At 43.6% G+C, this 132,932-nt stretch overlaps 2 protein-coding genes across 6 annotated transcripts; both read right to left on the bottom strand.

The window, feature by feature from the left end:
* Positions 1–33,628: 33,628 nt before the first annotated feature.
* On the bottom strand, positions 33,629–72,599 carry IP6K1 (inositol hexakisphosphate kinase 1). Of its 5 annotated transcripts, none has more exons than XM_060240097.1 (6): positions 72,444–72,599; positions 47,321–47,667; positions 44,179–44,389; positions 43,722–43,903; positions 43,085–43,260; positions 33,629–39,225 (listed from the first exon to the last, which is right to left on the bottom strand). In XM_060240097.1, the coding sequence occupies exons 2-6, from the start codon at positions 47,541–47,543 to the stop codon at positions 38,719–38,721; spliced, it is 1,299 nt and encodes a 432-aa protein (XP_060096080.1). In that variant the 5' UTR covers positions 47,544–47,667; positions 72,444–72,599; the 3' UTR covers positions 33,629–38,718. The 5 variants fall into 5 exon arrangements, with proteins under 5 accessions (XP_060096080.1, XP_060096081.1, XP_060096079.1 ...); XM_060240098.1 differs by having other exon boundaries at positions 43,722–43,900; XM_060240096.1 differs by having other exon boundaries at positions 72,322–72,550.
* A 3,480-nt stretch (positions 72,600–76,079) lies between these two features.
* On the bottom strand, positions 76,080–121,776 carry CDHR4 (cadherin related family member 4; the record flags this gene model as incomplete). The annotated part of the gene is made up of 18 exons (XM_060238824.1): positions 76,080–76,198; positions 76,864–76,897; positions 79,047–79,122; positions 79,216–79,257; positions 79,623–79,762; positions 82,719–82,939; positions 83,648–83,789; positions 85,947–86,086; positions 87,270–87,476; positions 99,437–99,539; positions 99,873–100,023; positions 100,469–100,652; positions 100,803–100,939; positions 102,857–102,960; positions 103,907–104,002; positions 109,232–109,323; positions 110,181–110,343; positions 121,585–121,776. Coding segments are annotated over 18 exons (2,280 nt in total), but the record flags the coding sequence as incomplete, so codon positions are not given.
* Between the last annotated feature and the right edge of the window lie 11,156 nt (positions 121,777–132,932).

Below are 132,932 nucleotides of genomic sequence, written 5' to 3'. Positions count from 1 at the left end.
ATATTGCTGTAAAGTTGGTCCCATTTCACAGATGAGGAACAGAGGCATAGTTGCTGATGTGCAAGGATCTGAATGCACAATTTGTCTAATGCTTTGTCCCTTCATCACACTAGCTATCCAATTAGAATCCAGATTAGTGCAAGGAGAATTATATTGTTCTACAAAATTGTACTGCTTTTGATTGTGTTTGTGTCATATTCCTTTTCAGGCTTCTGATTGCTCATCAATGTATGGTTAAATTTCTCCTGCTTGTGAATAGGAGCTGTAGGGCTTTGGAGGGTTCTGGCTTCTGGGCCAGCACTTATATTTTTGTTTTGTATGTGTACATAATGACATTTTAGATCTTGTGACACCTTTAGTACCAGCTGCTTTATATTTCCATGCCCTTCCTCTAACTCAGAATGGAAATGTTTTAGGTACATTAACACATTTCTCTGACAACTCAAGTGTTGTTGTACTCCCTATACCCTTGAGATAAGATGAACTATAAATACCTATAAAAGGATACTTGATTAAGTTATAATCCCTGTAGAGTAGGAAGCAGAGTTTCTTTATAAACAAAAAAGTTAAGAACATATCCTTTTAACTTCACAATGTTATAAATTATATTTCCAATTTAATATATTTCACTATCAAGTACACTACAAATTTAAGTCAATTTACAGTTTGCTTTATTGTTTCCTTTTTATGAATAATTTGTTTTTAGTTATCAATACTCAAAACTTTCATTTTTTAAAAAAGCAGTGAATTTTAACATACCAACTGCATTTTTCAATTTGCCCATCTATTCCCTCTGTCAATGGGATGAAGATTTCCCCCCAATAAAAGTGGATTTATCTATAACAGATCCCCCCCCCATCCTATCTCAAAGGCTCTGGTTTTGTATTGTAATTCTTTCTAACTCACTGTAACCTTTTATTCACTTTGAAGTGGGTTACATTGAACTGTGGTATTTACTTCTGAGTAAAAAGGTAGAGTATCCAGGTGTGTGGTTACAATTCTCAACTAATTTATAGGGGAATAATTCTGTTAAATTCAAGGAGAATTTTCCAGAATAATTTATGAGTACATTAACAGTGCAATCCTAAGCAGAGTTTTTTTATTTATAAATTCTATATGTACAAAAATACTTCAGATCAAAATAACTCGCAACATGATCAAATTCGTAGAAACTTAATCTGGAGCCACAAACAGTCAGCTCTTTCTACAAGCCCGGAAAAAGATCCAGGTTTGCAGAAACATCTGAAATCTTCAAAAAAATACATTGGAGCTCACTGTTCCCATAATAAAATCTGCACCTGTAGCTTGAAGGGATGAAAGTGGCTATTGCTAGGCAACCACAACAGTAGTTCAAGGCTACGTTTCAGCAGTCACTGGGTGACTTGCATCCACATGAATGCCATAACTCCCGCAGGCCTGACTGCTTGCTACTGTGCAAAAGCAGCCATCCCATGAAAATCAGTGTGTTGTAGTGGTCAAAATTTCACACTAAGATATGGGATGTAAAGGTAAAGGTAGTCCCCTATGCAAGCACCAGTCGTTTCTGACTCTGGGGTGACATCACATTGCAAGGTTTTCATGGCAGACTTTTTATGGGTGGTTTGTCATTGCCTTACCCAGTCATCTACACTTTACCCCCAGCAAGCTGGGTGCTCATTTTACCAACCTTGGAAGGATGGAAGGCTGAGTCAACTTTGAGCTGGCTTCCTGAACCCAGCTTCCACTGGGATCGAACTCAGGTCATGAGCAGAGAGCTTCGACTGCAGTACTGCAGCTTTACCACTCTGCACCACGGGGCTCTGTTAAGACATGGGATACCCAGGTTCAAATCTCAAGTCTGCTATAGAAACTCACTGGGTGACGTTGCAGATTCTTTAAACTACCTCACAATATTGTTGTGAAGATAAAATGGAGGATAGAAGAATGATGTAAGCTACTTTGGGTTCCCATTGCAGAGAAAGCTGGGGCATAAATGAAATAAATATAGCTTTTCGAAGGGGGGCAGATAAAAAGGTTGCTTGGTGGATTGAAAGGAGAGAAGGAAGCAGGGAATGGTGAGGATATTGGGGGTTGCCAGGAGGAGGGAAAGAGAAATTTGAAATGCCCACTAAAAGTATTGCAAGTTTCCAACCATGAAATGTGGCTAACAGCCAGCACTCACTACTGGGCATAGTTTCCCCAGATGGAGGCTGCCAGGGGAGGTAAGAAAGGAAGCTGAAGACAGAGTGACAGCTGAAGGTAAGTTGGCTGGTAGGTGAAAAGAAGAGAAGCAGCAGTAAAAAGGAAGAGGCTATGGGGGCTTTTACGAAAGCGAAAGAGGAAATAGTGGGAGGAGGAAAACTGATGCTCCACACAAATCCTTCTGGGTATTATATACTAAACAGCTCAAGCTACTTACATTTAACTCAGTATTTCCACTTATACCACATTATCTCCTATTTCAAGTTATTTCCTTTCTGAAATCAAATTTACCAATTAAGTTTATATTCATTGTAAAATTTTGGGTTTTGCTGTTTCTGCAGGAAAACGTTGGTTCCAAAAAACACGAAAGGGATTACACAGAGTTAGACCATTCCATGCCTACTCAGTGTCCTAAGAATGGTTTAACTCTGCTAAGGATTGCACTGTGATCACTTTGATGATTCCCACAGCTGTGCTTTTGCTGTTATTTAACCCCTGACACTTCAGCAGCAATTTGGCTGGAAAATGTGGAACAACAGCTGGACAAGTGACATAGACTAGCTTGCACTCAAATGAACCATTCTGACTACACAGCTTCATTTCACTTAAATGGAGCACCCAGAAGGAGATTGCATGAATAAGCCTGTGAATTTACTACAGGCTGGCTATTGGGTGATTGAAGATCAATTACCAAAGTCATCTTATATAAAAATCCATACACGTGATTAAAGGTGGCACTAGCTTGTGTATTTGTTTTTCCTCCGTGAAGCAGATTAAATACATTTCAATGTTAAAGTCACTTACCATATCTCAAAGCATTTTGTTCCCTCTTTTTTGGCCAAGAACATGTTGTATTTGAATTGTTTTTAAACCTGCTATGAAAGCAGGCAGAACTGGACATTTTGCTCACATTAATTAGCGTGCTTAAGAAATACCAGCAGAAGATTAAAGGAGTTCTGGCAAGACATCGCTTGTATGCACACAATAGAAATTAAATCCATTTCTACAAATCTTTCTGTGACACTTTACCCAATTGGCAGCAGTTTTGGTTCACTTGCACACAAAAGTGCAATTCAGACTGGCTTAAACTTTAAACTGTGCTCATCCTTGCAGAAATCTGATGAAACAAGTGCTCAGCAAGAGGCAAAATTAAGAACTAGGATGATTTGTAGTAAGTGTGGGCTTGCACTCACTAACTAATCAAATGTACCCAGTGAAGTGTGGTGTTTGTTTCTAAGCGCTCTTCCAGTAAGTGCCATGTCTTGGAGTCCCAGAGGCAATGACAATTCATTCCTTGGCTGCCAAGCTGAAGTGAATATAGATCTAAGGCCAACTGTGCTGTGTCCTTGGACATGTTATCATATAGTGCATAGTTCCTGCCAAACTGGGCTGCAGTCATACAAATATGACTCAAATTTCTATATCCCAAGTTATTTTTGGTGGTTCAGGTCATTAGCATATCATTTAGCTATGGCCTGCATTGTGTTGATCTCCTAAAATTTGTACATTTGAACACTCTTCTTTGAGTTGTGACCTGCTAACTAGCAACTTTGTGACATCTTATGCCTATTACAAGGATTTGGGGAGAGTTCACATCTCTGGGCTCTGCACACATACACATCAAGTCACCTTGCAGGATCCTGGTCACCACAAAAGCTAGGCTTGAGATAGCACTTCTATATGTGTAGGAAGGCTAGGCTATGATTTTTTTAAGGAACCTTACCACCCAACATAGGGGTCCTCAAGATGGCAAAAAAAAAAGATTGAAAACATAAAAATATATAGAAACAGAGCACATAAATGCATGAACAGGAGGAAGTGACAATGAGATTCCATGAGGGAACTTCAGATAAAACAACACCTGCTGGCAGAAGACAGTGACTGCGTTGCCCACCCATCTATGGTCAGATTGCAGGGCCCCCCAAAACAGTCTCTGAAGACAAATGTAGTGATCAGGTAAGTTCATGCAGGAGTAGGCAGCCCTGAGTAGCATCAGTGGGAATAAGGCCTTACCTCAAGGTAACCTCATGAGCGTTATGGGAGACTGGAATTGTATCATCATACTCTCAATCCCTCTTGTTCCTAAACCCAGGGTAATGTAGTGGTTAGAGCATCAGACTAGGATCTGGGAAACATGGGTTCAAATCCCCACAACTGTCAGCAAGGCCAGTACAAAGTCCCCTTTTTTCTTGTCAAAAAAGACTAACTTTTCAGGGTTCAAGAATGAGATGTTAGACCTAGAACCATTTCAGCATGACCCCACAGTCCCTGCCTAGCAAGGTGGGATGCCTGCACAGAACTGTTGGCTCTGAGCCAGCGGTTTGCGGCAGTCTCCATAAGGCAACAGTGGTCTTTCTCAAGGTGGGGTTCTCTCAGTACAGCAGCTGGCTCCTGCCTTCAGCAGGGGCAGGTTTGGTGCTCCCGCTCCCTTCTTAGTGGCTCCTGCTGCACCCTAAGGCAGGGAACTGGATTTGCCAGCCTTGTACTAATCAGGCTGCATTCAGAGGGAGAATGTCGTAAGAATGAAAAAATAGATGCTTAAAAGCTTTCTAGCATCTCCAAAGAGGTGGCGTGGCAGCAGAGCTGCATGGGCAACAGCCAGCAATTCCCGCCACTGTCAGAGCAGCTCCCCACTGCCTGCTTTTTAGAGGCTGTGCTATTTGCTGGCTTTGACCCCACAAGCACATGGCACTGCTGATAAGAATCCCCCCCCCCCCAGCCCTGTTTTGTCAGTCAGCCTTCTGCTGGGGAAGGGCAAGGCAGGCTGCAGAGACCATGGCTGCGCTCTCCTCGCAGCCCCTGTTGCTTCTCCAACACTTTTGCTCCCAGCCTGGCAGCCTTACAAGCACTCATTAAGCCCATCCCATCTATTTTAAACTCTGCCAGGATGGGAGAAGAGAAGGCTCTGTAAAAGGCCTTCCCTATTTATGGCTCCCTTGCAGCACAAGCACGGGCGGGGCCTCCCTCCTTCCCCCTCCCTTCTCCAGTCCTGCAACATTTAAAGAGAACCTTTAAAAAAAAAAAAGAAGAAGGGGGGAGGCTGGGACCCCAGCAACAAGGCATAAACAAATCATTTTTAGCCTCTCTAGGCGGAGTCCATTTATTTTATATTTTGTAACCTGACCCAGAGGCAGGCAAGAAGGCCTGGGTGTTGTTTGCTTGGGCTGTTTTCATCTCTGCTGCTCTCCCTGTGGCCCAGAGCTCTGCCTTCATAGGAAGAAGTTCTAGCATAGCCTTTAGGAGTTCTCCTTGAGGACCCATTAGCCCTGGTGTAGCTGCTGACCAAGGATCCCGCTTTGTGATCTGCTAGACTGATGTGGCCAGCATCCCTGGGCATTTCCCTGCAGAGGGTGCTGCTGTGCACTTGTCATTCCCTAATTGTGTGTCAGCTGCTGATGACAGCTCCCAGAAACCACATTTCCTTGATGTGGTTTCCCCTTGAGAACCAGAAGAGGCAGCCTGTGCAGTTCTTGTCTGCCATGATCAGCAAGGGGGAGGGGTGGGAGAGGTGAGGTGAGGATAGGATCACCATCTCCCTCAGGATCGTGTCCAGGATTAACCGAGGACTACTCAGCGCATTCTGTGTGCCCCTTGTGGTCCCTCTTTGGCGTTTTCTTTTTTGCTTCAGTCCTGAGCCTCTCTAAACTCTGTGGCAGAGCTTTGTACATCTCGGCTGCAGCAGTGACGACAAGGGCACTGAGGAGCAGCTTGTGCTGCCTTGCTATGAATGGCCTGGAGCCACTCGAGCATCTTTTTCGGCTGTTTTCACGTCAGCTTTCTGCAAGCACTGAAGAGTCTTCCGTTACCCAGCAGAAATGTTTGTCTTTGAACCACATAATTGAAGCTGAGCCAAGCCTCCTTTCTCTCCTGCTCCTGGCTCAGCAGAGGCACAAGACAGGCAGTCAGCAGTCTGCCTAGCCAGAAGACTGATCAAAGGTATGCAGGGCTGGTAAAGGCAGGTACAAGCAAGGAGTGCCTGTGATGGCAACAGCTACAGGAAGCCCAGGAATAGCAAATAGCACAGATTCAGTGGCAGCACAAGAGAGCCAGATGGATGGTTTGACTTTGGGTGATGTTTTCAAACTGCTTACTCAAGATGGCTAATATAATTACGGCTTTTAAAAACATATTGATGAATTCATGGAGGATCAGTATACATTATAAGCATGGTGGATAAAACAACCTCCATCTTCCAAGGCAGTATACTTTGCATTAAGCGCATCACACTTGACAGCTTCCTTAGAGCATGTGGCCGGGATGGAGTTGACTGGTAGCCTGAATGGAGGCTGGCCAAGAAAACAATGCTGATGTTCTGTAAACAGGCAATGAGCTGGCCTTCATAAAGTTATTCCAGAATAAATGATTAAAGGGCTGTCAATAAAAAATATCAGGCAAAGGTTAAGAATGTTTACTCAGCAGTAAGTCTCAATGAATTCAACAGGACTTACTCCCAAATTAGTGTGCATGGTTACTACTTTGAGGTTCAGAAAGCCACAAGTGATCAGCAGATCTAACTGAAATCACAGCTGAGAGCATGTATTAGTAAGTTCTGTGCATCTCACTGAGGTACATATGAGCACTTTAGAGAAAGGCTCATTGAAGCTAGACATGACTACAGACCATACCTCCTATTTGCATTGTTACCAGCAGTTTGCAGCCTCATTCTTAAAAAGGAATGTTCTTCATTTTGTTTAGTGTAGTGGTTAAGAGCAGTGAACTCTAATCTGGAGAACCAGGTTCAATTCCTGACTCCACATTAAGCCAGCTGGGTGAACATTGGCCAGTCACAGTTCTCTCAGAGCTCTCTCAGCCCCTAAAAACAGCTCACCACAAGCATAATGCTAAGAGCATCAGACAATCTTCAGGCATCCTGGCTATTCTACACACAATGCCTGATGATGATGATTTTGTTTAGCTACGGCATTTCTTCCCTGTCTCCATTCCCTCCTGTTCTTCCAGCAATCTGCTATTAGGAGTCAACTTTCTGTTTATTTACACTCCCAGTCTTACTCTGAAGCAACCCGAGTTTCAGTTGCATTTTGTTCAATTTTTAATCCAAGATTCTGCAATTTTGGAGTTCTTTTTAAAGGCTTACTGGAAATATAGAGACAGTGTACATTTTTGTCTTATCCTGTGGGCTGCATAAGCCAGGTTTCAAATAGTTTCATGGTACAAGAAATCAGTTACAGGAATGTAGGTCTATGCCTCCCAAGCCACACAATCTTAATTCTGTTACACAAGAGCTGACAGCAGCAGGACATGATTGACTGAAGGGCTAGGCATAGGGGCTCCCTGTACAGACAGGAAGGGAACAATGCTTATGGAGGCACAGCCATTCAACTTGAGAGCATAGGGGACTAGTAAGGCCTTTTATTAAAACCAAGAGAGAAGCATAACGGATGTGCAGGGTGTGGCAGCACTTACAGAATAAAAGTTTCCTTAGGGTATGTCATGGAGGGCAACATTACACGGGAAGTTCTGCAACGAAGCCTGTAGGGACAGAGATGCAACTGCTAAAGGCCCTTGGCAAGGGTTTTCTGCGACCAATTTCATTCTAGGACTCAACCTGTCATCTGCTGCCCAAGCTATGGAAAGTGTTCCACTGACAGCTGTTGTCCAACTGAACCCTGACAATAGGTCTGTGTCTGGGATCCAACTCAGAGATGATCTGAGGTCGGTGGGAAAGGATTACTCCCTGGCATAAGGAACTCGCCATTTGTTCCAAGTCCAGCTCTGAGAAATGGACTTGGAAAAATGAACAAGTGCTTCTTAACAACTATGTCTTTCCCTTAAGATCAAACAGCAGAAGCAGACCAGAGTGCTAAACAACAGCTGTTGCCATCCAGTGCCAGTTCCCAAAAGCTCTGTCAGAACCCCAGTCTTCTCTGCCTTTGCAACCTACCCTTGCCTGAATACAGGGCACAATACAAGAACTCATGAACACTCAATGAAATTAATTAGCAGTAAGCTTAGAACAGAGAAAAGGAAGTACTTCTTCACCCAACAAATAATTAACGTGGAATTCACTGCCACAGGAAGTGGTGGTGGCTAAATCATGGACAGCTTCAAGAGGGGATTGGATAAACATATGGAGCAGAGGTTCTTCTGTGGCTATTAGCCACAGGGTATAGATGGAACACACTATCTGGGACAGTATTCTTGGTGTTTGAGGGGCAACAGTGGGAGGAGTTCTGGCCCCACTGATGGAATTCCTGATGGCACCTGAATTTTAGCCACTGTTGTGACACACACTGTTGGACTGGATAGGCCATTAGCCTGACCCAACATGGCTTCTCTTATATTCTTAATCCAGCCAGTGTTAAACTGCTGGAATCCCACTGTTTTCAATAGGACAGATGTTTAATTCTCCCATGGTGTTAAATCCAGCTATATATTTCTGGTTCATGAATAAAAAGATAGCAAACATCAAACACCAAATAAATATGTTGTATAAAACAAAGACTGAGTGTTCTAGAGATGCCGCTGTACATCAGTGGACTGTGTAGCTGCTTCTCTGTATGAGAATCTCCTCAACAAATAGATGGTCACCATAGCAGCTTGCATAGTGTTGTAATAGGTGCTCCATGTTGGGAAAAGTCAGCATCACTGGTCACCTTTTGAGTTGTATACAGTAAATGGGCATGTTGAATGTGCACTCTTGCCCAAGAAAATCTTTGTATACAGAGGGTTTGAATTGGGATAGATCCCACATATTGATGTGAAAATTTCTGTTGCTAACCTGTTTGACATTATCTTAGTTGTACAAAATTATAATCTTTGCAAACTAGATTAAGCCTATATGATAAACAAGGACTGGATTCCCAAACAAGAATTTATATCTGCAAGCCAATGATAAAAAGTAGATTTTAGAAGAAAGGTTTCCAGCTAGATTTCTTACACCTCTAAATAACAGACGCAAAATGTCCTCCCACATAATGAAGAAGTTTCTGTGTTGTCCTAAAATAACAGTGACAGCTCTTATAAGAGATAGCAAGAAAGCCTGGAGATATTATTTTTAATTTACTTTAAAGAGTCTAAGACTAAAGTCAGAACCAAAATACATGTTACATGTGATATGTGTTGAGTCACAGGTGTCCAAGCCAACTCTCAGTCACACATTCATGAGGGGACTAATTTTTTATAAACTTCCCCAGTGTGCTACACAGCTCCCAACGCTGTGAGGAAGGAATCAAGCTTCCTTCCTGCTGTTTTCCTTGCATTCCATGGGATGGTCACTGAAGCTTATGAAGGGACAAAAAAACAAAGCATTAGACAAGTGCACCTTTAAGTCCAACTAAGTTTTATTCAGAATGTAAGCTCTTGTATGCTCTTAAGCAGACTTCATCAGACAAAATGGGAATGGCAAGCAGCAATTCTTAATATAAGTGGGCAGGGAGTTGGTATGTGGAATCACGAGAATGTTTTTAGCAGATTAAAAGAATCACAAATAGGAATCTGTGTTTGTTAGTGTTAGAACAAAGCAGGGCTGAAACAAGACTGGAGGGTGATAAAAAGCAGACTGACTTTGTAGGTGCGAAGTGCCATAAATCTAGGTAACATTCTGGCTTTGTTAGTTTAAACAGAGGACATGGTTTCTCAAGAGGTTATAACATTTATTATAGTTTGCCATTAGAAATTAGGAAGACATTAAAATACAGTGGAGGATGGGTATATGCAATAAGTATATACAATAAGACAAACAACCGATATCCCCCATTTGAATATGTCAGTACAAAAAACATAAAACAAAAAACCAAATATTCTGATACACTGTTCTAAAAGAGAAATAATATAAGTGCATTAAAGTATAGCGGAAGGTGGGTTAGTATATGTAATGAGACAAACAGCCCACATCCCTCATTTGAGCATGTCAACACAAAAAAACCCCATTATTCTGATCCAATGTATTTCTCTTTTAGAACAGTGTAACACTGTGGGTGCACAGTTATACTCGGTGAAAGTTGGTTTAGCATCTGTAATGAGATAAAAAAACAATATCCCTGTTCAGTCCTGGGGAGGTGTTTGTTCCAAGTTTCATGATAATTTGTAATTCAGCAGTTTCTCTCTCCATTCTGTTCTTGAAGTTCCTTTGCAGTAAAACAGCTACCGGTACTTTGAGGCCATCCATTGAATGCTCAGGAAGGTTTCCAGGAAGGGGCAAAAAGTCTGACCTCTGCTGGTGAAAACAGCACAGGAGTGGAGCCTGAAGCTCCTTCTATCTTGTAGTGTTTGATGCTGCATGGTGTGGGGGTGACATTTTTAAAGATTAGTTCCCTCAGGAACATGTGACTGAGAGTCATGTCAGATACCCATGACTGAGTTGTGGCATGCCTTATATGTATTTTGTCCCCCAACACTGGTCAATTTCAGATTTTGTTCATTTCAAATATGGCACAGTGGAGGAATGAAGTTAATGCATTATTGCAGAAAGATATTTTGGCAAATAATCTTTCTCAGTTTCAAATATGCTGTTTCAGCATATTTGAATTAAAGCTGCTATTTAGATATCCTCCAGAACTACAGATAAAAGGCTATAGTGCTTTACATATAAATCAATGTATCTAATTCTCAGCATGGCCCAATCTGCAGATCAAGGCCATGTACAAAGTATGTGCTTTTTCCTGCTATCTTGGGGGAGGGGGGACACATTTGTAGAAAAAAGTAAAACCCAGGAAAAATGCTGGTAGTAAAATCCCTCCAAATAAGGAAGCGCAGACAACACAGGTCCATTGGAGTTGCTGTCTCATGGTGGAAGCAGCAGCAGTACAGGTGGGGAGAGTGGGAGAGTGGTGGGCACAGCAGCGAGGTGGGTGGATGAGTGAGTGGCTAGGCAGGCTGTTGGGAGGATCAGGATGGGGGTGGGAGGAACTGTCCCCCCACCAATGAGCTGAGTGAGAAGGAGTCACTGCAGCCCCACACCTACTTGAAGTGAGTGGGTGAAAATAAGCTGCCAAGCTAGGCAAGTGCCAGTGATGCTTCAGCTAGGTGAGGTGCCTGGCTGGCAAGAGGCTGGCCTGTTGCCTGCTGCAAGAGAGGGAGGATGGAGATGGGAGGGAAGGAGGTGCAGCAGTGCTGCTGGGGAACAGACTGAGCAAGTGGCTACTCTGGGGGTGAGGGGATGAGATTCCTCCCTCACAAGTTTTGTGGGTCTCGGCTCTTATTATTCTATATCTAAAAGCACTGCATTTAGGAAATAAATGCTGTTATCCAGGGCTTCTTTTGAGCAGGAGCGCACAGCAACACAGATCCAGCTGGCTTGATGTCAGGGGATGTGGCCTAATATGCAAATGAGTTCCTGCTGGGCTTTTTGTGCAAACCCCCCCCCCCCCACCGTGCTGTTATCCATTCCTCTGAAAAGGTGGCTGCACTCAAGAGACTGAGGGGTCATACTGGATTCATGTATGCTTTAGGAAATTTTGAGATGGCAGCCTGAAATGTTGGTTTCTGGCATGCTTATTTCCAGACCCTCTCTCACTTTGTAGGTCTTGCATCCCCTGCATTTCAGGGGAACTTGTTTGTCTGTAATGGATTGGAAAACAATGAAAATGTAATTGATGGAAGACTTGGCTGCATCACAGTCCATTCACCACACAGTCCACTTGGAGGTCTGTGAGGTGCTGGTGATGGCAGTGAAGAAAGTATTCTTCTTTCCCACTATAGTGTCAAGCTAAGTCTCATCCAAACAAATGATCTAAGAATGTTAGAAGTTTATTGAATTCAAAATCAGACCCTGTAGAGCAGGAAATTTCATCTGCTCATTGTGATGATTTTGCATGAGTCTGTTCTGATAAAACTTCTTCCATGAGTGCAGTCATAACATAAGAACATAAGAGAAGCCAATGGCCCAGCAAGTCCAACACTCTGTGTCACACAGTGGCCAAAAAACAAACAAATCCAAGTGCCATCAGGAGGTTCACAAGTGGGGCTAGAAGTCCTTCCACTTCCCCACCCCCCAAGCACCAAGGATACAGAGTATCACTGCCCCAGACAGTTCCAATAATATGCTGTGGCTAATAGCCACTAGGGGTGTGCAAAAAAAAAAATTGGAAAAAATCGGATTCGGAAACATACGGGCCCAAAAAATTCGGCCCCATTAGCTGCCTCCTCCACTATAATTGCTGTGGGGAAAGTGGCTCTGGGCAGAGGGGGGGTTGAGGGAGAGGCCCCAAAACTGCAGGGCAGCTTCAGGGGACTCCCCTGCATGGAACCCCCCTGGCCCAAAAAGACTGCACCCATCAGTGGGCACCCCAAAAGTAACACTGTTCCCAATGGTGAGAAAAAACCAATTAGAGCTACTTCCTCACTGTAATTATCATGGGAAAAGTGGCTCTGGGGAGCAGGGGTTTTTGAGAAGAGCCCCCAAAACTGCTGTGCAGCTTCAGAGCACTGTCCCACACAAAACCCACAAGGCCAAAAAAAAAAATTGGACCAGGGGGTCCAATTCCTGGGGCACCCAAAGACAAACCTAACTTCACACCAGAGAATCTCTATAGGACCCAAATGCACTACATCCATCTATCTACTCTGCTGGCCTGGAACCAATATAAACTCAGTTGCCAACGTCACTGCCACACAAAACACAATCTGCTCAAGGTCTGCTCTGCAGTCCTGGCTGCAGCAAACCCAGATGTCAGCTCTCCAGCCCTGCCCCAAATAACACAGGGAGAGCTGACCAAGCACAACAAGCATGCTGGTTCTGGGTCTCTCACCCAGATACCAACTTCCCTGCCACAGAACACGCAATCTACAGATGCCAGCTCTGCCCCAAACAACACAACTCTCAAACAAGAGAAGCGGTGGACCACACCTAGCTCCACATCATTCTGTATCTGACACAAAGCAAGAAGCATTTAGACTTACCTTGAGTGATGGATGGTTGGCTGGTCTAGGCTCTTTTGGGTTACCTAGGGTGCACCATGAGGAGGCAAGCCAGAGTTGCACCCCAAATGAGGAAGATCACTGTGAGGGCCTCAGATTGTGTGAGAGGTGTGTTGCTCAGCAGCAACACACCAGCTATCACTGTCCCATTAGGGGGACCTCAGCATTGGTATGGCCGCTGGCTGCCTGTCATCATCACTGGCACCTCCCTCTTTCTTCCTCCTGCCCCTGAAAAAAAAATGAGGGTGGGGTTTTTTACAAACCTAACTCACTGCACTGTACCCTGAACTAACAGGTTGCCTGACTTCTTTTTAAAAACCCTCCCACTAAAACTTGTTTGTTTTTTTGGTCCCTAACCTGTCCTTCTTTGGGTTGGGGTAGTAGTGATCTGGGAGACTAGGTGATCCTGCCTCAACCTGACTACAGTTTTTAAAAGGCTACCTTGAAATGAAGGCAATCCTTGCTATATCCTCCTAGTTAAACTTCTCCTAACTAGATCCTGGGACAAACCGGATTTCCTTGCAAACTAGAAATCAGGTGTCCCCTATAACTTGAGAGAAGCTGTGGTTTATCTTATGGAAATCTAAGGATGCACCAGCTTTCAGTGGCTGAAAGCAAGATGCACTGCAACCCTAGCCTCTTTAAAAGGGAGCCTGATGTGGTCTAGTACTCACGTTGCCTTTGATGAAACCTAAAATCTTTCCAAATCACCCCTATCTGGCCTAGTTGAATTTTGAAAGAAGATAAAGCCTTAAACTGGATTAATTTGTTTTTAAATTTCAAAAAACAAAATCCCTAAAAACACCCTTATTAGTGGGGCAGCCTATTTAGTGGCCCTAGCGAAACCGAAAGCACCTTCAGACTCCAAAAATAACTCTATAAAAACATGAAAGTGACCCACCCCACATAGCCCACACACCAACCAGAGGTAATTTAAAAAAACCAAAACGTGACAGAAAGAAACAACTGCACACAGTACTCCAAATGAGACCACCCCACATAGCCCACACACCAACCCCCACACCAACCAGAGGTAATTAAAAAAAACCAAAACGTGACAGAAAGAAACAACTGCACACAGTACTCCAAATGAGACCACACTATCGATTTATACAGGGGCATTATGATACTGGCTGACTTGTTTTCAATTCCCTTCCTAATAATTCCCAGCATGGCGTTGGCGTTTTTTATTGTAATTGCACACTATCTTGACATTTTCAGTGAGTTATCTACCACGACCCCAAGATCTCTCTCTTGGTCAGTCTCTGCCAGTTCACACCCCATCAACTTGTATTTGTAGCTGGGATTTTTGGCCCCAATGTCCAACTTGGACACCAGTTTGATTATAGACCCATTACCAGAGATGCCTGAAACAGCTATTTGTTAAGGTTATATGGAAGATTTTGGATGTCTCACCCTGGTTGAAGTGGGCAAATACATCACAATGAGTAGATGAAATTTCCTTCTCTAGAAGTTCTAGAGGAACCTCATTTCAGTTTAAGAAACTGAAATTTATGTGCACCAGTTTCTGTACCAGTGGTTCCTTCTTTGTTTGGCTTCATCGCCTTAAAATAATCAATCATGGCTAACAGGCATGTAAATAAATAACTCCATATATTTCACCAACTATATTCGACTATGTTGCTGAGCTGGAATTAATTTTAAAAATGCAGCACCCTTAGACTTGTGCTTTTAAAGATATAGCTAACTTGTTACAGAAAACAACCGTCCCATTTTATTTTTTGATGTATACCATTCATCTTGTTTTTTCCCATCCATTGTACCCATTTCAACTGGATCTTTCACTTTTCAGTGGACTGTATTGTCATTTGTGTCCAGCATAGTATATTACTCTTGAATAGCTTCAGTTTGTTATAATGTTCTGCTCTCCACACATGCACACTGAGAGTATACAGACCTACCCACAGAAGTTACCATTTCGTGCATCTGACAAAATGGGTTCTGCCCCACAAATATGCCACTAAATTTTTGTTGTTGTTTTTCCACAATAGACTAACACCACAATCATTCTGGACAAAGCAGGAGTCAAGTTGCACCTTTAAGACCAACCAAGTTTTATTGAGAACGTAAGATTTGTGTGCTCTCTAAGCACACTTCATCAGATGAGGGGATCAGGTATTGTGAGCTGAAATACATGCAGTTTGTTGTTTAAGAGTGCAAACTGGCTGTGGTCACATGATAAAACAGTATGACTTGGCCATTTGGTCTGGATAGCCATAAAAGGTAATAAAGTTCCCTGCCAATCGGTCTTTTTGCAAATCACAAAGGACATGTATTTCCTAGTTGTAGGTTACCTAATTATCAGCATCAGTCTATACATTATAAACATTATTCTAGTCTGCCATTAGAAAACAAGAATGCATAAAATGAAAATGGGTTAGGTATATGTAATGAGATGAATGGCCAATATCCCTTATTTGAGTATGTCAACATAAAACATTATTCTGATACGCTATTATAAAAGAGAAATATGTTGGAATACTGTGATGTATAGCTATACTCACTGAGAGTGGGTTTAGCATATGTAATGAGATAAAAAACATTCTTAAGTTATCCTTTCCATTAAATCTTTGAACAAATGGTGACACCTTTTGAGAAAACAAGGTACTGCATGCTGAAACTGCTCATCAACCCAAAAAATAAAGTTTGAGTCCACTGACACCTTTAAGATCAAGTCTTTGTCCTTTGAACTGAGATCATGTGCCTGAAGACAGGTACTCCAAATTCTTCCAGCAATATCAGTCCATCCATAAGCACCATCCATTTGAGCATTTAGAAGAAACCCAAACAACATATGGATTCTGATTCAACTCTTTTTAAGAAGCTGAACTCTGATAGTGCTGATGAGGAATGGAGATGAAGCCAGCCTTTACTCCCCCCCACTGCACCCCATCATTTCAGATTTTAAAAAACCCTGATTGCTAAACAAAAAGAGGAGGAGGCCTTCAGTGGATACTATTGTCTTGTGAAGAAACAATAGAGAAAGAGCCAGGAGGGGGAGGGTAAGATTAACAGAACTGCTAAAATCCATCTAGCAACCAGAAGGACTCTGCAGTTGGTCTGCAGTTGGTATTTCCAGTAGCCTGGGACACAAATCCTGACACAAGTAGAAAAGAGCAAGAGTTCAGTAGTACCTTAAAGTCATACCTGACACAAACAACTGTCGGACTTGAAGGTGCTACTGGACTCTTGCTCTTCTCGACTGCTTAAGGCAGGCTAACATGGCTACTCATCTTGCTTTATCTGATGTAAATAATGGATCAAGAGATTGTGGTTTGCCTTTGCAGATGGGATGACAATAATCTCATCTGACTAAAGGAGCTTTGACTCTAGGAAGCACATACCTGCAAAATCTTGTTAGTCTCTAAGGCGCTTCAAGGCATGAATCTAGGTCTCCTGTCTGTGAACACAGCTGCCCTCCTGAAACTAATAATTGCAATAACTATGTCCTGGTGCACTCTGCCTTAGACAAGGAAATGCTTCCTTCTCCTTTTAATCTTTAGCTATAGGCATGGGGAGAAAAAACTTGTTCCTCCAAGACGGAAAAGGTTATTCTACCACCTGATCCCTCCTTTAAATAAAGAAATATCTTCATCTCCATTTTATATTTAACCCAGTGTGTTCGGGGTATGTGTGCGCAAAAAGACTGTTGTCCAAATATTGGAAGTTGGAGAGCCAGTTTGGTGTAGTGGTTAAGTGCAAGACTCTAATCTGGGAGAACCAGGATTGATTCCCCACTCCTCCACTTGCAGCTGCTGGAGTGGCCTTGGGTCAGCCATAGTTCTCACAAAGCTGTCCTTGAAAGGGTAGCTTCTATGAGAGTTCCCTCAGCCCCACCTACTTCACAGGGTGTCTGTTCCAGGGGTGGAAGGTAAAGGAGATTGTGACCGCTCTGAGATTCAGAGTGAAGGGTAGTGTATAAATCCAATATCATAGAATCATAGAGTTGGAAGGGACCTCCAGGGTCATCTAGTCCAACCCCCTGCACTGTGCAGGAAACCCACAAATACCTACCCCAAATTCACAGGATCTTCATCGCTGTCAGATGGCCATCTAGCCTCTGTTTAAAAACCTCCAAGGAAGGAGAGCCCACCACCTCCCGAGGAAGCCTGTTCCACTGAGGAATCGCTCTAACGGTCAGGAAGTTCTTCCTAATGTTGAGCCGGAAACTCTTTTGATTTAATTTCAACCCATTGGTCAGGGCCACAGAAAACAATTCCACATCATACTCTATATGACAGCCCTTCAAGTACTTGAAGATGGTGATCAAATCACCTCTCAGCCACCTCCTCTCCAGGCTAAACATTCCCAGCTCCTTCAAGCTTTCCTCATAGGACTTGGTCTCCAGACCCCTCATCATCTTCATCACCCTCCTTTGGACCCGTTCCAACTTGTCTATATCCTTCTTAAAATGTGGTGCCCAAAACTGAACACAATACTCCAGGTGAGGTCTTACCAGAGCAGAGTAAAGCGATACCATCACATCACGTGATCTGGACACTATACTTCTGTTGATACAGCCCAAAATTGCATTTGCCTTTTTAGCCACCTCATCACACTGTTGACTCATGTTCAGCGTATGATCCACTAAGACCCCTAGATCCTTTTCACACATACTACTGCTAAGACAAGTCTCCCCCATCCTATAACCATGCATTGGATTTTTCCTACCTAAATGCAGAACTTTACATTTATCCCTGTTAAAATTAATTTTATTGATTTTAGCCCAGTTTTCCAGCCTGTCAAGGTCATCCTGAATCCTGTTTCTGTCTTCTTCTGTGCTTGCAACCCCTCCCAATTTAGTATCATCTGTAAATTTAATGAGCATTCCCTCTATTCCTTCATCCAAATCATTTATAAAGATGTTGAACAATACAGGTCCCAGGACAGATCCTTGAGGCACTCCACTTGTCACTCCTCTCCAAGAGGATAAGGAACCATTCACAAATACTCTTTGGGTGCGATCTGTCAACCAGTTACAGATCCACTTAACGGTAACAGGATCCAAACCACATTTTACCAACTTGTCAACAAGGATAGTATGTGGAATCTTATCAAAAGCCTTACTGAAATCAAGATAAATGACGTCTACAGCATTCCCCTGATCCAGCAAGGTAGTCACTTTCTCAAAAAAAGAGATCAGGTTAGTCTGACATGACTTGTTCTTGAGAAAACCATGCTGGCTCTTAGTAATCACAGCCATTCTTTCTAAATGTTCCAGGACCAACTGTTTGATGATTTGTTCTAAAACTTTTCCAGGTATAGACATCAAGCTGATGGGTCGGAAGTTACCCAGATCATCTTTTTTCCCCTTCTTGAAGATGGGGACAACATTCACCCGCCTCCAATGTTCTGGCATCTTTCCTGTTCTCCAAGAATTCTCAAAAATAATAGCCAGAGGCTCAGAAATTACATCCCCAAGCTCTTTTAGAACCCTTGGCTGCAATTCATCTGGCCCTGAGGACTTAGTTTCATTTAAAGAAACTAGGTGTTTATGTACTACCCCTATGCTGATCCTAGGTTGGAACTTCATACCCTCCTTATATGTTCTGCTTTTGCCATGTTGAGCACAGTTTCCCTCAGAAGAGAAGACTGAGGAAAAGTAGGAATTGAACAGTTCTTCCATGTTGGGAAGGAGTAAGCAGAGGCCTGTGGGCCAAACTGAGGGGGTAGATTGTGGGGACTTGCTTTAGAGTAAAGGTTTTTAGGCACAGAAAGCTCTTTCCCAGCCTTGCTCAGATCCTTTAACTGGAGATGCCAGATGTTGAACCTGGAACATTCTGCCCATGCCTTTCTGCTGAATAAAGGTTTGGGGAGCAGGTGTGGAACCAGAAAGAATAGATTCTTGTGGGAACAAGACACACTCTAGCCGCTTAAGGAGGGCATGTTTTCTTTGTTCATTTATGACTGCTCCTTGGCTGCTGCCCCCAAGGGCTTTTTTCTAAGATGACAGGGAAAATAATAAAAGGCACCTCTGAGCCTGGAGGATCCACTGCGAGCAGTGTATACACCATCCCCACATAAGCCATAAGGTGAGAGCACTGAGAGGTAGTTTTGAATCTGGAAGAAGGCAGGAGGAGCAGTTAAAAAAAAGTAATGCAGGACAGTCCTGTGCTGGTGAATGGAGGGCATAGGGCCTCCCCAGAAGAGGGCTTTGCTGCAGGAGGAGGAAAATTTCACTGGTGTTTCTCTCTGATGGAGGCGGCTTTTCTCCATTCCCTCTCCAATGCATATCTACACAGAAATAAGCCTGACATAAATCCCACTGGACTCAAAGAAGGATTGGCATTTTAAAAGGTTGTTCAATGATTGGACCTCTGAAGAACCAGAATCTTTTTTTTAAAGTGCCAAGAAATGGCATAGGTGGGTTGAAAGAGTGGTGACATTCCTCACAGTGATGTTAGAGGCACAGAGAAATACCCCTGCTGTTGGCTCAACCAGCGTTCACAATTGGTGCACAGCAGCGGGCAGGTGGGGGGGGGGAGTTGAGAAACTGTAAAGGACTCCTTTAAGCGTTGGAAAACCAGTCCAAGTGAGATTAGTAAAAGGGAACACAGGCTGTGGCAAATCAAATGCAAGACTGTGATCAGGCAGGCAAAAAGGGACTATGAGGAGCATATTGCAAAAAACATAAAGACCAACAATAAAAATTTCTTCAAATATATTAAAAGTAGGAAACCAGCCAGGGAGGCAGTAGGGCCGTTGGATGACCATGGGGTAAAAAGATTACTGAAGGAGGATAGGGAAATGGCTGAGAAGCTGAATGAATTTTTTGCCTCCGTCTTCACTGTGGAAGATGAGAACTTTTTGCCCGCCCCAGAACCACTAATTTTGGAAGGGGTGTTGAAAGACCTGAGACAGATTGAGGTGACAAAAAAGGAGGTCCTACAAATGATGGACAAATTAAAAACTAATAAGTCACCGGGTCCAGATGGCATACATCCGAGAGTTCTGAAAGAACTCAAAGTTGAACTTGTGGATCTTCTAACAAAAATCTGTAATCTTTCATTGAAATCTGCCTCCGTTCCTGAGGACTGGAAGGTAGCAAATGTCACCCCCATCTTTAAAAAGGGTTCCAAAGGAGATCCGGGAAATTACAGGCCAGTCAGTCTGACTTCAATACCGGGAAAGTTGGTAGAAACCATTATCGAGGACAGAATGAGTAGGCACATTGATGACCACGGGTTATTGAGGAAGACTCAGCATGGGTTCTGTAAGGGAAGATCTTGCCTCACCTGTTACATTTCTTTGAGGGGGTGAACAAACATGTGGAAGAAGGAGACCCAATAGATGTTGTTTACCTTGACTTCCAGAAAGCTTTTGATAAAGTTCCTCATCAAAGGCTCCTTAGAAAGCTTGAGAGTCATGGAGTAAAAGAACAGGTCCTCTTGTGGATCAAAAACTGGCTGAGTAATAGGAAGCAGAGACTGAGTATAAATGGGCAGTCTTCGCAATGGAGGACGGTAAGCAGTGGGGTGCCGCAGGGCTCGGTACTGGGTCCCATGCTCTTTAACTTGTTCATAAATGATTTAGAGTTGGGAGTGAGCAGTGAAGTGGCCAAGTTTGCGGATGACACTTAATTGTTCAGGGTGGTGAGAACCAGAGAGGATTGTGAGGAATTCCAAAGGAATCTGTTGAGGCTGGGTGAGTGGGTGTCAACGTGGCAGATGCGGTTCAATGTGGCCAAGTGCAAAGTAATGCACATTGGGGCCAAGAATCCCAGCTACAAATACAAGTTGATGGGATGTGAACTGGCAGAGACCGACCAAGAGAGAGATCTTGGGGTCGTGGTAGATAATTCACTGAAAATGTCAAGACAGTGTGCATTTGCAATAAAAAAGGCCAACACCATGCTGGGAATTATTAGGAAGGGAACTGAAAACAAATCAGCCAGTATCATAATGCCCCTGTATAAATCGATGGTGGGGTCTCATTTGGAGTACTGTGTGCAGTTCTGGTCGCCGCACCTCAAAAAGGATATTATAACATTGGAGAAAGTCCAGAAAAGGGCAACTAGAATGATTAAAGGGCTGGAGCACTTTCCCTATGAAGAAAGGTTGAAACGCTTGGGGCTCTTTAGCTTGGAGAAACGTCGACTGTGGGGTGACATGATAGAGGTTTACAAGATAATGCATGAGATGGAGAAAGTAGAGAAAGAAGTACTTTTCTACCTTTCTCACAATACAAGAACCCGTGGGCATTCAATGAAATTGCTGAGCAGACAGGTTAAAACGGATAAAAGGAAGTACTTCTTCACCCAAAGGGTGATTAACATGTGGAATTCACTGCCACAGGAGGTGGTGGCGGCCACAAGCATAGCCACCTTCAAGAGGGGTTTAGATAAAAATATGGAGCAGAGGTCCATCAGTGGCTATTAGCCACAGTGTGTGTGTGTGCGTGTGTGTATAAATTTTTTTTGGCCACTGTGTGACACAGAGTGTTGGACTGGATGGGCCATTGGCCTGATCCAACATGGCTTCTCTTATGTTCTTAAGGCAGACACTGAGCTGATATAATTTAGTACACCTTCCAGTGATGTCATAGGTGTGTGGCATATGCAAATGAGTTATGTAAATGAGTTTTCTAATGAGTTCCAGCACCTCTTTTTCTATGAAATGTCCCCTGCATATGAATAATTGCCTCCCTCTTCATCCAGCTCCCCATAATATCTTACAGAGCTTTTGTCCAGTAACTTCCTCTTCCCTAGATTACATTTCCCACTCTGGGCTACAGTTTTCATTCCAGCTGTACATCTCATTCTGATACTCTCAATTACTGAGCAGACAGGTTAAAACGGATAAAAGGAAGTACTTCTTCACCCAAAGGGTGATTAACATGTGGAATTCACTGGCACAGGAGGTGGTGGCGGCCACAAGCATAGCCACCTTCAAGAGGGGTTTAGATAAAAATATGGAGCAGAGGTCCATTAGTGGCTATTAACCACAGTGTGTGTGTATATATAAAAAATTTTTGCCACTGTGTGACACGGAGTGTTGGACTGGATGGGCCATTGGCCTGATCTAACATGGCTACTCTTATGTTCTTATGTTCTAAAGCAGGTTATCTCAGTTAAGCCAGGAATTCCCCTAGACGCTTTCAGGAGAAAATAGCTTGTCTGGTTGAATGTTCCAGGAGAAGATTAATCAAAGCTCTTTGTTTGACCCTCCAGACTGCCTCAACCAACATAAGCAACAACCCAAGACTGCAGGACAGTGACTAAAGCACTCAGAAACCTCTTCACAATACTGCTGTCCAGATTATTCAGTCTTCAACCCAGGAAGGTCTATGAATCATGTCTGTTACCCATTCTAAATCAATCATCTGCAACCAGACCCAGCTGTTGTCTCCATTACATCATTCTGATGTACCTTCCTTACTCCACAGAAAGTCTGAAGTGTCCTATATGACAGCCTGGATCCTGATAGGATTGCCATTTGCCTGCCTGTGGGGCAATGGAGAAAAATGAGAGGGGCAAAACAGCACCCAACAACACAGCTCTCTCCACACGCGCATAATTTTATAATCCTTTGTCATGTCCCTCCTTAGTCATCTAATTTCTAAACTAAAAAGTCCCAGACTCTTCAGCCTTTCCTCATAGGTAAGATCCTCTGAATCCTAATAATCTTGGTTGCCCCCTCTGTACTTTTTCCAGCTCTGCAGTGTCCTTTCTGAGATACAATGACTCAAACTGCACACGGTATTCTAAAGGAGGTCACACCATAGATCATCATTCCAGGTAGCCTGCCTGCTTATGAATTTGCAGGATGGCCAACCAATGAAGTTTCTCAGGATTACCACCTCCCCACCCCCCACCCCCCCACAATCAGTTTGGGACCTCTGGTTCCACTGTAATTGTGGGTAAAGTGTCAATGTTCTCCTTTCCTCCAAGGAGTTCCCAGTTGGCAGGCTCTGTTCCTGTTTCCTTTTGTGAACAACCTCACTGCAAAACAAATATCACATGCTGAGCCTGAGGTCTGAAACTGGATGTAGGCCCACTTCATAATACAATTACACAAAGCTACGCATTTCAGCTGTTACCATCAAAATGTGCTTAGTTGTGGTTATGTTGCCTTGCTCATGCATGTGTGCTTATTATGCTGAGGGATGTAAGCCAAGACCTCATGAAGTTAAGTCTGCTTATCAAGCAAGGATGGACCACCAATCAGGTGCTATTCTGATACAGTGCATTTCAGGGCCTCTCTTCTCTTGCACTTTAATTGAACTTGGCTGCTGTCATTTCCTAGTCTGCTAGGAGCTGTACAATGCTAAGCATTGTGAAATCTGGTAATTTCATTTTGAGCATGGAATACATACAGGGGTTATGTCCTGATACCCTCCCCATACCCAGTAATGCATAGCTGAAGGGGATGTCTCATTGAATTATTCCAACATGTCGTTCTATCAGACTGTTGACTTCACTGTTTGCAGTACAGTTTACTGCAAGGTACAGTTTCCTCCATTGAAAAGGTTTTCAACACTTCACTGAAGAGGACATAGTTCATAAACAAATGAAGAAACACCACTTACAAGCCAGAAGCTACCACCCACATAATCCCTGAAACAACTGTTACCTTCGGAACAGGTTTATCCCACTTGAGTGGGAGATATGACCATGATGAGTATGGGGTATAAGTATACAAAGGAACTAAAGAATGCACACTTACCAATCCCATATCTTGACAGCAGCAGCCCTGCATCATCCACTTCCTGTGATACTGGCTTCAACTTCTTGTTGGAAATAATCATAGATACTTCACTGTTATATTTGTTGTTCCTGACAGATGTTTCACAGTGCAGATCAGGTGGCTGTCATGCTGCTGATTCTGCACAACTGTTTCCAGTGTAACGGAAGATTGGTATCACTTACCGTGAAGCTTCCTTCTCGGTGGACTGGCAGTGGGTCGGTCTGACTACTGGGTATAGGCTCCTCCTCCTCGTCACAGGGTCGGGTGCTCCAATCGATCCGGAGGGGGAGTGGCCTATACCACCCAGGACGCGCCAGTTGTATCCAAGCCGCATCCCCCTAATAATAAAAATTTTCACCACCTCCCCATTCACATACACAGACGAATAAATGAGAAGATTAGTTTATTACAGTTCAACACACCGTACAAATGGCAGATTGAAAGAAAGTCACTGTTAAGCAAAGCAAAGGTAACATCCTCCCCACAGGGAAAGCACCATTGCTCCAGGATCCATCTCCAAAACTCAGGAAGCCGCTCAACCTTTAACGGGCGGGCCGGACCGACCCACTGCCAGTCCACCGAGAAGGAAGCTTCACGGTAAGTGATACCAATCTTCCGTTCTCCAGTGGTCTGGACAGTGGGTCGGTCTGACTACTGGGACGTAACAAAGCTGAACATCCCCGGGCGGGACCGGCTTCCCTGGTTAGAGTGCATGCTGCAGCACACGCCTCCCAAAGGCCGCCTCCGCTGAAGCCCATTTATCTACTTTATAGTGCCTGGTAAAGGTATGTACCGATTTCCAAGTCGCTGCCTTACACACAGCTTCTAAGGACGGAAAGGACCGGTACACAGCTGATGTTGCAGCACCCCTTTCCTTGGGAGACTGGGGGTTGGGACAAAAATTTGGAAGAACCAACTCCTGGGACCTATGAAAGACAGAATTAACTTTAGGAATGAAAGATGGGTCTGGCCTCAGCACCACCCTTTCATTATGGAAAACACAAAGCTCCTAGTCGACCGACAGGGCCCTTAACTCAGACACTCTCCGTGCTGTAGTGATACCCACTAGAAAAATTGTTTTTAGAGTCAGTTCCTTCAGTCCACAGGAAGCCATAGGTTCGAAGGGACGCCCACACAACGCAGTTAGTACTATATTCAACTTCCACGAGGGGAATCTATGTACCTGTGGGGGCTTAAGGAGAGCAACACCCTTCAGGAACCGTTTAATGTGCGGATGCGCTGACAAGGACTTACGTCCCCGCACCCCCTGTATAGACGATATGGCCGCCACCTGACGCCGTAGCGTGCTGGTAGAAAGCCCCTTGTCTGCCCCTTCCTGAAGAAAACCTAGAATACCATTTACCTTCACCTTCATCAGATCCCACCCCCGTAAGGTAGACCACAAAGCAAAAACCTTCCAGGTGGTATTGTATATCCTATTAGTGGAACACTTACGCGATGCTAACATAGTGTCCACCACTCTGGTGCTACAACCTAGTTCCTTGAGCTGTAACCGCTCAACTTCCAAACTGTCAATTGCAACATGTCTGGTTGAGGATGAGACATGCTGCCCTGTGTCAGAAGGTCGTCCCTCCCTGGCAGCCGCCAAGGAGGCTGAATAGACGACCTCAGGAGCTCCTGGAACCATGACCGTCTCGGCCAGAAGGGAGCCACCAACACCATCTCCGCCTTTAGTTCCACCACCCTCTGTAACACCCTGGGTAATAGAGGAAGGGGCGGGAAGGCCTACACTAGTCCCGTCGGCGCTGAGGGCATCGGTTCCTTCTGCCCTTGTGTCTCTGACCTTGGCAAAGAACCTGTCCACTTGGCAATTTTCTGCCGTGGCAAACAAGTCCACCGACACAGGTCCGTACCTGTCCACTATTAGACGGAAGGTGTCCCTGTGTAACATCCACTCTGTTTGGTCCAGCCAGCGTCTGCTGAGCCAATCCGCTAGCAGATTGTCCTTCCCTGGAACATGCACCGCTTTGATTGACAGGAGATTGACTTCGGCCCACTCGAAGAGAACCTTCGCCTTGGCATGAAGTGATTTCACCCTGGTTCCTCCCTGTCGATTTACATATGCTTTGGCGGTTGAGTTGTCCGTTTTCACCAGGACATGGTGACCCCTCAGAACTGCCTGCAACCCTAACCGGATCACCCTGAGTTCCAGGAAGTTGATACTGCGCTTCATCTCATGAGGCTCCCACTGACCCTGGATCATTTGATCCTGTGAGTGAGCCCCCCAACCCCATAAACTGGCATCTGTAGTCATGCAAACCCTCTGACGTTCGCGAAGCGGGTAACCTGGACTGAAAAGACCCGGGTTCAACCACCACTGTAACTGGGACGTCACCTCTAATGGTAGTGTCACCAGTTTGGGAATTTTGTTCCTTATAATCTCCTGAAAAGGCCGCAGAAAAAATTGTAGGGGATGAGTGTGGAATCTGGCCCAAGACAGTAGATCCTGAAAGGATACCACCATCCCTAAGACTTGTGCTAACTTCATGACTGGCACCTTCGGTTGCTGTAACACCCCTTGCAGAAGGAGGCAAAACTTCTCCCGTCTCTCTGGGGTTAAGAAGACTCTGTCCACCTTTGTATTTATTTCCACTCCCAGATGCACTAGTATCTGAGAGGGAAGCAGATTGCTCTTCTCTAGGTTCACCACGAAGCCGTGAGAGCGCAACATGGTCACTGTCTGCTGCATGCCCTCCAGGCATTGCTGGTGGGACCCTGCCTTCACCAGAATGTCGTCCAGGGAAGGAAATAGGGCCACACCCCGCAATCTCAGCTCCGCCACCAGGGTCACCAGAATTTTTGTGAATACCCGGGGTGCAGACTTCAGACCAAACGGCAGGGCTCGATATTGAAAAATGCTGCCCCCCGTAGGAGAAACGCAGAAAACTTCTGTGTGATTCCCGAATGGGAACATGCAAGTAGGCCTCTGACAGATCCAAGGAAGCCAGAAAAACCTGAGGCTGAATGGCTAGCAATACTGACCGTAGTGTCTCCATCTTGAAATGTTTTGTCAGGATGAACTTGTTGAGCCATTTCAGATCCAGAATGGTTCTGAACTCCCCGTTCTTTTTGGGAACTAAAAATATCACCAAATAGACCCCCAAACCCTGTTGAAGTACCGGGATGGCCTCCACTGCCCCTATATTCACCAAGTGCTGAATGGCCGACAACATTGCTCTGTGAGCAGATAAATCTTTTTTTCCGGGGAACCCCTCGAAAATGGTTGGGGGGAAGAGAGTGGAATTCCAAGGCGTAACCTTGTTCCACTACTTCTAGAACCCACTTGTCCTGAATTGACTGATTCCAAATGTCTGTGAAAAGGGAAGGACGACCCCCTATTTTGTTTGTCGGCTGGTGAGAGGCATAGTCACTGGGATCCTCCTTTCTTGGAGGGATTTTTGGAACCCTGATCTGCCTTCCCAGAGTAGTATGGTTTGGGATCACGCCCCTTCTGCTGCCACTTGCCTCTGAAGGGACGAAAGGAACCTGGTCTGGATGGTTTCTTCGAATCTCGAAAGGAAGGAAAGGACTTCCTCTGTTTCGACTCTTTACTCTTGGAAGGTAAAACCTTCTTTTTATCCTTGTTCTCAATGAGGTATCTATCTAGACCCTCCCCGAACAACAAGGCTCCTTTAAAAGGCACCGCTGCCACCCTGGCTTGGGCTGCAGTGTCTACCTCCCAATTACGCAACCAAATGTTGCGTCTGGCAGCTACCCCACATGCCATGGCCCTGGCCGCCAGTTGCATGGTGTCTAATGAACTATCTGCCACGAAGGCAGCGGATAAAGCAATCTTTTTTAACTCGTCCTTGAACTCCTTAGGAGCTCCACTGTCTGCTGCTGCCAAGTTATTAGACCACGTGCACATTGCTCTGGCAAACAATGAAGACGTAGTGGCTGCCTTGATGGCCCAAGATGTCGCTTCAAACTCTTTGTGTAAGGCCTGCTCAACCCTCCTATCACATGGATCCCTGGGTAAACCATCTGCGTCCATAGGAAGGACCGAATTGGAAATCAGGCTAGTTACAGGGTCATCCACTGTTGGTAACTTTAATCTCTTAGTAGCCTGTGGAATAAGCGAATAAAGTTTGGAGAGAACCTGTTGGTTTGCTTTAGGCTTAGTCGGACGTTCCCATTCCGCTTTGACTAAGGCAAAAAAGGCCGCAGGCAAAGGAACCCCTGTCTGAGCACTGCTCAATTTTGGCATCATCTCCCCTGAACCTGTGGGGAGATCAGGATCCAACTCCTCATTTTCTTTAGGAGTGGGTACAAAGTTGAGGGTCCTCAGTACTTTGGGAAGCAATTTTGAATAGTATTCAGAAGGAAAGAGCCTAGATTGAACAGTGTCAGTCTGCTCCTCCTTGTCTGACAGTTCACCCTCCTCCTTATCTGACTGCTCAGAGTTTTCTGATTCCTCAGCTGAGCTCAAGAGGGGGGAATCCAAACCCAAAGGAGGCTTGATCTTAGAGTGTCCTTCCATAGTGTCACTGGGACTAGTATCTCTGCCCCTTTTCCCTCCATCCTTCTTTTTTGGTTGTAGGGAAGCAGGGGAGTCCAGCTGCTGACGAAGGTCCTGTCCCAACTCTTTTAGCAGCTCTTTCTTAAGCCAAAGGACTAAATTTGACTTGGCATCCTCTCCTGTGAGGTCAAGATTCTGAGCCTCCTGTTGAGGAGTCAGAGCCCCAGACAGAAGAGGTAGATCACATTCGCTGTGTGAGTTGCTGTGTGAGCTAGCCGCCATTTTGTAGCTTCTCACATCCCTATAAGGGAAGGAAAGGCAAAAGCAACTAAAAAAGAAGCGGGAAAAGGCTCAGAATGGAAGACAGAATGTCTCCGTTGCGCCCTCTATTGGGCCTTTTGGTATCTTGCCTTCCAGTCAGGAACAAACCCCCTCAGAGGCCTCTCTCTCTCACTCCTTTGCCAAGCCTATATGACTAGGCAGTCCGAAGGAGAGACAACGCGGGCAGCCTGGGGACCCATCTGAAGCCCCGTGGACTCGCGCGCAGCCCTGTTGCTGTAGGGCGGCTTACCGCGCTGCTTCTGCGCTTGCCGCCTCTCTTTCCTTCCGGCTTGATTCCAATCGCGACTGCGAGGGAACGAAGCGCTGCGGGCATCTGCCGTTCGCTCAAGGTCTACTCGTGAGTAGACCCTGCAGACTGCCACCACCGGTGTTGTTGGGACCGATCCCAACGCTTCCGGTCTGTTTTGTTTCAGTAATCCGGATCTTCTGCACTTCTCAGCAAGCGCCTGGAGAAAAACCGTCCTGCCTCGTGCAGGGCCGGGAGAAGAACTGGCGCGTCCTGGGTGGTATAGGCCACTCCCCCTCCGGATCGATTGGAGCACCCGACCCTGTGACGAGGAGGAGGAGCCTATACCCAGTAGTCAGACCGACCCACTGTCCAGACCACCGGAGAACTACATTTCAGCATTATGGAATACCACTTTTGACAGAAACTAGAACATGTGTTCTAACACACTTTCTCTAGTGACCCTCAATCTAGGTCTTAATAGCTGAGTGAGCTTCAGGGACTGAGACATGGAGGTGGCTTAATAAAGCTGTATCTGCTGCCATATGCAGTGAAAACTGCATTTCCTCTGCTTGCTTAAGTGGGAGGTGTTCTGGTCCTGTGAAAACCAAATCATACCGTGTTAAAATATGTTGTTGCCTGAAGGTTGCATATTCACAAAAGATAACTTCTCTGCAGTGGTGGACTGGGTCTGAAAATATTGGTTGCCAGGAGATAAAGAACTTCTATTATATTTTCAAGCTACTAAAAAGTAATTAACATTTTAAACATGTTGTCTAATGTTTAGGGGACCTCACTTCATCAGAGACCCACAGGGCCCACTTGCCATCGAGCAAGCTGACACCCTGGTGTCCGCCACTGCTTCTCTGCACATGCCCCCAAGGCACCAGTTACAATCCTCCAGCTGCTGCCTGCTGGTCATGCCTATGCACTTAAGTCCATTCGTTTTCAGTGATGGCTCCTGCTTTATGAAACAGGGTCCTGAGGTGATGCTCCCCCCCAATCTTGTTTTGGAGTTTGTTGTTTGGTTTTTTAAAGGGGCTGTGCAGGGTGTTCTATTTCATAGAATAGTTAGTGGAATATGAGCTATACACTTGGGGGGGGGGGACATTAATTGGTTTTTAATTAACCAAGTTGTTTTAATTCTAGATTGCAAACTACCTTAAGTCACAAAGAGAAAGGCGGCTATTTTAACACCTACATTTCTTACTAGGAACCACTGCCTGCTTCCCCAGCAGAATCTGTTGTTGCAGGTTTTATCCCAGGCAATATCTCAAAAGCAAACAGGTCCCCTGTTCCTATGAAGAGCAACACGGGAGGCTGCATCCATAGAGCCTACATTTGTCTCAAGTCACAGTCCCATACTCCATTGCCCTGGATGGTTGGCCAGGCTACGTATAAACCACATTTTATTTAAAGTATTAAAATTCTGCCTCCTCCCCAAGGTGGAGGACATAGCATTTTTAGTAGTTCATGTAATTTATTCTGCTACTCTTGGGGTGGGCTCTGGAGCTATTCAAGGTAGGGGTGTACATTTGGATCTATCTGAGCCAAAATATACCTGAAAATACCTTATTGGTATTTTGGGGGTATAGTTCATCTTCCTAAATGTATCAGGGTTTTCTCAGGAAAACTGGGGAGGGGAGGAATCCCAAGAAAATCCCTGATATATTCAGGAATTACCAGTAGACCCAAAAACAGTAGAGATAGGAGCAGATTGTTCCCACCTCTCAGCTGTTTATGGGACTTCTACTGCAGTCCTCCCAGGAGAATGCAGATCCTGGAGGTCTCTCCCTGAGACATGCAGATCCTGGGGCCAGCTTCTCTTGCAGCACAATTTAAACCACACTACAGGGGAAGCCAAGCCAGCCCCAGGATCAGGCTGGCTTTGGGGGCGGGGGGGGGGGGAGGAAGAGACACACTGTATATTTTTCTTCTTTGGTCTATTGGGCATGAAAAAATCCAGGATTTCTGACAAATCCTGGATTAGACTATCACACCAGTATTGGAAAATGGAATTTTCTGGAAATACTAAAAAATTTTTGGGTCCAATAGACTCGAACTGAAAAATACCAATTAAAAAAATTGCACACTCGTAATGCAAGGACCAGAACCTTCACCTACAACCATTGGAAATCATAGTCAATCACCTTGATGTTTGAGTGGATATTGTGCACATACTTTGAAATACATCTTTCATGTCACAAGGGCTAGAAAAATGTTTTTAAAATGAAAACTGCATCCAGTTCGCCATTCGGTGCTCCCACAGAACTGTGGCATACGTTAGAGTCCAAATGTACAAAAGGACATTGCCAGTTGGAATGCTATTTGAATCGGGTATGACAGAATTTTTTGAGAAGTCTGTTCCTTCCAGGGGCTTCTCAATGCTAACCAAACTGATTCTTCTGAGATCCAGCAAACATAGCTAATAGAGATGTTCTATCCAAGTCAGCAGTACAAGGCACTTTGATGTTAAGTTTTAAATTGTTTCAATTTACTCCAGTGGAGCCATGAGGCACCGCAGGCATTATTGAAGGGATGGCACTCATTTTTGATCCTTGCTGAGCTTACACTTGCAGTAGGCCTTTCTGTTGAGAGCATTTCCCCAGCCCCAGCTGTCAGTGTAAAGAGCACAAAGGGGAACTCCGACATTTAAAATCTGATGTTTATGCCAAGATTTTACTACTGCTCATGTTCTAGGTGGATGACTGTTAATCTCGCTTGCATTTTGCCTTCTGCACATCTAGAAGCTGACAACACTGTCCATTTTCTGTAAATTGATGAAATATTACACTGATAAAGGTTTTTTTGTGCTATAGGGGGCCTTATTTTTAAATCATCAATGGGTGCCCTCACCCATGTCATATGGGAATCTTATTTTTTATAGCTCAGTATAAAATAAATATGTTTCACAAGAAGATACATTCCTTTTTTGCACACTAAGGATGTCCCATTCTGGGACTTCCATCCCTTGGGCTTGGATGCTTTGCTGTGTATCACTTGTCATGTCTGCAAACCTTGCTGAGGTGGAAAGAAGCATTTGCTTTTATTTATAGCCCAGCTCAAAGCATCATTCTCCTCTCCTCCATTTTCTTCACAACAACCTTGTGAGGGAGGCCATGTGGAGGGTTTGGGACAGGCCCACGATTACCCAGCAAGTTTCCACAATAGAAATGGGGTTTTGAACCCTGGAATCCCAAGGTCCTGGACCACCAGTGCAGTAACCAAATCTTGACAAACACATCAGATGTGTTGAACACTAACCTGCAACATGTCAAGATCAACTTAGTCACCCTGCTTCCTTGAACAAGAGTTCAGCCACATCTTGCTCTGGAATAGTTCCTCATTTAATGTTTGCCTTAAGATCAGAAAAATTAGTGACTACAGTGCTTGTGCCCTGACTTGGATAGCCCAGGCTAGCCTGATCTCATCAGATCTCAGAAGCTAAGCACGGCCAGCCCTGACTAGTATTTGGATGGGAGGCCTCCATGGAATACCAGGGTTGTGACACAGAGGCAGGCAATGGCAAACCACCTCTGAGTGTCTCTTGCCTAGAAAACCCTACAGAATTGTTGCCATAAGTCAGCTGTGATTTGACCACACTTTCCACCCCCACAGTGCTTGCACAAATATGTGAGATTATATCATTGCTCCAAACCAACATTTTTAAAAAGGATAAATACATTTCTAAGGACAAAGCTTCACAAGACACTGGGCAGCCACAAGGACATTTATCCTAAAACCCAGCCACAAGGAGCCCAACTGGGGAGAGAGAACATGCATGCATGCACACTGGGACTTGGAGCATGTTGACCTTCCTCCTTGCTGTTTTCCCTGCTAAAAATCCACCCCTCTCAAAGATCTTTTAGCCACAGTGGAGAAAACAGACAGATATGAAAACAGCTTTTCCCCCTCCGCTGAAACTAATAGAGTGGAGAAGCAATTTCTACCAAGAAACAGAATAGGTTAGGAAAATCCTGGCCACCATTGGCCTGTTCCTATGCTACAGCCCCCATCCAAATCAATTCCCTTTATTCTGTCTAAAGAGCAAACAACAGATGTCCACTTTCACATATAGTTTGATGGTAATTTCATTCTTAGGATTCTCATTCTTTGTGTCATTTTAAATAAAAAATACATTTATTACATCTCAGGTGACAATAACAATGAATTGTGCCATAAAAAGCATGGCAGAAGTGAAAGCTCAGATAAGTTCATGGTTACTCCCAATATTTCAAAGGCAGATATATGAAGACATCTCTATTTCTTTCTCCATTCTTTTGGGGTTAGCCAACAAGAGACAAATTCCACAAAATCCCAATTTGTGTTATAGCACATATCCAAACAGAGTTACAAGATACAGTGCCACCAAGCAGATTATAGGCTTGTGTTTGAGTTGAATTTTGACAAAAACTTGTATCAAGAAATTGAAAATTGACAGCCTTTTTTTTTAAACCATGTTGAGTGCCTCAGAGTGCCTTCTTAAGCACAATGCACTAATACTGGGCCTTAGCAGAAATCTCTGTGAATGTTAACAAATAAAATGAGAGGGAAGAAGGGCCAGTGTAGTACAGTTAACAGTGCTTTGGACTTGATCCTCAGAAGCCTTGCTTCAATCTGCTGCTTACCCATTAAACTTCCTGGGTGGCTCTGAGCAGTCAATCTCCAACAGCTGACTGGGTAGTCACATACATTCTGATGCATGTTGTGCTCATCTGCTGGGTCTAGCTGCACAAGCATATCCCAGCAGACAGGGCTAGGTCATTTAAATGTGGTGGTGGAGAAGATAACCACAGACAGACACATGCCCACAGCTAGATGTCTAGCAGTTTATTTATATATACATATAACTTTATACACAATCGGAGAGCCAAGGGTGCAGGGTGTATGAGTACAGGTACTGATATTTCTCATGTCCAAAAGCTTGACTTGGCCCAACAAAATGGCACTGAAACAGAAAAATATACAATAAATTTGTAATGTGATGCTGTATCCCTCCCAGACAAGTCAAAAGGGACAGTTGGGAACCTTTCTCCTCTAGGGCACAACTGTGCTCCCTGATCACAGCAACACTTCTTCCCTTTCAAGCAGTTCTCATAGAGACCATTTTATACCTAGACTTTTTGAAATATAAAAAACAAACATTTTTCTCCTGAGGTAAGCATGCAATAATGGTACAAATACAACTAAAGTTTGAAGTCAACTAGGATGACTCTTTCCAGACTTAAATGTAAAACAAGCAAAATACATATGCCTGGAGCCCATCTCTCTCCCCATCCATGAAAAACAAAAATTACCTCTTCCATTACATCCAAGAGTTTATATAACTGCAAGCAATAAAGCAAGTTCCTTGCATTGGTGTAGAGCAGCATATGCCCACGGATTGCACCTCCACATTACATGCCAGTAACAGCAGAGTGTATAGACAGGTGCACTCCAAGGACTCATGGCAAGTTGCTGGTGTTGTTCTCAGTGAGAATATTGGCTAGCTAAAGCTCCTTCCTCCAGCAGGGACTATAGTTACCACCCTTCTAAAACTACACCATCTAACTCAGCCCAGCAGGCAGACAAATGGTCACTGGAATGATTTGGTCCTCTGTGGAGGGACAGGATCTGTATGGACAAACTGTTGCAGGCATGTAGGCAGGACTACAGACATTAAAACTGACAGTCTCTTAATCAGTTTGCAAGAGAAGTCAAGTTCTGTACAGTGCAGAAACAGATACCATGAGTCAAATTTAGACAGCAGCACCCCTCCTATGCCACACAGGCCTTCTTTGGAGTCACCAGACTGAACGTGCAACACTTCATCCTTCATAATGTAACTTCTGAACTGGTATGTGTGAGAGATCATGCACAGGTCCAAGCTATGAAGGTGCTAGTAAAGAGAAAGTGGCTCCTGTTCCAGCTGAAAGGGCAAAATCAGTTATTAACAAAAAAACACAGTGCAGTAGTAACCTCTAGCAGAGCAGAGGAAGAGAAGTTTAAGGCAGCAGTTGCCACCTCCAATACAAAAGAAATACAGCCCAGTTATCTGGCAACCGTCTTCCCTGGACCTTATTTGTAAAATAAGGGAACCCCTCTGGGGTTCATACACCAAAGCTAGCAGTTCCTATGTATTGCTAGAGAAAGATAGCTGGCTATGTATTCCAGAAGGCTGAGAAGCTGATCATCCACATGAAGGCAACAACACAGTACGTGCAAAGTTCTGCTACAGGAATTCACACACCTGGACATAAAGTGTCAGCAAGCTGTAAAGGGCAACAAGCAGGCTGTACTGATCCAGTAGGAACTGACTGGAAGGATTATTTACACAAGCCTCCAAAAGAGGACCTGAATGTATAAATGCATGCAAAATGGCTTTGTTGGGCAGCATTCTCCTTTATGCTCAGGGGCTCTCATTATCCATCTGATAGGCATTTCAACACAGGGCTGACTATACTCCTGCCTTCTTCTGATGAGCAAAGAATTACACTAACGATCTCAAACAACCCCATTAGAGCTACAAGAGCAAGAAGTCAAGTGGCTTCACTTTTAAGTTTGTTGTTCAAAATTAACCATATGTCATCTTGAGCAGACTTGTTCTTCTGCAAATTGGCTCTAGGTAACATATGCTTCTAGTTCTATGGCAACATGCCTATGGGCATAAGAAACCTGACAACCATCTTGAAGGATTTTACCTTAGATAATGAGGTAGAACCAAGGACAGAAGGGCAGATTTCCACAAATGGCAGCTGTCTGGACCATAAGGAGGCTGGATCCAGCATTAAGAACAAATTGGTGTGTCCTTACTTAGCAAATAATGTTTCCCTATCTGTATAACAAAATGCAGTGGGACACAGAACACTACAAAAGCCATAGGATAAGCTAGCTTTGCTTTTGAAAGACCAAGTTCTCTTTGTTTCAAGGCAGAAAAGGCCAAGGGGTGTACCTGCACATCACTGATCTTTTTCAGGTTCTGGGTATCTTTCACTTTGGCAATCAAACAAGCTGGAAACATGCACTACAATCAAGAATGGCAAACTATACTAACTGCTTGGAAGTTTTAGATTTTTATATGGACTGAACCCTGCATGTTACTGCATACATTAACCACATTCCTCACATGTGAAGAGAGCAAATGAAGACAAATACTTTTCTTTCTACCTTATGAACTGTCCCCATTTTTGTTGGTGCATTTTAGAAGACATGTTTGCAGTACAGAGCTGCTTTCAATTCAAGCTAAATGTCAAGCTGCAGAAACTAATACTGATGCATACCCAATAGGATAGCTCAGAAGTAACTATCAAGATAAGATCCAGTTGAATTTATTTGCCCTGACACTATGGTACTTTCCAAACAAGCCCTGCAGGTATTTCCTTATGCAGCTTTGCCAGTACATCACAATTCCCACTGCTCTAGTACTGACAGGCTTACTGTGCTCATGTACCCTGCCCCCATACATATCCCATCCACAATGTTCTGTAAGAGACTATGTATGAGTACATGTCTTGCAGGAACTCGAATTATGCATACTGGTTTCATTGGTACTAAGTCTGGTTGAAAGCAAATCATTGATGATAAAAACCAAACTCTTTCAGATGTGCAAGATACTCAGGTTCAAAGAACAGTCAGAACCGTGTCCTTTTGCTCACCCTGAAGTCAAAAACAAATGAACTTGGAAGGCTTATTGCTATTGAACAAGACTGTGCTTTGTAGTTATGCTGTCTGAAAATTAACCACAATGCTACAATACTGAAAAACTCATATCCTTTAATTTTTTGGTTCCTTATAGAGCTTAAACAGAATTATTAGCTTTACAAAAACAAAACCTGACAACAAGGAAAATATGCTATTTACAAGCTCTGGAACTTACGAGAAGGTTTGAGTGGTCCAGAGGGCTGTGTTGTTGTTTTTAAGATTATAAAACAAAACAATCACTAAATCAGGAGGGAAACTTCTGTAGAGTGTCTATATTCTTTTCCTTGTTATTGAGGTGATGGAAGGATTAACAATTCCTTACAATCCAAACCCATCACGGCTATCTTGAAGGATGCTGTTCAACTAAAAAAAATTATGATGCCTCATACTTAATATGAAGCGTTCAAAAACAAGGCTTGATGGAGTCTAGCAACACTGTGCAGATTTTAGCTTTTCCCTTCAGTTCGGAGAATCAGAAGTAATGCTGGAGAAACTGCACTAACCTGTTCCAAGTGTCCCTTATTATAGTAGCTTCCTCTAGCACCACCAAGATCTTAGACTAGTGCTGAACTGGTTGATGCAGAGGTGGTTCTTCCACCAGGCTTACAGAACATGCAGAATGGGGTTAGCAAAGTTTGCCCCTGCAGACACATACCAGAACTAGCCAAACCCCTATCAGCAGCAGCTTGATGAAGTCAAAAACACTTTTAAAAACTGACCTATAAAGGCCATATCACCCAAAAGGGAGGCATAGAATCAGCACACCAATGAACCTTCTTGTCCTATCTTAAGAGCATCAAGCACAAGACAACTGTCCTTAATCTTAATGCCCTGATATCAGTTCTCTATGGTAGCAACTCTCTTCCCAACATACTGCATTTCAAAGAGACATAGTGCATTTTGTCTATGACAGGGCCATCTCTAGTCAGGACGGGACAGCTTCTGGGGTCTAAGGGAGAAGCACTTGGGGCTGTCATTGGATTAACATGGCCACTCTACACAACAGAACTGTGAACACACATGTGGGGGTCAGAATCTGGCCCGGATGCATTCAGCTAGTCACCAGTCATAGGAACAAGGCCAGCAAATGTCAACTCCCTGAGGCAAAATCAAGCATAGGTGGCAGCACATTCAGCTGTGATGCCACTGTTCAAAGCCAGGTAGATGCTTCCCTCCACAACGGGGGTCACTGTCTGAAAATACAAATGCCTACTTCTATTTTTTTTATCACACAACTACTGTGTGGAAGTGTACAGTTCATTAGAAAAATCTGCTTGGGAAGGGGAGAAAAGGGGGAAATTTCAATTTCTGCACTGAAGTGCTTGGATTTGAATGAGGTCGGCAAATACATCATTGGATCAACAAAATGTAAAATGGTGGGATGGGAAAAGTGACCTGAATTAGTCCCAGAAAAAATGTCAAGGGACCAGATTAAATGTGCTATTGATACTATCCTTAGCTAGCTCAACTCTCCCATGAAATTCAAGATAATATTGTGTAGCCATGTCCAGGCAATTCTGGAATCTGGAGAGCTTCTGTCTCAGCTTCAGGGAATGGTGAGGGAACAGAGGCAAACCTCACCAATGGAATACAAATCAAAACCAACATGTGCTGCTCTGGCTTTCCTTTGGTCATTTACTTCCCTAGTCAGAATAATATGCTGACACCCAGATTAAAGAAAATAAATTGTACTACCAACTGTACTCTCCCAAAGAATCTTTCATACCTGCACAGGGGCAGCAATAGCAGAGGGAAGAGTGTGCAAATTATGTGCCTCTATAAGCCCCACCCCAATAAATGATGTTAGTTTATATCCAAATGCCCTTTTCAAACACAAGAGAGGTTCAAGCCACAGTGCCTCCATGAAAGGTTGACAAGGAAGGAGACTAGAATCCTCAAATCTAGAACCCTCTTCTTTCCCATGGGGTAAGGGTCTCCATTCCTAACACAGACATGATCAGAGGGCTACACAATAAATATCAGCCTTGGACACTAATGCCCAATACTGGAGTCCATGAGATGCATCTCTCCTGAAAAGCATCTGGGCCAGAATAGTCAAAGCCATATTTGACAGGCTCATCCAGGATATTATGTCCTTTGATGTAGTTAAAAACACTGGAACAATACTTTTTTTTCAAAGCAGTTGAATTTGCTTTCAATGAAGGAGTGGTGGTCCTGTCTGTTCCTATCAGTAGGGAAATGAAACAGAAGAGTTCCACCAAAGGTTATTTGTTCTCATCCCGCATCTCTTCAATTATGTTGATAAGGCTCTCTAAACCAAACATATAACCCTTGTCAGGGCCATCGTGCACTGTGGGATCATCCCGAAAACCTTTGAATGTGCTGTGTGCAAAATCAATCATACGGACGTCCACCTTGGGCTGGGAGAGGATGGATTCTGTGCTGCTGCCATCCTGTAGGCTCTCTGGGAGAGACATGTCCACTGGCTTCAGATGCATCTCTGTTCTTCGCTCCTTGTATGTCTCAGACCTGTCATCCTTTCCATCATAGATGATGAGCAAGGAGCTGGAGTAGAAGCGGTAAGAGGCCTGCCTCTCCAATACAGCTTTCAGGTTGTACAGCTTGCTAAGGATGGGCTCAAAGAGGTCCTTTCGTAGCTCTATACCATTGTGCAGATATTGGTAGAGAGCATTGTGAAAACCCTCAGTGGAAAGACCTCTGCCATAGTATTTATTCCTGCACAAATAATGCCCTGTATCCCGCTGGTAGACCTGTAAGACACAGAGAAAGGATGTGTCAATTAGAATGTATAGCCACATTTCAAAAATCTACAAAGTAATCAGTCATCCTCTACGCAGGGGTGTCAAACTCATGAGAGCCACATTTGACACAAATGAGACCTTGTTGGGCTGAGCCATGTCAGGCCAGGACGCATGTGTACCTATTTAAGATTAGTTAGCCGAGATATATTTCTAAAGGCCACAGACAAACTTGATTTTAAAACATTTTTTAAAAACCCTTAACACATGCTTAAAACATTAGCACTCATTGGTCTTAAACTGCTTTCTTTGTATCTCTCCCATGGGATCCAGGGAACTAGGCAAAGGAAGCTTTTTCCTTCCTTCCCCAGGGCACCAGGAGGGGAGGAGCCTCAGCTAATAGAAGGAAGAAAGGCTTGGCTCAGTAGGACTGCTGTGCAATTGAGAGAGCCTGGCAAAGCAAGCTATTCCTCCCTCCCCAAGGGAGGAGCCTCAGCCAATGGAGAAAATAGATTATTTGCTCTGCAGCTCCTGTGTGACTGAGCAAGCCTTGCAAAGCAAGCTGTTATGCAGAACGAAGCAAGAGAGAGGGATAAGGAAGCAGATGACAGCCAATTGCTCAGGGGCCTGATAGGAGCCCTCCGAGGCCTGATTCAGCCCCCAGGCCACATGTTTGACACCCCTGTTCTACGGTAATCCAGGAAAACCTTTTCACAAGACCTGGCTGAAAAAGGGCTTCATTGTGTTTGGTAAACAGTGAAATGGAGATGCCCTACTATATGCCAGAAGGGGGGGGGGGATGTTGACAAGGACTCTTTCTCCATTAAAACATACCCAAAGCCAAAGTGGGGCAAGAAGTCTTTTGGGTTAAACAGAGGAAGGTATCAACAGGACAGAACACTGCACCTCAACAGTATGTCTTATCAACTGTGTTTTCTCTCAAAGTTTGAAGAATTATTCATTATGCTGGCAGCTGCAACAAATGTATGCAAACTTCCAGTTCAGCACAAAATCTGTTACAGTAAAACTGGCTGAAACACACAAGCCCTGCTCTGCAGGACAGCATGAGAGAAACTGCTAGTCCACCAGCTAAATGCCTCATTAACCAGTAACTCTCACTGAATAAAAAAGCCAGTATTTCCAGCAACCAGCAAAAGACAGTTTCTTTTTAAAATGTAGGTCCTGAAACACCACTTTACAAAAACAGATTGGTAGATTAGAGCAAACCCAGTTTAAAACTTTCATTTTTTTTCTTTCTAAAAGAAAATAATCACCATTAAAACTAAAACAATCACCATCCAGCAGAGGGCACTAGCACGAAAGCTGTGAGGGTATGTTTGGACAGCAAGGGAGGCTCCATAGTGTTACTCATAGCAACAGAAGCAGACAAGCCTACCTGAGGCAGTCCTCAGTGCAATCTGCCGCTTCTCAGTTGGGAAAGCAGTGCAGCCTCCTACCATTAGATAATGCTTTTCTTTCTATTCTATCCCACAATCAGGTTTCCAATTTACATCCCTGACAGGCAGCTACTTTTTCATCTGCAAGCCAAATGGACTTTTAACGTTAATGGATAACAATTTCAGAATATGCCACATGAAGCCCCATTCCTATAGGAGAATGAGTACAATTTCATAACCTGCATATGCTCTATGTTGTGACAATTCAGCTCATTAGGACACACTAAGAATGCTTGCTTTGGACAATGTGGGTAATATCCTGGACTAACTATCCACTCCCTTCCAAAAATCTCCACTGATAATTTTGCTATATAGTCATTTTATTAATGTTAAGGGTGGAAAATAATCAGTAAAAGTTTTTTTCATCTTGGTCATTAATTTGTCATGTTTTTTAAAAAAACTGGTCAGTACAGTCAGTATTTTTTTGTTTTCATGAATGCAATTTGGGGTGGGGGGGGGTCATTTCTACATTTTGAGGAAAACATTACTTCCCAGTAAGAAGACAAATTCTTTTTATGTTTTCAAAATCTGGATGTATTTTGACTGATGAAAAGGCCAGCATGTTAGAGAGAACTATGAATGCTCACCTGATGGTCAAGGAAGGAAAAGGAGGAGACTGGATTTATACTTCGCCCTTCACAACCTGAAGAAGTCTCAGAGCTGCTTACAATCTCCTTTCCCTTCCCCTCCCTACAACAGACACCCTGTGAGGTAGGTGTGGCTGAGAGAACTCTCTTCCCATAACTGCTCTTGAGCAGAACAGCTCTGAGAGAACTTGTGGCTGACCCAAGGTCACATCAGCAGGTGCATGTGAAGGAGTGGGCAATCAAACCCAGTTCTCCCAGATAAGAGCCTGTACACTTCACCACTATATCATACTGGTGTAGTAAGCAAAACTGAAACAGCTGAGACAAGAACAGAACAAGAAGAGGATGACTGCTTGAATGTTACTAAGCAATGCAACCAAATGTGTAAAGGAGACTGCTGAGAAAAAGGCTATGGTGGGATTCAACATGGCACAGTTCATCCTAGAAGAAGTAGAGACAAGGTTGCTAGGTCTTACTAGGCTTTGCACACCATGCACATCATGCATCAACACTCTAGCATTTTGGCCAAAAAGTCTATGATAACCATAGAGTTTCAACTAAAGTGCCAGAGTGTTAGATGTGCAATGTGTCTGGTGCGATGACATCAACTCAGGAGGGGGCTGTTTGGAGGCAGAGCTTCCTCTGCTGGCCAACAGTGGATTGAAGCCCCTGAAATTGGGGGAAACCCCGCCCAAACTGGGGGTTTGGCAACCTAACTAGAGAAAGCAACGGAAGGAGAATATAAGGAAAAAATCTTGCAGATGAAGTGCAGAAAACTGTTCACAAACAAAAGAGTTCATGGATAACTTCTTTTTTCAGCTAAAAATCAAAGATAAAGTAAAACCAAAGACAAGTCTTTCCTTGCAGTAATTATGTTTTGTTCTCATGTTTATTTCATGTGTAATTTTAATATGTTTTGCTGTTTTATTATCTGCAACATGCAATTATTTTAAAAGGAATTTTTTTACCCCTAAATTTAGAACAATATTTTTATTATTGTACAATCTTCATAAAACACTTTTTTTAAATAAAAAGGTGTGTGAAAGCTGGCTACGGGGATGATGGAGGCCAGATAATAATAATTCTAAAATGAAGTCCCAGTTTTACTTTTAAAATGCTAATTTATCAAATAGGTTGAAATTAAATTGTTCAGCAATATGTCAGTTTTTGGCCAGTGTTTTTGGGATTTTGGTCAGTGAAATCAGTAATTTTGATCCTTTGACTAGTTTTCACCTCTGTAATGTTAATACCAGATAGTATGCCTTTTGTATGTAATTATTCCCAACTGTTTTAACTATTTTAACTTGGCTACATTAGCCACTGTGTCAAAGTAACTGCATGTCAATAAACAATATTCAAATGATCATATTCACTTGTGAAGTTCTCACAGTATGCATGGCACAAGAATACCTTTTGTAATGAAACAGAAATACCAGACCCTAAAGTCTCTGTAGACCCTATATGCCTTCCGACTGTAACCATGAGACTAGAAATACAAACATTTATGTGTACATATGTATTTTTATGTGTACACACAGGGCTTTTTTCTTCTTCTGGGTAATGGAGAAACACATGGGTACCCCTCATGAACTTAAAAAAAAATTCTCTGAAGAGGTTCTGGAACTCTGTTCTACCATGTTCTCCCAGAAAAAAAGCCCTGTATACACGTGTATATGAATTATATATGCTTTTTTAAAAGTAAAGAGATTCTCAGGATTCTATAATGGGAACCAGATTCTGTCACACACACAGTTGGCTACCAGTCCTGGCTACTGATAAGACTTAAATTGTACATTAGTCACATTTTGCTAGCACCCCAGACAGTACCTGCATTCCACAAACTCGTACACCTAGTGAGGCTGAAGTGCTCTGTGCACACTTCTTCATCTGTCGAGCAGCCTTCTCTTCAGAAGCATCATCTCCATGCTGTCTGGTCCCCATTTTCAGATCAAGCACACAAGGAAATCTGAAGTGATGTACCACATTCTCCAGCAAAAGGAATTCTAAGGAGCTGGTCAAGGAGAATTCCTCTCTTGGAGCTCCAAATGTCTAGAACTGCCATGCATGGTTCTTACAGAAGTTCTAAAAGTTCTCGTTTACTTTCTAAATGCCCTGGCAGAGAAGATACATTTAGACACAAAAAGGAAGCCAGCTAAAGGATGCAAAGCACACATACACAACCACAGGGCAGGCTATAAATTGAAAAAAATAACAAAGAGGATCAAAGTTAACAGGAATATAACTTCATATTTAGAGAAATGCAGACAGGTGAAGGAGAGCAAACCCCCTTCTAAAAGCCACAGCCAAATGTCAATGGCCACAATTGGCACTGGGATACTGACGTGATACTGGAAAAATGTGGGGGAATAGTGACTGAAGACTATGGGGATGCAACATGCACATGCCTGACACACAAGATACAGTCATGAAAGGACAGGAAAGATATTTTCCTTTTGGAGGATACTGTAGAGCTTTCGTTCCTTGGACTCTGAGCGCATACGGCTCAGCTGTTGCTTGTGGCAACGTAGACTCCATGGGTTATAGGTGATATTTTCAGTAGTCAGGCTACTATTTCCATCAAGCATCTGAAACGGAACATCTGAATGGAGGTGCATCTTGAGGCTCTTCGTCTCTTGGATGCTGCTGCTGGCACAATGATACAGCTCACAGTTAAGAGAGTTGTTGTCACTGATGTAAGCAACACAGCTATGTTTGCTAATCCAAGTATTAGTTTCTTTTGCAGTACAGCTCTAGGAGAATGAGGCATGCACGATGGCTGGAAACCAAGCCTTAGAAGACAGCTGGCAGGCACATACAAGGGCTGATCTCTTGTCAGCAAGTCTTGTTGAAAGGCTGCTTCAGAAAAGAAACTTCTGAACAGTGGTAATCTAAACTAAAATAAAAACAGAAACACCCAATACCTTTCTGAGTTCTCACAAGCCAGCCCTGCTTTTTCCTCTTTGTGTTCACTGGTACTGCTTGACCTGTTCAGACTCCTGCGAGAGTGTTTACGACGTGGCTGGTCCCTTTCTGGCACATCATCTGGCTCCAAAGCTTCACTCTCCACATACGGGTATGCTATCAGGTTAATGTAGCCATCACTGTCTCCCTCAAAACAGACAGACACCACCCCTGCCAAAAACAAGTTGAATGGTTCATTCCTAACATGAAACATTTCATTGTGTATGAACACCTACAAAATTGGCAATATAAGAACATGTCAAAGATGGGATCAGGGAGCTGGTAATCAAAGCCATCAATAGGCTTCTGTGAAGAAATCTGAGGTTAGCAGGTGAGGAAATCTGCATTTTGCATCTTTTGCTTTTTGGCCCTGTAGTCACCTCTGCATCTCTCTCCAACTTGACTGTTTGATATCTGCAACAGAAGTGTTTCTCTCTGCCCCATCTCCATCAAAACAATAAGTTTTTCAGATGCTTCTCTCTTCTGCATGTGTAATTTACAAAGATAGGCACAATGCAATTTGAAAATCTGCTATCTGATTTGAAAATAAAGACATTTATCAAATTATTTAAACTTGGTCCTCGGTTGCTCTGACAGACTGCATTTCTACCAGCAGAAGACAGGAAACAATTTTTTATCCACCCCTCCAAACAAACTCCAGCAGACCCCATGCTGTTCCTGGGAATCCACCAACCCATAGGGTCAGCACTTCATGGGCATGACAGGCTGGACAAGGACTATGGACACCGGCATGATCCTAGCAATCCCAGCTCTCAACTTAAAATTAGTTGTATAAAACGTTGCTGCCCTTGGGCCTGCACAATAGCCTAGCTTAAAGAAAGTCAATTGGCTGAAATTGGCCCAGTATATAATATCAGGTTAATTTAATTGGTTCTCAGCAAAACACCCAATTTTGAGTTAAATTGTAGCTGGGAGAGACAAGCTTCAAATTACACTATCTACACTGGCTTCCAAGTACAACATTAATGAGCTTTATATACTTAACACTATTGCAAGCAATTCTATATATCTTTGCTTAAAAGTAAATCCAACTGAAATAAATGGAATCTATTTCTGAATATACATGCACAAAACTGGGGTACAAAGCTGCAATCCTGGGGACTGTTCCATAATACTCAGTGAGACAACCCTGAGGAAACACACAAAGTATCATGGTGTGTATGTCCTTTTAGCACAGACCGTATATGAATAAGCTTTTCTGCTGTCTTGACAGGCAGCCCCATCAGCCCCTATGGTTTTCTGCAGGCACTGGGACCCATCATTTTTTCCCTGCTCTGGAACAGAACACTCTAGGAGCCAATGACACTTCTCCAAGGCTCGGACTGTTTGCCTCCTCTTACCCCCAGCCAAGCGGCAGCCAAGGATGCTACTCTGCCTTAGCATGGCTGTTCAGAGATGGGAAGAAGCCAGTCACCCCCCTGGAAATCATCAACAGTTGAAGACCTTCCCATCACCAAGTTACAGCAGAAAGACTGATCAGTTTCATTAGCAGAGGAAAGAGAAACTATTTTCCATTGTAAGAACAAGGAGTATTTCAAACCTCAGTGCTGGTTTTTAGTTTTTCTTTGTTTTATAACATGCAAGGGTACATATTTGTGAGTTAAAGCTATGCCTAAGCATGTGCACTTTACAACTGTGAAAATTCTTACTGCTAGATGGCACCAATTTTATTATGGCGCATCATCACTTCTGAGGGAATCAAAGTGGGCAGCAACATGTAATTCAAGCTCCTGGTGTAGACTGGTTCCTGAGAACAGAACAGTTGGCTACTCCTGCTCCAGTTGATGAAGTAGCTGTGGCACCTAGGACTATAACCTTACAGTACAAGAAGTGGACTGAACTTAAAAGTAGCTTTATAACAGGAATGCTAGCTTGCAAGCTGCAGGCCAGAATAGGTAATGTTCTCGGGTCTTCTTGGCTTAAAAGGAAATACAGGGTAGAACTATATGAAAGAAAAGTTAAATAAGCTTCGCCGTCAGAATTCTGCCCATGAAAAAAAAAATTTCAGTGTCTATGCTACAGGTGAAGCTCAAGCCAATATCCACTGTGTCAGTGCCCAGATAATTATTCCTCATGCTTATATGACACTGCTGTCAATATTCTTGCATAGTCATAATTTCTTGCATACCAGACTCATTATTAAGTGGAATGACTTCAGGGTAAGATGCAACAGATCTTTTTCTTACTGAGAAAGGAAAGCCTCTTAACAGAATCATTGGTGTATCCTGTACTGAAATCATAAAGTTAGCCTAGCTTCCCCAGTGTGAATGATTAATAAAAATAAAAGTGTGTATGACCTTCCCAGCCAGTTCAAAAGTAATATTATACACGAGAAAAGTTCTTTTACTGAGATAGGGGATGCACATATGTCTCCTGAGACATATTTCTACAGTGCCTCCATTATAAGAAGAACAATGCCCATTGATGGTGCCCCATTCCTAGAACATTTGTTCCCCTTGTCAAAAATTTGTTTAACAAAACACTTATTTAGTATCAATAGCTAAGCATTGCACCAGACATACAGCAACTGGCCCCACATTTCATAAACCCTTCCAAGTCCTCATGATTTCTGCAAATAATGAGAACACACTGTACACTCCATTCCACTTAGACAAACACAAGGGTGGTATTGTCTAAGGCTGTGCTGTCAGGGTTGTCTTTAGAAAACTAGGTGTGCTAAACACAGCTGTGCTGCTGTGTTAAAAATACTCCCCTTAGCTGCTTTTGTTAAGCTTCAAGCTATTGTCACCAAAATGAAAAAACTAAAATATATATATATTAAAACATAGCTCTCACAATAGACAGTATAATGGGAGATGTAAATTAATGGATTCTCTCTGGCACTTAGGAGTACATGGAGGGAGATGAAGGCCTCATTTGCATGCCAGAACCTTCCACATAGGGCAGTTTGCATGGCAGAAGTATCAGAAGTATGCAATTTCCTGGCATTAACATGTGAACACCAAGGTATTTAAGACATTTTCCCATGCTTACCAAAATCACCAGCAAGAAAATGCATGGCTCAAAAGTTAGGAATGCTGTGGATATTAACCAGAGTCTTTAAAAATGCTGAAGGCTCACCTTTGTATTCAGGTGTGAATTCCTTCATTTCTGGAGGTAAGGACTCATAGAAGCGCTGTTCTCTGGTAATTAGAGGCTTGCACACAGTGTGGTCATCATAGCGCATCATGCTGCTGTGGCCGCCCACCTGATGAATGAAAGGCTCCAGCAGGACCCCTCTGCCTCCTGCGTGGGTTGTGTTCTTGCCATGCTTCCCCACCTCCATGGTTTGACAAACACACATCGCGTTGGACACCAGTCACACACTTGGGACATGGGGAGAGTTGCATGGGGTGGAAGGAGAAGTTTCTCAAAGATAAAAAACACCACCATTCAGATAGCAGAGTAAGCAAACACGTGCCAAATGTCTACAAAACAGAAAGGAGATATCATGAAGTGTCACCTACAAAGGCAATGTATATCCACCTCAATATGAGTTCTAACAGTTCCACATAGTATTTCAAGATATCCATACTCAATTCCCCGCAATCAATTTTTACTATTATAACCTCTCTTAACATTCTGTCTTTTCCTTAGGTTTACTAACAATTCACACCTTTCCTTTGTATGCTGCTTTGAACTATAGTACATCCCTACTGAGAGGGAATGAAAAAATTTGAACTCACTTTTGTATTTTATCAATGATCTGAGGATACAACTGCTGGTGAGATTTATGGATAGGAAACAAAGAATGAGTGACAACCTGTCATTTCTTCTGAACAGCCTGGGTCTTTATAGGACAAGTCAAATCTTCACTTGAAGTACTAAACTGTTAAACAAAGATGACAAACTACTATGTCACTCTAGCTCTTCCATTTCAGTATCCTATTATACATGATCAAATATTCTTCAATTCATGTGAACGTTTAATTCATAGTTACATTAAACAACTGAAAGAGGCTTTTTAAAAAACAAAGTTTGCTTCTCAAACTTTGACAAAATACTAAACTGTAATGTGGAAAACTCTGCTCAGAATTAGTATGGCATAAACACACATATCTGTTTTGCTTACATATTCTCCATGCATGTGTTTTCATCCACCCTCCTACTTTATTTTCTAATATTTAACTTAATATTTAAGTTCTCATTTTTCACAAAGCAGACTAAACCAACCAAATATTCTCTGAGAGTTAATAGTCTTTGTCTTCCTTTTCCTAATAAGGATGTGGTTCCCATATCTCAACAAACGGCTAAAATAGAAGGTGACTGATGAGGACTAAAATGAGGTCAGTGTACAGTGATTGCCAAACAGAAAGATAGCTACTATGAAGCTTGAATTTGGCTTGTGATTCTGCATAAAGCTGGCTACAGTGCTTGTGATGCCTGTTTTATTTATCAGTGCTTGTATTAAGTTAGTAAATACTGCTTGCATTCTGCAAGCATGGATAAGATTTCATCTGCAATGGGAAACCCCCTCTCTACAGACAGGGATCATTACAGTATGGGTCTTTTCCCTTCACATATTTGGCTTGTACCACGGTTATTTGCATGCTGGACTGTAACTCTAAATGCTTTACACTAACCAGCTTCAAATATGTGAAAGAAGAATTCCTATGACCCAAGACTTCATTCCATCTGTCTATTCTATGTATGTGTTCTGGCCACTAATTTGAGGCTAGGTTGGATCACAAGGATCTTGCAATTTCCTGGGGGTTTTTTTCCTACCATCAGTCCTACCATCAGCCTCAGGAAAGATAATTCTTGGGGTTATAAATGGAGAGGTTGCTGTGGGAAGGAGGAAAATCAGCAAAGCTCCATTCACAAAGACACAAATGGAAATGCAGCTCCCCAACACAAGCAGTTGTTACATCTCACGGGTCCCACAGCCCTGTTCTAGGATCAGAGGGCAAAACTGGGAAAATGTGCTGACAGACTGCAGGATCTAATTTGTAACCTTGCAGGTTCTGTATTTTTGAAAGGACAGGCTTTCGAACTTTTCTAGCAATAAGAGTACCACAGACTACATGCATACCAATTTTTCCCTTTGTATCTGCTGTGGAAATATCACATCAATTTTGATATCACAGTCAGGGAGTGAACAAGTCAGCAAGGTCCAAGTGCCTTCTTGGCTAGTTTGCACTCCTGGTCAAACTACCCACTGCTACCATGGGTTTTAGATTTTAAAGGTCTATTTGAGATCACAGGTTTTAAGAAGCTAATAAGCTCTTCAAAAAGATATATCATTACTAGGCTTCAATAATAACTGGCACCGAGACCACAGAGTGTCACTTGTCAAAATCTGAGCCAAGATTGTAAATAATTGGTCAGATCACTTGATCCTCCTGGCTCCAGGGAAGATATAAACTAAAAAGATCTGGGGCAGGGCTTAAATAAATGTCCTGCTTGAAGTTAAGGAGAAGTCTTAAGGGACAATGATCACTCTCAACTCTATTGCCTACTTGGAAGCAATCTACAAGGTATAATAAAGTGGGAGAGATAACTACCTATATAATTGATTGTACTGGCCTAATATAGGGACAGATAAGTAAAAGTACCACCGGAGATGTCGAATACAGTGTCATGCAAAATACACAGATTAAAAAGAGAAAGCAACTCCAGAAAACATAGGCCAGATTTAATCACCAAATCTTGTGAAGGTCAAGAAAACAAACTTCTTCTGCAATCAGAGTCTTAACGCCACCTGGTGAATAGCAGGAGTTAAAATCACCACAAAGAACAAGCTGGGCATTTTATCTTTATTATTTATTTTTTAATTAGAATTGAAGTTGTATTAATACTAAATATTGTTTGAACCTTAAAAAAAAAAGAACAAGCTGGGCATTAGGGCAACAAGAAGTCAGGGTTTCCAGAGTGGCAGATAAAAGTTCCCAGAAAGTTTTCTTGTTCTGTAATGGGAACTTAGGGGGACTGTACACATTGTTGTTGTTCAGTCGCACAGTCAATAGTATCTAATAATACTACTGTACACATTAATAAGTAAGAAAGAGCCAATTTGTTGTCCCTGGATTAAAAGGGCCTGAAAGTCTTTAGAAAATGGCCCAGAAAATTTTCCTGGAACATTCATGGAATTTCTATTAAACAGTGCAGCTCCTGTAAATACTTGGGTGGATTTCTTATAGATCCAGCGGTAAAAATATTTACACACAAGGCAATCCCCCATCTTCTTTATGGTGTTGAGGTATGGGGCCGGAAGGAACATTTAATCTCCAGCCTGGAATCAATCCAAAATTTATTCATTAGATGATTTCTCACTCTGCCCAATGGGCCCCTGCAGCCCTTATGAGGGAAGAACTTGGACTCCCAACAGTTAGGGCCCGTGTCCATCTCACCTTAGATTTTGGAGCAAAAGTAACATCACTACCCCATCAACTAGCCTAGTGATCAGAGTTTTCAGTTAATGTCACTTACAATGCAATCTGGTCTGTATGCGACAACATACTTGCACATTATTCTATCCCAGATGACTTGTTGGAGGCTTTGAATAATGGCTCAAATGATGAAACTGGGTGTATAGCTGCAATTTATTGGATAGCTTTACTATCTCTAAGTCTAAATTTTTCTCTTGGTTCAAGCTAATCAAAAGAGATCACGTTAGATCTTCTTACCTGGTAAATATTTCATCTCAAAATCTCAGGAAGACATTCACTTCTCTACATTTTCAGACAATGCCGACAGCTTTGCTCATGGGAAGATACTCTCACATACCGATGGCACAATGTATTAGTATTTGTGGCGCTTCAGTTCCAGAGGATATATTTCACTACATTTTATTTTGTCCTATGTATACAGAAGTTAGAACTAAATTCCTTAAAAACCTGTTCAAGGGACAAAAATTTTTGTCTGATCTTGATAAGCTGATTTTTTAATTATCTGATACTGACCCATTTGTTACTGGCTGCAAAAAAATATTAGGGTCAAGCCTGATGTCTCAGTAAATAAATCTTATGACTAACTGGTTTCATTTTAGGTGTTTATAACTTTATTGTATACCAATATTTGTAACTAATTAGGTCTATTATGGTTGAGTCTGTATTTATGTAATTTAGTATTACTTGCTTCTGTATTTTATCTAATATTGGATTTCTGATGATGCTTTCAGTTTTGTTTGACCTATTATTATTATGCTCTTAATTTTTCATCGTGATGGTCTTTGGCTATATACAATAAATATTTCTGCTCTGTCTTTATATAGTAACAGGTAATAGGAAACAGTACCCAGCATTTCATATGCTTTACTGCATGTGCAGACAATCTCTCCAATGTTTATTATCAAGTAAATATACTCACAAGATCACAAACCTGATAAGCTGGGAGCACTCTGCTATTACCAACTAACATCAGCTCATATAAACCAAGCAGTTTAAGGTAGAGAAATTGTTTAAAGCAACAAAAATGCTGCACGTGCACTTTACAATGTACTGCCATGAAACACCAGTTGGAGAGCACAATTACAAGCAAACAGCAGGCCAGATAACCATAAGTACTACCCACCAACTGTTTAAGAACTCACAAGACCAACTGCTTCAGTCATGCAGCCAGATATGCCACCCCCTCAGTATTTGTCCTCAAAGACAGATTTCTCCCCTTGCTGTCCACCAGATAAGGGGCACAGACTCTGTCCAGTTCAACTGATCCACTCCATCCTTTGCACAATTGCCAAGGGTGAATCAGTCAAGGCAGCTGGAAAGGCTAGGGCGGGAGACCCTGAAGCCAGCAAGAAGCAGCTTTCAGGGATCTTTATTTGCTGAAATTTCTCCTCTAATGGGGAAGTGAGAGAAGAGAGAGATAACAGGTGAGAGAACATGGTTGCTCCAGTGCCATCCCCCACTGTCAACAACAAAGCTGCAGCCATAGCCACTCCTGAGTATCATGCACTGCTCATTAGACCAAAAGCAGGAATGATGTGCACTACAGTGTTCCACCTTCCAGCTCTACATGGGAGACCAAACAAGCTGCCATTCATCACTGAATCCTGAGTAAAGTTCGGAGGGATGTACTCCCAGGTAAGAACTCCTGAACTCAAGATGGATAGGGCAGATAAACTGGTTTAAAGATGTGTAGGGCAAATACACTGGGATCTCCCTGTGATTCCTTGAAGACAATTCACTCATTTCACATAGTAAGCTACTCTCACACATTAGGGTCACCATGCAGATCTGCCATCACAATGAAGTATTTCCACTGACTATTATATAAGCATGAACCCAAGTCTTCTGAAATTGTATCAGGGAAATCTATAGAGGGGACTCCAAAGGTTTGATTTTTAAAGAATGGAATTCTAATCCCTTTTTAATGTTGATTATAAAGCTTGACATTGAATGTTACTATCAGAACAGCAAACTTTGTCTACTACAAATACCAATTAGCTGAATTTTGCAAAGTATGGCAGTACCCAACAAATGAAATAGAGCGACCAAAAATAAATCACATTTCTGAGAAAATAAAGGCCTCATGTGAAGGCCTGCTGCCACGTAAGAGAAAAAGCACCTTAAATTGTTTCAGTTTTAAAAGAACTACATAGGGAATATTTTCTACATATTTTTATATCATGAACATTTATCCCATATGAATATGACCATTTTGTTTTTACACCCGAATTAACAGATTAGTAGCCATATTTAATCTAGGCTGTTCTTTACCATTTAAATATGCAGTCTGAAGTGTCTGCTCTATCTTAAAGGAGTTCTTGTAGTGCTGAAAAATGTTTTGGGTTCCCACAGCAATCAGCACACCAGTGTTTCATTTCTTGCAAAGCCTTACAAGGGATCAAGAAAGAAATTCATTACATAGGGGCTCAAAGCTACTCGAAGTAGGAGTTCAGAGTGGGCTCACGGAGGACTTGTCAGAAGAGCAATAACCTAGGTAAAATAGCCCCATATGATAATATCATTATATATCAGTGGAATCTGCTGAACATATAGGTTGATCTATGCCTGCTGCTATAATCCCCGTTAATTCCACACACTTGGCATGACGTGGCTGTAGGACCCTGACTGGGTGCACATTATGTATCACTATGATGCAGCTTTGGCTGTAGGCCATAAGGACGCCTCATGGCATTCACACATCCACACACCAAATGGCTTGTGCTGCTTTTGCAAGAGGTGGCATAAGTCTATTCCTGTCTAAGCACGATAGTCTGGATCACATCTCCTGGTCTTTAAAATGAAGCAAATTCAATTTCAAGCAGTCAAATACATTTATAATGACAGTGTTTAGTAACTTTTTAAATAACATTCTCATAGCAGAGATTTGAGTAGAAAAGGCAGAAGGTAAAGTTAAGATACTTCCTCAATAAAGACACACAAATCTTAATATCACTATACATACCATCTTTATTCAGTTTTTAATTTAGATCCATTATGGAAAATAAAGACAGATTATTCAAAATAATATAATATGTTCACAGTTTATTCTCCGTAACAACTGTCCAGAATTCTAAAAAAAACCCCACAACCCTGACAGTTTCAATGGAGCAATGGGTCTCATTAAAAACAATGACCTCTAGTTTGTAACTGAATCTATTCAGGCACAATTAGTTCTCTCATCACATCACTGTTCTCTGCCTGAAACACAGCAGAATCTTCCAAAAGGTTTCAAGACTGTGAAAGCAGATATTATTTAGAATATGTTGTAGCCCCATTCCATTTAAACAACACACCACCTGGTCAAGAAAAGTCACAGTACTTTGTCATTTAGCAAGCCTAAACCTCAAACTCACCCTTATTGAAAATGCCTGAAAAAGCACATATTGTAATTTTCAACTGCAGGTTGGGCACCTTTATCTATGCATGCTATCCTCAACTACTGCAGAAACTGTTTAAGAATATTTATGAATCACAGGAGATCAAATTCTATTTTAGTGGATCATAAGGCTGTCAACAAATAATTGGTTACTGCTGACAAAGCCCATTCCTCTTCCCTGCTAGAAATAACTGAAGAAATACGAGATTAAACAGACACCATACAAGACCACAGACAAGAAGGACATAGAGGGAATAGATGCCTACACAGGAAATACATTGTCAGATCAGGAAAAAAAACTACAGGTTGTTGACTATTTAATTTATATCCCATGTTTCCATTACTATTCTCAAAGCAGCTAACAAAACCGCACAAAAATGAATTAAGCTGTCCAATTTTCTCCACTTCTGAAAGCAAGAACCAATTTTCTCCCAAGTTCCCATGGCTTACAGCATCCTAATGTATTATTATAAAATAGACAAACTGCAGAAGCTGACATTCACAGACACATTGTACAGCATAAGATGTACATTCCCACTGCCCTAGGACATTCTATTACAGCTGGTCTCTCCTCCAGCCTCTTTTGTATTTGCTTCCCCTTATTTGTCCATTCTGTAAATTGAGAGCTTGCAGGTAGGGCCTGTTCTTAATGTTTTGATAGGCACTATACCAGCCCCGTAGCCAGGATTTGGAACGTCAGGGGGCCTTTCATTTTACGGAAGGCACTTAGCGGCACCAGCCCATAGCCGCTCACAAGCCGGCTGGTGCCCCGCATGGCCTTCCCTTCCCACTGCTCTTGCAGCCACAGCCCTTCCCTGCCACTCACACAGCTCTTGGCCGGTGTCAGAAGCAGTCCTGGCCTCCTGTGGGAGTTAAAGGGCCTGTTAACCAGCAGTCCTGGCCTCCTGTGGGAGTTAAATCACCTGTTAACCAGCAAGCAGGGTCAGCCATCCTCCACAGCACTGTCCCCTGCCGCCCACACAGCAAGGGAGGAGAGATGGATGTGTGGAAGGCAGCATGAGAGCGAGAAGGGCAGAAGGAGTGCAAGAAGGGTGGTGGGAGCATGAGAGGGGCAGCAGAGATCCCGTGGCCTGGTTGGGGCCCCCACCCAGAAGTCGGGGCTGTGCCCCACAGGCCTCCTCATAGCTACGGGCCTGCACTATACTGTTATTTGTATTATATTTGGCCCCTCAGGGATCTCAAGCAAAAGAAACTGATTTACTCAACACAGGAATTAACTTTCTATGTCTTACTTGTTACATGCAAAACATAGGAAATTCATTTAATCTCAGACTGGAAAAGATATTGAAAGCAAAGGAAAATCCTGAGTAGGATTCCAAAGGCACCCTACCTACAGCCCAACAATATCCTGTTACCTCCAGATAGGGGTGTCCAAACGATGGCTCTTTCACACACATTGTGTGGCTCTCAAAGCCCCCACCACTCCACTGGCCAACTTGGAAAAGGCATTTCTCATCTCTCAAACATATGGCATTTATTCTAGGTGTCTCTTATATTAAGCGTTTGGCTGCCCCTGCTCCAGATACTACTACTGCAAGATGCAACTGAATCAATTTACCTGCCTAACCAATGCAATATATCTACTGGGTAATTTATACACTTATTCACACAGTTCAAGATTTAAAAACTAGGATCATCAAGTGAGAAGTCCATATAAAATGCAAAGCTTTAAGATTTGCATCAAAGAACTGGCCTGGGAGATCAAACACTTAGTCAGGGCTGAGAAGATAGAATGAGGAAATAATTAAAGAGTCTTGAGCCATGGGGTAGTACAGTAAGCATGTACTTAGGACAACCCATCTGATCCTGTGGCCTACAGTACAGCTGTGCCTCCTGTACAGCACTCTGCCTCCTGTACAGAGGTAACAGACATCAGCAAGTACTAAGGCTTCTTCATGGTTCAGCTTTGCTGCCCAATGAGCATTACTGCAAGATTAGGCAGATGTATGAGGATTGTATAACAGCTAAAAGCACCTTGAACTGCATGTTAAGAACAACTGAATAAGCCCTGTTCTCCCAATTTTGGCAACATCTCTATTAGATGGAACTGTCAATTATTCTGGTGTGGAGGGTAGTGGGCAGAGCTGTGCGGCTCTTCCTCATCTGCCAGGAACAGAATGCCACTTTGACTACTGAGGCACAATTCTCTGTTAACCTCTCATCAACTTTTGTAGCATAACTGCCTGTAAGATCACCATACAGTCTCTTGCTGAGGTCTTATATAGCAAGTACAGGTTGAGCTCACAAGGCAAATATCCTGTTCACCCACCTGACAACAAGCATTATCAGACATTTAAATACCAGTTTGTGTGTGGAAACATTTCTCTTATTCATAAAGAAAATTCCAGTACTAGCTTTTCTGCTACTGTACCGTCTCCAGGATCTTTCCTAAAACATCCTTTTTGTCTTTAATGTAAAAATTGATGTAACATCAGTTAACTTTCCATCAAGGAGCTGATTTTTGGTACATTACATATTTTAGTTGAAAAGTCAACCATTGCAAGTTTGGGTAGTATCACGTTCACCAAAACTCAAGTAAATCAATGAAGTGTATCAATTATTTCTTAAATATCTTTTAGCATCTTTATTTGTTACTATTTTTAAATTACTACTGAGTTGTATCCAAGCAACTGCTAGCAGATGTAGATTTTTCCGAATCATTCCCTAGAAGTCCTTTTGGCACCCCAACCCAAGATGATAACTAGAGTTGGGTGATCCCTATAGACAGACCTACTGGTCAGGGGATGATTCCTAGAGTAGCAGGAATCCTGTGTTATAAAAAGCCATGCAAGCTGGGGACAGACTCCTGACTGGCATGGTTTTTTCTCCATGTACTCTCCATAACTCAAGAAATCATCTTTCTCAGGATCAAACAGTTCTACTGGGGCAAGGGGGATGTTGGAAAAACTGTTTTCTGGCAGCCAATATCCATCCCAGAGTTTCAGGTGCGCAGCTAAGAATACAAAGTATTTGCTTATCTTTCCTATGTCCCTGTTTTCATTCAGTACTACTTTTATTCCCTCATCACCTAATTGGTTTCTGGATTCTGGTACATTTCAATCTATTTAGAGAAATTCATTCCCAAGTATCTTCGGGGGGGGGGGGGCGTCACTGAGTAATGGCGGACGCGTCTTAGTGAAGCTCCTCCACCTTTCCGACTAAATCTGGGTCCTATAGCCAAGTCACAGGCTCTGAACTCAGTCCCAGATGGGAAAATCTTTAAAAGCTAAAGTGAAGGCTAAAGATACACCAAAAACAAAAGTGAAAGCAGCTACAGAAGCTTCACCATCAGTAAGAAGTTTTTTCCCCCCAACTCTTCTCCGGTGCAGAAAATCCACTCCCTTTCGACAGGCAACCGGGCAGAATTCACTCAGTAACGACCAACCTAATATTGATGAAGCCCCACTATGTAGAAAAGACCTGCAGTTGAAGGAAGATATTCATATTTACTTTAAAGAAACTGTGGGGAGTCTCCTAGCGCCTGTTAATTAGAGGGTGGAAGAAATGGCGAATGACTTAGAAATAACAGCTAAAATGGCGGAACGCAACGCAGAAGCCTCGCTGGCTTTACAGTCAGAAGTAAAACAGCTGAAAGCTAAAGAGTCCTTGCTTAACACTAGGGTAATAACCCTAGAAAATCATTGGAGGGCTCTTAACCTTAAATTTAGAGGGATCAAAGAAGGAGCGGAAGAAAATATGGACACTGCAACGTTCATATCCAAATGGCTAGCTAGGGTGGTTGCACAAGAAAACGGCGTGGCCCCTGCTATTGCTAAAGCGATGCGTTTGGGACCGTTAGCATCGGTGCGAAGTGGAAGACCAAGGGATATACTAGTTCAATTTATATACCCTACGACAAAAGTTAAGATACTTCAGGAGGCTAGAAGAAAAGGTGCATTGAGTTTTGATGGGCAAAAAGTGCTGGTGCTGCTAGATCTGCCGGCAGAGGCATTGGAAAAAAGGAAAAAACTGAAATTCTTCGCCACTAAGCTGTATAATGAAAACATAAGATTTAGATGGAGCCCAGTCTTTGACATTTTGGTCTACAAAGGAGGCACGTTGTTCAAAGCATTGGACGTTGAGACAGGAAAATTGCTTCTAGATAACCTCAACATAAAACTGTCAAGAAAAGAAGAAGACTTGCGCACCTTTTTACCAGTGTCAGAGAACCAACAAACTCCTGCAGCAATTTGAGCTAAAGACATACAGGAAAGCAAGCATGTGACAACAGCCTTCTGACTAGTTTAAATGAATTTAATATAGACAGAGCTACAGAAGATCTTTTATGCCTTACTGTAGTTTAAGTTTTTAAAAGTCTTTTAGAGTGTTTTTAATCTTATTACTATTATTATAATGAATTAGAGCTGGTGAAAATATTGTAATTAAGAGCTATGGTTAATGAAATTTTGTTCCTGTATTTTATAATCTTAAAATAGGTCTTGATTGATATATGTGGTAAAATTAATTCAATATTTAATGGTTATAAAATTAATGAATTTGAATACTGTTGGTATTTAGGAATTTATTATAGGTTAATGAAATTTTATTTACAGCTTTTGAATAATATTTCACAAGGTAACTAAAGATGTAAGAAAACCTGTGCAAACAAACAATGCGCATCTTTTGAGTTGAACTGTATAACATTGACTCTATTAATATGGCAACAGCCTTCTGATTAGTTTAAATGAGTTTAATATAGAATATTGAGTTACAGAAGATTTTTTATACCTTAATGCAACTTAAGTCTTTTAAAGTTTTTTTAAAAAGTTTTTTAGAGTGATTTTAATCTTCTTAATACTATTGTTGTGAATTAGAGCTGGTGATAATACTGTAATTAAGAGTTATAGTTAATGAAATTTTGTTCTTATATTGTAATTTTAAAATAGTTCTTGATTGATATATGATGGCAAATTAATTCAGAATTTAATGGTTATAATGCATTTGAAAAAAAAAGTATCTTCTAGAGCTTATTTTCAGAAAATGTGCATGCCATCCCCAGAATAATCATGCAAAGTATATGATCATGCAAACAAGTGCATACTTAATAATGATTCTGCTGTATATCAGGGGTGGCCAAACATGCTTAATGTAAGAGCCATGTAGAATAAATGTTAGATGTTTGAGAGCCACAAAACATGAATGTCAGATGTTTGAGAGCACGCAGGCAGGCAAATCGATGGGAGAGGGAGAGAGAAGTAGAAAGAAAGCAACTTTAACTTTAAAATTCAGCATCTGACATGCTAGAAAGTCCATGGGAAAGAGACCTTGAGGTTATAGAAGACAGCTAGATGAAAGTGTTAATGAAGCTTATGGGTAACAGACTCAGGACAAGGGATATATTTATTTACTGAATTAATAATTAAATTGTGGGATTCACTGCCAGTTGATGCAGTGAGGGCCATAAACACAGATGGCTTTAAAAGGAGTTAGAAAGATTAATAAAGCATAGGTGCATCAATGGCTGCTAGCTGTGGTGACTAAAGAGAACCTCGATATTCAGAGGCAGCAAACCTCAGAATTGCAGCAATATCATTAGTCTCTATAACTTGTATGATGGCTCTCCAGGATTGGCTTTTATGTGAAAGAGGACATTGCACTAGATTCATAACTAACCTGATCTAGCTGGGCCCTTACCACTAATCTTTTTCCAAGAAGAAAGGAGGAGGAGGAGAAAAAGAAGGAAGAGGAGGAGAAGGAGCTGATATTGGATTTATATCTGAATCTCAGAGCGGTCACAATCTCCTTTACCTCCCCCCTCCCCAACTGACACCCTGTGAGGTAGGTACTCAAAAAGTACAGTCACATGTGTATGCATTCATTGTAAGAGGTCAGCAACTATGAAGATTTTGGAACCTTACTTCCTTCTCACTAAGGCACGAAAATTAGACAGTTTGACCTAAAATAAATATTCCAAATGATTGTCGCCTTTTTGTTTGCCAAAGAAAATCTGATCTTGTCACAACCCACTAAGCTACTGAGCTACTTTTGTCCCAACAAAATAAACAAAGTGTAATGTCATACATCCTTACTAGGTAGCAAGTTACTTCCAAATCAGCACACACAGAATGCCAAGTAAACTTGCACAGGGTAAAGTCAAGAAGGATAGGTCCATCAATGGCCATTAAAAACAGTGAGACAATGAAATGGCACCTACATGTTCAGAGAACATAACTCTCTGAATATCAGTGCTGGGGGGGGGGGTGCACAACAATAAGGGGGAGACTTCAGCTTCCATGCCATGCTTGTGGGCTTTCTAGGACATCTGATTGGCCACTATATGAAACACAACACTGGGCTAGAGGGAACATTGGTCTCATGCAGCACAACTACTCTTATATTCCTATTATGAGGTTGCACAATTTTGATACTAAAAGCACTCTTGGAAATAAGTTCCATTTCAAGCATCAATGAGGTAGCAGGATACAAGTCCTGCAGCAAAGTGCTCTACTATTTGATTTCATTTAAGCATATTAAAATTTATGAAATGATTCTGCTTGCTACAGTAACTGCTTAGTACTAGTAATGAGACATAGAAGTTCACCTTCCAACAAACAAAAACTATGAACACAGAAAGCCAATGCATTATTATTATTTTACACCGACAGCTGCTTTGTATGACAAGAGCTAAGAATATTATTCAGGTACCTTCTGTGGCTGCATTCAGAATGAATCAAGCTCAAGAGTTTCTGGAGCCTCTCGCTCGCCTTTGTACACAGTTGGGGACAAATCACAATTAGTTGAGAAATATGAATTGTGACCAACAACAAACTGATCTTGCCCACAGAACAGGATTAAACTATCTGTAAGCAACACCACTAACTACAACTTGCTGTTTGTCAGAATTCAGGCATCATAACAAATAATGGATTGTTTGGAACTAGGAAGCCTTCAATTTTCCAGCTGCTCATGAGAAAAAAGGGGCAATAAGAACATGAGCCACAGAAAAGCTAAGGTTTGTTCTCATCACAAAGCAAGCTATATTTAGATGGCTTCTTGTCATGTTTTCATATTCACTGTCTTCTCCTCACTCCCTTCCCCTCATCCCAAGTGTGGAGTATAACTGAAGACTTGCAGGTATCTGAAGTCTTAAAACTTCAATTCGTGGGGAAGAAGCAAATTCCAACTGCCCCAGGAACCCATATTTGGATGTCATAACTAATTGGTGATTTGCATCTCATTCTGTGCAGAAAGGGAAGAAGCATGTGAGTATGACAAGCTAGGTTTCTGACATCTGAATAGAGGAAGTCTGGAGATCCACAACTATCAGGAGGGAAAATCAAGCGGCAATCCACAACTATCAGGAGGGAAAATCCCATGAGAAACAAACTGGCCCGAAAAACAGTTTGTGGGAAAGGATAAAAAAGAGTTAAGGTTGATTTCCTAAGACTTACTTGCAGAGCAGTCATCTTGACATATGCTTCTCCTCTGAAGCTTCTTATGTGTTTACACTGAGCCAATTACAGTCATATACATATACACTACTGAAATCTTGCTTGTTGCAAAGCTGAATTCAGCCTAAGGGAAGCAACTCTAGCTATAACATTTACTTACCTTGGAGAACACCTTCCAATTTGTGAAAGAGGTCAGTTTAAAACATATTTAATATTTTTTAAACCTGAGAACAGGTGGGAGGAAGAAACACAAAAGGAAAGATTAAGATTCAGGGACATGTCTCATGGGTTTTACAAACTCATTTTTCTTTTAACTATTGTTGTAAGCTGCCTTGAACCATGAGGAAAGGCCAGATATAAATGTTTTAACAAATAAGTAAAATAAATACTGGTGAGTCCATCCATGTATGCCAAAAAAAACCCCCCAAAACCCTTTCATACCCATAGGTTGGCCCCATTTCATTGTCCTACTACTGGCAATCAACTATAGAGTTCTGTTTTGGAGAGAACAAGTGAGGGACTCAAGAGGACTTGCAGGGCAGAAAACATTCCACTGTCCCTTACTGTGCTGTTCCCTGAGATTTTCAGTGATAAGTGATTCCTTATGGCACTCCACCCTCCACTCCCATTAGCCAATCAGGGGTCTGGGCTTACGGCAGAAAATGTGCCAGATGCACTTGCTATCCAAGGTCAGTACATTATCTTGCTAGCGATGGTTGTGGAGTGTTAGATGTACTTTCCTGTTTAATACCCCAACAATCAGCTGGCTAGTGGGTACTTGGAGTAGAAAGCATCAGGGACACACTTTCGCTCAAGCCACCTCCAGACAGATTGCCAATGAATCTACTTGTACAGCATATTTAGTACATCTTGCCAACTTGAAATACCTTCACTTGTGCAGATACTTTTAAAAAAAATCAAGATACTGCCCCCTGCCCCTCCCCCCATTTTTTAAATTGTTGGCATTTCCCCATAAAGGCTTACTCCTTTAGAGTGCTCCTGGCCCCAAGGATCGAGGGTATTGAATGTGCCGGTCTGGCGTGGGAGGTTGGAGAGGGGTTGGCGATTTGGCTGGTGTACCGTTCGCCTAGCGCACCAGTCGGCACCTTACCGTCCCTGCTTGAGGCTGTGGCAGGCTGGGCGTTGGAGCACCCAAGGCTGATGATCCTGGGTGACTTCAACGTCTATGCTGATGACCCAGCCTCCAGCGCGGCGACGGACCTAGTGTCATCCATGGTGACGCTAGGGCTCTCTCAATTTGTTACATCTCCCATCCACCAGGCCAGGCACGTTAGACTTGATCTTTGCGGCCGGGGTTACGGTAGACTATATAATCATGGAAGCGGTGCCATGGTCGGACCACCTCGCCCTCAGGGCTCGTGTGGACGCTCCACGCCAAACCTGTCTAGGCGACGAGCGTATTATGGCTCGCCCGCGGAGCCAGATGGATCCGGAACGGTTCCAAATGGCTCTGCGGGATCCCTGGCCCTCTGGCAATTCCCTCGATGACCTGGTTGAGACCTGGCATAGCCGGCTCTCTGGGGCTGTTGATGAGATTGCACCTCAACGCCCTCTGCGACCTCAGACTAGGCTGGCGCCATGGTATACCCCGGAATTACGCCAGCTGAAACAAGGTCTCAGACGGCTAGAGAGGCAATGGCGGCGTACTTGTGACGAAGCAACTAGAGCATCTTATAGGGAGTTTATGAGGTCCTATGAGATGGCATAGGACCACAAAGAAAATGTATTTTGCGGCTAAGATTGCGTCTGCAAATTCACGCCTGGCACAATTGTTAAGGACAATTCGGAACCTCACTACATTGCCACAAGGCAAACCAAATGTTAAGGAATTAGAGATAGGCTGTGAGGCTTTTGCAAAAATTTTTGCAGACGAAGTCCAGTCGCTCCGCCACGACTGCCCTGCCATACTGGATACAGTATGTGAACTCGAGGCTCCGTGCCTGTCTTCTGGTTTGATCCTGGATCGTTTCGACACGCTCGGCCTAGAGGAAGTTGACAGAATTCTCTCTACTGCACGCCCAACAACTTGTGATCTGGACCCGTGCCCCTCCTGGCTAATTAAAGCTTGCCAGGAGGAGCTGAGATGTCCTATACGGGACATAATAAATCGATCTCTTTCGGAGGGTCTTATTCCAACCCCTCTGAAAGAGGCAGTGATCCGCCCCTTCCTGAAAAAGGCTACATCAGAACTGGCTGAATTGGCTCATTACCGGCCGGTCTCAAACTTGCCCTTTTTGGGCAAAGTCATAGAGAGGGCTGTGGCGTTGCAGCTGAAGAGTTTCCTGGATGACGCTTCCACCTTGGATCCATTCCAGTCCAACTTCCGCCCAAGCCATGGGACAGAGACAGTGTTGGTCGCCCTCATGGATGATCTCCGGGACATCTGGATTGAGGCGGTGTGGCAGTATTGCTTTGTTAGACCTATTGACTGCGTTCGATATGGTCGATCACCGGCTGCTGACCTGGCGCTTTGCCAATGCAGGGATTCAGGGGTTAGCCTTGCAGTGGCTTTCCTCTTTCCTTGAGGTCGGGGACAAAGGGTGGCAATTGGGGGAGAGCTGTCCCGGAGACACCTACTTAATTGTGGGGTGCCTCAGGGGGCAGTTCTCTCTCCGATGTTATTTAACATCTACATGCACCCCTTTGCCCAGATTGCCTGGAGATATGGGCTGGGTTGTCACCAGTATGCGGATGACACCCAGCTCTATCTATTGATGGGCGGCCGAACTGGCGATGTCCCTGCAAATTTGGACCAGGCGTTGCAAGCTGTGGCAGATTGGATTAAGTCGAGTGGGCTGAAATTGAATCCAGCGAAGACAGAGTGCGGTCCCGAGGGAGGGATCTCCCTTCCAGCTTTTGACGGTGTGCCACTGGTACCAGTGCGCAGGGTCAGGAGCTTGGGAGTGCTACTGGAGTCTTCCTTGACAATGGAGGCCAAGATACCAGCCACTGCCAAATTTGCCTTTTTTCATTTTAGGCTAGCGAGGCAGTTGGCTCCCTTCCTGGAACACTGTGATCTGGCAACAGTGATCCATGCAATGGTCACCTCGAGGTTAGACTACTGTGATGCCCTCTACATAGGGCTGCCCCTGTGCCTAACTCAAAAACTGCAGCTAGTGCAGAATGCAGTGGCCAGACTGTTAATGGGCCTACCTCGGTGGGAACATGTGTGGCCTAGGAACTGCACTGGCTGCCAATTGTATACCGAGTTCGTTACAAGGTGCTGGTTATTACCTTTAAAGCCCTATATGGCCGAGGACCTGCCTACCTTAGGGACCGCCTCTCTCCATATCTTCCCCAGAGAGCACTGCGATCTAGTTCACAAAATCTTCTGCAAGTACCTGGGCCAAAGGAGGCCAAATTAAAAACAACTAGAGAACAGGCCTTCTCTATAAAGGCTCCCCAATGGTGGAACCAGCTGCAGGAAGAGGTGCGGGCCCTACGGGATCTTAATCAATTCCGTAGGGCTTGCAAAACCGCCCTCTTCCAACTAGCCTTCTGAGATGGAACCTGGCATAAGCATCACGCCATCTTTAACACGTGAGATAGTAGCACCACTAAATTATATTGTTTTAGACTGTTTTTAGATTATTTAATGTTTAATTGTGAATTGTATTTAATTGTATTATCCTGTTTTTATTGTTATAACATGGCTTATGCCATGTCCTGTAAGCCGCCCTGAGCATGCCTTGGCAGGGAGGGCGGGGTATAAATTTAAAAATTTATTTATTTATAAATCTGAGAAATCACCCAGGTCTGTAGAAATATCTCCCCTTTCTATGCCAGGCCTCATTTGTATGGATGTTTTTATTCCCACTCAGAGGACAAATACAGAATTAGAGAGGTGATACTGGGAGCCCAGAATCACAGGCATGGAGCAATAAACAACCAGTAACTTCTCAAACCCAAACTTCCCTCCTCCAAGACACTTATTGATTCAGGAAGGCAAATTTCGTATCCCTTTACTCCACCACCCCCATTAACTGATATTAAACTATCCACAGCATTTCATGTGTCCTACAAGCTTGGGTTCTCATCATGTTCCTCTTCCTTCTCTAATGTAAATAGTAGTATTTCTCTACATATCTGGAGACCTTTCAGTGTAGCCCTTGGGGTGTCGTTTTATTGTTATTATTAGCCCTGGTAGGTGAGTCAGTAGAGCAAGCAACAGTCCAACGACACTCTGTGCTTAACTATATAAAATTTATTGACATAATTTACACCCACCAGCAAAGTTTTTCACCAAGCAAACCATCTAGAGTAGGATACAGTACATCACTGCTTATATACATATTTTACATAGGATATGCACCAATGGGTTACAAATGCTGAGTCATTGTACACTGGACACTCAACCTCTGCACTCGTTACCAAATGCCAGGCAGAACTGGTTTCACCTTGTTGAGACCTGATAAGCACTGAAGTCATTTTGACACTGACTGTCAGTTAGATCAGCACGATCTCAGGAGTCACTATCCTAATGCCTTGTTGAGCATTTATACATGCTGACATGGGGGTGGTCCTGTTTCATTGTCCTACTGAGCAGGCCTCAGATTCAGTGGGAGCTAACAGGAGTGCACTAGACCATCACATTTAATATTAAAGAAAACAATTTGTGGTCCTGCAAAGAATTGTAGGGGGAAAGGGGACACAACAGGAGACACTGATGCCTCTTCCCTCATATGCTTGCACTACCATCTGGGAATTAATGTGTAGCTTCAAACTCTCCATTCCTGAACTCAGCCGTATAGCATTACAGCACACGTGTCCCACAGGAGTGGCTGCTGAGGCATAAGGCTAAACAAACAGGAAGGTGTTCATCAAACCTTGAACCTGAATGGTAGAGGGTGGGAAGGATGCTATTTTTACTTTCTTCTCCCTATGCTATATGGGAGAACATATGTTTGTGGGGGGGAATCCACACCTCACACCATGCAGTATATGGTAAGATGAACCTGAAGTGTGCAGGAAATTGTATTGTTTTGTTGCCCTACAGATAAGTACTAAATCAGCAAGTTTGCTTTTGGAAGGCATGTTGATTCTGCTCTTACATGGGGCTTCCTCTACATCTTCCCCTGATTCAAGCCACATGCCCTTTGCTTTCACAGTGCTGCAGCATTAGGTGCTCCAAGACTGGGGCCTTGGAGAAGTTCTAGTTATTTATTAGGTACAAGAACAAATGATTATAAAATGGGCATTACATTTTATAAGACAATTCTTTTTTAATAGTCACATTATCTGTTTGGGAAGAAAAAAGAAAAAAAACTTAGTATCAACTATTTCTAGATACCAAACCTTTTAAAAACAAAATGATTTATGCCAGGGTTAAACTCTCAAACTACTCATATGGGAAAAGGCCCATATTACAACCTTTAATGACATAACACACAAAAAATGTTCTTTGAACCAAAAATGCTTTAGAAACTAAATTGGGATCAAAAATCCCATGGTTTTAGTATTCGCAAATGAATCACTTTATGTTCTTCAGTATCTCTTACTGAAATAATGAGACACAACCATTAATAGAATTCGAGCAAATTCTTAAATATTCAGAAATCTAAAAAAAAAAATCCCGTTTAATCTCTAAGCTATATGTGGCTTTAAACTTAATAGCAACAACCCTTTAACATACCAACTGCACTAACAAATTCTATGGAAGAGTATTACCGGACAAAGAATGGAACTTAATTTGGAACTCACCACCTGTTAATTCAAATATTACAGATGTAAAACTACAGGGGTTTAAAATACTATTTTTGGTACCTTACTCCACAAGAACTAACCCATATCAACCCAAAGGTTGTAATCAGCAAGGGACATACCTCCATTGTTGGATAGAATGCCCTAAACCATGATTTTTGGGAAGTGGTATTGGATTGAGTTAAATTAATAACAGATATCACAATCCAATTTAACACTGAATGTATCTTTTTAAATGGTTGGAAATGAAAAAGTGTCTCCCTGTAAACTTAGAAATAGTTTTTATTATATGGCTGCTAAAAATACCATAGCATCTTATAGGTAAAATTAAACAAGCCCACAAACAGACTATTAGCATAAAACATTATGGAATTTATATATTTTGGCCAAAATCACATCCAGTCTTTCACAGATGTTGATGTTCAGATTACCTCAGTAAACTTTGCTCCAGTCTGGATTCCTATATTAGAATATCTAGTAGACCAAATAGAGATTCCTAATGTAACAGAAGAGCTATGTTTATGGTAAAAATGTACAAAATGTGTGGAACTGACTTTTGAAACTAATCATACTATATTGTAACTTACTATACAGTTTAATTACACACAAAAAATTGAAAACAAAAAATTTAAATTATTTTTCCAAATTCTTATTAACAAAAGTTGTAAAATATCTAGAAAACATATGTGGAAGAAGGTGTGACAGAAGGAACTTTAGTGCAGTCAACACAAATTCAGATAGAGGCTAAAAATATGGTCACCAGAACTGGATGTATAATATTCTAAATAATTAAAATAAACAATTAAACAAATAATTCTGAGGTAAGTATGGGAAACTTTCAGTACACTCTGTCAAAGAAGAGTCACTGGCATAGTGCCTCCTTCAAAATGTTTTGCGTAGAGATGGGAAAACCAGTATCACAGGTTGAGCAGAAAGGTTTCTACACCACTGGGCAGCAGGTACAAAAGGGACCCACTTACCTGTCTCTGATGAACAGGAAATGAGAACTGAGTAGTGGTGATTACTAGAAACAATGGATATTTACCATGCTCAGCCAAAATTTGTGTCCTCTGGAGATAAGTAACCTACAGTTGTAGCCTGTTGGCACAAGATTTCTCCCCATTTATCTGTGACAAATCCTCAGGACTTCAGTAAATGAAACAACCAGAATCAGAACACTGGGCAGTATGGGAAATACCAAATTTAGTTTCTCTCAGTAAGAGCAAGGCTTGATCCACCAGAACATTTTTGTGGACAGAACAATTTCAGCTCACAAAGCACAGCTTTCTCACTTCCCCCCACTTGCTGTAGCTCAAGATGCTCACCCCTCCACTGTGCTCCTTCAGAAGACATTTGGGACAGCAGTGGGAGGAGGAGAAGCTCTGGCTCTTTAAGGATAGAAAAGCAAAAGCAGTTGCCGCCATGCTGTTATTCCCTATTAGGAAAGGCATTACAGCTTAATCAGCAAGGTGCCTTATACTCTACCTGTAAAATTAAACCTTTATTAAGACTGCTAGCAGTCATATGCCATAATTATAATAGCAATAGTCAGAAAAGGTACTGTATGTTTATCAGCAACTATATACAACAGAACCATGCAATTTAGAAATGAAGCCAAGATCCTGTTACCATTGTATGACTGACTCCTTTCTCCTCTAAAGGCCTAACAACAAAACTTGGGTCTAGTGCATATAGCCTATTGGAGAGCCTACTGTAATAATCTTTACTTTCCACAAGCATTACTAGTGATAATGGTATTAGGAGAAGAAACTGTTCCACTCACATCAGGGATGTAGACAAACTTGAAACCAGTCTAGCATTTACTAGATCTGAGTCTTCATTTCTTTTTGAGAAAACCGAATTCAGATTCCAGGTATTTAACCTACCTAAGATTTATTTCAGAAACAGCCGCTGTAATCCATGCTCTTCCCCACATCTCAAATTGGCTAAAAGCCAAGTCTATTTCATAAATCTTTATTTCAAAAATGCTAAAAGTCTAAGCAAAAAGTGCTCTTATGGTGGTAACATTGTATAAACACAAAAGAACGTTTAAAGTATGCAGAAACACACGTTTTGCCAAAGAGCCATATCAATCACTTGCCATAATATCCAACAGAAAACAGGCATTGCTGCTGCAATTTCTTTCCATAGAAATATGAACCTCAAAGAGACTGCAGACTTCTGTGAGCACAATTTACTTTTTATACAAGCATTTTAGTTACATAATGCATCAGAGTAGTTCAGTGCCAAAGTAATGGCAGAGATGCACTGAAAGAGAAAAGAGGCAAAAACTGTTTAAGAGACAAGCTTCACACTCCTTACTGAGTGCACAAATATACATGAGAGTTTAAATCTGCATTATAAAAATCCTCATTAAATCTTCACAATGGAAGCAATTCTCCAAGGCCAGACTCTGCTTCAACCCTTACTGAGTGATCGACAAAAAATCTTCTGTAAAAAGACTCAGCAACAAACCTGTCTTCAAAGGTACAACCCTATTCCAGGGCTGCTGCAACTTATTTCCCTTGAAGAGAGACCATTACTCTTCAGGAATATTTAGTAGCTTTAAGTAATTCCAGACTATTTAGGTGAAACTAAGAGAGCCATAAAACACAACACACACACCCTGAACATGCACAAGTAATCCCATGACTGTCTAAGGAACAGCTCTTCAAGCAAGACTACTTTCCCTTAACCCAGTTCTGCAGGGCCTGCAAGACTACCCTCTTTCAGCTGGCTTTTTCTTAATGTGGAAATTATTGTACCATCATCACGTAAAATTGTGTCAAGATGAGTAGCATCGAGAATGTAGCATTGAATTAATTTTTTGGTTTTAAATCTGATGGTTTTAATTAGATGGTTTTAATGTAAGAGTACATTTAATTGAGTAATATATAAATGCTATGTAATTAAGTGTATTTTTATTATTGTAATGTCTGCATTTTATGCCATGTAAGCTGCCCTGAGCCTGCTTCGGCGGGAAGGGCGGGATATAAATTAAGAAATTGTTATTATTAACCAATAGGCTGCAGCGGACCTCCAAAGGAAAGAGTTCCAAGGCTAAGAACAATTAGCGAGATCATACATCCTCAATATCTACCCTTGATGTAGAGAAGATTATAACAGCTTCTGCATCTAAACACACAGAGATTTTCAGGAATATAAAGAAAATGAATACAAAAACACCACTTAGAAATGTAGATAAAAATAGGAACCAATGCTCTAAATAAACCTGGATATGTCTGCACAGAAAGTGAAATGATGGTACTTAAATTTTAGCCCCATGCTTCACTCAGACACCCATTTACAAAGAGACTCACTGGTCATCTGAACCATGTCACAAAAAGGAATAACTATTAATTTATAGTCCACTTCCTCACAAAACTTTTGAAAGTTTCTCAGTAAATTAAGCTACCAATTCTAAGTTTTTCAGACAAATATAATTAAGATACATCAGAATGAAGGCCGAACTTGCTGAAGCTTCCAGAGAGTCATCAAGGCAACCCCCAAGCAGGATGCACTAAAGCAGGGGTAGCCAAACTTGCTTAACATAAGAGCCACATAGAATCAATGTCAGATATTTGAGAGCTGCAAGACATGAATGTCAGATGTAGATAGGAAAATAGAGGTTGAAAGGAGAGGTGGAAAGAAAGCAACTTTAACTTTACATGCATTCCCCAAGCTGCTGGCTGGCTTGGAGAAGTGATTTTAAAGAGAGAAATGCGTTCTCCAAACCAGCCAACAGGGCGGTGGGGGCTTCAAAAGCTACACAATATGTGCAAAAGAGCCACAGTTTGGCCACCCAGGCGCTAAAGTCTTCAGGTTACAAAGGCTGATTAAAATCTAAGATTTTAAAAAATTGCAACCTTCATACTAGAACCAAACTGATTAAAACCACTCCCACTGCTGATGCTTAAAATTCCCTTTAACAAATAGTTTAACCTAACTTTTAACCTATAGAGAAAAACATAATGTGTTGCTGTTGTAGTTATTGCCAATGGTACTGAGATTACAGTTATCACTCTATGTAGTAATATTAATAGCAGCACATAGCTAATGCATAACAGCATTTTCTAAAAATTAATTAATTCCCTTTACAAGAATAGGCCCATTATGATAACTTGAACAGAGATTCCCTAAAGATTCACTGATTGCAATGGATCTTTGTAAATTAAACATATACATTATAAATAGATTCTGCAGTTTATTAATAATCAGTTGATTTCAGGCAAACTATAAGAAAACTATTAATTTTTCATAACAAACCCTCAATTGTACACAAATAAGTCCCTCTACATAAGATTTGTGAACGGTGCCTTTTATTTAAGAGTAGGGAAACAGAAACAACAGATATTCCAGTATATGAGTAAATATCAATATACTAGAGCAGTTTTCAAAGGTAGGAAACAGGCAGTTTCCATATTAAAAAGCAAAATTATCACTAGTTCAGTTCCAGCCCAACCAAACTCACTAAAGGCCACCCTATATAAACTATCAATCTAATTTGCCAAATCTTCATCCTCCTGAGCGCCCAGGTTTTTTGATAATCCCACAATTCTCTGAATTTAGGTCAGCCGGTTCAGTTAGGAACGGAGCACGGAGGTAGGAGCCTTCTATTGAAGACCAATACCGCGTCCCAATTGATAAAGTCTCCTTCCTTACGAATCTGTCACTACTGACCCGGCATCAAGACGTTTTATTAGACACGGGGGCGGGGGCAATGGCAGGCTGCTTCAGCGAAATTCAAATCAATTTCTCCCCTACAACACACATTCGCTTCCCTTAATTAAGCCATCCTTCCTAAAGACCACCACCACCCTTAGCCCAATGATGTCATCACCCAGCGTTCATCAGGAGCCACAAAAAAGCAACAACAAACGCAAAAACGAGCCTGGCAGACAGCCGCAATTCGGGGAGAGGGAGGGAGAAGCCGCGGAACCCGCCAGGCGACAGCTCTAAAGTCCGTTCAGAATGACTTCTCGGGACCTCAGGATGCTTAGCAGGACAACCATCTCGATTTTCTGTTGAAGCCACCCCACAGATAAACACTAGAAACCTCCTTTCCTTCTCCCTCGGACTTCCAGCTCTGCCCACCACATAGCACGATCCCCCTCAACCTGCCCAGCCTGCTGTGCTCCCCGCCACCCCCGCCCGGCTCTTTTTCCCAAGCACTCATTCACTCACCGTCTCCTACTACCCGCATTTCGGCTCGCAGGTCCTCTTCCGGACACAAGCCCCAAACAGAGAAGACGGCTCGGCCCCAATCTCGCACAACACCCCGCTCCCTTGAAGGAAAGAGAACTCACCAAGGTAAATTTCCCCCTGCCCGGCCGGGGGGCGCTGCTGCTATGTGTCCCCCCAGGCCGGCTCCAACACTTCCCTCACCCGCTCCCTACGGTTCGAATCAACAACAAGATGGCGGCGCCGGGAAGGTGGGCATTCCGCCGTCATAGCAACCGTGTCGCCCAAGTCCCACCTCCTAAGGACTAAAACCAATAGTATGATGAGGCAATCCTAGAGATAAATTATTCCTGATTTTGATTGGGCCGTGTGACCGTCACTTTTCCATATCTTCCACGCCTCTCAAACAGGAACCACGCCTTCAGTTTTCCGACGCACGCTGCGCAAACGTGACGTGACCAATCTCTTGTGTTGGGGCGATTGTCTATAGGCTGACAAGTAATGCCTCGTCAAACCAATCATAGAAGCCGTTAACTGTTAATCTCTACCCCCACCTTGAGGCAGGTCTTTTAGGACCTGACCTCTGTTGTTACCGCGGAAAGTGGTTCCTAGATTACCTTTTACTTAGCCTGCCTTCTGACCCCTTTTTATTGACTCATTGCTGCCTTATCTCCCTAAAACGAACTCCAGCTACTCTGAAGAGTCTGTTCTTATCCAGACTATGATTAAGGACTTGCCATCTGACCTTGCCATAAGGATTGTACTTTCAGAAATTAACTGGAACAATCAAGCCCCCTGCCCAGTTCTCACGTCTCTATTGCAGTTCTCATTCCTCTTTCAAGCTGATAGCCAAAGCCGATACCTGTTGGTCCTCCATTGGACTGAATTATTCTGCGCTATAAGAAATGTTTGCTTGTGACCTGTTGGTCTATGAACATAAAGTATAGAATAAAGGATACTTGTTGGTCCTGATACATAGCTCATGTTATCTTGGCTGGCCACGAAAAATGGACATGCAGGACTTCCAAGTGCTATGGAAATGTTGCAGCAGTAGGGCTGTCAACAGTTTAAAACAGATTTAATTAATTATCAACCAATTTGCTAAGGAGCACTGAAACCCTTCCACGTTCAAAATATTTAAAAAAGGTAAAGGTAGTCCCCTGTGCAAGCACCAGTTTTTTTTCGACTCTGGGGTGATGTTGCTTTCACAACGTTTTCACGGCAGACTTTTTATGAGGTGGTCTGCCATTGCCTTCCCCAGTCATCTACACTTTCCCCCCAGCAAGCTGGGTGCTCATTTTACCGACCTCGGAAGCATGGAAGGCTGAGTCAACCTGGAGCTGGCTACATGAACCAGCTTCCGCTGGGACTGAGCTCAGATTGTGAGCAGAGGGCTCCAACTGCAGTACTGCAGCTTTACCAGTCTGCGCCATGGGGCTCATTTCAAAATATTTACTCTTCAATTAATATACTGATATTGATTGACCTGTTTTGCTCAGATACTCCTTTGGCATCAAAGTGTGTTCTGACAACCACTGCATACCAAAAGAGTAGCTATCAAACAGCATACTTTGAATAGGAAAATCCACCTTCAGCATTATGGATGCCTCAAGTTTATAAAAGATATGAGCCTTTCAGTACCATACTCACCAATGTTGGATATTGTGTTCAGGTGCTAGGTCACAAGGCAGATTTTTAGTTAGATGATAGTGACAAGATGTTTGCTTGTTTCTTTTAAGGCAGGGAGTACCAGAAGGTCAGCTTCTCAATAGGAACTCTTTACTACTAGTAACAAAATGGCTATTGCTTACAAGCATAAGTGCTGTCAAGTCTCAATGGACATTACAAACCCAGCAAAGGGTTTTCAAGGCAACTGGAAAGCAGAGATGATTTGCCATTGCCTTCCTCTGCAGAGTCTTGTCTTCCTTGCTGGGTCTACCCATCCAAGTACCAACTCTGCTTAGCTTCTAAGATCTGATAACATCCAGTTACACCATGCTAGCTTCCCTCCTGGCTATTGCTTACCTCAGGCAAAAAAAGAAAAGAAAAAAGAATTATATATAAGCTAATTGGAATGTATAGTCTTTCTAGTATTTGGATACCTCTTATTTTAAAGAATTGTGTCAGCCCCTTGGAATATTACTTGAATCTCTGTTTTTTAAAAGAGATGCTGGACTCCAGACTTTTTGGTCTGGCAGCCTTCCTACTACTAATCATAGATGTCTATAAATGGGTTTTTATCATTCTGTTGGTCAGGGAAAAGCTTTTCTTTTACTTCATTTTTCCACACCTGAGTCCTGGCACTGCAAACAGACTCCTTCCGACCCATGATGATCTTTGGTAAAAATTAAGCCCTACCTTTCTTTCAGATAATTCCACAAATGCTCCAAAGCAAAACCCACAATTTTACAGTGCTTCTTTATTTTTTAATGTTTGTCTTGGGACTTTGGGATGGTGGCTGCTTTAGTGTTATGTTGGTAGTTCCATTCACAAGTAACACCACCAAGAGCAATGAATTTCAGTCACAGAGAAGTTCAAAAGCAAAGTATTTGCCTTCTAAAAGAGAAAATTGCCACAAGTTTATCTTAATGGGAAAAAATCACCAAACAAGTACACATAAAAGGGAAAAATATGGTCATGATATTTGATTATGGGTCAGGAAGACTTTACAGCACACCAGGGAACTGAAGAAAAAAAATTGTATGCAGTCTTTCTGGCAAGTCCAGCTCCTATCTATATGTAGAAGTTTCTAGGATTACTGGCACCCAGTCAGGTCCTACAGCTTATGTTCTACTTTGTTGTATTTCCCATTCAACCAGTCTCCTTGAGCCTTTACCTCCCAGGGGTCATTTTGTAGAAAAAGAGGTGCTGGAGTTCATTAGCACAACTCATTTGCACAACTTATTTGCATATGCCACACACCTCTGACATCACAGGAAGGCGTATGAAATTATATCAGCTCAGCATTTACCTTAAAATGCTTCTTGAATTATAATTGTCATCATAAAAGCTTACTCCCATCACACATTTAAATTTACTTTCTCCTATGTGGCCACAGTGGCATGACGAAGATTTCCATCAGTCTGCTTTATACGCGTTGATTATTTTCCCTTTTTATTTTGTGAGAAAAAATATTTAAAAGTTTGTCACATCTTAAAGTTCATCAAAATTCTCACAGCAGAGTTGAACAATGGAGGCCAGAAGCAAGTTTTGGGGAGGGAGGGGTTTAAGAAAGAAAGAGCAGAATAAAATTTTGAGGTTCCACTCCTGTGAGCTCCTGCCCAAAATGAGGCCTGCCTCTATCTGCAGAAACTGTCAGTCTCCTCAGTGAAAAACATCAATGCCCCTCCTCATAAGAAGCAATTTTATCTCTATTCCTATTGCATCTTGTCTACCATCTTCCATTGATCTGAAGATATTCTAGAGAAATGTAGTGGGGAAAAATTTCACCAGCTTCTGTATGTCAGATACTCCTAAAAGTAGGAACCCAGGAAAAGAAAAACAAAGGTGACAGCTCTAGGTGTCTATTCGTAGAAGTTTGTCAAATTGAAATAGGAATTGTCCAAGGAAATAACAGCTGGCTGGAGAAAAGCTTTTCAGTTGCAACACTCAGCTTCTGCAGGTAGATATACAAAGTGGGTGTAATAATGAGAGGAAACGTATGGGAAAGACTGACTTCTATTCCAACATATTGTGTAGGTACCATGGACACTTAAAGTGATAGTTCACAGTGTACATTCTGTGTAGAAAGCCTGCTCTTTATCTTCCCTCCCTATCATGTCTGCATGCCCTCATGCTGCAGTCCTTAGGATGGAAAACCACACTCATATCCAGCGCCGTGCTCCACTGCTGCTGTCATAGAGGTAATATTGGCCAGTGACTAGAGACATAAAGCAAAGAAGAACATCAGGTCTTTGTCTAGTGCAGCACTATGTCTTCATCCTTTGCCCTCTCTTCTTGCCCACCAATAACTCCACTGACACCTACCACTTCTTCTTCCCTCCTTCACTGATTGTTCCATTGCTGTTACCTGACAGTCCAGTAGCACTGCCTCCTTCCTTTGCTGCCTTTTTCCCTCACTAGCTTGCTTGTGCACCCACTCACACACTGCACCTTCCTTTGCTGTTTCTTCTGCTACCCCACCTTGCTTGCTTGTCCTCCCCACATTGCCCATTTCTTAATTTTTCATTGCCCAGCAGCAGTTATGACCTTTCTTCAGCATTGTTTATGGGTTGCTAGTGAGTGAGATCTCATGATACAGCATCACAAGGTTTCGTTTTTCCCATTGTGTTTTTGGGGTGTTAAACTCACCCTTGAATTGTTTTAAGTTGTCAGGTTTTTCTGCAAATCATTGGATTTCCTCCAGGTGTGTTGAATCCCCCTATCCACACACAGCCCCACTATACAGAGTTTTTGATCCATGCTCTGGCACTGTGTTCTACATTTGCTGCATTGGTCTAAGAATTCAGTGTTGTGTTTGATTTGTTCATTGAACTACTGTGGAACTGATCTTAAAAACTATTATAAACCACAGAATGGACTTACCAGGGTCCTGAGCAGAGCCATCGAAGTGGTGGTGCTGTAATGGGAGAGAGATAAAGATAGTCTCATATGATCATATTTCCCACCAAGGGTGCCAAAGGCCTATGGGGGAGAGGAAGTGTTGCTTGAACTTCAGATAATCCCAAATTATACCTTTCTTGGTTTCTGTTGTTAAGTGGCTTCTTGGAAGCTAAACAGGAGGAGCTTGATGAGTGGCAGAAATTCTCAGTTATATCATTCCACTCTCTGACTACAGGGGGCACTGTATCTACAGAAAGTGCCAAATGTCATGAGCCCTGCTGAGGAGGAGCTGGAAGGGTTAACAGACCTGGAAGAGTTGCCAGCAAGTTCCTCAGCTGAACAAACAGCAGCTGGCCAATCAATCACTCTCCAGGCACCAGTGTCAGCTGTTGACCATCAATCTCCTCCAAGCTTTCCCCCTCCCATCTCAAGAGTTCAAAGCAGGCTCCGGAAAGAACTTTCAGAGCAAAGACATGAGGCATGCCGATGCTTCAGATCTCTCAGCCCTGAGTTCTAGCAGAGTCACTGCCACCCAGGGAGCAGGCTGAATGAGGCTCCCATATAGCTCCCACCCAGGACCTGGTAACCTTGTGGAAGCAACTAGTCTATTCTCTGGCTTGCATCCACGCTCCTTCCTGATCCTGACCTGCTTGATTTCCTTGGCACCCTGACCTTTTGGCTTTTGGACACTGACTTCTGATTCCGGTTTGTGATTCTGCATTGGTGACTTGGCTGCTGCTTGACTTCCTGGACTTTGACCTTGGACTGGCTTTGGACTCCTGCCTGCCCCCTGAGAATGTGACACCAAACAAGGCAAGCCAGAGTGTTTGGTATTCTGTGATTCCCAGCATAATACCAATTGGTGCATGGCATCCAGCAATGTATTTCCTGGTGCTTACTTCTTATGTCGCTTCTTATCCTGACCCCTTCCATAACTTTTCAAATTCTCTTCGCTTTGTCCTCCTCCCTGTTTACACATTCTCTTTTTCTACCATTTCCTTTGTCTTCCCTCATATTCCTTCCTTTCTTTTCTGCCTACTTTTCTCTCTCCTTACATGTACCCCATGCCACTGCTACAGCTGGACTTTGAAGTGTGGTTAAGAGACAATGGGAAGATAGCATTCTGTTAACATCCTGGCAATGTTTTGGCAGTGCCAACATCATGAAGAATTATGATGGTGAGACTGGAGGCACAGAGAGAGAGAAGTTCGACCTGCTTTCAGCAAAGTTAAGGCAGTAGCCACAACATAAAGGGTACTAGGTGCCATAGCTCTCAGCTTGGCTACATTTGTGTTTATTTGAAAGGGTGTGTGTTTGCTTGAAATTACTTCATCTTGACAACAGCTCCACTACTGGCAGAAAGGATAATAGAATCATAGAGTTGGAAGGGACCTCTAGGGTCATCTAGTCCAACCTCCTGCACAATGCAGGAAACTCACAAACACCTCCCCCCTAAATTCACAGGATTATGTGCATGACATCCATGAGGGATGAGGAGGGAGAGTGGCTCTCACTTCAAGAAGTGAAAGAATAGCCAAGAGACATGGAAAGAAAATAAGGATAATGGAAGATTTACATTCCTTCAGTTTGAGCCATAAACTCATCTCACCCTCCTAGCACCTGCCACATGCACTCCCAAATAAAATTTATTGCACACAGTTATGTACACTTTACTTATGAATGATACTTATGAATGACAGAATTGTTTCAAATCACTTCAACTGAATCCTATGATCAAAGCCTGTGATACCCACACAATCTTGCAGATGGTGACTTATATTAGTTTGATAAATATTAGTAAGCATGGGCAATTACACCCATTTTTCTAGTTTCCCTAAAAAACCCTAAAATAGTCCATTTCCCCCACCAAATACTTTAATTCAAAATTTAAATATATTAAGGCCCCCCACAGCATCCATTTTGTAGTACTTGCTGCTTTTTCTAAAAAATCTGTTAAGTGTGCAAAGTTGGAGGGGAGGCTGCATTCCCAGGTGAACCAGACAGGAGTTAAGTACTTTTGTATTAAGAGTACAGAATTGTTGCAAATCTTTTTGCTACCATATGATAGCAATTACATAGTTTTCCAATTTTAGATACCATATAGTAACAGTCTGGGCACAAACTAACTGGCAACTTTAAATTGGGACAGGCCATACCAAAGTCACTTCCTCAGCAGAAACTTTCCCTTTGTCCTTGTTTGGTTCTTCTGTCACAATGTAGTTCCTTTCCATCCTTTCGCCCCTATAGAATATGAGATATAATTAAAAGGTCTTCTATTAAATTAACAGGTTTCCATAATATACTGGTCTCAGAGCCAGGGATAGGGGCTTTTACCTGTTCTTTAGGAGGGGCTGAGATATCTCTGTTGGTGTCTTCCTGAAATTCAAACATCAGTAGAAAAGTTTCAGACCAGACTTTCTGCCAAATATGCAATTTTGAACTAGTATGGGACAGACTACAATGTTCTTTGAGTTCAGAAAGGCAGGAAAAAGTTTGGGGGCATGCACTAGGCAGCCAAAAATAAGCTTTTCAAGTATCAGGAAAGAGAACACAAGAGTTTCTGTGGGACCAGTTCAGGCCCTGTCTTGTCAGGATATCCTGTCTCCCGTTGCAACACAATCAGGTCCCTTTCCAGAGTGTTCATAGAACCAACTACTGCCAGAGAATTTGCTGGTTTTCAGGCTGAGCCAACAGCAGACATGGAAAAAGGAATGCATACAGAAATTTTGTTAGATACTTACCTACAGCAGAAATGCCAGAACAACAAACCCAAGGCTGAGAGGAGAAGAATTCCGGTAAATGTAAGAACCACTACAAACCAAGGATCTGGAGCCCAGTATTCCTCTGTTCTGTGCAAAATGTTGGGCTTCTTTGATACCATCTGAAATAATAAGATCAGTCCATCATGTAGAACCATAATGCTGAGCTAAGGCAAGCCAGATTCCACTTGCAGAGGTGTATGAAGTCTTTCAAGTAGAGGAATCACTGAGTACTGATTCAAACTGAACCCTACTGTAAGTTCCTGCATGTGAAGGGATCCTCTTGATACATAGTAAAATACTGGGGTATCTTAGACCTCCCTGTCATATTTGCGGTGTCTTCAGTACTTTCAGAAAGGCATGAAGTGAAAGATTTATTTCAAAACTAAGCAACATTCAGCAGTTGTGGTAAACATGTTATTACAACTATGAAAAGGATTAAATTATGTGTATCTATATAAACTATTACTGCATCCTCTTAACCTTTGTTAATCAAAGTTGCAGTGCAACTCTTTAAGCAATTATCCTAACCATCATCAGCATCAAGCTGGAGGGAGTTCAGTATCTTAGGTGTCACTTATGATTGACATACTAACTCTCCATTTCTAACAAAGAGAGGCAAGAGATCTCAGCTCACCAGAGAAGAGGACATGCAGGCTTTAACTGAGATGCTATTGCTTCATAATGTAGATCCCACCACTGAAAACAACTGTATATTCACAGATTAAGTTTCTCTAAAGGAAGGCATGCTAAGTATTATCTCTGTACCTTAGTGCCTAGGGAGCAGTATGTGGGTGGGGGCCTTCCTTCAGGTATATTGGGCCTAGATCAAATAAGATAATGAGCGGCATTTTGAATGGAAGAAGTGGAGGCATGGCTCAGCAACTGAGTATCTGCTTTGTATGCAGAAAGTCCCAGGCAGAACCCCTGGTATCTCCAGTTAAAAGCATCAGCAGCAGGATCTGCGAAAGATATTGACTTGAGACCCTGGAAACTGACAGTGCAGACAGTACTGGCCTTGAAAGACCAATGGTCTGACTCAGTATATAAGGCAGCTTCCTACATTGGAACCAAACTGGGAGCTAAATGCCAGCATTTGGGTAATATAATTGCTGTATGCTGCCCCCATTGATAATTGGCATTCTATACCAATTGCATCTTCCACATCATCTTCAAATGAAACAGCACTCAAAGTGCATTGCACTAATGGATGTTACCATTGCATAGCCAATTGTGGCCAGATCCCAGTTCCTGAGGAAAGTGCAGATGACTTACCAGCCAAATGACTCTTTGCCTCTTTTCAGGACCACAATACCCTGTAGAAATCGGTTTGTCTGTTATCTGTCATCTGACCCTAAACAATATTCAGGCAGTGACCTCAAGGAAACAGCCACTGCTTCTGAATCTGATGAAAAAGGAAAATGGAGGTGGGGCCATCAGCATATTGACACCATATGTCTTACAATGTGATGATCCCTTCCATTCCTGAATATAGAAGTTAAATATTACTAGGGACAAAATAAAACTTTTCCATACTCTGGTTAAATGTGTGGACTTTTATCTGGCAGAACCGGGTTTGATTCCCCCACATGCAACTGCTGGAGTGACCTTGGGTCAGTCATAACTCTCTCAGAGCTGTTCTGCTCAAGGGCAAAATAGGAATCAATTGCACCTTTAAGACCAACTTAGTTTTAAAGGTGCAATTGATTCCTATTTTGTTCTACTACTTCAGACCAACACGGCTGCCTACTTGGATCTGCTCAAGAGCAGTTCCCAGAGAGCTCTCTCAGACCCACTTACATCACAGGGCACCTGTTGTGGGGAGGGTAAGGGAATGGAGATTGTAAGCAGTTCTGAGATTACTTCAGGTAGTGAAGGGTGGGGTATACATTCAATCTCTTCTTCTTCTAACACCTAGAAGCACCCTCTGAAATCACACATTCATATAAGAACAATTACACCATAAAATAATACATCCAAGAATCTCATGTAATTCAGAAGGATTTCATATGTTAAATATTACTAAGAGTTTCAGAAATAATAACAGGGTCAGCCCTGATCTGGATAGCTCAGGCAAGTCTGGTCTCATCAGATTTCAGAAGCTAAGTTGGTTTGCCCTTTGCAAGTACTTGAATCAGAGACCTCCTTTAAATACCAAGGCTGGGAAGCAGAAGCAGGAAATATCAAACCATCTCTTTGAAATGTCCTAGCCCACAAGGGGTTGCAAAAAGTCACCATGACTTCCAAACACACAAGCACGCAGGAAGAAAGGAAGGCAGGAAAAAAGAAAGGAAGGAAGGAAGGGTCACAGTCCCCTTATGAACTTCTAGATGCAGATAATTAACCAGGACCAATTGTTTTGAACCCTGATTGATTATGTATCTACATTTCCTTCATAGATGCCTTGGTCCCACTTGCCATCTGCAAGAAAATATGCTGTATAAATACCTCACCCAGCTGTTCTGGAACTAAGTGGGTTTGCTAGTAAGGGGAAAAGTATCAACACAAGCACTGCACAGCATAGTTGTTGCATAGTATCCCATTCCCTTCTGCAGAACCATTGTGACATTATGCAAGCAATCAAATATTTTACATTGTTGGGTAGTAAAATAGGACCTTCTAGTACAGTAATTCTCAACCTTTCATATCTTATGTCTCACCAATCACTCTGTCAAAGAATCTGGGTGCCACGATGATAAATACAAAAAGGTAGCTTTTCCCAAGGACGGTATTTAATGTTTACAGGTATTCTGTTATTACTTCTAATATCCTTAAAGGTCACAGTTTAATAATTTGTAGCTGTTAGGATCAGCAGAACATAGCATGTCACATTTGCATGGGGACATGAGAACTGAGCGAGAGTGAATTCTCAGTAGTTGTGAAAACCCTCCATCTCACCTCTTTCTGCATCCCATCAGTGGTATGCATATCACTGGTTGAGAATCACTGTCCTAGTGGACACAGCCTGAGGCTGCTATGGATATTAGGCAGTGATGGTAGAGGTGTGAAACTTTAGTGATTCGGATAATATCATCCAAAAAGTTCCTAACTACGGCATGTTTATGTCTGCCCCCTCACCGTGGTAGTAATAACTGTAGCAATAGTAGGCACTGTAGTTGTCCAAGGGATCACATGAACAATAATGATTGCTGTGGTGCTAAAAGAAGGTGTGCTAAGGCTATCCGTCACTTCCACCAGAAGCTCATAATTGAGTGGGTCAAAAATGCCATCACGGTTGTAGGAGAATGTGTTATGGAACAACTGACTGCCCTGCATGCGAAATCGCCCGTTTATATTGCCTGGGAGGAAAAAAAAACCAAGAGGATATATTAGCTTTATACCAGTTAAAACTATTACAACTTTACTCTGAGAATCCTAGGGCTTGGTGAGGGTGCTCTCAGATTAGTGATTCTTAGCCCTATTCACCCATCTACAATTTTCAGTTTTGGGGAGAATAAGCCAGTTTAAGTCTGTGGGTATAGATACATTCCTCAAATTCATTTTTTGAGAGGAAACTGTCTCTCCTGGCAGAAGCTCACACACCCGTTTTCTCAAGTAAATCTCATATTCTTTGTTCCTTGAGAATGCAGCCTTCCTACCCCACTGTACTCCCAATTATTAGCATACTCTCATCCACAGCAGGTATCTGATCCTATCTCTTCTGAGGGCAGAATAACATATTGTATTTAGTTCCATTTAATTTTTAAAGACTTTTTTTTTCAGTGTACAGTTGCTGTAGTAGCTTCAGCAGGAAAATGGCAATGGATTAAAAGGTTAAAGAGCCTTCTGCTCTTGCACTCCCTGCTCCATCCATTCTCTTCCTAAGTAAAGCAGCCCCAGTGATCGCAGTGGAGGAAAAACATTTTAAAGTGAACACAGAAGTAAATGTAATTTGTAGTTCCACCATAAGTCCACCTTCTCTGTTAGTTTTGCTGGAGCCCAAGTCTGTGATGGTTTTCATTCTGATTAACTTTGCTCCCTAATACTCTGCCCCATCCATTCCATACCGCCAACAATGGTGTAGGTCAGTTGACTTCCTTCCTCATCACTGCATTGCAGCATCACGATGCTTGTGTCGCTGGCCGATGTGGAATATATGGTACGAGTCTCAATTTCTGGTTTGCACACAGGAGCCTTGTCATTCACATTCTAGGGATAGGGAAAGGGTTTATATTTCTCAGTACACTAGGAATATTGGGGTGGAGTATTCCTGACCTCCCTTCACCTACTTGCAATTACCACTGTTGGCCCAAGTGGTAAATAAGCAATTACAGCCTCTGTGAGCCTTTGCAATATGTTTTGCATGAGCCAAATTAAGAGTCCTTTTCTGCATTCCTCCATGAAGCAGAGGATGGCATGCAGCAAGTTGTCACACCCTCTCAGTAGTTTCTTTTGGCAGGAAAACATCCTCCAATTGACTGTTTGCTGCATGCCATGTCAAATCTCACAAAGTCTATGCAAAAAGAATTGAATGTATTCACAGCCTGGGTCCCAAGAGAACTGGGTTTTAAGCATGGTCATTTTCATAAAAATGTATTACAAACACCTATCATTATTCACACATTTCTGTCCTCCTGCATCTCCGAATACAAAACAAAATTGGCAATGCAGTTATTGGAATGGTCAAGAACACACAGATTTCCCCCCCTGTGCTTTAAATAGGAGCACACCATGCAGAAATTCACCAAGTGCAGGTTTCCCTTCATAGAGATGTAGTGACAGGTAACATTTTTGCTTATCGTGCAACTTGTAAAGAAGCAGAGCTTCAGTCAGTGTGAGGTTCCTACCCCCCACCCCCAAGATGGTCATCCTGCCATCTGCTATCCCATGAAACTTGCCCACTAGCCTCAGAATTTGGAAAGAGAGGGGGTTCCATCATCCTGGCAGCAGGGGCTGAGTAGGGACCAGAGGCTGACTCCTGATGGCCAGGAAGCAAAGATGGCAACCCTGCTGCATGACAAAAGAGAAAGGCTATGTTTTCCAAGTGCAGGAAAATCCAGAATACTATAAATGAGACCAGACAATAAGTAAAATCTTTGGGGGTCTTTTGAAGATTTCAGAGTCAGGGCAGAACATGGTGTTCAGAAATGTTTAATGGAGAAAGTATTTTACATGTGCCCTGTTGCACGTACAAGTGTTGACAAAGGAGAAAGTGTGGCTCATGGTAGACAACTGCTTTGAGGATTATGGCTCAAAAGCATAATAAAAAATAACAAAACAATATATGTGATCTCCTAAAACACTGATATTGTGGCTGCCTACTGTATATGTATGGTCCAAGAAAGCCCCACTCCAGCTCCCAGATGCTGAAACCACAGCCACCTGGCCCAGCCAGGAACCTCAAGGGTTCGAAACTTGTTATCAGAGACCTTTCAGCTTCCTGGGTTCTCCTCTAAGGTTATCTGCAAGTTTTCAGTAAGTAACTCCAGATACCACAAGATAGGAAATGTTTCAGTTTAGTAAACTGCTCAAGTTACAAAGAGTGTATACTGGACTGGAAGCATTCTTAAGGCACATACAAAAGCAAATAAAAGAAAGACTTATGTTCATCAGATGCAGATCTACCACACACTTCTTGCATGCAGGCTTGAAAGAGAAAGTCCATCCTGTGCCAGGCAGTCCATGTTGTGGGAGGATTGACAACACAGCCCCTTCTCAACTGCTGATGGAATAGCTGGCTTCCCACCCTCTCAGCGAGGCATATTTTCAGACATCCTTGCCTCAGCCCATGAACTGATAAGCCAATCAGAACATGGTTAGCTAACTGGCACCAGTAAGTTGAAACAAATTAGGGAGACACCCAAGGATGCTTCTCTTAACTGCCAAAAGCCACAGGTTAAAACAAACACATTGTGTTTAGCATGCCAGGTCAGGGGCCTGCAAAAATTTACAGGCTAAGAAAACAGATAACAGCATAAAGGCTTAATGGCAACTATCTGTTACACTATATCATTTTAATGTGCTATTAGTGGCTTATGTACCAGCATAATGAACATACAGTGCTGGATTCTAGTGGCACAGACCTATGCATCAGCCATATTCTTGGGATCCGAGCATCATTTATCTGGACCCATCAAAATTTATAACATCCCTCCATCTAGTATCTAATTCCATATATCCTCATGAAGAAAAATGTTCTGTTTTGTTTAGGAAATGACATAAATAAAGCTATATCATGATCTCAGGCTTCCAGGCTGGACTAGCTCCCGCTAAACACCTGGGCTCCAGTAAAGTGCACTATCAGCCACCACTAACACTGCCCCCATCTTTCTTGGGCCCTGCATGCTTTTCCCACCTTCCACTTACCTGTACATTAATGGTAATATTACAACTTTTTTCACGCTGGAATTGTGAATTTACATCATTGTCCAAATCCTTCAGGCTGATGGTCAGTGGATATGATTTCCGCTTCTCATAGTCCAGTGGTCCCAATACATACAGATTTCCTATGCCACACATAGAAGACCATTCCTTTGGTACTTCGTGTTAGTTACTTAGTGATAACATTCATCTCCTGGAACCATATTTGCAACAGCCAACGTTTATTAGAATCCCCACTTCCTCAGTTTATCCACTTTAATTTTGACTATGGTCATTTACTTAAAGAATGTTAACTAATGCATATAAAGTGATCTCAGGTATGAGCCCAAAAGGAGTAAACAGCAATGTCCCATTAATCCTAGGACATTGGGTTGGATCTATCCAGCTTTTTCACTCTACCCTGCCGAGTTCCGTTTCTTATCACAGCACCTATCCTTCATTGTTTTTGTCCATGCAGAAGGGTCACCAGACCCCAGGTGGGAGCAGGGGATCCTCCAATTTTGTGGGCTCCTACTCACTGCCGGCCAGCTGGCTGGTGGGGGGAAGCCCCACCCCATGCTGGGGATGTCATGACTAGCCATGACATCCCCAGCAAGATGACATCACACAGAAGTGAGATCATCATGTCAGGGACACCCCCATGTGGTAACGTTGCCCTGCATCCCCACTCTTGAAAAGCTCCCTCCCATGCCCCACTGGCAAGAGCCTAGGACCTGGCAATCCTACCATGCACATGATCCACAGAGTAACATATCTGGGTGTTCAAAGGGAACCCTTCATTCCTATTTCACTAAGTGAAAAGCTGTGTGGAACCAACCCATTGTCCACAAGATAGCTAAAGAAAAATCCTCAGGAAGTTGGTAGGATCAGAATTCAATCCAGTAATGGCAGAGCCGAAGTATTATTTCTCTGGGCTTGGTATATAAGCTTCATCCCATTACATACATACATCTTCATGAATCATGAAAAACAAATCACTATTTCATTTCCGAAACAACATAAATAGACAGCATTGTGATAAAAGGCTGATAGCCCAAGCCAGGCACACCTGACCATAAGGGCTACACTCAAGTATGTCCGTTTGCACCTCTACCATACTTGGCACTAGATATGAGAGAAGAAACACCCTAATCTTGAGGTAAAATGAGATTGAAGGGAAGGGCTGAACCTAGATAGGTAGTAAATAAAGCCTGGGGAGCAGGAATGTGGTATATGGTAAATAAATACATAGTAAGTAAAGCCTGGGAGGTAGGATTATAAGCAGATCATATCAGTAAGCCTACAGGGGTCCTACAATAATATGTTTACCTGAGTGACGACCAATGTAGAAAATATTTTGTGCTCCAAGGATGCTATATTCAATGTTGTTGAAGGGATAGTCTCGGTCAGTGCCATTGACATTGGCAACAAAGTCTCCAAAGGCAGCATTCTCTGGTACACTGAAGGAGAACTGTCGTGAACACTCTGGCTTGTATTCATTCACTCTGCTTACTGTCACTATCACTGGTATTCTGGCTGAAGAACAAGTAGAAAAACATGTCAAAGAAACATGGGTGATTAGTGTTACAGCAAGCAATAATGGGTTTTTTGGCTCTCATCTGAGCATCTAGCCTGCTCAGAATAGTTAGTAAGAAGTAACAAACATAGCTAGATGAAGATAACTATAATGTTTGTTAGCTTTTACTCATTTTTAATTGTATGTTGTTTTCATTATTATTTATAATCCACATGGAGTTTCAGGGAAAGGTGCTTACAAAAGACTCAGAATCAATGAATGAATAAACTACCCATGATGATGATGATAATGATGACAGTACCATCGGTTTAAACACAGATCACCTGACTCACTTAGATTTTCCAATCTTTTTAGAGCGACAGAGGCATACAAGTTGAGAGGATTGTCCTTGCACTTATGGCTTACTTTCATGAAGCCAAGTTCCTTCCTCTCAGTCAAGCCAACTTCAGGTGTTTGGGAACAGCTGGGCAGCGCAAAATGATACTGGGAGAGACTTTGTGAGGAGGTGAGCTGGAGGAGGGGGGTGGGAATTCACAAACACCACACAAGCACTCTTTTTGCTCAAAAAAGTTGGGAACCCTACCCTTTTATTTTATGTGATGGATTCAGAACCAAGTGTAAACAGTGTGGTGATGCATATGCACAGAGTGTAAACAGTGATGCATATGCACAGAGTGTAAACAGTGTGGTGATGCATATGCACAGAGTTGGTGTGACTTAGTGGTTAGAGAGCTGGGCTTGAATTTGTGCATCTGGGTTCAAGCCATGAAGCTTACTGGACCAGTCGCTCTCTGTCAGCTCAACTTACCTCCACAAAACTGTTGTGAGGATATAATGGAAGATAGAAAACCATCCTCAGCTCCTTGAAGGAAGTTTGGGGTAAAATCTAATAGATAAATAGATCTGCAACTGTCATGTATAGTCTGAGTATGAACATGTTCAAGGATGAACCAGATTCTGCAAAGGCACGGGTTACAACAAACCAACAAAATAGCTATTTTTCTGCATTTTCATTATGGACATCAAAGTGAAATTATTTGCCCAGTTTATTTATTAATTTGTACGTAATTTTAAAAAATAGTTTTAAACATCAAGCAGATGTTTTGTACAATTTCCATATTTTTATGTTATTGCTTTTCTTTTGTGACTTTAAGAAGCTTTACACTTAAATCAATTGTCATGTGTATCATAAGTAGTTGCTTTACAGCCTTTGAGGGTGGTCTGTGCTGGGTTTTCTATTTGTTTTTAGTTTTTCAAAGATCACATGCAGTTGTTGCTTCTCGGTGACATATTTATTTAGTAAACCATCTCCTTTCATGTGCCAGTCCCTGGAGCAAGTATTAAGGTCAAATCAGCTTCCGCCAACAACAGCTTTTTGATTGCCTCTTTCAGTATGCTAACCAGCACCGCAATGCATCACTTGAAAGCTCCTTTTCCAGAACACTCTTGCAAACTAACACAGTTATTATTTTATGCTCCTCTAGATAATATTTATAAAAGCATGACTCTTTTGCAATGAGCTACAGCTTTAAGAATAGGTGATTTCTAAAATTTCCACAGCTTGTTTAGATGTTTTCTATGTTGTTTAACAAGTACATTTATGCTATACAGCCATTGACGGTTGTTAGCTCCCTGTACTGCACCTTGGTCACAATTCAGCTACAGTTCAGTTCACCTGAGCTAAGGGTTGCCAACTTTGGCTTGGGAAATTCCTGGAGATCTGAAGGGCAGTGCCTGGGGAGGGCAGAGTTTGGGGAGGGAGGTCAGTGATGATATGGTGCCATAGAGTCCACCCTTTAAATCTGCCATTTTCCCAGAGGGAACAGAGATTTGTAGTCCAGCGATCAGTTGTGATTCCAGGATATCTCCAGGCCTCACCTGAAAGCTGACAAACCTGACAAACCTATCCGAGCTCTGCAGAGTTCAGTGAGTAAGCATGATATTAAATCATTTCCACTCAGATCAATGAAACTTAAAATGCTTAACTTTGCTTGGATTTCATAGCCTTTGTACATCTATGCTACGTCTTGCTTTGTTTGCAGCCAGCTTTTTGAAAATTGTTCATTGAAAATTGTTCATTGGTCACTGGTCATTGTGGTCAGGCAGCTAAAGTCTGGGGACTTCTTCTGACTTAACAGTTCCCTTTTTTGAAGTATTTTTGGAAAGAAAACTGTGGCGGCACACAAAAGCTAGAAACAAAGGCCATTTTTTATGTTGGTTACTTCCAAATGGCAAATCAATTCAAACAATAATCACTTTGTTGCTTCTTCAAGTTTGTGCAGAAATGGAACATGGACTTCAGTGGAGTACAAATTCCCTTTCTATTCAGTCACCCTTAAGGGAAGAAACTGTTTGCAAGCCCTAGCAGGAAACATGGTCCTCCCCTTCAGGATGGGGAGGAAGGGGAAATTGCCATCTGCTCTTAAGAACAGAACACACAGATGTGATCAAATTTATGTTGTTGGGAAAATGTGAGGTGCAGGAACAGTTGCATGCACTTCCATTTCCATTGTGTTCGTTTTGGGGAGGGAGAGAAACTAGTTTCCCAGGTGCATCAAGAAAGAGAGACAGTTGTTCCAAAACCTCTCATTTAACTTCAATTCCAATGTAAATTCATTAAAACAGATAAGAATCACACACCATTAATCAAAATTCTGCAACAGATGTATGTCCTTTGGTTCCACTGTTGTTCTGAGCAAGCATGGAATTGTGTACTGGGCTTGCAATTCAGCATCCAATAGGCCAAATTACATGTGAATTGAGGTATCCATGATAAGATCTCCAAAGCACCCACTTTTGTATGTAGACTGTGGAGTGCAGGGGATATGGATTAGGGCTATGGCACTGGACAAGATGGTTTTATTTTTCCCCCCAGGAAAATTTTTACAAGGATCAGTCTGTGATCACCTAAAGGCCAATTTGGTAATCTGGGGGAGTCAGCACAGATTTTTCCCAAACAGGTCTTGCCAGACCAACCTCATTTCCTTCTTCGATCGAGTGAGGAGCTTACTGGATCAAGGGGATGCTGTTGATGTTGTTTAACCTGGATTTCAATAAAGCTTTTCACAGGGTTCCCCATGATGTTCTGATCGGTAAACTAGAGGACTGTGTACTGGACTACAGGATAGTTAGGTGGATGGAGAACTGGCTGGAAAACTACTCAAAGAGTAGTTGTAAATGGCATTTCATCTGAATAGACGGAAGTGTCCAATAGTGTACTACAGGGCTCAGTTTGGGGCCTGGTACTTTTTATATTTTTATCAATGATCTGGATGAGGATGTGGAGGGGCTACTCAATTTGCAGATGATACCAAATTGGAAGGAGCAGTAAATACACCAGAAGATAGAGGGTGTTTTCGCACTGACCTGAATCAGCAGCGAAGCCCCTCTTCACCGCGCAGGATCTCCGCGGATTTCGCACTAATTGCCGCAGAGCACCCGGAAGAGCCGGAAAGTCCCGCGGCTTTTGCGGCGCAAATGGAAACCACCAAAAACCAGTTTCCATTTGCGCTGCAAAAGCCGCTGGACTTTCCGGCTCTTCCAGGTGCTCCACGGCAATTAGTGCAAAATCCGCGCAGATCCTGCACAGTGAAGAGGGGCTTCGCTGCCGATTAAGGTCAGTGCGAAAACGCCCAGAGTTGGAATTCAACAAGATCTGAACATGCTAGAAAAATGGGTGGAAGTGAACAAGATGCAATTTAACAAGGATAAGTGCCAAGTTCTACATCTCAGTAACAAAAATGAGAAACACATATACTATATGGGAGATACACTTCTAGGTAGCGGTGTCGGGGGTATCTGAGGCTCGGGGGTGGGGGGGCTGTTTTCTGAGTTAGAGGCAACTAATTTGCAGCATAGCATCCAATGCCTCTCCACCTGGGGATTGAGCAACCAAAAAAGAGCAATGTGGATAATAGAGCAGGGAATAAAGGTTACCACAAACCTCCACACAAACCAGCCTCAAAATTAATACACCTTAAATATCACTCATAAATTTTAACACAATTTCAGTGCTATCGCTTACAAATGTCCATTCGGTATTAGGCTTAGGAAACTGACCATACTGAATGGACATTTGTAAGCGATAGCACTGAAAACTGTTAAAATTCCTTCTAGAAAGCTCGTAGGAGCATCAGCAAAACATGGACTGAATACTGCCGTGTCGCGTTTATCTCCTGTGCCTGGCTGTACAGAGGATAAGATTTTTGGAGCATGGTTCTCCGTGGAAGAATTCTTGAAGTTCAGCTGGAATACATTAGGAGCCGTGCTCCATGTTTGAAGACCACCTCTTGAATAGAGGGTCTGCACTCCATAATCTATATTGTTTGGACATTAATTTGTTTTTAAAAGACACTGGGTGTGGACTCTTGTTCCTTAATATCTTCCATAACCTTTCAATGAAATTTTGATAATTTATATAATTACTGAGTGATATTTAAGGTGTATTAATTTTGAGGCTGGTTTGTGTGGAGGTTCATGGTAACCTTTATTCCCTGAACCCACCTGGGGATTGGCAGCCCTAGATAGGACTCATAATAATGGTTTTAAATTAAGGGTGGGAAGGTATCAACTGAATATATTAGGAAAAACTTTTTTACAGTACGATTTGTTCAACAGTAGAATCAGCTACCTAGGGAGGTGGTGAGCTCCCCCTCACTGGCAGTTTTTAAGCAGCGGCTGGACAAACACTTGTCAGAGATCCTGTAGGCTGATCCTGCATTGAGCAGGAGGTTGGACTACATGGCCTGTATGGCCCCTTCCAACTCTGTGATTCTCTGTGTAGTGTATCGAGATAACGATACAACGCAATAACACAATAACATAAACCAGCCAGCGCGACCCTGTGCGGAGCAACCGGGCTGTCCCCGGGCTGCTCAGCGCAGGGCCCGAACTCCCAGCCAATCACCAGCTGTGGCGGGAAGTTCAACAGGCCAGGATTGGACTGGCCTGTCTGGAGGGAGGTTCCCGGAGTTGTACATAAGCGGGACCCGGCCCGCGTGTTCCCTCTCTTGTAACGTGCCTCCATTAAAGCATGTTGCCCTACCAACGTCTCCTGTCTCAGTACGTTACAGTGGCGACGAGGATGGGATTCTAGCCACATTGGCTACATCGGAGACAGGGCAACCCACGGGCCACGACCGCCGCCGTCGCCACCATGGCAACCCAGAGCGGTACCACCAGTCACATCGAGCCGTTCAACCCCGCGAATCCCAAGGCCTGGGAGTCCTACGCAGAACGGGTTGAATGCTACTTGAGGGCCAACCGAATCACAGAGGACAGCATGAAGAGGGACGTTCTCCTGAGCGTCTGCGGGGCGGCCACGTTCGAGATCACCAAGGGTCTCTCGGCCCCCGCAAAACTCACTGAGAAGTCCTTCGCGGAGATCATCAGGCTCCTCACTGGCCATTTCCTGCCCCAACCATCTCGGGTGGCCCGCCGGTTCCTTTTCCACCGGCGAGACCAAGCAGCAGGGGAATCGGCCGCCGACTATCTGGCGGCCCTACGCCAGATTGCGGGAAACTGCGACTTTCCTCGGCTGGAAGAGACCCTGGCCGATCGGTTCACGTGGGGCCTCCGCGACGAGAGGCTCCAACAGAGGCTCTTCGCGAAGGAAGAGCTCACTCTGCAGAGCGCCTTCAGCGAAGCCGTGGCGTTCGAGAGAACTGCGAGGACCTTCCCCAAGGCGAGGGCCGACGCGGTCCACCACGAGGAGCTGGACCCCGACCGTCCGGACGAGGGAGAAGCGTTCCAGCTGCGCCGCCCGGCAGGGGCAACCAACCGCGCGCCACAACGACCCCGAGCAGCCGAACGATCCCCAGCAGTGGAGAGACCGCCGGCCCCCAAGTGCGCCAGCTGCGGCGACCCCCACGACAGAAGGGACTGCCAGTACCGGAACTGGGACTGCTGGAGCTGTGGAAAGACCGGCCACATTGCAAGGGTTTGCCGAGCCAAGCCCAACCGCCGGAGGCCGACCACGCACCACGAGTTGGCGGAGTTCCACTCCACAGCCTCCACAACCCTACAGGTACTGAACTTGCCCCTCGCCACCCCCGACAAGATCAAAATGGCGGTCCTCATCGAAGGGAACCCCTGCCAAATGGAGGTGGACTCAGGTTCCTCCATTTCCATTATAGCAGAGGAGACCCTGAGGAAACTGTGCCCCCGCCAGCGGCTTCAATTGAGGCCGGCGGACTTCATACTCCGGGACTTTCAGAAGAATCCGGTGCAAATCGTGGGGTGGGCCTGGGTGCAAGTCGAGCGGGGGTCCTTCTACGGCCCGCTGGACATCCTGGTGGTAAAGTGCCAGCTTACCACCCTGCTAGGACTGGCGTGGTTCAAGCCCTTGGGGATCCACTTGGAGGGGGTGGGGCAAACCCTAATACCCAGGGGGTTCGGGGAGATATGCCAAGAGTTTCCAGACGTGTTTGACGGCTCCCTGGGGAGCTACAAAGGGCCGGCCATCTCCCTACCACTAGACCCGACGGTCAGGCCGATCAGGCTCAAGGCGAGGCGGGTCCCGTTTGTCTTGAAACCAAAAATAGAGGCCGAACTAGACCGCCTCACTGCCCAAGGGGTCCTGGAACCGGTAGACTACGCCACCTGGGAGACTCCCATCGTAACCCCGATCAAGCCAAACGGGGAGGTGCGGATCTGTGCCGACTATAAGTGCACAATAAATAAGGCACTGCAGGATAACCCCTACCCAGTGCCGGTGGTGAGCCACGTCCTGGCTGCCTTAGCGGGGTCTAAGATCTTCGGGAAGCTGGATCTGGCACAGGCCTACCAACAGCTCCCGGTAGATACTAAAACGGCGGAGGCCCAGACTATTGTGACACACAGGGGGTCTTCAGAGTGCGGAGGCTACAGTTCGGGGTTAGCGTGGCTCCGGGGATTTTCCAAAGTATAATGGACGCTCTCCTTAAAGGGATCCCCGGAGTTCAACCGTTCTTCGATGACGTTTTAATCACCGCCCCGGACTCCGAAGAATTCGCCAACCGCCTGAGAGAGGTGCTCCGCCGGTTCCAGGCAGTGGGGCTCAAGGTCAAGCGGGAGAAATGCTTGCTGGGGGTCCCACGGGTGGAGTTCCTGGGTTTCGCTGTAGACGCAGCAGGAATCCACCCAACAGAAGAAAAGACCCAAGCCATCGTGCAAGCCCCGGCCCCCACCTGCAAAGCGGAGCTACAAAGCTTCTTGGGGGTGCTTAATTTTTACCATTCATTCCTCCCCCACAAGGCAGCCCTAGCAGAACCCCTACACCGGTTGCTGGACAAAAAAGCCCCTTGGGTTTGGGGCAAACAACAAGCCGCCGCGTTTCAGGCGGTCAAGGATGTCCTGGTGTCCAATGCAGTGCTCCACCATTTTGACGAGGGCCTCCCCGTCATCCTGGCTTGCGATGCGTCGCCTTATGGGTTGGGAGCAGTCCTGGGGCACCAACTCCTGGACGGGAGGGAGGTACCGGTAGCGTACTACTCCCGCACACTCACACCAGCCGAGCGCAATTACGCGCAGATAGACAAGGAGGCTCTGGCAATCGTGGCGGGGGTCCGCAAGTTCCATGATTATCTGTATGGGCGGAGGTTCACAATAGCTACGGACCATAAGCCGCTCTTAGGTCTGTTGGCCCCAGACCGCCAAACCCCCCAAATACTCTCACAGCGCGTGTTGAGGTGGAACCAATTCCTCAACTCATACACGTACACACTGGTCCACCGGGCCGGCAAGGCTATGGGCCACGCGGACGCGCTCAGCCGTTTGCCTCTTCCCGTCACAGAATCTGACCCAGCCCCCGCACACCTGGTCATGTTGGTCGAATCCCTCCCGGAACAGCCCCTCCACGCCGCGGAGGTCGCAAAGGCTACAGGGAGGAACAAAACACTGGCAAGGGTTCTCGACTGGGTGGTGAGGGGGTGGCCAGAAGGGAACATGGGGGAAGAGTTTAAGCCCTACAAAACGAGGAGAGAGGAGCTAGCAGCCCACAAAGGGTGCATCTTATGGGGAAGCAGGGTGGTGGTCCCCCCCCCCCCGCTGCAGAAGCGAGTTTTGGAGTCACTCCACGAGACACACCCCGGCATAGTCAGGATGAAGGCTCTGGCCAGGAGCTACGTCTGGTGGCCGGGGATGGATGAGGAGATCGAGAACTGGGTGCGGAGGTGCAGCGCATGTCAGGAGTCACGCCCCGAGCCACCAAGCGCCCCAGTCACACGGTGGGAAACCACTAGGAAACCTTGGTCCAGGCTCCACTTAGACTTTGCGGGGCCCTTCCAGGGACAGATCTTTCTGATCATGGTGGACGCCTACACCAAATGGCTGGAGGTCATTCCAGTAGCGTCCACTTCATCAGCAGCCGCCATACGGGCACTGCGCCGGGCCCTTAGCACCCATGGTATTCCGGACACTATTGTCACAGACAACGGGGCGGCTTTCACCTCTGGGGACTTTCAGGCATTCCTGCAGAGGTACCTGATTAGACACATAAGGTCTGCCCCGTTCCACCCAGCCACCAATGGACAGGCGGAGCGAATGGTCCGAACGACCAAGGAAGCCCTGGGCCGGATAGTGCAGGGTGACTGGGACCACAGACTAGCCGCCTTCCTGTTCGACAACCGGGTAACCCCCAATCCGGTCACGGGGGTAAGCCCGGCAGAGCTCCTCATGGGGCGCAAACTCATCACGAGGCTCGACAGGCTACACCCCGACCGAGCCTCGGACATCCGAGGGTCCCCGGAGGTCCGGGAGGCAGCCCGAGGGTTCTTCGCGGGGGACCCCGTGTTCACATGAAACTATGCCCAGGGACCCAGGTGGGTAGCGGGTCGGGTGAGGCAGGTAATTGGGACCCGTCATTACGAGGTATCCACAGAGGGGGGCCAGACTCTTCGGCGGCACATCGACCAGCTGCGCCGCCGCACTCTACCGGAATGGCCGATCGACGTGGAGGAGAAAGTACCCGGGGGAGAGCCGGCTAGGGGTCTGCCAGAGGCCACAGCGCCAGCACCAACCCTGCCCGCCAGCGAACTCCCCGGACCAGCAGAGGCCGAGAGGCCCACAGAGATCGACCAGCAACCCACAGCGGCCTCGGCCCCCGGAGAGACTCCCGCGGCTGAAGCAGCGCCGACACCACAGGCAGCTCCGAGACGATCCACCCGGGAGCGCCGTCCTCCCGCCTACCTAAGAGACTATGTACAGCAACTAGGGGCGGAGGGGTGTAGTGTATCGAGACAACGATACAACGCAATAACACAATAACATAAACCAGCCAGCGCGACCCTGTGCGGAGCAACCGGGCTGTCCCCGGGCTGCTCAGCGCAGGGCCCGAACTCCCAGCCAATCACCAGCTGTGGCGGGAAGTTCAACAGGCCAGGATTGGACTGGCCTGTCTGGAGGGAGGTTCCCGGAGTTGTACATAAGCGGGACCCGGCCCGCGTGTTCCCTCTCTTGTAACGTGCCTCCATTAAAGCATGTTGCCCTACCAACGTCTCCTGTCTCAGTACGTTACACTATGATTCTCTCTGCACCATTTGCCCAGTTGAAACTGCCCTCCCTGAAGTTGCTTTTAGTTCTTATAGGTTAAAAATACAGCTCTGCTGCTAATAACTATCTTTCCTTTCCTTACTAGGGCTAGAAGTAGTCCAGGAGTAACAGCGCAACCCTAACAGCACCTTCCTTGGAGTAGGCCCCATTGAATAGACTGTAGTAGATTTCAGAGTAGACCTGATTAGGATTTCTGAGGCCCGAATTCATGTCCATTTCCTCTTTCCCTGTTGGAGTGAGTGACTCAGCATGCCTGGATATTTGGGGGGTGGGGGCACTACATCACTAAAGTGTGTATAGATGTTATCTCCTTGAATGGAATGCCTCTCTTTGTCTTAATCTGGCAGCTGCCCTCTGACCCCTCCTCTCATTTTGTCCCCCCACTCTCTTTACATGACCTTCCATGGAGGCATATGTCTCTGCAGGTCTCTCCTGTAGATAGAATGCCCTCATACTCCACACATGATGCCGGACAAGCTGGCCATTTGTGATAGAGAATATATATTTTTAGATTAGGCTTCTTTCTCTTATTTTATTTAGATTAGGCTTCTTTCTTTCTTTCTTTCTTTCTTTCTTTCTTTCTTTCTTTCTTTCTTTCTTTCTTTCTTTCTTTCTTTCTTTCTTTCTAGTATACTTCTTGGGAGATTTACACATCAGAGACCTGATCAGATATCCAATGTTGCATTAAGTTTTACCATGCAGTTTCAAGACTACTTTTACAGGCAGAAGAAATAGAAATTTGCTTTGTTTTGAATAAAAGCTAAGACTCATGGCAAGATTCTTGAAAATGCTTAGTAAACTCAGAAGTCAGAGTAGAGGCTGAATAGGATGTTCGGTGATCAGGGCATGAGACCTTGCATACTACTGGGGTTTTTGTAAATGTGCTTAATTTATATAAAGTATATGCCCAGATGTGGATGACCCAGGCTAACCAAATCTCAGAAGCAAAGCAGGGTCAGCCCTGGTTTGATGGGAGACCAACAAGGAAGTCCAGGGTCACCATGCAGAGGCATGGAATAGCAAACTACCTCTGAATGTCTCTTGCCTTGAAAACCCTATGGTGTTGCCATAAGTCAACTATGACTGGATGGCCAAAAAAAAAGTATACAGGTGACAGTTCTCTTATTGTAAGAAGTGGGCTCACAAAAGCCAAAAGGGCAGCACCTACTAGTACACGAAATGTCTGTGTATATAGTGCCATTCTGCCATCAATCCAAAATCCAGTTTATTATAAAACATATTGGAAGCAGGCTTCTTACTGCCAAGGCTGAACACATTTAGAGGGCAATCCTCTTAATTAGTGGCAATGTTACATGAGAAAAAGTAATCTCTAAAAATGCTGAGCCTGGAATTTGGGTTGCTCAATGAAGAATTTTGGTTTGCTTGTTTTTTAACAAAAGCACCATGTATGCACAGCCTTGCACATAATTCAGCTCTGATGTTCATACTTGGTTGTCTCATACTTGGTTCTTAGATCTCAATTCTAATTTATCTCCTAGTCCTCCGTACAACAGCCACAGACATTCCATCTTTATGTTTCCCAATAAAGCTGTAAGAGTTACTTGTACAACTTAGATGATACCACTGAGAGGTCATTTCTACTTTCTCACAGCTAGTTGACCCTTTGCTTTATCTGCTGAGCTTCCCAAATGCCTATAACTTCCTACAAGACCCAATAAAGCCTAGGTAATGTCATAGAATCATAGAGTTGGAAGAGACCTTCATGATCATCTAGTCCAACCCCCTGCACAATGCAGGAACTTCACAAGTACCTCCCCCGCTGCCCCGCACACATACCCAGTGACCCGTGCTCTATGCTCAAAAGATGGCAAAAAACCCTCCAGGTTCTCTGGCCAAACTGGCCTGGAGAAAAATTTCTGCCTGACACCAAAGTAGCAATCAGCATTTCCCTGGGTGTGTAAGAAAGGACCACAAGAACTTATCACTCCCTGCCTTCTTTCTCATGATCTGCCTAGGTTCACAGAATCAGCATTGCTGTCAGATGGCCATCTAGCCTGTTTAAAAACCTCCAAAGAAGAAGAGCCTATCACCTCCTGAGGAAGTCTGTTCCACTGAGGAACCACTCTGTCAGAAAGTTCTTCCTAATGTTTAGCTGGAAACTCTTTTGACTTAATTTCAACCCTTCTGGGGTAACAGAAAACAACTCCACACCATCCTTTATATAACACTCCTTCAAGTAGTTGAAGATGCTGATCATATCACTTCTCAGTCATCTCCTCTCCAGGCTAAACATACACAGCTCCTTCAACCTTTCTCATAGCACTTGATCTCCAGACCACTCATCATCTTCATTGCCCTCCTCTAGACACATTCCAGCTCGTCTATATCCTTCTTAAATTGTGGCGCCCCAAATTGAACACAATAGTCTTAGTGGTCATGGCATTATAAACCACAATGTGAAGATACTTACTGGTTTGTTGGGGGCTTCCACTGTCTGTCACCAGAATGATGGCCCGGTACTGGAATCCAAGACTGGCCATGACTGCAGAGTCACAATCCAAAGTGGTGTTCACCTGCAAGAACCCACACACAGTGGTCAGAACCCTGTAGCCATTAACCCGCAGACACTAAGCCCCAACTGAAGCAAATGGTGACTTGTGCTAAAGAGAGATGCTCCATCTGCAAAGAGGGCAACAGTTAGCTCCTATTAATAGATGTGATCCCTCTGCTATGCTCAAGGTACCAACAATATGGCTGAAAGAGGACTCCCCCACATAACTAAATACTGCAATGCTGCCTGGGCAGGCAGACACACAAGGATTTACTGAAGCCTAAGCCCTTGCTTATCATTTTCCCCTTTCCCTGATTTCATAGATGTAAAGAAGTGGTCCATTATGAAGGCTCACCTGCAGCATGTTAAATTCCATACGAAAACTATTAGGAGGGATCTGGCTGTTTTCCATTTGGTACTGAAGAGTTCTATTGTTACTGTCTTTATCAACACAAGACAGAGTTGTCAGGCTCATCCCAGTGGGAGAATCCTCTGGAATCTCAGCCCTGGGATTAAACAGCATTAGCCAGGCACAAGAGTTAGAGGATGCAGAAGGGTAGGAAAAAATTGAATGTGGCTGTCTCAATTTTTTAGAAGCATTTCATTGTTGACAGAAGGGAACAGAGCACAGGCATAGCAAGGTGACACACTAAAGTCATTGTTACTAATCTGCTTTGCATTTAGACACAGTACCTGTGCTCTAGGTTCGCTAGCTATTAAAATCTTTAGATCAAGGATAATCTTGGCTCCCAGCCAGCACAATAACTCATAGACCTTACTTTCTTCTCAGAGAAAAACTTTGAACCCAAGCACCTTAATGTCTTGAATACTGTGGTAATCAATACCCCCATATACAGGTACAGAGAGACAGCCTTCACTGCCTTGGTCTTGGCCCCACTGTTTTTACTGGCTCAGACTACTGCAAGACTCAATTACCTGCGGGATACTCACACATAAATAGCTGGGGAGCACATGGGTCCTTGCAAGTTCTGGTGCTGAACAGTAATGTTGACAGTGATGGTGGCACTATCAGTAGGATGAAGCATATTGTAGGCTCTCACCAACAGCAAGGTCTGGGCCAACTCTGGATTGCGGTCCAAATCTATGTTGTATGTATTTTTAATATCACCTGTCACTGCATGCAGGCAAGAGAGGCTGAGGTGAGCCAGCCCCTTAAGGGGCTGTTCAATAGAAGGCAGAAATTGTTTGAAGGTCATGTCGCCGATCACCCAGCCCACTCTCAGGCCGTGTGGATGCCATGCTATCCCGCTTGGACCACCCTTACCTGAGTTAATGGTGAAAAAGACTGTGCTTGGAGATATGATCTCATAGATCACACGCCCTTCTCCATGAGCATGGACATATGTGATAGTCTGTAGGGGTCCTATGTTTTCAAACACAGAGACTGCTTTTGATGACTCCCTGAATAAAAAAGAAAGCAGTGTGAGTCTCTACTTCTAAATCAGCAGCCCACATGAGCCCTGTTGTCTACCTTGGCTACTCATATTTTAAAGTCAAGGCTCAAAGACTGCAATGTGTGTGACCTGAAAAAAGGCCAGAAACACTTCAAGAGGCCCTTCAGAAACTCCCAAAGGCCATTCTGTTCTTCAGAGAATATGGAGCTGGCTTCTAATCCAATTTAAATGAAGGGTGGATGTTTTTCAGAAAGGATCACACAGCATACTGCTTATTCTGGGCTGCCTAGGCCCACAGGGGCAGAGCAAGCAGTAAATCTGCCCTGAGTCTACACATGGTCCCTATCACAAGAAAACCACCTTACTGAATTTCAACTCTAATGTCCAGATCTGTGAAACTATGTGTACCCTCAGCCTGTCTGAAGAATTATTGCTGGATACGGTTGCCAGGTCCCTCCAGGCAGCCAGCAAGGGATGGGAGATGGACTTACCAGGAAATTAATTCTACCCATTGCCCAAAATTAGAGTATTACCCTGACAACCCCAATGTGCCTACATCACTTTCAGGTCACATTGATGTCCACCAATTTCACATTCACCCTATGCCTCTCGTTCCTCTTCAGCGCAGCGTCCTTCTGATTTCCCACTATCTGCCCCAGGGCAGAAAATATGGCCTGTGTTGCCATTTTTGCACAGCAAAGAGAAACTGCTAAAAACCAGTTTCTCTTTGCCATGCAAAAATGGCGACTCAGGCTGAAGTCCCGGGGCAGATAGTGGGAAATCGGAAGGACGCCACGCTGAAAAGAGGAATGTCAGAGCGGCGTAGGGTGAGTGAGAAATCGGTCGTCATGTAAGAATGTCGTTGAAATGTCCAATGTTCCTCCCTTGGGGGGGGGGGAGTAAGTTTCCCCATCAGCCAGCTGATCAGCAGTAGAGAGGTGGGGCCTGACAGCAGGGGACCCCTCCCTCCACCAGGGGGTCTGGCATCCTTATTGCTGAAAGAAGTAACAACTTAGGGATACCAAAGGCCTGCTACTAGTTTTTGTTTTGGCAGTTGAACGGATTCTCAGAGAACTGGACTTGTGGAGATCTTGCTCATACCTGATTACAGTACAAGAGGGCGCAGATTAGCTCCATATGTGCTATAGACTGTGTGGAAGCCCTTATTACCATCTAATTGTTAGGGTGGTCTTGGTGAATCTGGGCCCCTAGGCAAAAGTCCAAGACGGAGTCCCAGAATCACTGCCACCCACCCCCTACCACCACTCGGGCCAAGCAAAGAGTGGCCCTCGCTTTGCAAAAGGAGGGTCAAAGTCACCACTGCTGCTGCTGGAAGCCTGCTTCCTGAGCACTGGATGGAGCAGGTACAAGTGGTAGCAGAAACCTGCCACCCCCCTCCTTTGGAGGAGCTGCTGGGGCCATAGCAGTGTCCCCTCAACTGCACAGTCTGAGGCAGTTGCCCCTGTTGCTCATTGGATAAAACTGCCTCTGCTCATTGCCCCAGCTCAGGCCCTGAATGTTCACAAAAGATTAACAGTTTCCTTGCCAATTAAGTACCATTCATGTTGAAAGGTACATACCTTGCAACATCACAAAGCATAGTGAGCACACCTCGGTGGGGAGGATAGGGTATAAATCGAATTAAACATAAACATTAAATATAAACATAGGGGTGCAACTCTCAGATCAGCTATGATCTGTGAGATCCAGGATTCATACATCCCACGATTCTTTGCTGTGTTCCATTATGAGGGACCTTGGAGTACACCTCTCTCATTTGTGTTCCGCACGCCAATATGTGTAGCAAAGTGCCTGAGGATAGACCTGCTTCCACACTTGCCCACTCTCCAAGCTTCAGATCTACAGGACTCTGGAGCCTTAGTGTCCCTCTTCACCTTCCCCAATTACAGTTCACCCAGCTCACGTGAAATTGACAGTGTTGTGGTAAACAGGTTGCACTTGGACCATCAAAAGACTGTGGCAGCTTCTCCCATCACCGTCATTGACCACAATATTCATTTGGAATAGCTGCAGAGGAAATAGCATGTGATAAATCTGCCAGTAGAAGGCTCAGGCCTAGTCTGATGTAGGTTCTCAACACTCTGCTGGACCCAGGATGCATATTGCACAATCCTTGATTTCAATAGACCTTTAGAAGGGTAGAGCTCTGCACTACTAGTCAGGATGAATGGGATTTTATAGAAGCCCCAGGATTGGAAAGGAAGAGTTCCCTGAAAGGCAGAACATGAAGAATGTAGGTGGAAGGGCTCCAAGTCTGCTGTGCATTGTCACCTCAGTGTAGCAGCAACAGGTAACAGGGTCAGTTGCCTAGAAACAAGGTTGTGGGGTTACAAGACTGAGGGTGAAAATATGGTAAGAGTAATGGGCACAATAACAGCTTCACACAACAAGTTAGCCTCCTTGTGAACAAGCCTGATGCAAGACTGAGTTCTGAATGGAACACACGGATTGTCATGGGATGTAATAAAGGAGTCACATGAAAAGTCATAAAGGACCAAAGATGTTTCAATTGAATGATCTTCTTCAGTGGTCTTTAAATAGTATTTCTTTTTCATTTTATATTTTTAGGTTCATAAAAAGGCCTGTAAATGATTGAAAGGGCAGAGCTCAATAGTTCAATGAGATATTGAGTATGTATTTATATTTTATATCTATTTTCTTTGTAGTGATCACACATATAAATATCTATGAAAGACAGGGTGTTTATATGTTAGAGGCCACTGAAGATGACTGTGAAGTTGAAATACATTTCATCCTTTATGACTTTTCAAGTGAATGCTTTATTATATAAATATTTTGTGTATATATTACAGGACAGTTGGATTACAAATGCTTCTGGAATAGACTTGAATTGATATTACAGTCTTATGTGACTTACTGTTAGCTGAGTTGTTTGTGGGCTAATCCCCCCACTCCTTTATGCAGCATCCATAAAGTAAACAGAGGCACACACCTTACCAGCTTGTGTATGAGTCAGACCTGTGGCAGGTACAAGCACTTCTCCTATTCCATTTAAGATGAAAGGCACAGAACCATTTTCCAAACTGAACTGTATGAGAGAATAACAAGTCAGTAAGAGACTTTACTGAAAAGTCACATCCCTCATCATCTGCCTTTCACTATTCCTAACCCCGACTTGGGACATCAATTGAGAACCCTCCAAATTCTCCTGTTTTTAAAGAGTTTTATTAGTTTTCAGAAGAGAAAAAAAAAAAGATAAGGGTAGAGGATTGGGGATAGAAGAATAGAAAACACCATACATTCCATTAATATTTTATCTAAAAATTCTTTCAAAACTTATAATTCTACCTTAACTTCTTATCATAATTTGTCCTTTACTATTTTGTCTCAACTACACCAACTCCATTTCACATTTTATAATATGTTCTTTTGTTAAAGTTTACAAATAGTTTTGACAATTCTAATAAAAACAGGTTTTATACTATAAAGTACAAGGAAAAAAAGAAAAAATAAGTTCACATCAGAGAATCTTAAAAGTCTTGATTATCTAACCAGGCATAGAATTTAATCCAATGTTTTCTTGCTTCTTCTTTAGATTTCCCAGTTAACAGCTGGGATAAAAACTCCAACTCTGCTGTTTCCAAAACCTTTCCCACTACATCCATTTTTGTGGGAATCTCCTGAGACTTCCATCTTTGTGCCAGAAGGATCCTGGCTGCTGTGTTAAAATGTGCCAACAAATGTCTCATCTCTTTGGAATAGCTCTCTGGAAAAATGTTCAATAAAAATAGTTCTGGTTTAAAATGAATCTGTGTCTTTGTGATCTTCTGTAACATTTCATGGATCACACTCCAATAACCTTTCACTGTCTCACATGTCTACCACATACGGAAAAAGGAACCAGTCTGTTTGGTACATTTCCAGCATTTGTTGGACATATTAGGATAAATCTTACATAGTTTCTGTTGTGTCAGATACCATCAGTAGAACATCTTGTATAAATTTTCTTTGAAGGTCGCTGACCTAGTTAGCTTCACATTAAGTTTCCAAAGTCTCTCCCAATCTTCTAATGCAATATTATATCCAAAATTTTTGCCCATTGAATCATACAGACCTTTACAACTTCATCTTGCATCTTCATTTGAAGCAGAAATGCATATAATTTAGAAATTAACTTTTCTTGTGGACCCAATAAAATTTTGTCAAATACATATTGTTCTGTATAAAAGCCTATTATCTTTTCTTTTACATATCTCGATTCAACTTGCATTCTTAACCACCAATTCATTTTAATATCCATACCTTCCCATTCTTCTCTGGTTTTTAGTTGGTTGTCTTTTCCCAACAGATCATCATACTTGTAATTCTGGTTTGTTTTTAAAAGATTTGGGTGAATAAATGCTTCTACTGGCGAGACCCATCTTGGAATTTTTTGATAAATTCTCATCTTCAAACATGACCAAGTATGGTACAAAGATTTTCTGAACCAATGATTTTTAAAATAAGAGTGTCCTTCAAATTTTTGATACCACAAATATGCGTGCCACCCCATAGTCAAATCATGTCCTTCTAATAACAGTTGTCTCCTGTCATTCAGGAGTATCCAGTCTCTTACCCATAGCAGTGCAGATGCTTTATAGTATAAATGCCAATCTGTTAGGCCCAAATCTGCTCTTAATTTAGAGTACTGCAATGCTTTGAGTATAATTCTAGGTTTTTTGCCTTGCCAAACATACTTAGCAATCATCCTGTTCAGTTCTTGAAAAAATCCACTATTTAGAAATATTGGAATAGTTTGAAATAGGAACAATAATCTTGGCAAAATGTTCATCTTTATTAAAGCTATTCTTCCCAATAAAGATAAGTTTTAATCACACCATTTTTCCAAGTCTTTTTTTAATTTCCTTAAGTAGATTGTCATAATTGTCTCATATTAAACAATATTCTGCATAATCCAAATTTGCTAATTTGGAATGCAAATTTTGAAAAAATTTCTCTTGGTTATCGTTTGGGACATAGACATTTGCCAATAAGATTTTTTATTGTCCACCATAATTTCTACTAGTAAGATTCTTCCATCTTCAGAAGCAAATTTCAATTGCGGATTGAATTTGTCTTTAATATATGTTGCCACTCCTCTTTTCTTCTTATTATTATCTGTTGCTGTAAATAGATTACCTAGTTTTCTGTTTTTTAAAAAATGTTGATCTTTCGTTAAGAAGATGAAGATCGAAGAAGATATTGGATTTATATCCCGCCCTCCACTCCGAAGAGTCTCAGAGCGGCTCACAATCTCCTTTACCTTCCTCCCCCACAACAGACACCCTGTGAGGTGGGTGGGGCTGGAGAGGGCTCTCTCAGCAGCTGCCCTTTCAAGGACAACCTCTGCCAGAGCTATGGCTGACCCAAGGCCATGTTAGCAGGTGTAAGTGGAGGAGTGGGGAATCAAACCCGGTTCTCCCAGATAAGAGTCCGCACACTTAATCACTACACCAAACTGGCTCTCCAGTTAAAATATGCATTTCTTGTAAACAAATTATATCCATTTCCAATTTTGCCAAATATCTAAATGTCTTCCTCCTTTTTGCAGGAGAATTAAGTCCATTTACATTAATTGAGGCCATTATGGATTTGAGTTATCCTTATCTTTTTAATCCTTTTTGGGGTGTTGCCTTGTATGGTATCTCTGTGGCTCATTTGGATTTTCTTCCCCAGAAACTTCACCCTCCTCCTCTTCTTCATCCTTCTTTTCCTTACCTTCTTTTTCATTCATTTTTTCAAAAAATGTTGCGCTTTAAAAATGGAGTTGATCCTATATCTGGTCTCCTGACATGTAAAAAGTAAGCCCTCTGGCATTAACCACATATAGGGTATTTCTCTTCTCAAAAAATCTATTAGCTCTTGGTATTCTCTCCTCTTTTGCCTCACAGGCCAGGGAACCTCTCTCAAGATTTTCACCATATTTCCAGCTATCATCATTGGTCTATCAATTACTTGTTTTAAAATGTCATCTTTAATCCTCTTCCTTGTAAATTTCAAATGTACTTCACTGGGCAGCTTTTTCACCTTGTGTAGCTGGAGGGTACCCATCTAACTTGATCAAATTCCTCATCCATTCTCTTAGGAGTCACCTGTAAAATTTCAGCCAAAGCCTCACTCAAAATTTTCTGTAAGTCTTCATTTTTTTCTTCTGGTATGTTTTGGAACCTCAACATATAAGCAGCTCTGTCTACTTCCAGTTGTAAAAGTCTAGAATCTTGTATATTCTGTATTTTTTCCATGTGCTCTGCTTTCTGGGTATTCTCTGTCACTTGGCCCTCCAATATTTTTAAGGCCTTGTTAGTCTCAGTTGTCTGGCTAGTATTCTCTGCAAGCTCTTTTTTAATCTCTGTCATCTGCTCGCCTATATTGTCTACTTTACTAGTTGGTTGTACTATAGCAGTCATTAGAGCAGCTTGCATCTCTTTCATATCTCCTTGCATAGGCGTAAATTTACCTGGCCCAGGTGGTGGATTAGGTGAAGGAAACATTTGTTTTCCTTCTTTGTTGTCTTTTTTTTTTACAGAGTCCTTAGGCCCACTCATTTTTGCTGAAAGTACAAACAGACACCGATAAAAAAAACCTCAATAACACTTCTTCCACTTTTGTTCTTGTTTACGTCAGATAAACTAAACTGCGTCCTAGAATATGCTTACTATCAAATAGTTCAAAAATGAAAACAATTTTCTGGTTGCTATCAACAATTTGTGTCAGTCAAAACAATACTAAAAAAAACTCTTTTCAGTTCAGCACAACAGATAGTAAGAGAAACAATTCAGTTCAGTTCTCTAAAGATGTAGCCATTGCCTGCTGTGAAAAGCTAGATTAATTCAATTGTAATCCAAGACACCAACCAATCTTCCAGCTAGGTTTCAGGTATAAAAGGTGCAAGATATAAATCTGTAATCCAAGGGCTGAATACCCTATTTGTAATCCAAAGGTGAGACCCAAAGTGAGTTGTAATAAACCAAACCACATTAGAGAAGAACCAACACCCAAAAAAAGGTTAAAAAAAGCAAATATATCCAATGGAGATTCAATAATCCAAATACAGAAATCATAAAACTGTAATCCAGGGCTGAATGCCCTATTTGTAATCCAAACATGCCCCAAAAGTAATTAAAAATCAGTAATCCAAAATAAAAACACACAGATGCCCCAAAAAATAAAAACCCAAACCAAAAGTCTTTGCCACAATATCCAAAAAATAATCCAGCCACAAGTATACAAAAAAACCAAAAAAGGAAAAGGTAAAATACCAAATAAGATGGTTTATATCCACAGAAAAGATCAAATAACCAATTGTTACTTTAAAAGAACAAAAAAAATTACAAAGTATTCTTGTTGCCACCGAAGATCTTGTTTTATCTTATAATCAGTATCAGATCCCCAACAGTTTTTGGTATTTCTTTACGTGCTTCTAGGTTCCATCAAAACACTTGTACTAACTCTTCAAAGCACATCTAAACCATGCCACTCTCAGATCTGTCAGCAGAGATCTTTTCCCCAGAAGCCAAGAACTTTCCTCGCCCACAAGGGTTTAAAAGAAACCATTCAACTTCAAACATCCATTATAAATTGATGAGTTCTCTTACATGCAGGTACTCTCCATATATCAGGTTGTGCAAACTTTTTCAAGCCCTGCAAAAGAAAGAGGGAGGGTCCCCCCCCCCCACAGTCTCTTGCCCCCCACAGTCTCTTGCTTTACTTAAAATCTGCTCCTGATTTTCTTTTTCCCTGCCAGTACTATTCCTAAGTGGTATAAAAGTGAGCGGGAAAACACACTTAAAGCAATAAGAAGTTTCTGTCCTTTATAAAACTTGAAGATCCGGAATGCAGAGTGGAAGAAAGTGAAAGAAGAAACAGGTGGCTGATTCTTGTGCCATTTAAAAATGGCGATCGGCACAGAGAAGCTTGAGGAAAGTGGGATCGTGGGAGTAACCACCTCCGCTGATCTCCCCGATCTACCGCTCAATCCTCTCATCTTCTGGGAGCCTTCCTGGCTCCCAGAATTGGGTTGTCCTTTGTGGGCGACCCCTCCGAAGTGTCGATTTGAGGGCGGCTCAGGACGCGATGGTCCGAGCCACTCTCAACGCTGAGTCGCCGAAACCTGGAAGTCCGAGAACCCTCCAAATTCTCAAGCCTCTGCCTTATATCCAGCCACAGCATCAGTAATTCTGTTTCCTAGAACATCTCCCCCAGAGAATAATCCCTCCCTGCTGCTAATAAATCCTTTCCCATCTGCATTCCATCTGTTGCCTCCTATCATGATGCTCACCATGAGATTGCCTCTGCCTTTCCTCTTCAGAGTGACTGTGTAGATGACAGTTCCAGGAGCAACGTTCTCAGGAATTAGTAAGGGGCTTGCAGCTATAGGAAATAAGAAAGTGTCAAGATTTCTGTTTTGATTAAAGCATGCCCCTTTGACTGCTTTAGCAGTTTCCACTGGCTCAGATTCCCACTGGCCTAAACAGCCCCAGACTATCTTCTGCCCATCTGGAAGAGTTGTTTAGTCTACTTGTACCCTAGGGGGAACTTTGGTGCATTCTCAGGTATCCTGGGTTTATTGAATGTTTTCTGTTGCAGCTCAGCCTATGTCTTCTTGTTTTTCTCTCTCCTGTGTGTTACTGTGGTTAGTGCTTGCATTCTGAGGGCCTCTCTGTTGTATCAGTGGCCTGTAACTTTCTGCAAATCCTGTTGCAGTAAAGGTTATTGAAAGCAATCTCCAAAGTGTGGGACTGGATTATTTCTTGAATTCTGCCAGCAGATACTGAAAGATAAATCACATCCCTTGCCACCCACTCTCAGTCTCACTATTCCCTGCCCTGACTTGGGACATCATTAGAGAATCCTCCAAATTCTCAACCCTCCACCTTGTATCAAGTTGGGCTGCCTAGCTCCTGCTGGGGGCAGGGGATCCCCCGGTTTGGGGGACCCCAACCTGCCAGCATGGAGTAGGCCACTGTAGGGATCCCCACACCCAAAGAGTTCCATCATTGTGTGACATGCCTGGTGCAGTGATGTCACTCGGAAGTGGCATGACATGGACTCCCTTGCCACAGCCAAGGTAAGACTTGGCAACTCTAATATCAAGCCCCACAGCATCAGTAAATTCTATTTCCCAGAACATCTCCCCCCACCCCCACCCCCCACTTTCTGGGGAGAATAATCACTTCCTGCTGCTAATAAATACATAACAATAACAGCTTCATGCAAGCCAGTCTTACCTGTGTTAAGAAATGTGTTGTCACACTCTAATCTGTCTACTTTTTTTACTTGAATGTAAAGCTGGCTAGTAACAGGGACTTCTTCTGGGCACTGTGCTGTGAATGTCAAGATATACTGATTCACTTCTCTGGCATTCAGGTCAGTGCCTGGGCGAAGGGTTACCTAGCAATCAAAACAATGAAGATCAACATGATTAACAACCAACAGATACTGTAGACTAGCAGCCCTGCCCCCCTTTTTACATTGCCACTACTTCTGATCATACCTGGCAAGGCTGGATTAACAAATAGGCTGAGTAGGCACTGGCCTATGGGCCCCCATGCCTTTAGGGGGCCTAGGCCAGCTCCCCCCCCCTTTTCTCCCTTGCTTGCAGCCCTCCCAGCCTGAACTGCTCTTTGCTCAACTTGCCTGGTGCGGCTGCTGCTGGCATCAATGGCAAGTTTGCCACTCTCTGCCTCTCCCCCACAACTTTATCAAAGGGGCTTTTGAGAAGGTGCCTGCAGGCTGCAGCAGGGACCATGGGTGGTGGGCAGGTGCTCAGACTCTGAGATAATTTATGAGGGTGCCCCTTAGATTTCAGCTGCCTAGGGGCCTCCACAGGGTTTAATCCAGCACATTACCTGGGAATACTCATCCCACAAAAACAATGGAGGCCTGGAGAAAAAATGTCCTGTCCCTTTAATAGAGGCTTAATGTGAGAAACCAAAGGCTGGGAAGATATGAATTTACAGTATAGGCCCACTGAATCTGTTAGTTACATTTAAAATTATTATTAATAATAAATATGTATAAATAAATATGTATGAATATGTATAAACAACAAATATGTATACAAAAAGTACTTATGTTTATTATGTTTATTAAATACATATTTAGATAGATAAATCTATCTAAAATATTTGTTTATTAAAATAAATCACAAAATAAATTAAAAACAAATACTGGCCTTGTGAGAGTCTTGATGAAGCCAGGAGCCAATAGTAATTATGTAATAATTCAAAATGTACTACTGAATTTTTCTGACCAAGTAAGAAAGGTAACTTCAATTGATATGAAATATTATTCTGTTTTATTATTCCATGTTTTAACATTTCTCTAAAATATAAGAATATCTTTTAAAAGTACTCAGTTGAATCATCGCTACTGAATCATTGCTACTGGAAAGCAGTAATCTCTCAAGAATGATGCCTCTGTTTAATATCTTTCCCTTGGGTCACAGAAAATATTCATTAGTATCTATCTATCAATCTATCTGTTATTTCATACATACATATATATATATATATATATATATATATATATATATATATATATATATATATATATGAATATGGTAGTGGGAAATGGAAGTGGAAAACATTTCATATATTCATCAACGTCTGTTTTTCTGTTCTCCACTAGAAAAAACTTCATCTTGGTCAAATTATAAGAAATGATTGTTATATTGTAATGTCAGGAGCCATTCCTGTAATGTCATTTGTTTGAACTCTGAGGAAGGCCGATGGGACAAAACGCGTCTGCTCACGGTCAATTATGGTCATTTCTGGTTATCATTGTACGCAATGAATCTTAACTGAAGCTATCATGAGGGCTAATATCTGTTTTTGATTTACTTTGTAATAAATACATGTATATTTTTGTATATCTGTGAATATATATTATTTTTCAGTTTGACTAACAGAATCATTGGGCCAATTTAATCTGAGTTAAGTTCCCCCTCCCCTTTTTTGTTTCATGGAGGTAAATAACATTACCTGGTAAATAGCATCCTATTAAGCCTCCGTTAAAGATAAGGCATTTTTCTCTCAAGGCCAGTTGCTAACATTACTGAAGCACATCATGGCACTTCAGACTGACCTAGTATGCCTAGACTCTTCCACATCAGGCAGTGTCATGGGTGCTGGGGACCCTGCAGAGGAAGACGAGTCTGCCGAGGAAACTGTACCCCTGCCACCTGCACCAGTACCCCTGCCTCCTGCTGAAGAAGATCCCAGCCTCCCTGCCTCGCCCTCTCGGGTGGCTCGTGTGCGTGACCGCCTCCATCAGGACCTCAGGGATCGGAGGAGGGCGGCACGCTCACAAGCAAGACGCTCCCTGAGTCCTGAGTTTTGAGAGGATTCTGGCCCTCCTAAGAGCAAGGATGCTTGAGTTGTAACAGGATCCTGGCTGCCTCCCAGAGCCAGCAATTAGCCCAAATGGGCAACAGCCAGCAGAGGGCTATATAGCTGTGGGCTTTGGGAGGAGGCTTTGTGGAAGCAACTAGTCATCTCCCTGATGTTCTAGCATCCACTCTGGCTTGACTTTGGTTCCTGACTCTCCGACTTTGGCTTTTGACTTCTGGACCTCGGACCTGCGATACTTGCACAGCGATTTGGATTTGGCACCTTGGACACTCCTGCTTGCTGGCTACAGACCTCGGACTGCCTCTGGACTTTGCCTGACTTGGCCCCAGCCGTGACAGATTGCTTCCACCCAACAAACACCCATGCCACAGGATGGAGGCTGAAGCAAGTGAAACCACAGAACTACTGGCTGCGCTCCAAGCCCAGGTACAGCAGCTAACACAGGCAGTAGTGCACTTGCAGCAACAACCTGCGGCCAGTGCTCCAGACAAGTGCCCAGTTCCCCCACCTGACAGGTTTGGGGGTGCCGTGGAAGAATTTCCTGCCTTCCTAGCACAGTGCCGGCTGTACTTTGAACTGAGAGCACGGGACTTCCTCAATGACAAGACAAAGGTGTGTTTCATCATCAGTCTGTTAAAGGGGCAGGCGGCCAAATGGGCCACACCCTTGCTGGTCACGTCCTCTCCCCTACTAACTAATTACCAGGGGTTTGAGGCCCACCTGTCTGCTGCTTTCTCTAGCCCAGTCCAAGCAGCCACAGACAACTGGAAGATCAGGGCACTGAAGCAAGGCAACTCCTCGGTGGCCCAATATGCCACCGAATTCAAGCTCCTGACCCAAGACCTGGCGTGGAATGAGGCTGCCCAGATGGACCAGTTTACCGAGGGGTTGGCAGAGGAGGTCCTGGATGAGCTGGCCAGGGTGGAGCAACCACCCACGCTCCAACAACTTATCACCCTCTGCCTCCGCATCGATGGCCGCCTGGAAAGTTGCCGCCAAGCCAAGACCAGAGGGCGCCAGCTCCCTGCGCCGTGCCACTTGGCTCCTAGCCCGTCCCTAGCTTGTACCAGCACCAAGGATGAGCCTATGCAGCTTGGAGCTGCTCGACCCCGCCTGACCCCAGAGGAAAAGGCCAGACGCCGCACGCAGAATCTGTGCCTCTACTGCGGTACGGCAGGCCACTATGCCTCCGGCTGTCCTGCTAAGCATCGGACACCCGGACCTTCGCTGCCACCGCCGCCAAAAGGGCAGCCCCAGGCGTAAGTGGACCCCCCACCCTGGGGCGACTAGCTGGGTCCTCCGAACAGCGGGCTGAGACCCCGGGCCCGTTCCTGCTACCTGTCAAACTCCGTCTGCCTGACGAACGCTGGCTGTTCGTGTATGCCATGCTGGACTCGGGAGCAGCCCACTGTTTTATAGATGCCGCCTTTGTGAAGCAGCACCAGATTCCGGTGCAGACAAAAGCGATTCCGTCGCTGGTGGAGGCTATTGACGGGCGCCTCCTCCGTTCTGGGCCCGTCACCCAGGAGACCTGTCCCATCACTTTCCACGTCCAGCAGCACCAAGAACAGCTGCAGTTTAATGTCGCCCGCATGCCTCTCGTCCCACTGATTCTGGGCCTTTCCTGGCTGAAGCTGCACAACCCCATCGTGGACTGGGCCCAGCAGGAACTATGTTTCCGAGACCCATGCCCCCACCTGCCTCCTCCCACCACTCTGGCAGCCGGCATCCCGAGTGGTGGTCCTCAGCTCCCTCAGAAGTATGCGGATTTCGCCGATGTCTTCGAGGAGACAGGGGCGGATCAGCTTCCCCCTCACCGGCCCTATGACTGTGCCATTGACTTGGTACCTGGGGCACCACTCCCGGTGGGGCGTCTGTATCCAATGTCGGAGCCTGAGTTGGCCGCTCTGCGAGACTTCCTAGATAAGAACCTGAAACGTGGATTCATCCGACCCTCAACCTCTCCCCTGTCTGCCCCAGTCCTCTTCGTGAAGAAGAAAAGTGGGGAGCTCCAACTGTGCAATGATTACCGGGCCCTGAACAAAATCACCATCCGCGACCAGTACCCTCTACCACTGATCCCTGAACTCTTAGATCGCTTAAAGGGGGCCCAACTCTATACCAAGCTGGACCTTCGTGGAGCGTACAATTTGGTGCGCATACAGCCCGGAGACGAATGGAAGACCGCCTTTGGGACCCGATACGGGCAGTACGAGCACCTGGTGATGCCCTTCGGATTGACCAACGCCCCCGCTGTCTTCCAGAGGTTCATGAACGACATATTCCGGGACCTGCTCGACCGCTTCGCAATCATATATCTAGATGACACCCTAATCTACTCCCGCGATCCTGCCCAGCACGCCGAGCACGTCCGCCAGGTCCTGCAGCGCCTACGAACCCATGGCCTCTACGCCAAGCTGGAGAAGTACGACTTCGACCTGCGCTCTGTCAAATTCCTCGGTCACATTGTGTCACCGCAGGGGATCCTCATGGACCCGAAGAAAGTGGAAGCGGTCCTGACCTGGCAGGCTCCTCAGAATCGCAAAGACCTGCAGCGGTTCCTTGGGTTTCCCAACTACTATCGGCAATTCATCCCGGCCTATGCCTCCCTGACAACACCCCTGACTGAACTACTCCGCCCCAAAGAACCCTTCTGCTGGTCCCCAGAGGCCGATAACGCCTTCTCCACTCTGAAGACCCGTTTTGCCACCGGGCCACTCCTGAGATACCCTGACCCCCAGCTTCCCTTTACGGTGGAAGCTGATGCCTCCAACATGGCCCTGGGAGCAGTGCTGTCCCAGCGCGAGGAACCGTCTCAGCCACTCCAGCCCTGCGCCTATTACTCGCGCCAGCTCACCGCTGCGGAGAGGAACTACACCATCTGGGAGAGAGAGTTGCTCGCGATCAAGGCGGCTTTTGAGGTTTGGAGGCATTACCTCGAAGGGGCTCACCACCCTGTTCAAGTGCTCACCGACCACCGGAACTTAGAGCACCTCCAGACCACCTGCCATCTCAACCAGCGCCAGATCCGGTGGTCCCTATTCTTCTCTCACTTTGACTTCCAGATCTCCTACATCCCCCATACCCAGAACCGGAAATTAGATGCACTCTCCCGGAAACCAGAATACGCCCCTGCTTCAACTGAGGCCGCGCCCGCTGCTCCCATCCTGCCACCCTCAGTGTTTGCAGCCACCTCCACTTCACCCACACTCGTGGAGGACATTCGTGCTAGCCAGGCCAAGGATCCCTGGGTCCAGCAACACCTCCAGGCGCTCCAAGATGACTCAGCAGGCGAGTTCACGACTCGAAGCGGTCTCTTGCTACACCGCGAACGCCTCTATGTGCCGCCCGGGCCCTTACGGGCAGAAGTGCTACGCCTGACCCACGACTCGTTGCCCGCCGGGCACTTCGGACAGCATAAGACCACCCACTTGCTGACGCGAGAATTCTGGTGGCCACGAGTTTGCTCCGATGTTGCCCGTTATGTCAGCTCCTGTGACGTCTGTCGGCGGGCCAAAGACGTCCCGGCCAAACCCTCGGGGTTGTTACAGCCCTTGCCCGCACCCTCAGGACCCTGGGATACCATCTCGATGGACTTCATCATGGAACTCCCACGATCCAAAGGTCAGACTTGCATCTTGGTGGTCGTCGACCTATTTACCAAGATGGCCCACTTCATTCCATGCCCGAAACTTCCCACAGCTCAGGAGACAGCTCAGCTTTACCTGCAACACATCTTTCATCTGCACGGACTCCCAGCCCACCTGATCTCAGACCGGGGGCCCCAGTTCTCCTCTCGGTTCTGGCAAGCCCTCCATTCCAGCCTGGGTACTCGAGTGCACCTGTCCTCAGCCTACCACCCGCAGACAGATGGTCAGACAGAGCGCACCAATGCCACACTAGAGCAATATCTCCGCTGCTACACCTGCTACCAGCAAGACAACTGGACCACTCTGTTGCCTCTAGTGGAGTTTGCATACAACAACGCGGTCCACTCGTCCACCCAAATGACCCCGTTTGCTGCAACCTACGGCTACCACCCTTGGTTCTTCCCGGCGATCCTGCCACCCACGAATGTCCCCGCCGTCGAGGCCTACCTGCAAGAACTCCGCGCCAGCCAAGACTTGCTCCAAGAGCAGCTACAGCGGGCCAAGGAAGCCTATAAACTGGCTGCGGACCGGAAGAGGCAGGAAGGCCCCACAGTCCAGCCGGGGGATCAGGTGTGGCTCTCAACTCGCTACCTGCGCCGGCCTGGTCGGTCTCACAAGCTGGATGCGCGGTTCATCGGACCCTACCCCGTCATGGACCAAATAAACCCCGTCGCCTTCAGGCTCCAGTTGCCACCTCACCTCCACATTCACCCTGTGTTCCATCGCTCCCTCCTTGTTCCAGCTGCACCCCCTGACCCAGCTCAGCCTCCTTGCCCACCGCCGCCACCACCGGTGTTGGTGGATGACGAGGAAGAATACGAGGTGCGCCAGATCCTGGACTCCCGGTACCATCGCGGAGGCCTCCAGTACCTTGTGGACTGGGAGGGATACGGCCCAGAAGACCGGTCTTGGGAGCCCGTGGACAATCTTCATGCCCCGGACTTGATGCAACAGTTCCACAACGACCACCCCGACCTCCCAGGTCCCTCAACGGAGGGGGGCCCTGGGGGGGGGATAGTGTCATGGGTGCTGGGGACCCTGCAGAGGAAGACGAGTCTGCCGAGGAAACTGTACCCCTGCCACCTGCACCAGTACCTCTGCCTCCTGCTGAAGAAGATCCCAGCCCCCCTGCCTCGCCCTCTCGGGTGGCTCGTGTGCGTGACCGCCTCCGTCAGGACCTCAGGGATCGGAGGAGGGCGGCACGCTCACAAGCAAGACGCTCCCTGAGTCCTGAGTTTTGAGAGGATTCTGGCTCTCCTAAGAGCAAGGATGCTTGATTTGTAACAGGATCCTGGCTGCCTCCCAGAGCCAGCAATTAGCCCAAATGGGCAACAGCCAGCAGAGGGCTATATAGCTGTGGGCTTTGGGAGGAGGCTTTGTGGAAACCACGTTCTAGCATCCACTCCGGCTTGACTTTGGTTCCTGACTCCCTGACTTTGGCTTTTGACTTCTGGACTCCCTGACCTTGGCTTCTGGACCTCGGACCTGCGATACTTGCACAGCGATTTGGATTTGGCACCTTGGACACTCCTGCTTGCTGGCTACAGACCTCGGACTGCCTCTGGACTTTGCCTGACCTGACCCCAGCCGTGACAGGCAGTAAGATCTTGATAGCAGCTATATATATGTTTGGGAACAATAGCCCTCTACTGCTTCCCATCTGCTCCCTTCAGGGCCAGCTCAAAATTAATCCTCAGATTTCAGAGTATGTTCATGGGAAGTGCATTCCAAATGAAAAGTGAAACTTTAATGTTATAGACACAGGTAAAATGAGATTCAGTCAATGTAAAAGGCTGCTAGACCAGAAATCATATATAGAGCCTTAATGCATAAGGAATTATCAAACCATCCTCCAAAGGTGGGGTTCTCTGTACTTTGTAGCACATCCAAGAAACTTCCTAAAGGCTACACTACATATTACAACCAAAAATCTCTGGGCTCAGTTTCCATAACTAAAGTACTCTGTCCTAAAGACAGCCAATCTAAATAGCTCAATCAGTTCCTTTGTAGTATACATTGATTACAAAAGGAAGATTTATATAACATTTAAAAACTGGTAGAGGTAGTTTGCCAGCACCGACTTCCACTTGAATGTACATTTTTCTGTGCTAGGGCAAGTGGAGGGGGGAGTAGGCTTCCCAATCCCCAGGTCCCAGTGGGGGATCCCCCATTTTTACAGGCTTCTCCCCGCCCCAGCCAGCTGGCTGGCGGGGGAAGCCCCACCCCCCACAGTCACTATGTAGTTTTAGTAGGCTTCCCAACCCCCCCGCCCTGCCGGGGGACCCCTGGATTAGCAGCCTAATCCCCCGTTCCCTAAAAATCTGATAGCGGGGGTGGGGGGTGGAACGGCGTCGTGTCTCTTTCCCTGCCTGGCTTCAGGCTTCTCCCTTCCTCCGAGTTACAAAGACCCGCCCACCGCCAGCCTGCTATTCGCTCCAGTCTGGCCTCCCTTCGCAAGGTGCATGCTGGGACTTGTAGTCCTTGCATCCTCTCACGTCTGCTGAGCATTATTCTCTATGTGGAGATTGATTCTCATAGGGTATAATGGGGAATTGATCTGGAGGTTTCGGGGGCTCTGGGGGAGCTGTTTTTTGAGGTAGAGGCACCAAATTTTCAGTATAGTATTTAGTGACTCTCCCCAAAGTATCTCCCAAGTTTCAAAACGATTGGACCAGGGGGTCCCATTCTATGAGCCCCAAAAGAAGGTGCCCCTATCCATTATTTCCTATGGAAGGAAGACATTTTAAAAGGTGTGCGGTTCCTTTAAATGTGATGGCCAGAACTCCCTTGGAATTCAATTATGCTTGTCACACCCTTGTTCCTGGCTCCGCCCTGATGTCTCCTGGCTCCACCCCCAAAGTCTCCTGGCTCCACCCCCAGAGTCCCCAGATATTTCTTGAATTGGACTTGGCAACCCTAAGTTTTAGAGCTCCTGCAGGTCCATTTTTAAAATACGTGCCTTTAAGGCTGAGCAGGAAGCAGGAAACAGGAAGGGCTTCGGAGAAAAGCCCCTCCCTTTGTTTTGCTTTTGTTTTCAGATCAAGTAAAGTTCTGCAGGGACAAGACTCAGTAAGTATTTGTGTGTGAGAGAGAGGGAGGGGGCAGGGGATTCCCTGGTTTGGAGGCTCCCCCCCCCGTGTTAGAAAGTGTGGGGGGGAGGGAAATGTCTACTGGCACTCTATTATTCCCTATGGAGAACTATTCCCATAGGGAATAATGAGGAATTGATCTGCGGGTATTGGTGGCTCTGGGGGGGCTATGTTTTGAGGTAGAGACACCAAATTTTTAGTATAGCATCTAGTGCCTCTCCCCAAAATACCCCCCAAGTTTCAAAACGATTGGACTAGGGGGTCCAATTCAATGAGCCCCAAAAGATGGTGCCCCTATCCTTCATTATTTCCTATAGAAGAAAGGCATTTAAAAAGGTGTGCTGTCCCTTTAAATGTGATGGCCAGAACTCCCTTGGAGTTCAATTATGCTTGTCACATCCTTGTTCCTGGCTCCACCCCCAATGTCTCCTGGCTCCACCCCCAAAGTCTCCTGGCTCCGCCCCCAAAGTCCCCAGGTATTTCTTGAATTGGACTTGGCAACCCTAGGGGGGAGGCATGAAACAAGTTTTGTGGATCAGTTTGAATCAGGGAAAATATGCTATTTGTGGGCATAACCAGCATACTTTCCCACAACTATTTGTAGATGTTTGTGTAACGTGAAGGATACAGATGCACCTATATTTGTCAATTTTTAAAAATGGTGCATAATTCCCAGGCCTCAGATTCAGCAAGAGCTCACAGGAGCATAGCTCCTGAACCTTTCTGAAGGTTCGCCCTCTTCCTCCCCACCTACCTTGTCCGTTGAATAGTAGGTGCAGCTACATAACTATCCCTGGATTAAGAGAGTGGGCAACCAGCCAGCCACCAGGGGCTTTGCCACACCCCCAGCAGCCCTCATTAACCCCTGGAGAAGCCCATGCCACCCTGTCTCCACTTATGTGATTTTTGGTGGTGGGTGGTTTGCTGGCCTTTTGACTGGGGAGGACAGCTCAGGAGAGCCCCAGGTAAGCGAGACCTGCTCTCTTGCATCAGGTTGCTTTTGGCTGGGGGGGCATATGCTAATGAGTGAACTCCGCCACCTATTTTTCTACAAAACATATAATTCCCCTGATGCGCCAGGACTGAGGCAAGTCTGAAGGCTGCCATGGTCCCCTGCCATGACCTGAAAAGTAACTTTGCTGATCTTGTGTCTGACTTGCTGTATGTCTATAGTAAAATCTGTGAAGCAGGGTTCACACGATGGATGAAGAACAGGACTTCCTTAGCTCCTGTATCCAAGAGCCTCTGTTCTTCCTCACCCTTCTTGTATCTTTAGCGATGTGTCCATATATTATAGCTACATCTGCCAACAGTGGATAATGTTTCAAGCACTGAAAAAAGTGGGCTCTGGGCCCACAAATACTTAAGCCATGATAAATATGACAGTCCATAGAGGTGGAAATTTCTCTGTTTTTGTTTGCCAGAACAAAGATTCAGTTCGTAAAAGGCACTTCCATAACAGATCTCACGTACACAAATGGCTTAAATAGCAAGAAAGAGAAAGGCCCAAATGCACTTTTTATTGTCATGAAGGCTGCCGCGCCCGCCTCTCACCGGCCCCCTCCCCTCCGCACATTCTGTATAAAACTTAGTTGGTCTTAAAGGTGCACTTGTCTACCACTTAGTCAAAATTATATCAGGCATTTCCTGCACCTCAGGTTTGAAAATAGAACCTAAAGTAGCCTAAATATATTAAATGTAAGCCACATTTACAGTATTTTAAACTGGATCAAACCTAAGTTGTCATAACTTTCCACAGTGCCTGTAAGGCAGATGTTCCACCAGGCCTTTGAGTAAGGACAGCGAGGGTTACCAAGCTAGCACCTCACTCTTTTGCCCTCAGGGCTACCCCCCTTCTCACTGTGATGCAACAGCAGAAATTGACAAGACACCATTGGGTTGTTCATAGAATGCAATGTATTTTAGCTGGAATATTTTATTGTTTTAACCCTATTTATCTTGTTGTTGCACATCGCCCAGAGCCCAGCATTGGCCAGGATGAGGCGATTAATTAAATCTAATAAATAAATAAATGAAACCTGGAAATTGTAGCTTTGTAGGGGTGCTATGAATTCCCCAATTTTTACACCAAACTATCATTCTCAAGGGGGTTTTTGGCAGTTTAAATAGTTGTACAGATGTAGTTTCATGCATCCTGCATTTCCTTTACAAGCTAAATGCTGAACAATAAGCAAAACAGATTATCTTAAAAAAATCTTTGCCCCATGATACCACACCAAAAATGCATATTTCACTCTTTAATTTCTTCTGGATACATTTTAATTGATACACATCTGTTAAATACTGTGGCATCTGTCAGTGGCATTCATCTGTTTTGGATGGGAAAGCCTAGCTTGCAGTCAAGTAGGACAGCAGCCTCCTATAGCTTCAGATAAAAATTCTCCTTAAAATGTCTAAGTAGGATGTCACAGACAGGAAGCATCCCTGTTCTCTCATGGGTTGTGTGTGAAAAAGTTTCTCAGTCTTGAAGATGTTGAGGTACTACAATGATTGGACTCAGATCTTACAACCCCTTTGTACCTGGAAGGTGCCATTTCCTAAGGCATTTGGTGAATTGAAAAATGTGGTTGTGGGACTGATGTTCACCAAAGTTACATTGAGTCCACTGCTTGAAGGTGTAGTGCAATTGACAGTGAAGCTGGCCACAACTCCTGAAGTAATGTTTTCATCCACCTCAACAGTACGTGGGAGGTCATCAAACTCTGCAGCAGAGAGAAATCATTGGAGAGAATTAGTCCCATGACAAGATGAACCCCAAGTAAAACCCTTAGTACAATCCTAAGTAGAATTACAACTTCCTAAGTCCACTGAAGCCGATGGGTTTAGAAGACTTGCACTGGTTAAGATTGCACTGTTTGTCTGTCTTTGTCAGAGACTCAGGTCTGGGTCCCCCTGGGGCACCACTACTTCTTGCTTCAGCAGCACCCAGCCCTCTGAGTCCTCAAGGTTAAATGCACACAAATAAAGCAGACCTTTGTAAAAATATATTCAAAAATTTATTCTAAAGTTTTTAAAAAGCATATCACTATGCATTACAGTCTCTATGGCTTAGCAACAGAGAAATAAGAAAGCTAACTTTTCTATCTAATGCATTTACTACTTGGTATTAGACAGCATGCCTTCTTGCAGCATAAGAATCCAAGCTGTAGCCTAAAGAGTTCTATATGTTGCAGCCGCCCTGAGCCTGCTTCGGCGGGGAGGGCGAGATATAAATAAAATGTATTATTATCATGATGCAGCATGACATATCAAAGCATACTAGCATGGCAGAAGCATAAAGTTAGCATGGCTTCCCTCTGGCCCATACCCTTATTATAGTCTTTTGCCCTCAAGCATCCAATCAGGAATCTCCCTTGATGAGCCATGACCTGGATAGCCCAGGCAAGCCCAATCTTATCGGATCTCGGAAGCTAAGCAGGGTCAGCTCTGGCAAGTGCTTGGATGGGAGACCTCTTTGAAAAAATCAGCAGTCGGGGACTTCCAGTTTCGGTGATGCAATGGTAGAAGCAGCTCAGACCGGCGCGTCCTGAGCTGCTTTTAAATCAGGCATCCGAGGGGTCCCCCACAAAGGGGGACTCAACTCTGGGACCCAGGAAGGGTCCCAGAAGGCAGGAAGCTCGAGTGGTCAAACGGGGGATGCAGCGGAGGCCGCTGCACCCCAATCCCGCTTGCTTCTAGCCTCGCTGCTCTGATTGCCATTTTTAAATGACCAGAGGGTTGACTGCCGGCTTCTTTTTCCCCATTCTGACTTAAGAGATTCTTCAATGGCAACACAAGCTGCATTGCTATTATTAGAACTGTAAGTGTCTTTTCTTTCTTATACTGACTTTTAAGGCATCTTCACTGACAAGCAGGAAAAGGGAGAACTGAGGCTGAAGCAGAACTCAAGCGGAGGCAAAAGTTAGAGAAGGGGAGGGGAAACCCTCTCTCCGTCTCCTTCAAGGCTTTCAAAAGTTTCTGCTATTTTGGTGATCTTATAATACTTGCATGAGGAGAAGCACACCAATTTCTAGATATAGAAGAGACTTGATGGCTGAACTTATTTAAGCTGTTTTAAATTTACATCTGGGGAAAAAGATTTGACTTTGGAAAAGTTGTGTATAAACATATGTGGATGTGAAGGGCAGTTGGCTTAAGAAGTAATTTGCAGCCTAAATTGAAGTGCTCTGAATAAACTTATATGAGCCCCAATTTGACTCTTAAACTCTAGTGGGTATTGTATATTAATCTATAAAACATAAAAGGATTCTTGTTTGAAAGAAGAACATCTGTACCATTTTTAAAGTGGATTATAATTCCTTGCTGTTGGATCTTATGGATATAACCTTTTTGTTGGGGGGGGGGGTTCACTTTCTTCTTAATTTTTGGTTTGAATATTTTTGTTATGGTTTGAATAGTTTTGGTTTTGGATTTAATTTTTCATTTTCCCTTTTTTTGCCCATCAAAGTTGGAGTCTTTTTTATTTTTACTGTTTTTTCCTCCTTTTTTGCTGGGATTGTTTGGTTTTACCTTCCCCTTGGATTACTGGTTTAATTTTTAACCTTTGATCTTATTTTTGGGATTACAAATAGGGCATTCAGCCCTGGATTATAAATTTATACTCTGAAGCTGCTGAAAGACCTGACAATGACTTGGACTGCAAGTGCGTGCACTTCCATTGGCAGAGGACTGGTTATAGTGAAGTGTGTTTGTTATAGCGAACTGAATTGTTGTGGTTTGGTGGACGGTGGTATTAATTGTATTTTCCTAAAAAGTCTTTGTTATTATCAGTTATATTGTTTGGGGTATGACAAACTGTTGATAGAAACTAGAAGGCTGTTTTCCTTTCAAAACTATTTCATAATAAGGACACTGTCTGGCAGAGTTTAGCTTATCTGTTTTAAACAGGATTACTGTGTTCCAAAACAAATTTTGAAGTGGCAGCACATACATCAGGTGGCTGTGAGTGTATTTAATTTAATAAGAATGGAAAATAAAGCTGCGATTGGTTTTAAAGAAACAGTAAAGAAAAAAGAAAATCGAGAAGGAAAGCCACCAATACCTTCACCTAGCACGCCATCCGGACCAGGAAAAAGAAAATCGAGAAGGAAAACCACCAATATCTTCACCTAGCACGCCATCCAGACCAGGAAAATTTACAACTATGCAAGGAGACATGAAAGAGATGCAAAATACCTTATTGACTGCCATTGCACAACTGACTAGTAAAGTAGAAAATATTGGTGAACAGATGGCAGAGATCAAACAAGAGCTTTTGGAGAATAGCAAGCAGACAGCAGAGACCAACGAAGCCTTAAAAGTATTAGATGTCCAGGTGACAGAAAATGTACAAAAGGGGGAACAACTGGAAAAAGAAAAGAACATACATGAATCTAGTCACTTGCAGTTGGAAGTGGAGAAAGCTGCCTATATGTTGAGGTTTCAAAACATACCAGAAGAGAAAACTGAAGATTTGCAGAAAATACTAAGTGAAGCCTTGGCTGAAATTCTACAGGTGACTCCTCAAAGGTTGGAAGAAGAGTTTGATCATGTAAGACGAGTGCCATCAAGTTATACAAGATGGAACAAATTACCTAGTGAAGTGCACTCAAAACTAACAAGAAAGAAGACCAGAGAGGATATTTTGAAGCAAGCAAGAGACAAACTTGTGATGATAGCTGGAAACATGGAGAAAATTTTAAGAGAGGTACCTTGGCCAGTGAGACAAAAGAGGAGAGAATACCAACTGCTAACAGATTTTTTTTGAGAGAGAAAGAGAAATGCCCTACACATGGCTAATGCTGGAAGGCCTTGTTTTTACTTATCAGGAGAATAGGTACAGGATACATTCCATTTTTAAAGCTCAGAATTTTTTGGCTAGAGTGAAGGAAAAAGAGGGCAAGAAGAAGAAAGATGATGAAGAAGAGCAAGAAAGTTCGGGTGAAGAGAATCCAAATGAACCACGGAGATATCGGACAAGGCAGCATACCAAAAAAGATAAAAAAGACAGTGATAAGAAAAACCCATAATAACTTCAATAGTCTCTATTAATGTGAATGGACTCAACTCTCCTGCCAAAAAGAAAAAGACTTTTCAGATATTTGACAAAATTAGAAATGGATATAATTTGTTTGCCAGAAACCCATATTTTGACTAAAGATCAACATCTTTTGAAAAATAAGAAATTTGGTAGCCTATTTACAGCAACAGACAAAATAAAAATAAAAGGGGCGTGGCAATATATATTAAGGATAAATTCAAACCACAACTGCAGTACGCTTCTGAAGATGGAAGAATCCTATTAGTGGAAATTTAGTGGATAATAAAAAAAAATGTATTGGCAAATATTTATGCACAAAATGATCAACAGAAGAAATTTTTTTCAAGACCTATATTTTAAATTATTAAATTTGGAAGATCCAGAATACTGTTTGATAGAAGATTTTAATGCAGTCTCTGATAGACAAATGGACAAAAAAACGCACAAACAGATAAAAAGCAAAAGCCCTCACTTGCCAATAAGTTTTTGGAAACTAGCAGAAGAATTGGATCTGGTTGACGTATGGAGAACAAGATATCCAAATTCTAAAGAATTTACCTACTATTCCCATAGCCACCAAACTTGGTCAAGAATTGATATGTGTTGGCTTTCTACAAATCTGGTTAAAAATTTAATTGAGACAGAAATTAAAACAAGAGTCATTTCAGATCATAGCCCTGTAATGATAAAGTTCAAAGGTATATGAACGAGAGGTTAAATACCTCAATTTTGAAAGATAAAGGTTTTCTTAAGGAATCTAAGGCTGAAATGGAGTCCTTCTTTAAGCAAAACATAACACAAGATGTAAAGATGCAAGTGGTTTGGGATACTGCTAAAGCCTATTTTAGGGACCTTGCAATTAGATATAGTGCCAAGAAGAAAAAAGAACTGAAAATTTTTCAAAAACTAATGTCACAAGCTGGAGAAGCTGAAAAGAATTTAAAAAAACATCCAACAAGATAAGAGTTTCAAAAGAAGGTGAAAGAAATTCATCATCAATTGAACTTGTTATTCATGGAGGAGATAAAGCTGAGGTATGCCAGACAAAAAATTTTTGAACATGCCAATAAGTCTGGAAGGTGGTTGGCCTACAGGATGAGAAAAGAAAAGGCCAAAAGAATAATTTCGGTTTTGAAAGATGAGAATAATAAAGAGAAAGCTCAAAAATAAAAGATATGTCAAATTGTGGAACAGTTTTATAAAAAATTATTGAAGATAAGCAAGTCCATAAAGCAGACTTAGAAGATTACATTAAGCAAAACAACCTTAATACATTTACAGAGGAACAGCAAAAAGTTTTAAATGAAGCAATAACAATAAGAGAACTTGGAGATATAATGGCATCCCAAAAGAATGGCAAGGCCCCGGGTCCAGATGGACTACCTGCGGAATTTTATAAAGCCTATGAGGAATCTTTATTGTTACCATTTAAGCGTCTTTTGGAAACGATTCAAGATGAAGGCCAGATACCAGCTTTATGACAGGAAGCTACAATATCTCTAATCCCTAAAGGTGTGAATTTGAAAGATACTAAAAAACTATCGTCCAATCTCTCTTTTAAACGTGGATTATAAATTTTTTGCTGCAATATTGGCTCAACATTTGAAGAAAGTCCTATAATACATCAAGATCAAGCTGGGTTTCTTCCTAGAAGATATTTGAAAGACAATGTTAGAACAGTTTGTAATATTTTGGAATACTATGAAACTCATCCAGAGAAACAATTGGCCTTAATTTGTTTGGATGCCGAGAAGGCCTTCGATAATGTTTGTTGGCAATTTATGTTACAGCAACTGAAAGGCATGGAATGTGGTGAAAACTTCCTGAGAGCAGTAGAAGCAATATACTCTCTCCAAAGAGCACAGTGATCGGTGATTTACAGAAGCAATTAATATTCAAAAAGGTACAAGACAAGGCTGTCCGCTGTCACCACTACTTTTCATTTTATCTCTAGAGATACTGAACAACCAGATAAGAGAAGATGCAAGCATCAAGGGAGCAGTGATAAAAGGTGAGCAATATATGTAAATTGAGAGCTTTTGCAGATGACCTAGTTTTTATATTAGAACAACCAATAGACGCAATACTTACAGAGGCGTCACTAGGGTGGGTTGCATCCTGGGGTGTAACTGATTCAAGTCACCACCCCCATTGGGCATCACCCCTTTTGGAGGGCTGCGTCACCCCCTCCGCACACAACCCCGCCCACTTCACATGGCCCCTCCCTCATCCACCCTCTGGTCACATGACCAGCCCCCGTAATCCAAGATACCAGTTTTGCAGCATTTAAGTTTCCCCCACTCACCCACACGCTTTTAGCTGAGCCGGCGGCAGCGCGGCCCCAGTTTCAGAATCCCGGCCAGCCCACACACAGCAGCAGCGTTCTAGTCCCAGGGCCAGCCCCTTCCTGTTGGGGGGGGGTCATGGGTCAGTGCCTGGGGCCAATGAGAATGCTCTGGGGGAGGGCCGATGGCCCCCTTGACCCCGCCCTAGTGACGCCGCTGAATACTTATAAAAAAGATCATGCAGTTTGGGTATTGGGCAGGACGAAAATCAATTATCATAAAACTAAATTCCTGACAAAGAACATGACGATGGATCAAATTCAAATTATCCAGCAAAAATCAGAGTTTTTGTATGAGAAAAGAATTAAATATCTAGGTGTACTTATCTCAAATAAGTGCAGCAATCTAAAAATAGATAATTATGACAAACTACTTAAAGAAATTAAAAAAGATTTGGAAAAATGGCATGACTTGAACTTATCCCTAATGGGAAGAATAGCCTCAATAAAAATGAACATCCTTCCAAGGTTACTGTTTTTGTACCAAACTATTCCAGTATTTCTAAACAGTGGGTTTTTTAAAGAATTGAACAAGATGGTCTCCAAATACGTTTGGCAAGGCAAGAAACTGAGAATTAAATTAAAGTCTTTGCAAGACTCCAAATTAAGAGCAGGCATGGGTCTACCAGACTGGCAACTGTATTATAAGGCTTCTACGCTCTTGTGGGTAAGAGACTAGATACTATTGGATGATAAGAGACAATTGTTGCTAGAGGGACATGACCTCACTATGGGGTGGCATGCGTACCTATGGTATCAAAGACTGGAAGGAAACTCGTATTTTAAGAACCATTGGTTTAGAAAATCTTTGTATCATACATGGTTACGGTTAAAAACAAGAATTTACCAAAAAATTCCAAGATGGGTCTCCCCAGTGGAAGCATTTACTCACCCAAATCTTCTAAAATCTAATCAGAGTTATAGATACGATGATCTGTTGGGAAAATACAATCAATTGAAAACAAAAGAAGAGTTAGAAAGTATGGATATGAAAATGAATTGGTGGTTGAGAATGCAAGTCGAATCTAGGTATGCCAAAGACAAGAAGATGGGCTTCAATACTGAACAGTACCCATTTGATAAAATTCTCCTAGGCCCCCAAGAAAAATTAATCTTTATATGCATATCTCTTGCAGATGAAGACGTACAATGAAGTTGTAAAAGATTGCATGGTCCAATGGGTGAAAAATTTGGGCCATAGCTTTACACTAGAAGAATGGGAGAGACTCTGAAAGTTTAATGTCAAATTAACTAGGTCGGTAACCTTCAAAGAAAATTTGTATAAGATGTTTTATAGGTGGTGTCTGACTCCACAGAAATTGTGTAAGATTTATACTAACATGTCTAACAAATGTTGGAAATGTACTAAACAAGTGGGTTCTTTTTATCATATGTATTGGACATGTGAGATGGTGAAGAACTATTGGAAAATGGTGCATGAACTAGCTCAGAAAATCCTGAAGACACAGATTCAATTCAAACCAGAACTGTTTTTATTGAATTTATTTCCTGGTGATTATTCCAAAGAAATGAGACATTTCTTGGCACATTTACATATAGCAGCCAGGATGCTTCTGGCGCAGAGATGGAAATCTCGGGAAATTCCCACGAGAAGGGACTTGGTGGGAAAAATTCTGGAAACAGTTGAGCTGGATTTTGTGTCCCAGCTGATGGCTGGGAAATCTAAGGAAGAAGCAAGAAAATATTGGATGAAATTTTATGCCTGGCTAGATACTCAAGACTTTTTTTTGGTGTGAATATATCGCCTTTTTCCCTATACGCTGTGCTATATGATTGCCTATATTGGATTTGTCAAAATAGACTTTATAACTAAAATATTTATAACATAAAATACTATAATGTTGATGATATATAGTTTAGATATAATAACAACTGACAATTTATGTATTTTAAGAAAATATTGTAGATGCAGACTTGTATTCTTTGAAAGTATTTTCTATACAGAAAAAGATTAATATGTACTTTTATTTTCTGTCCTCCCCCTTATTCTTTATTCCTAATTTCTTGAAACTACTAAAACTTTTAAACGAAAAAGCACTCAGGAGGACAGGGGCAGGCTTTATTCAGCCACCTCTCTGAATATTCTCCAGGCCCTCAGTAGAGGTCAGTCACCAGAGGCCGCCATGACTTCCAGGTGCGTGTGCACACATGCACACAAATACAAAAATATCCACCCTCAAAAGTAATCTCCCTTGATGGAGCTTTCCAGAAGATGCTAACATCCAGTCCTAACTCCCCTCCTATTGGGTTACACAACTGAGCACAGGTTCTCATGATTAATCAATTACCACATTCTTGAATCTGGCCTTGAAAGAGATAAGGATGGTTTCTGCAGGAAGGCCCAAACCATGGACACCTGTGAGCTTGGAGCAGGCATCTAAAGCAGGGCCTTGTTCTAAAGTTCCAGTCATTATAGGGTTAACACTGTGCTTGATTCCCTATTGTCTGCATGACCTGGGAAGAAAATACTGACTGCTGTCAATCAAGGTCTAGAAGCGGGAAAACCTGTTTTGTTTGTTTGGTCAGTTAGTCAGGTGACTTCCTTTGTTCAGGCAGAGAGGTCAAGAAGAAGGAGGAAGTAGTCTCCATTAAGCACATGATCTTCTAGTGTAACCATGCAGTTTTTAATGTTTGTTATTTTCACCTCTCAGTATCCTTTCCCTGTAGAAATAAATATGTTTTTGCTTTTTCATGTTAAATGCCTCTCAATGATTATTTGATCCAGTGATCCCTGACACTGTTTGAGATAAAGAAATAGAATTTCAAACAAAAATCCTTAACACATTACACATTTTATCTCATTTTAATGTTTTGTTTCATATGAGTTTTGTATTTGCCAAATGCATGGAATGGTAGCCTTATGGTTGTGAGGGACTGATATCATGCACAGAAGCATGTGGCGGGGCAGACAGGACAGAAGAGCCTGAATTTGAGCAGGGGCCAGAGACAGGCAAAAATGTTCATTAGAAGCAACAAAACAATATCAGGGGCAAGCCAAAGGTCTTGAAGGCAATCATGAGGCTAGGCAGAAGCATGGTCAAGTGAGGTTCAGAATCTAAAATTCAGTCCAAGACAGATACAAGGTACAGAATTACAAGAGCTTCCCCCCCTCCCTAAATTGGCACAGCCTTCATACCAATCTGGAGGAAGCAACTTTATATCTCCAGGCGAGATCTTATAAGACCCTTCTGTCAGCTGCTCTGCTCCCTGCAGCTCTAATTGGGTCCCTGCAGGAATGATGTGCTTCCTTCACTGGCTATCTTGAGGTGGGTACTGTGGTACAGAGGAGATTGGCCCAGAAGCCCAGATGACAACAAGAGCAATGTTCGAATCACATGGGTTCATTAAAAAGCCAGACATTTGGACTCCTGTCTCCTAAATGAAACACATTCATCTGGAAGCTCACCATAGTGCCATTCTGTAACCTTTTTGGGGAGACAGTGTTATAGGTCCTATGGGGAAAATGATGCCCCCCTTAAGGCCTTTCCCAATTGCATCCCCCTTGCTCTGCAATTAGGAAAACATATAACAGGGACACTTGTTGCTTTGTCCAGTCTCTGTTATCTCAGCAGTTATAGTAATTGTATTCCTCTCTCAAAAGAACAGCCTTGTGCCTCTTGAAATCTGATGCCCTAGACCTGTCTTGCACCTGGGGTTGGGACAGTCCTCAAATATTCAGGGCTTGACAAGACCTGATTTACACCTCGAGAACAATTCTTTTGCAAGGGATGGGTACCAAGGAGAGACCAAAGCTCTGGTTCTGAGGTAGCCCATTCACAGTGTATCATCACAAAGGTGTCTGTATGCTCATCTGGAGGTGCATAGGCTCTCTCACACACATGCTTGGCTACAGCCCATGTTTGCCCACATTAAGAACATCCAGCTTTGTTTTAACAGCTGTTATGCATCAAAGCCCATTCCTGCCCTGCGTGAGATTGTCTTCTTTTCCCCACTACCGATGACAAGCAGTTGAATGCTGAAGTAGCCAGGTCTCCATCCTTACCTACAGCAATGATGACTGCATCTGGAGGGGGAAAACACAAGGTTATTATAGTCACCTGATATTAATAGACTCTGAGTGTTGCATATCCAAAAACAACACTTGGTGCAGAATTTTCTGTTACAGAGTTAGCTCTTCTTTTCACCCACTCCCACCCTGACCTCTAACATCTCAGCAAACAAGCATCCTGGCTAGGGTGATCAGACACAAACAAGATCTTTAATATTTGTGCAGCAGAAGGAATGTTGGCACAAGCAGCTTTGTTATATGGGTGTGAGAAAAAGCTGCCCTTGCTGAAAAGGCTGCCTTCTACATGGCTACTGAAATTCTGCTCTCCTTTGCTTCTGGTCATCCTTCTGACAAGGAAGACAGCTTGTCCAGGTTGCCAGCTCCTGGGTGGAAAATTCCTGGAAATTGGGGCTGGAGCCAGGGTGGGGAGGGTTTGGGAGGGGAGGGACCTCAGTGAGCCACAGTGCCATTGAGTCCACCCTCCCCCCCCCCCAAACCAGCCATTTTCTCCAGGGTACCTGATCTCTGTGGTCTTGAGATCCAGTGTAATTTCTGGAGATCTCCAGGCCCAACCTGGAGGCTGGCAATCCTAAACTTCATCCTTCTTAATATGGGACCCAGAAGGTCTGAATCATCAAGAAGAAGAAGATATTGGATTTATATCCCGCCCTCCACTCTGAAGAGTCTCAGAGCGGCTCACAATCTCCTTTATCTTCCTCCCCCACAACAGACACCCTGTGAGGTTGGTGGGGCTGGAGAGGGCTCTCACAGCAGCTGCCCTTTTAGGGACAACCTCTGCCAGAGCGATGGCTGACCCAAGGCCATGCTAGCAGGTGCAAGTGGAGGAGTGGGGAATCAAACCCGGTTCTCCCAGGTAAGAGTCCACACACTTAACCACTACACCAAACTGAGCAGTGCTAGCATATTGTGGAAACTATTGACGGGACAGCATCTTTGGTTACCTTGCCTGTCTCCTTTCATTGTGTCACAAATACTAAAATTAGGTCAGATGCTTTAGGAAAGAAGCCAGAACTATCCTTTTTGGGCACTTGGTCTATCCTACTGTCGCTGAAAGGAAACCTGTCAGAGATCTGAGGGACTGGGGTAACAATCTGACAAAGTACCTAATTTTGTCAGGGCTTAAAGTCAATGTTTGTTGTAAGTAGGCAAGACTTGGGGGTAGAGTCAGAAAGTGTGGCTGAAGAGTAGAGCCTAATTCTTTTGACTTGGCGGTGGTAGAGCCTAGAAAATATCTTTTCACCTGAATTGCACACTTAAATCTTTGTTCTGCCTTCTGGCAGCTCTGCTCAAAGAAAATCTTATGCTTGCAGCCTGCAGCATAGCTGCTAGGCTGCATGAGCAGAGTTTTCTTCCCTGGATGGGAAGAGTCAGGGGGCTCTTCGTCTTGGTTGCCTCCTTGGAGGAGCCGGGTAGGAATTTTTTACACCTTGGCTGATTGGCAGTGGCTGGGGTGC

This window comes from Heteronotia binoei, chromosome 5 (assembly GCF_032191835.1).
Source record: "Heteronotia binoei isolate CCM8104 ecotype False Entrance Well chromosome 5, APGP_CSIRO_Hbin_v1, whole genome shotgun sequence".
Lineage (NCBI taxonomy): Eukaryota > Metazoa > Chordata > Lepidosauria > Squamata > Gekkonidae > Heteronotia > Heteronotia binoei.
The sequence above is the reverse complement of the archived record's forward strand: the minus strand, read 5'-3'. Positions and strand labels throughout refer to the sequence as shown.

Coding starts and splice junctions, on each gene's coding strand:
- IP6K1 (XM_060240097.1), bottom strand. CDS start 47,543: ATGTGTGTTTGTCAAACCATGGAGGTGGGGAAGCATGGCAAGAACACA. Junction 43,904..44,178: donor GCTTGTGAGAACTCAGAAAG/GTATTGGGTGTT, acceptor TCATTGTGCCAG/CAGCAGCATCCAAGAGACGA. Junction 43,261..43,721: donor CAAGGAACGAAAGCTCTACA/GTATCCTCCAAA, acceptor CCAGCTCCTTAG/AATTCCTTTTGCTGGAGAAT.